The following is a 144,179-nucleotide window of genomic DNA, read 5'->3' as shown; positions in this document are numbered from 1 at the left end:
TGCACAAACTCTTATTTGATTTACCCAGAAGATTGGCCACTAACAATTACAAAAGCTTCACGCTGGCTTGTCATTTGGGTGTAAGGTACAGGAGTAGTCGAGGAGAATATACTACTTGCCACATGCCATGCTGTGTCCAGAGCCCATTCTAATAGCTTATGCATTACCACTGCATTCCCTTTGCATCACTCTGCTCATCATCTAAATTTAGTATATGAACCTTCTACTGAAAACCCGAGCAAATCCCCAATTTCGTAGCGCGCTACGGAATCACTTGAAGCATGTTGCGCTGCAAAACTGTTAAAGGAGGACTCATGCGCTGCAAAAACACCCTGTCCTTAAGCTAGGCTAAAAAATTTTGGCAACAGAATTTTCAGTGATAACACCTTGATTGATATTGGGGCTGTCATTAATGTGATGACTAAGGAGACTATGCTTAAACTGAATCTCCAAGGATCGTTAAGGAAGACCACACCAGTCTTACAGCTTGTAGAGGAATCCACAGTAGCTCCTAAGGAAGTTGTTGAGGATGTGATGGCTTCCATTGATTCCTAGGAATACACTGCTAACTTCTTAATTCTCCAACCTAAGTACAAATTCAATGGTTATCCTCTCATCCTTGGAAGGCCATGGCTAGCCACTACTGATGCTTACATAAGTTGTAGGGATGGGAATATGACCATCAAAAATGGGCATTTTTCCAAACAATTGTTCTTGTACCCTCCTAATCAACCATCTCTAGAGCATGAATTACCCTTATGGTTGGAAGAGGAGGAGGAAGATGAAGTATACCATGCCATATCTTACCCAATATGTACCCTAGATGCTACTATAGGAGGGGGGGAACCTGATGAAGACGACCTGATTGATCAGATCCTCCATAATCATCCCCCCAAAACCATGTCCCTTGATGAGTTAGTAAATAAATATGAAGATAAAATTTCGACAGATCTGTGCCTAGCTGAATCAAGTCCTACTCATGTAAAGATGATAGAATTTGGTCTAGTTAAAACATTGAAAATCAACCCCCCTCTCTCTGCACATCAGCAAAAGGAGTTATGTGACATGCTAAGAGAGCATCTGGATGCCTTTGCCTAGAGTTATATAGAAATGAAGGGATTTCACCCTTTAATGTGTACTCACCACATTTACATCAAGGAAGGCTGCAAGCCAGTACGCCAACCTCAGAGGAGAATGAACCCAACCCTCAAAAACATAGTTAAAGAAGAAATGAAAAAGTTTTTGGATGCATGGCTCATTTACCCCATCTCAGATAGTGAGTGGGTGTCTCCTCTAGTTCTTGTCCCATAGAAGAATTGAAAATTGAGGATCTATGTGGACTATGTTGTATCTCTGAGAAGATAATGGTCAACTATCATGCCAGGGCATCTAAGATATTTATTTTGGGGGGTTTTGTTTTAATTTTTGGAGGACCAATGTATGAAACATATTAAAAATAGTGATGACTAACCTTCTTGAATAATACTAATATTAAACAAAGGGCTGCTATTACAATCCACACAGTGATTTAGCTTATTTGGTGATGAGTAGAAACAGAAAGATAATATGACTATTACAATTTTCAAAAAGAAAATTAAATAACCATAAGTAAGAAAACCTTCAAACAATGTTCAAAAAGTTTGACAAAATATGCCTAAGATTACAAAGATACTGATGATTTTATGATTTAGAGGGAATTACTTAAACAAACAGTTTTTATAATTCATTCTCTTTAAAGATGATCACTTTAGAAAGCTTATAAGAGTGAATTGAAACTCAACTACCCCTATCTGGTTATATTTGTAAAACTTAAGAATATGAAGAAAACACATTGAATGAAAACTGGAAAACTTACAAGGAATACAAAACTGTATGAATCAAAAATTTAGAATCCTTTGCTTTGGTATTAATGATTCAGAATTTTTTTTGTACATTTAGTGCTTATAAATGTTTCTCCAAGGGTGCAACCCTTAATAACTCGTTAAAGAGAGTTGTTTATACAATCTTAGAGCTAAGAAAATATCTTAAACAGATTTACAAAAATAGATTAATACAAAATCAGGAATATAACCTGATAGTCGATCTGTCACTATTTTGGTGTTGAACTGTTGATGACTGTCCCTCGAAATGTTGAATGCTACTGATGAATGTCCCTGGAAATGCTGAATGATGCTGATGAATGTCCCTGGAAATGCTGAATGCTGCTTGATCCTCCCTTTAGTCAAGTAAATCAGTTAACTGTTCCCAGCGTTTCTTATCTGGGATAGATAACTTAGTCACCCTTCGATAAACTTCATCCATTTCTGTATATTTAGTAAAAGTGGGTTTCACTAAAAATATATGTCTGATTTCATTTAGGATGAAAAAGGTATCTCTAAGTGCATTTAGCACAACCCTTGGTGTTGCTGCACCTCTTATGTTTGAAATTGTAGCTGCATTGGTGCTGACCTCTGCAAGTTTTCAGACATAGTCTTCAATGGGCATTAATTTATCATTTATCACCAGCATAGAGGGCAAACCCTTGCTAGTCAAGGGTTCCAATCTATTAAAAGAACATTGAACTATGACATTAACACTGCTGCATTTCTCCTCCAACTGAAGAATGATATTTTTCTTTTTAATAATCTTCTTTACTTCTAGTATGGTTGTTGTCCTATCATTAATTCCTAATTCTTCAAGCTCATAACTATCTTTAGAATTTAGAAACTTGATTATTTCAGTGACAACTTCTGGCATGTCCTAAATTTCCTTGGAGATGGTTTCAATAGCTTCCTAAGCTTTCTCTAACAAGCCCTTTTGATCAAAGATTATCCTGATATAAGGCCAGATATCTTTGATTGATTTAGTGATCTCTTCCCATAACATTTCCTTTACCAAACCCAGTTTATTTCCAAGGTAAGATTCTTCGATTTCTTTCTGCAATACCTCAAATTGACTTTTTATCCTCTGCAACTCAACTACATGAGAACTGTCTGCAACTGCTTTCCAATGTTGTAGTGTCTTCAATTGATCCTGGAATTTCTTCATTTCCTCTGTCTGAATAGAAAACAATCACAACAAGAAAACAATCATGAAGCAAATGTGACAGGTGAGGTGTTACAAGATGCTTTGATTCTTTCTTTCGAAAATATTACTGATTCGTGGGTGGTAGATTCAGGGGCCTCATTCCATGCCACACCTGATAAGAAATACTTTCATGACTATGTTCAAGGAGATTTTGGACAAGTTCGTTTGGGTGATGATAAACCCTGTAAAATTGTTGGAATGGGTAAGGTTCTTGTAAAACAGCAGAATGGAAACCAATGGCTACTAAAGGTGGTAAGGCATGCTCCAGATCTAAAGAAAAATCTGATTTCAACAGGGCAGTTAGGCGGTGAAGGTTGTGTGACAACTTTCACAGATAAAGCTTGGAAGGTCACCAAAGGAGCCCTGGTAATAACAAAAGGCAAAAAGGTTGGTACATTGTATTTATGCAATGGTATTTCTAACTCTGTTAATGCTTTAGCTTCCAAAGGAGCAGATGCAGCATTATGGCATCATAGGCTCGGACACATGAGTGAAAAGGGGATAAAGATTCTTCACTCAAGGAATTTGTTGCCAGGTTTGAAGAATGTTGATTTGGACTTCTATGAGAATTGCATTTATGGAAAACAGAAGAGAGTCAGATTTCTTCGAGTTGGGAAAGAAAAGAAGAATGAAAAATTAGAGCTTGTGCATATAGATGTATGGGGACCTACTCAGGTATCATCTCTTGGTGGCTCTCATTATTATGTTACTTTTATTGATGATGCAACTAGAAAAACTTGGATTTATTGTATTAAGAATAAATCTGATGTATTTGATACTTTCAAGAAATGGAGAGCCTTGGTTGAGATTAAGACAGGAAAGAAATTGAAGTGTCTTAGATTAGACAATGGAGGTGAATATTGCAGCAAAGAGTTTAATAGGTACTGTTCAAAGCATGGAATTCGCAGACAGTTCCAAGAACACCACAAGAAAATGGTGTGTCAGAAAGGATGAACAGAACAATCATGGAGCGTGCAAGGTGCATGAGATTGCATGCAGGATTGCCTTTACAGTTTTGGGCAGATGCTGTAGATACTGTTGTTTATCTAATAAACAGAGGGCCTTCAAGTTCCTTGGATGGTGGTGTTCCAGAGGAAGCATGGACAGGTAAAAAGGTAAACTACTCTTTTTTAAAGCCTTTTGGTTGTGAGGCCTTTGTCCATATTGATAAAGAAAATAGAGCAAAGCTTGAGGCAAAGTCAAAGAAATGTACCTTTATTGGATATGGTGTTAATGATTTTGGTTATCGCTTATATGATTATGAAAATCACAAAACATTAGGAGCAGAGATGTAATATTCAATGAAAAGGTCTTGTATAAGAATCAGTTGTAGGAAAAGAAATAGGAAAAAGAAAACAAGGAATATGCAGTTCTTGATGAAATCACTGAAAAAGTAAAGGTGCCTGAAAATAATAATTATCAACAACCACAACAGTAGCAACCACCACAACAGAAATAGGCACCCCAAACACCCGAAAGTGGTGTTAAAAGTTCTACCAGGATAAGTAGACCCCCTGAACGATACTCTCCTTCATTATATTATTTATTGTTTACTGATTCCGGTGAACCAGAATGTTATGAAGAAGCAATGCAGGTTGAAAGCAGGAAGAAGTGGGAGGTAGCCATGGAAGAAGAGATGGACTCCTTAATGCATAACCAGACTTGGGACTTAGTCAGGTTGCCTGCAGGTAAAACTACATTGCAGAATAAATGGGTCTACAGGCTAAAGGAAGAAGATGGAGGAAAACAGAGGTACAAAGCTAGACTTGTGGTGAAGGGGTTTGCACAGAAGAAAGGTATTGATTTTGATGAAATATTTTCTCCTGTTGTTAAAATGACTTCAATCAGAACTATTTTAAGTCTAGTCGCAGTTGAAGATTTGCATCTTGAGTAGTTAGATGTAAAGACAACCTTTCTCCATGGGGATTTGGAGGAAGAGATATATATGCAGCAGCCACAAGGATAAGAAGTGAAAGGGAAGGAGAAACTAGTGTGCAGGTTGAAGAAGAGCTTGTATGGCTTAAAACAAGCTCCAAGGCAATGGTATCTAAAATTTGACAAGTTTATGTCTGAACAAGGTTATACTAGATGTCACTCTGATCATTGTGTTTATCTGAAAAAGCAAAATGATGGAAGCTATATTATATTGTTATTGTATGTAGATGACATGCTTGTTGTAGGATCTAACATGTAGGAAATAAATGTGCTCAAAAGAAAATTGGCAAATTCATTTGCAATGAAGGATTTGGGAACTGCAAAACAAATCCTTGGTATGAGAATAACTAGAGACAGGAAAAATCGCAAATTAACATTGTCTTAGAATGAGTACATACAAAAGGTGTTGAAAAGATTTAACATGCACAATGCAAAACCAATTAGTACACCTTTTGCTAGCCATTTCAAACTTAGTAAGGAAATGTGCCCAAAGACCCAAGAAGACATGGATTATATGTCTAAAGTTCCATATGCATCAGCAGTTGGAAGCTTAATGTATGCAATGGTCTGCACAAGGCCTGATATTGCACATGCAGTGGGAGTTGTAAGTAGGTACATGAACAATCCAGGAAAGGAACATTTGATGGCAGTGAAATGGATTCTCAGATATTTGAAAGGTACCACAAATCAAGCATTATGCTTTGGTGGTTCAAACATTTCCCTACAGGGATATGTTAATGCAGATATGGCAGGTGACAAAGATAACAGAAGGAGCACTACAGGATATGTATTTCTATTGGTGGAACAGCTGTCAGTTGGGTTTCAAAAATCCAAAGTGTTGTTGCACTTTCAACAACAGAAGTAGAGTATGTTGCTGCTACAAAGGCTAGTAAAGAAATGATTTGGTTACAAAGGTTTATGGGTGAATTGGGTAAGGAGCATGATAGGGGCACGTTATACAGTGATAGCCAAAGTGCCATTCATCTTGCAAAGAACTCAGCATTTCATTCCAGGACTAAACACATACAGCTCAAGTACCATTTCATACGATCAGTGTTGGAAGATGGAGAGTTGAAGCTAGAAAGGATACACACTAGAAAAAATCCTGCAGATATGCTAACAAAAGTTGTAACTAGGGAGAAACTGAGAACATGCTTAGTTTCAATTGGTCTTCAAGGATGACGATGAAGATGAGAAACAACCAGGTCCAAAGAGGAGTCATTATCCAGCAAGTGAAGCAGCGGTGGAGTTGCTACAATCATTCTCCAAGTGGGAGATTGTTGTGTGTGGAGCATGATTGTTCAGAGGTCTTTGTTTCAGCCGGGTGTATACCCCAGGAAGTTTGTACACCCCTCTATGCGGGGGGGGGGGTTGTGGGGGGGACTTGTCCCCCCCGCGGGGGTCTGGGGGGGCCGATCCCCCCCGGCTGGGGGGTCTGGGGGCCAGTGGTCCCCTGGCGGGGGCAACGCCCCCGAAGCTAAAAACAAATGTAAAATTGCCTTGTAAAAGTATAGTAATTTCTAGTCAATCTGGGCCATTCATTAGGCAGATGATCTGACAGTAGAACTTATGTTTAGTTTAGGGTTTTTTTCCCTAGAAGGCAACCCCTCTGTTTGTATGAGGGCATTGTATTTGAGGATGTGTAATAGATGTGTATTTCTGTGAGCGAGAAACAGAGAGGTGAGACTGTGAGAGAAAACAAAGGATATTACAGCGGATTTGCTGTAGGTTGTGTCTCTTCATTTTGCTGGATAATAGAAAGGAAGGACTGGCTGTTCGGGGTGGACGTAGCCCAAACTGGGTGAACCACGTATATCTGTGTCTCTCTTGCTTTATGCGTTTTCTGTGTTTATATTTCTGCAATATTTTATGAGTTCCATTGCTTCGTAATATATAATTTTCTAACAACTGGTATCAGAGACGAAGGTCTATTTGGCTGATAAACTCGCAGGAAAGAAGGGTTCCCCGTTCGAGTGGGAGCAATGGCGGAAGATGGTAAGTTCAGGGTCGAGAAATTTAACGGCCAAAACTTCTCACTGTGGAAGATGCAGATGGAAGATTATCTGTATCAGAAAGATCTATACCTACCATTGGGTAGAAAAGCAAAGATGCCGATGGGTATGAAAGATGTAGAATGGAACCTTCTCGATAGAAAGGCACTCGGAAAAATACGGTTGTGCCTTGCATTGTCGGTCACCTTCAACATTTCGAAGGAAACAACGACAGAGGGTTTGATTAAGGCGTTGGAGAAACTATATGAAAAATTCTCGGCCTCAAACAAGGTATTTCTTATGAAACTGTTATTTAATATGAAGATGTCGGAAGGTGGATCTGTTGCAGATCATTTAAATGATTTTAATACTGTTACAAGTCAGTTATGTTCTGTAGGGGTAAACTTTGATGATGAAGTTAGAGCTTTGTTATTCTTGTGCTCATTGCCAGAAAGTTGGAATGGTTTAGTAATGGCCATTAGTAACTCTGTGTCTGGATTTAGTACTTTAAAGTTTGATGATGTTGTCAGTGCTATCCTTAGCGAGGAAATGCGAAGGAAAAGCTCCGGTGAGACATCGGGAAATGATTTGAGTGCAGAGTCTAGGGGAAGAAAAATGGAAAGTGGAAAGAGCTCAGGATATCGCAGTAAATCAAGGAAAGGCAGATCCAATTCTAGATCGGGGATAGTGTGCTGGAAATGTGGAAAGAAAGGACACCTAAAGAAAGACTGTAGATCTCGGAAGGGACAAGAAGGAGATTCACAGAAAGAAAACAATCATGAAGCAAATGTGACAGGTGAGGTGTTACAAGATGCTTTGATTCTTTCTTTCAAAAATATTACTGATTCGTGGGTGGTAGATTCAGGGGCCTCATTCCATGCCACACCTGATAAGAAATACTTTCATGACTATGCTTAAGGAGATTTTGGACAAGTTTGTTTGGATGATGATAAAACCTGTAAAATTGTTGGAATGGGTAAGGTTCTTGTAAAACAATAGAATGGAAACCAATGGCTACTAAAGGAGGTAAGGCATGTTCCAGATCTAAAGAAAAATTTGATTTCAACAGGGCAGTTAGGCGGTGAAGGTTGTGTGACAACTTTCACAGATAAAGCTTGGAAGGTCACCAAAGGAGCCCTGGTAATAGCAAAAAGCAAAAAGGTTGGTACATTGTATTTATGCAATGATATTTCTAACTCTGTTAATGCTTTAACTTCCAAAGGAGTAGATGCAGCATTATGGCATTATAGGCTCGGACACATGAGTGAAAAGGGGATGAAGATTCTTCACTCAAGGAATTTGTTGCCGGGTTTGAAGAATGTTGATTTGGACTTCTATGAGAATTGCATTTATGGAAAACAGAAGAGAGTCAGATTTCTTAGAGTTGGGAAAGAAAAGAAGAATGAAAAATTAGGGCTTGTGCATACAGATGTATGGGGACCTGCTCAGGTATCATCTCTCGGTGGCTCTCGTTATTATGTTACTTTTATTGATGATGCAACTAGAAAAACTTGGATTTATTGTATTAAGAATAAATATGATGTATTTGATACTTTCAAGAAATGGAAAGCCTTGGTTGAGATTGAGACAGGAAAGAAATTGAAGTGTCTTAGATTAGACAATGGAGGTGAATATTGCAGCAAAGAGTTTGATAGGTACTGTTCAGAGCATGGAATTCGCAGAGAGAAGACAGTTCCAAGAACACCACAAGAAAATGGTGTGTCAGAAAGGATGAACAGAACAATCATGGAGCGTGCAAGGTGCATGAGATTGCATGCAAGATTGCCTTTACAGTTTTGGGCAGATGCTGTAGATACTGTTGTTTATCTAATAAACAGAGGGCCTTCAAGTTCCTTGGATGGTGGTGTTCCAGAGGAAGCATGGACAGGTAAAAAGGTAAACTACTCTTTTTTAAAGCCTTTTGGTTGTGAGGCCTTTGTCCATATTGATAAAGAAAATAGAACAAAGCTTGAGGCAAAGTCAAAGAAATGTAACTTTATTGGATATGGTGTTAATGATTTTGGTTATCGCTTATATGATTATGAAAATCACAAAATCATTAGGAGCAGAGATGTAATATTCAATGAAAAGGTCTTGTATAAGAATCAGTTGCAGGAAAAGAAACAGGAAAAAGAAAACAAGGAATACACAGTTCTTGATGAAATCACTGAAAAAGTAAATGTGCCTGAAAATAATAATTATCAACAACCACAATAGCAGCAACCACCACAACAGCAACAGGCACCCCAAACACCTGAAAGTGGTGTTAGAAGATCTACCAGGATAAGTAGACCCCGTGAACGATACTCTCCTTCATTATATTATTTATTGTTTACTGATTCCGGTGAACCAAAATGTTATGAAGAAGTAATGCAAGTTGAAAGCAGGAAGAAGTGGGAGGTAGCCATGGAAGAAGAGATGGACTCCTTAATGCATAACCAGACTTGGGACTTAGTCAGGTTGCCTGCAGGTAAAACTACATTGCAGAATAAATGGGTCTATAGGCTGAAGGAAGAAGATGGAGGAAAACAGAGGTACAAAGCTAGACTTGTGGTGAATGGGTTTGCACAGAAGAAAGGTATTGATTTTGATGAAATATTTTCTCCTGTTGTTAAAATGACTTCAATCATAACTATTTTAAGTCTAGTCGCAGTTGAAGATTTGCATCTTGAGCAGCGAGATGTAAAGACAACGTTTCTCCATGGGGATTTGGAGGAAGAGATATATATGTAACAACCACAAGGATATGAAGTGAAAGGGAAGGAGAAACTAGTGTGTAGGTTGAAGAAGAGCTTGTATGGCTTAAAATAGGCTCCAAGGCAGTGGTATCTAAAATTTGACAAGTTTATGTCTGAAAAAGGTTATACTAGATGTCACTCTGATCATTGTGTTTATCTGAAAAAGCAAAATGATGGAAGCTATATTATATTGTTATTGTATGTAGATGACATGCTTGTTGCAGGATCTAACATGCAGGAAATAAATGTGCTCAAAAGAAAATTGGCAAATTCATTTGCAATGAAGGATTTGGGAGCTGCAAAACAAATCCTTGGTATGAGAATAACTAGAGACAGGAAAAATCACAAATTAACATTGTCTTAGAATGAGTACATACAAAAGGTGTTGAAAAGATTTAACATGCACAATGCAAAACCAATTAGTACACCTTTTGCTAGCCATTTCAAACTTAGAAAGGAAATGTGCCCAAAGACCCAAGAAGACATGGATTATATGTCTAAAGTTCCATATGCATCAGCAGTTGGAAGCTTAATGTATGCAATGGTCTGCACAAGGCCTGATATTGCACATGCAGTGGGAGTTGTAAGTAGGTACATGAACAATCCAGGAAAGGAACATTGGATGGCAGTGAAATGGATTCTCAGATATTTGAAAGGTACCACAAATCAAGCATTATGCTTTGGTGGTTCAAACATTTCCCTACAGGGATATGTTGATGTAGATATGGCAGGTGACAGAGATAACAGAAGGAGCACTACAAGATATGTATTTACTATTGGTGGAACAACTGTCAGTTGGGTTTCAAAAATCCAAAGTGTTGTTGCACTTTCAACAACAGAAGCAGAGTATATTGCTGCTACAGAGGCTGGTAAAGAAATGATTTGGTTACAAAGGTTTATGGGTGAATTGGGTAAGGATCATGATATGGGCACGTTATATAGTGATAGCCAAAGTGCCATTCATCTTGCAAAGAACTCAGCATTTCATTCTAGGACTAAACACATACAACTCAAGTACCATTTCATACGATCAGTGTTGGAAGATGGAGAGTTGAAGCTGGAAAAGATACACACTAGCTAGAATCCTGCAGATATGCTAACAAAAGTTGTAACTAGGGAGAAACTGAGAACATGCTTAGTTTCAATTGGTATTCAAGGATGACGATGAAGATGAGAAACAACCAGGTCCAAAGAGGAGTCATTGTCCAGCAAAAGAAGCAGCGGTGGAGTTACTACAATCATTCTCCAAGTGGGAGATTGTTGTGTGTGGAGCATGATTGTTCAGAGGTCTTTGTTTCAGCTGGATGTATACCCCAGGAAGTTTATACACCCCTCCATGCGGGGGGGGGTGGGGGCTGATCCCCCCCAGTTGGGGGGTCCGGGGGCCAGTGGTCCCCCAGTAGGGGCTCGGGGGCAGCACCCCCGAAGCTAAAAACAAATGTAAAATTGCCTTGTAAAAGTATAGTAATTTCTACTCAATCTGGGCCGTTCATTAGGCAGATGATCTGACGATAGAACTTATGTTTAGTTTAGGGTTTTTTGCCCTAGAAGGCAACCCCTCTCTTTGTATGAGGGCATTGTATTTGAGGCTGTTTAATAGATGTGTATTTCTGTGAGCGAGAAACAGAGAGGTGAGACTGTGAGAGAAAACAGAGGATATTACAGCGGATTTGTTGTAGGTTGTGTCTCTTCATTTTGCTGGATAATAGAAAGGAAGGACTGGCTGTTCGGGGTGGACGTAGCCCAAACTGGGTGAACCACGTATATCTGTGTCTCTCTTGCTTTATGCGTTTTCTGTGTTTATATTTTTGCAATATTTTATGTGTTCCATTGCTCCGTAATATATAATTTTCTAACATCTCTTTCTTATTTCTAGGTAATGACAATGTTTTTATAGCAAAATCACGTTTAAGATCAATCACTACCCCTTCTTTTGAGATTATATGGCCTAGAAACTTTCCTTCTTTGATATAAAATAGATACTTTTTATGATTCAGGGAAATTCCGAATTTCCTACACCTGTCAAAAACCTTCATCAAGTGCTTTAGATGTTTCTAATCAGAATTAGAAAAACAGTTATGTCATCAAGATAAATGACTACAAATTTGTTTACCTGACCCACAAAAGCTATGTCCATAGCTCTCTGGAAAGTTTCTCCAGCATTGGACAAGCCAAAGAGCATTCTAGAATACATGAATGTACCCCAGGGTGTAGTAAAAGTTGTCTTCTCTTTGTCTGCTGGATCAACATTTATCTGATTGTAAGTAGAAAAACCATCAAGCATGGAAAGTCTTTGTGCTCTTGAAATCATCTGAAGTAACTGATCCATTTTGGGTAAAGGGTAGTTATCTTTTAATGATGCTTTATTCAAATTCCTAAAGTCCACACAAAGTCTGATTTCTCCATCCTTCTTTCTAACAGGAACTAAATTGGCAACCCAATTAGAGTATCTAAGAGGCACAATAATATGGGCATCTAGCATTTTCTTGATTTCCTTTTCTACAATTGGTAGAAGAACTGGATTAATCCTCCTAAATTTCTGTTGATAAGGCTTAGCTTATAGTTTTAAAGGAATATTATGCTGTATTAGTGATGTATCATAAGTTTTTAGATCAACATAGGTCCAAGCAAAAACATCCTTATATTTTTCAAGTAACTTAAGGTATTGAGTTTTGATTTGAGGATCTAAGGACGCACAGATTTTGATGTTCTTAACCTCATCATTTGTTCCAATATTTACTTCCTCTATGTCATCTTGTGGAGAAATTGATTGTGGGTTTCTAAGGACATCATTTTGATCAAATAATTTCTCTAAAGGAATGAGACCTTTGGGAATAAAATTGTTAGACAATTGTATGATGTCATGATTTCCAATTTTTGAATTGAAATTTGAACTATAAATTTCATTTGTGTTTTCATTTGTTTATGTTCTATCTTCATCAATTTGTAGAACTGAAAATTCATTTATAACCTATAGAAAAGATTTTCGCTATTGATCATCTTCAAATATCTGCCAGTATTTTAGATTGTCTGGGATGGATGGCCTGTATTTGACTTGTATTTGATAGAATACATCTGTTTGATTATGAATTTTAAATGAACTAGCAGAGATAGCTAGGGAATTTGCATGAATATTCTCATCTCTTGGGATATAAGTCAAATTAAAAGCATTAAAGAAATTTTCAACTGAGTCCCAAACCTCATTTCGATATGATCTAAGCCTAGGATGTTTTGTTTGGCAAAGATTCCTAATTTGTTTAACAATGAGCTCTGAGTTAGTGAAAACACTGAGATTTTGTACCTTTAAACTTTTGGCTAACTGCAGTCCTATAAGGAAAGCCTCATATTCTGCTACATTATTTGTAACTTCAAAATCAAGTTTACATGATTGTGTAATGTTTTCCTTTTCTGGTGAGATTAATACTACCCCAGCTCCTGCTCCATCTTTTGTACAAGAACCATCAAAGAATAACTTCCATACATCAGATTGTTTTGGTATAGGGTTTTCAATTATATCTTCAATTTTTACTTGAGAGTCATGTGTTTGGTTTGAAGAGAGTTGAAAACAACCAAAATCTTGATCAATTGCATAAATGGGATGGTTCTTTAGTTGATATGTTTTGCAGACAATGTGCACAAATCTTACCTCTCTATACAACCTAAGTTGTTCTCCCCCGTAGACTGGAATAGTGGCATAAGACATGTCCATTTGAAGAGTTCCCCCTAATTTGGCACAACAAGACCTTGAAAGGAGCATTCCAAATTTGGGAGGGATATCTGTGACAACTATATCTAACACTACACTTTTTACTGGGATTTGAGCAAGAGTGACTACTAAATCCTTAATCAGTCCTAGACAAGGCACCCTTTTTTAATCAAAGGTGTACAAATCATGATAGGATCTAGTTATGTCAAGATTTAAATGATCCATGATAGTTTTTGGCATGAGATTATGTGATGCTCCAGAATCAAGCATACAATTGTATAACATTGAATCATTTGTCTTTAGAGTCACATAGAAAGGGGGCACTATTTCATCTATCATATCTGAGCTAGGACCAAAAACCACTGCTGGTTTTTCATCTTGAAGACTAATAACATCACTTTCAGCATCAACCAAGGTGTTCTGTATCCATTTGGAGACTTGATTTTTGTATCCAGGGTTTTTAGACAGTTATGAAAGTGGTATAGGAATTTTAACTCTTTATAACTCCTTTTCAACACTAAATGCAATTACGATAGTTTTTTTCTATTGGAGCTGTATTAGTTGACTGATTTAATGGTTGAATAATAATTGTATGAGTTTCAATAGATTTGGTACGAGGTTCAATTATTGGAGTTTCCTTGGGAGGTCTTCCAGGGCCAGGTCTAGGTCTAAGATCATATCTTTTGTTCAGCTCTGAAATTAGGAATTCAGAGAAGGCATGGTATTTGGAAGCCTATGAGGAATCTTGTTCTTCTTGAACCTGCTTTTGTTGAGAGAGAGGAATAATAGCGATCTGACCAGAAGAGGTATCCATATTGTTAATGTATTCAATGATAGCCACATTATTTTCATCAGGCTATTGATCATCTATCAGTAAAGGAGTTGGAACCTGCTGATCATTACTAGGCCTTTGAAGAATTTGTAATGGTGGATTTCTTTTGTATTGACCTTGATTTTGATTTTGAGGTCGAGTGACTGTTTGTTGAACTATTCTAGGTTGAGTCTCAATATTGGAAATTACATTAGATAGATTTCTAAGAAGTGATGTTATCTCATCTAATTTAGAATATTTAGTTTTAGTCTTAGAGGAAGTTGAGGCTTCTTGATTAGATTTAAGTTTTCTTTGGGCCTTTTCCTCTTTAGCTTTTAAAGTGGCTAAGACTGCCCTATTTTCTTCCACCTATATAGCATTATTTTTCATGTCTTCAAGAGTTCTTAAAGTTCTTTCTCTTATCATTACAAAAAAATCATCTTCAAAGGCTTTTGAGAACCTAGATTTGGCTGCTGCTACAGGGGGTTTACAATCAAGGGGCATCTTATGATAAAGTTTGTTGAACCTTTTGATAAAATCAGAGACAGGTTCACCAAAGTTTCTTTTAAGTTCTTCAAACTCAGTCAAAAAGTAAAGAGCATATTTCTTCACTCCCCATTGATTTTTGAATATATTTGTTAACTCTTCCCAATTTCTAATGGAATTTGTAGGTAACTGCCTAAACCAAGTTCTCACATTTCCCTCAAGAGACTAAACAAACAACCTCATGTAAACATTTTCTTGTTCTATGTTCATGTTATCTGCAAAGTCTAGAAATGCTTGAAGATGGTCTTCAAGCTGAGGGACCAGTTTCTCCATTATACCTAGGAAGGTGCTTTAAATATCCAGGAGGGAAGGCATCAAGGTTTGGAGGTAAAACTAAAGCTGCATATATTTCCTGTACAATGGGTTGGAATGCCATAGTAGAAGGTGGTGTATGAGGTGTTTGTATAGAAGAAGAAGAAGAAGATGATGATGATGGTGATAGAGAGGGTGAATGACTATGTGGAGGTGAAGAAGGAGGGGATAAAGAAGGAGGAGATGTCCTGAAAGATCTTAAAGGAGTCTTAATAACTAACTTGTGGACCTGAGAATGAATATCCTCTTTTGTTTCAAAGAGTGGATTTGAATATATAGCAAAGGTCCCTTTAGGTTGTTTAGAAGGAGAAGATTCAGGGCGTTCAGAAGTGGAAGGGAATGAATAAGTAGTGGGGGATATGAAATCTATAGGTTTGTATTCAGGTAAATGAAAACCCAGGTTAGACTCAGATTTAGGTGATCCTGGTGGAAGTAAGGGTTTTGGATGAGATTCAAGTGAATGAATAAGGAAAGCTGATTTAAAATCAACTCCCCTATCTAAAATTTCAGCAACCCTAGGTGATAAATGAGTCCAATCTGGATTGGATGGAATGTTACTATAGGGATCAAATTGTAATATATCTTCAGACTGCAAGGCTGAAGTGGAAGAAGATGGTTGATCTCTCCTTATAGAACTGACCTTTCTCATAAGTCTTTCTGGATTTGACAGAGGACTAACTGTGTCAGATTCAGAATGGGATCTAGTGTGCTTAAAAGGTGCCAGTTTGATACAGTGGAGCCGCCAGGTGAAGGATTTTGACCTATCTAGACATTTAGTCACCTTAAAGGAATAGGATTTATGTCATTGACCCAGGAAAACCAATCAAATTTGAGTCCGTGACAACGACGCTAGATTGATGTTGTATCTTTGAGATGATAATGGTCAGCGATCATGCTATGGCATCTGAGATATTCTTTTTGGGGTGTTTTGTTTTAATTTTTGGAGGACCAATGTATGAAATAGATTAAAAACAGTGATGACTAACCTTCTTGAATAATACTAATATTAAACAAAGGGCTTCTATTACAATCCACACAGTGATTTAGCTTATTTGGTGATGAGTAGAAACAGAAAGATAATATGACTATTACAGTTTTCAAAAAGAAAATTAAATAACCATAAGTAAGAAAACCTTCAAACAATGTTCAGAAAGTTTGACAAAATATGCCTAAGATTACAAAGATATTGATTATTTTATGATTTAGAGGGAATTACTTAAACAAACAGTTTTTATAATTAATTCTATTTAAAGATGATCACTTCAGAAAGCTTATAAGAGTGAATTGAAACTCAACTACCCCTATCTGGTTATATTTGTAAAACTTAAGAATATGAAGAAAACATAGTGAATGAAAACTGGAAAACTTACAAGGAATACAAAACTATATGAATCAAAAATTCAGAATCCTTTGCTTTGGTATTAATGATTAGCAAAAGCTGAGTACATTTAGTGCTTACAAATGTTTCTCCAAGGGCGCAACCCCTAATAACTCGTTAAAGAGAGTTATTTATACAATCTTAGAGCTAAGAAAATATATTAAACAAATTTACCAAAATAGATTAATACAAAATCAGGGATATCAACTGATAGTCGATCTGTCACTATTTTGGTGTTGAACTGTTGATGGCTGTCCCTAGAAATGTTGAATGCTACTGATGGTTGTCCTTGGAAATGCTGAATGCTGCTGATGACTTTCCCTGGAAATGTTGAATGTTGCTTGATCCTCCCTTTAGTCAAGTAAATTAGTTAACTGTTCCCATCATTTCTTATCTGGGATAGATAACTTAGTCACCCTTCTATAAAATTCATCCATTTCTGGATATTTAGTAAAAGTGGGTTTCATTAAAAATATATGTTTGATTTCATTTAGGATGAAAAAGGTATCTCTAAGTGCATTTAGCACAACCCTTGGTGTTGTTGCACCTCTTATGTTTGAAACTGTCGTTGCATTGGTGCTGACCTCTGCAAGTTTTTGGACATAGTCTTCAATGGGAATTAATTTATCATTTATCACGAGCATAGAGGGAAAACCCTTGCTGGTCAAGGGTTCCAACCTGTTGAAAAAATGTTGAACTATGACATTAACACTGCTGCATTTCTCCTCCAGCTGAAGAATGAGATTTTTCCTTGTAATAATCTTCTTTAGTTCCAGTATGTTTGTTGTCCTATCATTAATTCCTAATTCTTCGAGCTCATAGTTGTCTTTAGAATTTAGAAACTTGATTATTTCAGTGGAAACTTCTAGAATGTCCTCAAGTTCCTTGGAGATGGTTTCAATAGCTTCCTGAGCTTTCTCCAACAAGTCCTTTTGATCAAAGATTATTCTGATATAAGGCCAAATATCTTTGATTGATTCAGTGATCTATTCTGATAACATTTCCTTTACCAAACCCAGTTTATTTCTAAGGTAAGATTCTTTGATTTCTTTCTACAATACCTCAATTTGAATTTTTATCCTCTGCAACTTAGCTACATGTGAGCTGTCTGCAACTTCTTTCCAGTGTTGTAGTGTCTTCAGTTGATCCTGCAATTTCTTCATTTCCTCTGTCTGAATAGACAGATTCTGAATAGCTTCAGCAAGCTGTTCAACTCCTACTGATGTTAGAGGAACTAGATCCATTGGAATATTGGCCCTTTTTATAGTTTCCTCTTTCTCTTTGACAAGTTTCTCCATTTTCTCCTCCATCTGTTTTATTTGCAGATTTTGTTCCATGATGAGCTTCATCATGTCAAATTTCTGAGTTTCAGTTTCTTCAATCTCTTTAGTCATTGGGTCCTCTGAAGTTGGCAATTTTAGCTGCTTCCTTAATGCTGAAATCTTAGTATTTTTTGTCTTGACAAGTTCTTCTGCAACCTTTATATCAGAGGGATCATATCCCATCTTCAGCACCAGATCTTCCAAAGCTTTGATCTTGGTGTCTTTGGCCAATGATGAAACTTTCTCAAGCTTAAGTTGTGACTATGTATTAGCCAAGGTAACCTGCATTTTGGACAGGCTCATGGCAGTGTTAGTTAAGGTAGAAGCAATCATTTGGCCAGTCTGTTTGTGCATCTCAATTTGGTCAATTGGATGTACATCTTTAACATCAAATTCAAAGGAGGTTTGCTTCTAGTAATGTGCAGTAGTCCTAAGTTGTATAATCTGAGCTTGTAAGAAAGCCATCTGCATTTTACCTTTCTCAGAGTCAAAGACTGAAAGAAGTATGGCTTGAGAACTAGAAGAATGTTTCTAGAACTGAGTATAAGTATTCAACTTTAACTCCTCATTTTTCTTCTTAATTTCACTGAAGACATGAAAAATGTCATCTTCTTTATCCTTCTGACTGCTTTCACTGGTCTGAATCACCTGCTGTTCATGAGATGTGGTGGAATGAGTAGGAGACTGAATAGTCTGTCCACCAGACTGTGTAAAAAGAGAGGTTTCTCCAAGTCCATCAAATGTTGTTTTCTGTAACTCAATAGTTGCACTAACCTTGGAAGAGAGCCTAGGTCTCTTCTTTCTATGTACAATTCTAAAACCTTGACTTGATGCTTCAGTTGTAGGGGATGATTATTCTTCCCTCCCTCGTTTAGCTATCTTTTCCTGTGCAATTGGAGTTTGTACATTGGAAGTAGAGACTGCCTGTTCTTCAGCTTCTTGAAGGGTGTTCTCCTTCCACTCTGATTGATTTTTGTACTGCTCTATTTCAGGCCTGGCAGTATGATGGTATGCAGTGAATTTGTTTTCAACTTTGAGCCTAGAAATCACTCCCATTGGGTCATAAGACCAAGTGAAGCTGAGGCCAAACTTCATTTGCTTCAATAACCTATCTGCTTCTTCTCCTGCTGCTCTCGTATTACAGATGAATGGACCAACCTGAGCCTTTAGCTTGAATTGTGATTTCTTCTTTGCAGCCACAAAATGTATTCCTTATGCATTTAACTTATGCCTAATATATTCTAATGCAAAAATTCTGATAGGGAGGTACTTAGGAAGCTTGTAGGGTGGAAGCTCACAACCATAAACTCTGATCTCCGTATAATTTTGGTAAAGATACCCATCTCCTGTTGTGGCTTGATCAACCAACTGCAACACTTTCACAATTTCATCACTTATTATTGGTACTGGGGTGTTGCTCATAAGATTAATTGCTGGATGAACAAACAATTCTATGAATTGTTTATATGTAAATTCTTCCTTCTCCTTCATTCCCATAGAAGTCCAAAATATCACTGATTGTTGGTTGCCTTCTTCATCTAGCTTCTGCAAGGTGAATGGAAACTTGTCTCCCTGAAAATATATAAAAAGATATACAAGTACTGAAGCATACTTGAATACCTCTTTAGTATTGAACTGGACAAATTGTTCATGAATGGCCTCAGCTAGAAATTGGCTAAAGTTATAATGAATAGTGGGTTTGGAACCAACAGAAAAGATAGATAAGAAACCAATGATGGCTTCATTTACATATTGATCAGAATTGTAACTAAGAAGATAAGAGAGAATAGTGGTAATTTTCTTGGTTCTATCTGGGAATATAAATGAATCATAGGTAGGGTTTCTTTTAGGCAGAGGGCTATCTACAGCTAGGAAAAGTTCTAGAGTTTGAGCTCTTTTAGTGAAATCTAGCTTTTGATAGGCCTCTATTAGGCTTTCATGAGAAAAAGGATGGGTTGGCGCAATAGTTGGGGCCTGCAACATCTGTTCAATGGACTGAGCATTGATGGAGCACATAATTTCTCCTGTAGGTGAGATGATAGCTCTTTGAATGGGGTCATAGGATTCATGGCATTTCCTGACAAATTCAGGTGCTCTGTGTATCTGAGGGAAGATGTAATGAGGAAGGTGGGAGTCCCAAAGTCCTATTTCATCTGTTTGATCAACTAATTGATCCTCCATCCAGCAGTAGATTTCAAACAAATCGAATTCAGACAAAGACTCATTGATTTTACAGTCTCTGTCGACCAGGGGAGTATGATGGAAGTCAATTTGTGGATGAATGAGACGATTTCTTCTTTTCCTTTAGGAGGCATTCTATTAATTGAATTCAAAGTTGAAAGTGACAGAAATTAGAAGAATTGGTCTGGAACATAGTGATGATAGAATAACAATGTAAGTGAAAATGGATTAGGTGGACCTGGATGTTGGCTTGGCACTGAACGGAATTGAAAATTTGTTGAATGATGAATTTGTCGTTTTGGATACAAAAAACAAGTATCCAGTGAATTATGGGAATGCATTGTGTAACAGTTTTTATGAAAATCAGGGCTTACAATGAATAAGATGGAGCAGGTCTGTCAATCAATGGTTAAATCCTCATTAATTCTCCAACGGAGATGATAAATGGTTTAGTGGAATATTAATCTGTGAGGGGTAATGAATAATGGATAACGGGCAAGAGACGACCGCTGATTGGACAAAGGAAGTGACATGGGAGCGAACGTGGACAACAACGTAGGAGCGGCGGTAAACGGCTGAATGAAAACCACATTCGGGAGTAAGTTGGAGTGGTAAGCTGTTTCGAGATTTAAAGTCCCGAATAACTAGGATGGGGGAAAAGAAGTTTCGGAGGGCGGTTTCCAAAACTACCGACTTCAGACCCCCCTGCCAATAACATTCGAATGACATGGGAGGGCCGAGGAGTGATGTAAGCCGTCGGATTGTAGGGAAATGTGCGGGATGAAGAAGAACATGAGTGAGGTTTAATATCGTGGAGGAAAGTGATGGTGGGTTCGAAAGTTATGATGGATGTAACATGTGTGGGGTATTGAATGAATGGATAACATGCAGATATTACACTATAAAATTGATTTTTTGTAAATAATGTTTAATTTAAGCCATTCATTATATGCACATGTATGCAATGTTCTGACTTTAGGATAAAAATCCTTTCATGCTCCAATGGTAATTCATTTGTCTACCTACCCTTATCTTTCCTAACATTTTTTCACAATCTTAGTCCCCTGAGTGCATTTAGACTAGCAACTTAACATTTTCCTTTTAATGATTAATCTACTTCTATCCCTTATTGCTTCCATTAGCTCAGATTAAACTTTTGAACCAATTTTATTTGCTACCTATTGACAAAAATTTAAATCAAATCCAATCATGATTAAAATATATAATTGGATTGTATGAACTAGTGTGCCATTTAAACAATCTGCACACAACTTTTTATTTGCAAAAATAAACTTGAATAAGAGTAGTGGCATTTGTATTTGCAAAAATTTCATAATTTACTATTTTTTCTATTATTTCTAATCTAATATTTTATTTTTGCCTTCCTTTTTTAGGGCATCTATTCTAACATTTTTATTTGATATGGACTTTTTCAATAAAATATGCCTAACATTTTTTGATTCAATATTATTTTTGTCCATATCCTAACTTAACATTTTTTGAAATATATTTTCATTTTTTGACTAATTGATGCTAACTTACCAAAACAAAAGAAATGCTACAACAGACTACAAAGAATTAAAAAAAGCCACTAAAAAAGACCATTTCCCTATACCTTTCATTGATCAAGTCTTGGATGGTGTTGCAGGAAAGAAGTTCTTCTCTTTCCTGTATGGATTCATTGGTTATAATCAGATCCAAATCAACCCAGAGGACCAAGATAAAACAACCTTCAATTGTCCTTGGGGAATCTTTGCTTATAGGGTCCTTCCTTTTGGATTGTGTAATGCCCCTGCAACTTTTCAGAGTGCAGTTTTGAGCATATTTGTAGAGTTAGTCCATGGCTCTGTATAAATCTATATGGATGATTTCACTCCCTATGGGTGTGATTTCCTAGAGGCTCTCTCTAACTTGGGGAAATTATTAAATAAGTGCATCGAAATGAACCTATCCCTTAGTCTCGGGAAGTGTGAGTTCTTGATGAATGCAGGGTCTGTTCTTGGTCACTCAATATGCCAGAAAGGACTACAAGTGGACCCAAATAAAATTTCTATCATCAAGAGGGTCCCTACTTCTCAGAAGCAAAGGGATGTCATAAGTTTATTGGGCTTAGATGGATACTATAGGAGATTCATAAAGGATTTCAGCAAATTAGCCTCACCATTGTTTGTACCACTGGCCAAGGACTCTGAATTTTGATGCTCAGAAAGTTGCCAAGAGGCCCTAGAAACCTTAAAGGACAAGTTTACTACTGCACCCATACTCTGAGGCCCAAATTGGGCTCTTAATTTCCACATCCATGCTGATGCCTTTGACAAAGCTATAGGAACATCTCTAGGCTAGACAGATGACAAGTTGCCTTATGCCATTTACTTCATTAGCAAAAAACTGTTCAAGGCTAAATTGAACTATAATGTGATTGAAAAAGATCTCCTCGCTGTTGTCCATTCCTTGAATAAATTTAGACACTACATCATTGGTTACTAGACCTTTGTACATACTGACCATGATACTATTAAATATTTAATTAACAAGCCCGATGTGAATGCCAGAATTATTATATTGTTTCATTTATTACAACAGTTTGATCTAACTATCATTGATAAGCCTGGTAGAGAAAATGTAGTTGCATATTTTTTGTCTAGACTTGCTTTTCTTGCAGGTGAGGAAGGAATGGTTGATGATCAAATACCATATGATAATTTATTTTCTATTTCAGTTCTCTCTCCATGGTTTTCTGACATAGCCAAATACTTAGTGGTTGCACAGTTCCCTCAAAATCTGTCCTCCAAGGAAAAAAACAGAATTATAAGAAAGAGCGCCCCATTCACTTGGATTGGGGGAAATCTCTTCAAGCTAGGCCTAGATAAAATTTTGAGGAGATGTGTCAGGGAGGAGGAAGTATTTGACATCCTTTTGGCCTGTCATGATGGGCCTTGTGGAGGTCACTTTGCAGCCAAGAGGACAACCTTCAAGGTACTGCAAGATGGCTACTACTGGCCCACTCTCTACTAAGATGAAAGAAGATAGACCAGTCGATGTGACTAGTGCCAAAGAATGGGGAAACCTACTCCCAGGGATGAAATTCCTTTGCAACCTCAAGTGACTCTTGAGCCATTTGACAAGTGGGGCATGCATTTAATTGGGCCCATTGATCCACCATCAGGGCAGAAAAAGTACATAATTGTATGCACTAATTATTTGACAAAGTGGGCTAAAACCAAGGCTATTAAGGTAGAAACATAAGAGAAAGTGGCTGAATTCTTAAGGGAGAATGTATTTTACAAGTTTGGGTACCCTAGAGAGCTAGTCACTGATTAGGGAGCTCAATTCACATCACACCTGATTGAGAATTTGTTGAGGCAACATAATATGAAACACATGAAGTCAACTTCTTACCATCCTTGGGCCAGTGGACAAGTAGAGGTTACCAATAGAGCATTGGAAATAATTCTCACCAAGGCTGTGAGCAACAACAGAAAAGATTAGGCTGACCTATTAGTGGAGGCCACTTGGGTCTGTAATTCAACCTGGAAGATGACCACTAACTTCACGCCTTATGACTTGGTATATGGGAAGAAGGCTCTTCTCTCCATTGAGTTTGAGTACAACACTTTGAGAATGGAAGAACAATTGGATTTGGATGTTACAAAGGCATAATAGGAGAGGCTACTCCAACTCAATGGTTTGGATGAATTTAGGATGCAAGACCTCCTACACGTTGAAGTTGTTCAAGTACAAAGAAAGGTTTGGAATGACAAAAACGTCAAAGAAAATGTTTTTCAAGAAGGAGATTGGGCTCTACTCTATGACTCCAGGTTCAAGGAATTCAAATGAAAATTGATGACCAGGTGGCTGGGTCCATATATAGAAAAGTGCCATGACAATGGGGCTGTGAAAATCAGGACCATTGATGAAGAAGGTATCCCCTTGCTTGTTAATGGATACAGATTGAAATCCTATAAAAGACCTCTGTCAAGGGAAGAGTTCATCAGTACCATCAGTAAGGAAGTGAATGTGCTTGGAGTTGTCTCGCCTCCATCTCACCAAATTCTTGAAGATTGTTTTTATTTTTGAAAAAAATGGAAAAAAGAGAAAAAAAGAAAAAAAATAAGGGACCTAGGAGAAAACCTCTATGAGGCACCTGAGGCCAAATTTTTGGTTAACCTCTATGAGGCACCCGAGGCCAAATTTTTGGTTGAAAACCTCCTTGAGGCAGCCCAAGAGTGAAAAAAGGAAAATAAAAAGATCCTTGGGTGAAAACCTCCCTTGAGGCGCCTAGGGCAGGCAAACAGACTGAAAACCTCCTTTGAGGCGACCCATGTGTCTTTCAAAAAAAAGAAGAAAAAGAGAAAAGAAAAAAACAAAATTCCATGGAAAGGATCTCAAACCTACCCACTAATAAAATTTTGTGATTTTTGCAGGTTTTTAAAGGCACCAAAGGACTCAGAGTTCAAGGGACAACAAGCCAGGAATCACACCCATTCTTCCTCCCTTAATTTCACATCTTCCATGACTACCATGTCCCCATCATCCATCCTCACTTCCAGGCATCCAAAACCAATTTTTATGTAATTTTCTAGCTTCTACAAGGTTTCCTGTAGTTACTATAGGAAGATCCTGTAATACTACAGGATGTCCTAAAACACTACAAGAATGAAGTCCTGATTTGAAAATGATGATGCAGGCCTGTTCTAGGTTGAAAAAGGGGACCATCCACCTCACCACTTCTCACCCAACACCAGCTCATGACCATACCCACCTCTGTGTCCATAAAAAACCACTCAGAAAAATTAAAAAAATTAAAAACGAAGAAGGAAAAGGGAGTCCAAGGGACATGCCATCATTGGCCTTACTCACCTTTCAATCCATCTACTTAATTGCCATCCTTCCACTCCTAGATCACCACCCATCCCTCCTCCAAGTGAAAAAAAAAATGATGAAAAAAAGGCAGCTACAAGATTTCCTGTAGTAACTACAGGAAACCTTGTAGTAGCATGTGTTATCACAACAACAGGTTCTCCATCTATTCTCATTCACCATTCATGTAAGTAAAGAGCTCCAACACTCTTGCAAATATTATGATTCCTATCCAAAGCTCAGCAACAACAGTGAAGACCAAGCACCTGCACACAATAACAAAGAAGACAACTACATCAGCTGGAAGAAATCAACAGAAAAGTGACCAAGGAAAAACACTTACCTGAACAAAAAGAAGCACAACAGAGTAACCCTCTAACACGCATCAACCAAGTGAAGGAAGGCACAGGTATGACACCTCATCCGTATTCTTCCCTAAGTACGATATGATATAAGTATAGGAATATGAAAAAGTTTGATTTTATAAGCTCGAGGTTGTCGGTTAACTTGGCCACCCTTATCTCAAAAACAAAAAGTGAAATCCCAATCAGCATGCCACGTTGCAATGTCACATCAAGGAGAATCGGTCGAAAATGTGGTCGAGTTAATTTGTGTGAGACTGGGTGATGATTACGAGGGAATTCTGCATGATAACCAATGGTGGGCCAATTGTCCCAAAGAGGAAATCTTGTACACTTCCAGCCAATGTAGCGCTCCAAGGAATCGACCATAAATATCAAGCATTCCAAACTCTCATGCACCATTTGTTCATTTCGAGATCAGAGAAGATCGGGACCACCTTGGAAAGCCATCAAGGAAGCAAACCTGTTTTAGCCACCCTACAGGAAACAAAACTACAGGAACAACTACATGAAACACATGGAGCCATAGGAAGCATTGGAAATTCACAAAGAACTTTGTAAGGGGGTGCCTAGGGCCAAACTATTCAGCAATTATGCTCATCCAAAGCATCACAATGAAAGGTAGGTGGCCCATACCTCCCTTGTTTTGAATTTATAGTTAGGAAAAAGGAAAAATTTGAGTTTTCTAAGTGATTATAGTGGGCCTGGGGTTTTAGACAGAATTGTGTGAAGTTAAAAATTGTGTGGAGATAGAAAGAAAATTGCAGCCATCCACCAATGTTCTAAACTCTCAGGCACCCTAGAAACACTAAGGCTAGCCTACCAACCTCCCTACAATTAGCTAACCATAAAAGAGACATGACAAGAGGATTTAACAGAAGCGAACCCACAGAGACATCCATGATACACCTCCATCCCCCCCGTGGTAGAAATATTTCGAAGGCATAATTGGTTGGGATTCTTTGAGTTGCTCGGAGGGTATGATGATGATGTAGCTCAAGAATTTGCCATGGAAAACAACCCTTAGGCTAGAACTAGTGCTACTACTGTGGTAAGAGGACTGTCAATTACAATTACTCCTGATGTAATTAGCATAATCACTACACTTCCTCAAGGGATGCAATGGAGAAAAGAGGATAAGGCTGCAAGCACTTTTGCTAAGAAAAACTTTTTCTTAGGGATGAAGAGGAAATTGAGGACAAAAATGGGATAAGAAGGGAAATCCTTCCCTATCCTTGGAATGTGGTGAGCTATCACAACCTCAATTTTATTTCTTGTGAATGGAGGTTCAATATTATCTATGGCTACCAATTTAGACTCCTCCATGAGTTGATATTTGGAGAGGAGATACCCATTGACAAAAGACTTAGTGTACCCTACTTCTTGTTGCAATCAATAATAGACATGATCCTAAAGGTCAAAGATGGAAAACAATAGAAATTGGCACACCATGGACTTATTAAGCTAATACTAGAGGATGCCTTGAGCCAGCTAAGAATCCCTATTCAATGGTCCACATTTAGAGACATGGACAGAGAGGTTGTGATTGAAATACACGCCCTTGAATATGATAGTGTCAGTGTTATGCTCTTGACCTGTGAGAAGATGCCAAGATACCAAATATGCGAAGAAATACAACCCAGAACACAGAACAAAATGAAAAATAACAACATGTATTTTATTATTCAGAGATGAAAGCAATGTTCACTTGCCTCTTTGAGGGGGCATCCTCCAATAGAGCACTGCTTGATTACAGAATAAGACACGACGTTCCTCAATGGGGAGTCTCTATCCTTTATATAGGATTCATACATGCAATAACATGGGTTAGTACCATGGTTCTATTAATACCATCTATCTAATACCATGGCCCATTTGCAACTAACTGTGGTCCCTTTCTTTAAATGTGGGTCAACCACTTACAATTATTCATATGGGATTTATTGACTCTTTAACTAACTATAACTATGACTCGACCCTATTACATAAATAAGGGGGTTAGGGTTGGACCCTAATAGTCAATACCTCTAGTGGTGAAGAGGAGGAAAAAGAAAATGAAGAAGAACCCGAAGAGGAAGAAGAAGAACCCAAGGAAGAAGAGGAGGAAGAAAAAAATAAAACAAAGGAAGAAGATACAAAAGAAGAATAAGGAGAAGAGAAAAGTGAGGAGGAAGAATATAAGGAAGAAGCAAGCCTTGAGGAAAATACCAAGGAAGGGGAGGAATCTCCAAGGTTGTTTCCTGAATCCATTGAGAAAGAGGCAACTGCTGCTTTGACTACCCTAAGCACACCTGTCAAGTCAAAAGGGAAAATATAGAGGCAGACTCCCCTCTATTTCAAAACAAGGAGGAGCACCAGGATCAAACAAGGGAAACCACAAACACCCACCAGGACTCTAATCATAATTGAGGAGTCACCAAAAGAGCAAGAAAAGCTAGTTTCCCTGGAAATAAAAGGTGAAGAGGGCACATCAAAACAAGCTTCCCCAAAGTCTCCTATCACCTATGTTAGGAAGCTTGTCACCAGGTCAACATCAACAAAGAAAGACAAGGCACCTTTGACCCCATTATAGAGAAGAAAATTCCTTCTACAGGATCCTCAGATAGTCCTACAGGAAACTATGTCAGTACTACAGGAAACACAGAAAAAGCTATAGGAAGGACAATAGGGATAGAGGGAAGGCAAGGAAGCAACAACACAAGTGCAAGAGGGGGCAGCTTCTCCAAAGACATCTGAGGGAGAGTTCCAAGAGCTACAGGAGCCTAGCCCACAACCCAATCTAAGCTCTTATTACAGATTCATTGAGGGAGGCAGAGTAATACCACAGAAATTTTCCATCCCTCTCTTCTTTGAGCTTAAGAAAGAGAGAGGAAGGACACATCGCTGGATGCAAATTTCCAAATCAAATAAAGTAGAGGATGTGGGCCATATGGAAGAGAAACTCCTAGAGATGGGCAGAGAGTTGAGTAAGATAAGATACATGGAACAAATTATGAGATTTCAACTAGAGGTAGAAAACACATGGCTAAGGAGGCAGTTACAGGAAAAAGAGAGCCAACTGGCCACCATGGAAAGCCTTTCCATGGACGCACTCTAGTGCAAGATGCGACCAAAATCATATGCCTTGTACCTCAAAGATCAATGACTGCAATTTTAGATCAAGACACTAGCATAACATGGGACTATGCCTTTCCAAGATGACAGGCATTTCATTGAACTATGTGAAAAGAGCACCATAGAGGATAAGGCCAATATATCTAAATTCTACATGCACAACTTGGCTTGAACAAACTTGAATGTGTGGGACCCCAATGCAAAGTTGGGGAACTTAAAAATAATGGCCCTTGCATCATGGGTGAGTCATGAGGAGGCCAGGGCTAAGGAGGTGAAGGTGGTGTTGGAAAGAGAAGAAAGGGAGCCCCTTTACATTAGAGAATAACATATAAATTCAATGGCTATCATTAACACCCACAACATCATCTCCAATGATGCCCAACTTGCACCAAAATAACTAGATACATAAGAACATGCCATAACCCACTTTGAAGACACCTTGAGGTTGTTGGAAAATGAAATCCAACAAGCATGCCAGAGGAGATGGAGCACCCTACCATACAACCTAAGGATCAGAGAGTATCATTCCCCTAAGAGGATGAGAGATGCACTAGAAAGGACCCCACTGTATAAGAATGAAATGAAGAGACTCAAAATCAATTGGATTGGTTTGAAACTTAGTCCACCCTTGCTGTTGGGTATACTAGAAGGTATAAAGGAGGAAGAGGAAAGAAAACAGTGGGAGGAAATAGAGAAACATGCAAGGTTTTATCCACAAGAGGAAACTCCATCAACAAAGGCTTGGGATGTCAGAGAGTCCACAAGAGCTATGAAAGATATGGACATAGACTGAGTTGCTCAGAGGATGAGCAACACTTTCAGTAGGGCTATGATGATGAGGCTCATCAATAGGTAACTTATATGGGCCTTAATGCCACTCTCCATCTTATTAAAATCAATGTTTCTCACATTTCTTTACATATTTTATTATGTTTTTCTTAGTGAGAAAGGTAGAGGTGAGATGTTATGTCATGTGACCTAATGTGCATTAATTGTAGGATTTGGAGCAGTTTTAGGCTAATTTAAGTGCAGAAACTTGAATTAGACAAGAAAGAGGGATTTTAGGAGATTTGGTCTCCCTCCTTAAATCCTCAATCACTCGAAGATTCCTCCACCATATCTCATCAGCTCAGAGTTACAAGAAGCCAAGCCAACTGAGTTCATTGGTAGCTAAGCCAGTGATAGTTGAAGACAAGTCAATCTCGAGTTTGGGAGCCAAGACTCTGTGATTTTTAGGAAGCTGTTGATAGCTTCAGTTGTATAAATAAGAAGGCCTAGGGCCTCATTAGGATTCAACTTTTTTTGTAGCCAAGAGGCAATTTCAAGCTAAGATATTGTGACTGTTATTATTATGTTATTTTTGACATCTTGATGATAATGAAAAGGTTTTCCTTGATTTAGCACTAAGTTAACTCATAGGGTTGAAGCTCTTGGGTTAGGGCCCAACCCTAGTAGCAGAGGTTCCTCTTTTTGTACATGTATTCTTAGATTAGAATCATAGTTAGTTGCTGAAGTTATTTTTGCTTTGTTAATTTACAAGTATTTGAATGATTGTTTAATTTTTCTTCGATTAATTGAAGAAGTAGATCAATGGTACAATAGTGAAAGAAAATACATCAGAAAAGATTGTGGCAGTGGCCTCTTCCTCATATCCCTCATGGGATCATGGCTTGAGGGCCCCACTCTCACAACCCCAAAAACAAATTTATCTTTTGCTCATTGCATATCTTAGGATTTCTTATTGAGTAGATCATTGTTTACGATTTCTTAGAAGCACCTACAATTGTCATTTTGGTTTCTTGAGTTTTCTGTAGATTAGAAGGCATTCCATTCCATAGATTTAATCCATTAGCCATCAATAAATCAGTTTCTCAAATTCAACTCATCTTTTCCAAATTTACATAAAGTTGTGCATGAAAGAAGAAAATAATATGTTGTTGCAGAATTTTTTGATATGCATGGAGGAACTCATTCCACCAGCCTCATCTAAGTCTTCTCTACCTCTCACCCAATCCTACCAACCACTAATTCATATTTCTATTTTGTAGCCACAGTGGACATCCACCTTGAACAAATCCAACCATCCTAAATAGTTAGACTGATCCTTGGGTAGTGTGCACCTACCCCATACCTTATTCTACCATCATACATCTTCCCAATACTTACTTTCAGCTTCCCTACCTTCCTACAACCTTCAGCTAAGTTTCCTTTAGTAAACCAAGACATCTTGTAGTAACTACAGGAAACCCTGTAGTAGCCTGTTTTAGATTGTTTTGGGTAGAAATGATGATCAAATCCTAGGGTAGGCCTTCAACTTGACTTCCATACCCCTCAATGCCATTTTGGACCAGCTTTTCCATACCTTCCTCCCCTACAAAAGATCAGATTATTAGCTTAGCATTTACATTTCTAAATTGAAAACCAAAAGACTCTTTTCTGCAATATTTAGCTAGTGCATGCATACATCAGTCATAGCAGTGTTAGGATAATTTCCATGCCTACTTAGTCCAGATAGTTAGATGATAGAATGCAAGGTTAAATTAGGTCTCTTCTGCAAGTAATGTGTGTTAATTATTAGCTACGTAATTTCATGTAATTTCATAAAACTTTCTATTTCATTTCCTTAAATTAGAAAAGAATTTAATTTCTGCATTAAAGATAGCTTTACATTCACTGTCAGTAGTCAGCCTCCTTCTAGTCAATAGAAGACTGGTTTGAAAAACCCTAGTGGTCTATCGCCCCAGTTGAGAAGTGACAAGAGTAGACTGTTGCATCTGTTGTGCATATAGCATTGTCACCTCCAAGTTTGTATGAACCCCAGGTTGATAAAGTAAAGTTGGTCACCCTAGGAGTTGTAACATCCTTGCTGCAATACTGGGGCTCATCAACAAGATGAGTCCATGTTAACATCAAAGTATTTACAACCAACTACAATATGATCATTGCATCTAGTCCCTTATGATTACCTTCCAGTAAGTATAGTTTTGACTCAATTTCAATATACTTTCTTTCTTTTACAAATATTTGCTACAAATCTCACTTGAAATTTCAATATGTTTTCCCTTTCTCAAAAAAATAAAATCTTCCTCCTCCACAACTTGATAGATCCTTGTAGTACCTTTTACATTTCATAAATATTTTACACTTTTCTTTACTTATACTAGGAAAATTATGATTTCTAGTTATGGCATTGTTATAAAACTAGCTCACAAAAAGATAGTAAAGATAGATCAACGCCTTATAATTCAGCCTCTTTGAGGGGGAAACCTCCTTTACATTACACAAATGAACAATTCTTGGATGATTCAAATGACAAAACCTCCTTTCTATATATAGGAGTCTAAGGGGTCACAATATAACCAAGCCGACCTAACAATAATAATATAAAGGCTCAAAAATAACAATAGAGGGATTCTATGGGGCACAATAATAACAATATGGGGACAATAAGGGCACAACAATATTAATAAGGGATACAATGACAATAGTAATGGGGGAATCACTAGTATTATAGGGACCTAACATGCCCCTCTCCTTCAAAAAAGTGTTGTCCTCAATGCTTGAGTTGTTCTGGATGCTTATGTATAAAATTCTCATCCTCCCATGTGGAATCTCCACTTGATGAGATACTCTGAAATTGATCGATTTCGTAGCTGTCGAGTTCTTGTTTCTTTGACTGCTTCCGGTTCCAATATAATTTTTCCTTCCTCATCAAGTTGTGGCAATATTGTTTGAACTAGGAGCTTGTCACCTATAACCTTCTTTAAACATGAAACATGGAAAACTGGGTGCACTCGAGAAGCTGTAGGAAGATCCAATTTGTATGCCATAGTACCAATCTTTTGCAACACCTTGTATGGACCATAATACTTTGGTGATAATTTATTACCCTTCTTAGCTTGCTTGAGGGACATTTGTTTATATGGTTGTAACCGTAGGAATACCTAGTCACCTACATCGAAACTTCTTTCGCTGCGATGTTGATCTGCCTGTTGTTTCATTCTATTCTACGCCTACGTGAGGTTATCCTTTAAGAGTTGGAGAACTTGTTGTTGATGCTCGATGTGATGTTCCACTGCTTGAACCTTAGAATTTTCTCTTAAATATGATGTGATGGATGGTGGCAGATATCCATAAAGTGCCATAAATGGGGTCATTTTTGCTACAATATGGAAGGAAGTGTTATACCACCTTTCAGCCAAAGGCAACCATTTGAACCATTGTGTTTGTTTATCAGATACAAAGTAACGAAGACATCCTTCCAAACATTTGTTTACTATCTCAGTTTGCCCATCATATTGAGGATGATAAGATGAGCTATGAGCTAATTGAGTACCAAGACAAGAAAATAATTCTGTCCAAAAATTTCCAGTGAAAATGGGATCTCTGCCACTTACAATAATCTTTGGGTTTCCATGTAGCTTTTAAATTGTTTCCATAAATGCAGTAGAAACTGTACTGGCTTTAAATGGATGTGATAATGCACAAAAGTGTGCATACTTGGTAAGTCTGTCAACTACCACCATGATGACACTCTTTCCTTCAGACTTGGGTAAATCTGTGATAAAATCCATTGAAACCTCCTCCCAACGTTGGCTTGGAATGGATAAAGGTTGTAATAGACCGGGGTCTTAATTGTTTCAACTTTATTTTGTTGGCAAACCAAACATTCTGCCACAAACTTTTGAATATCTGATTTAAGGACATCCCAAAAAAATTCCTTCTTAACCCTGTGGTAAGTTTTTAAAAATCATGAGTGCCCTCCTAGGGGAGAAGTGTGCAATTCCATAAGAATATTTTGTTTGAGTTGGGAATTCTTACAGAGGTATAAGCGATCTTTGTACCATAACGAATAATTTTTCCAGCTAAATGTATCAGATGTACTGGAATATTGTTGTAACTTTAGAATAAGTGCCCACACTTCTTTGTCATTCTTCCATTCCTCCCTTGCTTCGTTTATCCAATCTAGTTGGATAATAGAAATGGCGCACAATAATGTTTCCACATCCTCATCCTTTCTTGAGAGTGCATCTGCCATAACATTTTGCTTCCCTTTTTCGTAGATGATTTCAAAGTCATAACCCAACATCTTTGTGACCCATTTTAGTTGCTCTTCAGAGGATAATATTTGTTCTAAAAAGTCCGTTTTTACCTTGAAGTGTCTTCCCATTAGGTAGGGTCGCCATTTCTTAAGTGCATGTAGTATTGCCAACATTTCCTTCTCATAAATAGCTTTGTGTAAATACTTTCCCTTGATTCGACGACTTTCGAAAGCAATGGGTCTTTCATCTTGCATTAAAACAACACCAATTCCATTTCCTGAAGCATCACATTCCACAATAAAGGTTTTTGTGAAGTCTGGTGTAGCTAAGACCGGTGCTTGGCACATTGCCTCTTTAAGATGTTTGAAGGCCTTTGTTGCTTCTAGAGTCTATGAAAGTGCATATTTCTTCAATAATATTGTTAGAGGTGCTGCTATTCTCCCATAATTCTTAACAAACTTGCGATAATACCTGTCAACCTGAGAAATCCTCGCAGATGCTTTATGGATGTGGGGATTTTCCATTCCTTAATGGCTTTAATTTTGCTAGGGTCTACCTTAACACTTTCATGAGATATAATATGACCCAAATATTCCACCTCTTGTACTCCAAAGAAACATTTGGAGCTTTTTGCATATAATTGTTTCTCCTTCAATAGTTTGAGCACCCTGTCAACATGTTCAACATGATCCTTCCAAGACTTGCTGTAGATTAGTATATCATCAAAAAATACCAACACAAATTTTCTAAGGAAGGGTTTGAAAATGGAATTCATCAAACCTTGAAATGTAGAAGGTGCATTAGTAAGGCCAGAAGGCATGACCAAAAATTCATAATGACCCTTACGAGTTCTAAATGTTGTTTTCAGAATGTCTTCAGTCTTCATTCTGATTTTTCTATCATCAACATTTCCTACCCAATCTACATTTGTATATGCATGAAGAGTAATATCTGCATCTCTAGGATACCATAGTCTAAAGTCCTGAGTTCGTTGAAGATATTTGAAAATTATTTTGACTGCCTGAAGGTGTAATTCCTTTGGATTTGCTTGGAATATTCCAACTATTCCTACTGCATGCATGATGTCAGGTCGGGTATCTATTAGATAAAGCAGACTGCCAATCATGGATCTATAATTTGGTTGATGTACTGTTGCTGATTCATCATTTGAGTTGAGACTGCATCCTCTTACCATTGCAGTACATACATGTTTAGAATCTTCCATTCCATACTTTTTCAAGATCTGCTTGAGATATTTGGTTTGTGAAAGAAAGATACCATCTTTAGTTTGCTGAACTTGTAAACCAAGAAAATAGGTAAGTTCACCAAGCAAGGACATTTCAAATTCTTGCTGCATTACTGAAGAAAAATTCTGACTCATGGATTCTTCATTGCTACCAAAAATGATATCATCAACATAAACAATAATAATTAGCAATTTATCATTTTCAATCTTTGTATATAAATTGCTATTTGCAGAACTTTTTGTAAAACCTTTTTGGTGTAGATATTTGTCAAGGCGGTAATACTAAGCCCTTGGAGCCTATTTCAGACCATAAAGAGCCTTTTTGAGTCTGCATACAAGTTTTGCATCATTTCCAATAATGAATCCTTCTAGCTATTCAACATAAACTTCTTCTTCTAAATCTCCATTAAGGAAGGTTGATTTTACATCCATTTGGTATACTTTGAATTTCTGAAAACTGGAAAGAGCAAGAAACATTCTTATGGCTTCAAGTCTGGAAACAGGTGCAAAATTTTCTTCAAAATCTATACCTTCTTGTTGAGCATACCCTTTACAAACAAGTCTGGCCTTGTTTCTAATGACTTCTCCATTTTCATTCAGCTTGTTCTTGAATATCCATTTAGTTCCTATAATATTTTTATCATGAGGTTTAGGAACTAATTCCCAACTTTCATTATTTTCAATTTGCTCAAGTTCTTCTTCCATGGCCTTGACCCAACATTCATCTTTGCATGCTTCATATACATTTTGAGGTTCGATGGAGGATAGTAATGCTAGATAACTTGAGGTCTCTATAATAGTTCTTCTTGTCTGTACACCAGCCTCCCTTTCTCCTAAAATTTGAGTTTTTGGATGATTTTTCTGAACATACCTGGACGAAGTCTTTTCTTCTACCATTATACCTTCTTCTAGTGCTTCATTGATATCTTCTTCAATATAATTTTGATTTGATGTGGGAAAGTAATCCCCATCTTCCTCATTGTCATAATCTTCTGTTGATTTTATCTGTTTTGGATTTCTACATGCTTCATCAACTACAACATCAATGCTTTCAAAAATTTTCCCAAGTATTTTATTATAACAATTATATCCTTTACTTTTGGAAGAATAACCAAGAAGAATCCCTTCATCTGCTTTGGGTTCAAACTTACCAAGTCTTTCATCAGTATTTTTGATAAAACATTTGCTTCCAAAAACTTTAAAGTATTTTACAGTAGGAGTCTTACCATACCAAAGTTCATGTGGATTTTGAGTGCTATTTACCCGAACATTTTCTTTGTTGAGAATAGTCACATCAGCGAATGCAACTTCACCCCAGAAGGTTGCAGGAGTTCCAGATTCATCTAGCATGGCTCGAGCCATTTGTTGAACTATTATGTTCATCATTTTTACTACATCATTTTTCCGAGGTGTTCTTACAGTGGAGAATTCCCTTTTTATTCCATGTTGTTCACAAAAGTCAAAGAATTCATCCGATATAAATTCCCCTCCTCGATCAGATCTGAGGCATTTGATTTTTCGATCTGATTCATTTTCAACCAAAGCTTTAAAGGCTTGGAACTTCTCAAATGCTTCATCTTTATGCTTTATAAGACCTATCCAATACATTCTGGAAAAATCATCAATGAACAAAATAAAGTATTCTTCTCCATGAGGTGACTTTTTCCTTGTTGGTCCACATAAATCAATATGGATAAGTTCAAGAGGCTTACTAGCTGACCCTTCTTTTTCTATGTAGTGAACTCTGGTTTGCTTACCGATTTACATGGTTTGCATATTGCATTTTCTGGGATGCTGATATCTGGAAGATCATGAACAACCTTGAGTCTGCATGCTTTTCTTATTTGAGAAAAGCTTAGATGTCCCAATCTTCTATGCCACAACCAGCTTCATCATTTTTGCTTAGATAGCACTGTTTTTGTCCTCTGTTGAGTATGTATAAGTTGTTTGGAGTTCTTGTACCTTTGATCACTGTCTCTCATGTATCAAGCTCATGAACAACACATCCATTTGATCGAAACATCATTTCATTTCCTTGATCACACATTTGACTCACACTCAATAGGTTATGATTTAAACCATCTACGTACATAACATTTCCATCTTTAACCTTTTCTTTCAAGAAAACAGAACCTTTACCTTTTATGACAGCTGGAGTGTCATTTCCAAATGAGACATTCTTTTCCTTTTCTAAGGCATTATACGAGTGAAATTTCTCTTTGTCACCTGTCATATGTTTGGAGCATCCACTATCGATGTACCACTGATTTTCTTGTCCTTCTGCATACAAGGCTATATCACATCTTTCTGTTTGAGATTATTTCTTTCTCCATATCTTGGGATTTAATGGTGTTTTCTCCTTTGAGGTGTTTGCCGAAATTTGCTCTACATTCAAATTCTTCATGACCAAAGTTGTTACAAATTGAGCATTCTATCTCATTTTCAAGAGGAGAAAAGTTATTGTAAGAACTTGTCTTGATCCCTGTTACATTCCTTTGATTTATTGCTTCTCTAGTCATGATGGTTTTGTCAGCAACGCATTGAGCAGCTTTGTGCCCAAAATTATGACATAAAAAACATTTCCCATTAAAGAAGTTTTTGCGACTATCAAATCTATTTACTTGTTGATTGTAGTTTCTATTGATATTCATATTTGGAGCAAATTGAGTATGATTTACCTGAGGTTGGTTGTGGCTTCTATTGATATTCATCCTTGGAGAAAATTAAGTATGATTTACCTAGTGATCAGCTTTATGCCTTTGCTGACAATTCTCATATTGTCCACTAGTCTTTGCTACATCAAGATAGCTTTTGGTGGAGGTTGACGACTTCCGTGATTGAGATGCTTCTTCAGTATATCCAAAACCTGTCTTTATCAGAGGATAATGTTGAACTTTGATAATTTCATTTAAAGTTTTTGATCCTTTAGTAAATCTAAGATTGAGAGATTTTGTTTTCTCATGATCTTTTCTTAGATCCACAATTTCATATTCTAGTTTTTCATTGTGTTTTTATTTTTTAGCAAGTTAGTATGTCAAGGTATCTATGATCATATTCTTTTCTTCTAAACAGATTTTGAGTTTAGATATTTCTTCATGAAAGTTTTCCTCTTCTAAAGCATCCCAAAAATCATCATTGTCATAAGCCATGAGAATTCTATAATCATCACTATTAGATAAACCATCACTATCCTCTTCTGGACTATCCCAAAAATCATCACTATCATAAGCCATGAGAAGTTTGTAATCTTGACCAGTTTCATCTTCATCACTATTAGATAAACCATCGTTATCTTCATGAGTATAGTAACTCGTTCTATTCACAACTTGTTTCCTATTCCCTTTTGCATATTCCTTTCCTTTTTCATATTTATCTTTATGAGTACATCTGGCAACATAATGGCCGACTCTACCACAATCAAAGCATTTGAAAGGTAGCTTACCTTTAAACCTTCCAGAACCCCGTTAAAGCTTCTTGACAAAATTTACCTCATCTTCTTCTTCTGAAATATGTCCTGATTGATTGTGTTCTTCCTTTTCTTTTCCTTTTGCTGAAGCTTTAAATGCGGCTTCTCTCATATCTGATGGACCTCCTTTTCTCATCTCAAAAGCACTTAGGATTCCGTGAAGCTGTGTCATAGTGATATTCTGTAGATCCTGCTTTTCTTCTATGGCAGACACTTTTGATTCAAATTTAGCAGACAAGGATCTCATTTTTTTCTCAGCTAAGGTAACTTCCTTTATTTATTCACCCATATTCTTCATACAATTAATAACATCATCTATACGTAAGAATTAACTAGCTATATTCTCATCACTATGCATCTTAAGAGTTTCATACTGAATTCTAAGAGTTTGAAGCTTAGCATGTTTTACCTGAGAGTCTCCTTCGTAGCTCTGAACAATTTTATCCCATATCTCTTTGGCTGATTTGATTTGCATGACTTTGACAAACTCCGATTGTGACAAACTTCCTAATAAAGTATTGATAGCTTTGGCATTGGTTTCGTATTGCTTTTTACTTGCCGTGTCTGTAGGAATTTTTGTTGGAAATTTATATCCTCCTTCCACAATTTCCAAGACGTCTGTTCCAAGAGATTGTAGATAGGCTGTGGTTCTTATTTTCCAATAAACAAAGTTTCTCCCATCGAAGATTGGCGGTTTGACGGATCCCATGCTTTCGTGATTATTCATCTTGATGGATCTTCCTTCAAGCGATCAAGCTTCTTCTGAAGAACTTAGCTCTGATACCAGTTGTTGGAAATAATACTGAGAGGGGGGTGAATCAGTATTATTAGATCAAGAATTTTTCTTTTTCATAATCATATTTATATACGCTACTTCAGAGAGGGGAACTAGCGTGTACATGCAACTGTATTTAAGGCAACCAATGTTTAGGCAGTAAACTTATGATTCAGTTAATTCATCATATGTTGATCTTTAATCAGTGCATTAGTACTTCATCAATCATTAAATAGTAACCATGTGTAGTATAAACATAATATTCCATTACACATAAACAACACACATGAACACCAAGATTTAAGGTGGAAACCCAATGTGGGTGAAAACCACTTGCTGTTGTTGTCTCTGTCTTCTTTTAATAATAAGAAAATCTGTTTACAATCTTGTACTGATGTAGACTCATACCAGTACGCAGGCTTCTACCTGTAGAAGGTTACAACCTTCTCTCGTTCTCCAGCTTCTACTAGAAGGGAGCTACAACCCCCTAGCTCTTGTACTAGCCAATATGTTTACTAGTACGCAGGTGCTAGCCTACAAAAAACTCCACTCTTCCACCAAGGACCATGTTTCATGAATTTTCAGACTGGATGCTCTTGGCACATATCAAGAGATATGAAGACCTTGACTCATCAATAACCCATCAGAAATTTAGAAGCTCAAACTTCATCAACCAACATGCAGTTAATCTGAAACAATTAGATCACTGTCATCAGAGCACTGTGTTGAACCCAGAAACCTGTATCAACATTCAGAACCAATTGAAACCTCAAAAATCCATGTGTCAGACTTTATACGCTACTTTAATGAAGAAAACCTGCATCTATACGCTACTTCTTTGAGCCCAACCTGCGTATACCTCTAAATATTCTGAATCATAAAACATTTGAATCACAAACTGTACCAACCAGTAGTGTATTGAAAATCTACTGTCAACTTACAGAACTTTACACAGGCAGGCAATAGAAAAAAAATTCTTCTCACTTATACAACTAATCAAATATCAACCTCCTTATGCATTCAGATTTACATTCAGATCTAAGGAAACTTCATTGACAGACAACAATAAAATAGCAGTAGCAATAAATCAGCAATATTGATCTGATAGATCAGTCATCTCTGAACATCAAGCCTTTATTTTGTATACGCTACTTGAAAGAACAAAACCTGCGTGTATACGCTCTTTTGCCGAGACAAGCCTGCGTACAGATCTGCAAATATTGACTCAGAACTTTGCTGCAATTCCATACTTCAAACAAACCCAGATCATGATAGATAATGAATAAAATAGACACAAAACATCAAATCTAGCCTCAACCAATAATACCATTCAAGAATAAGTCATTTTAGGTCTCATGATCATGATCCAATATTGAACTCAAGGTGCACATAAATATTTCAGATCTAGTACCAAACATAACCCTGCAACATAAAATATACTTCAGATAGAAGTATTCCTGAGAATCTTATTCACTTGCACACCTAGCCTTATGATCCTCTCTTCTTTATATAGTTTTTGGCCTTTCTCAATACCATGGACCGAATCCACTGAGGACCAATACCTTGGATCAAATACCACGGACCGAATACCTCAGACTAAATACCTAGGGTCAATATCATGGTCCAAAGATACCTTGGACCAAAACCATGGTTTTCAACATGTACGCGCTTTGCCTTCTATGGGAGTGTGTGTGTACATTATACGCTATTTTTGTTTGAGTACCTGCGTGTATACACTGCTTGGACTAAGTGAACCTGCGTATATCTCTTAAACTACTCTTACATCATCTTATTCCTTCAACTTCTTTATTCTGATCAATAGACCTTAGTTCCATCCCCCTGATCCTATGTACCACTGCCCTATTGCCTTTGAATATTCCTGTTAGCCTCTTATCAAAACTCAGTTGACTTGTAGATTTGCTATTAAGAACAATACTTGTATCATAATTCCAACAAGAGGTGGAGAGAGAGGGGGGCAAAGGTGTGGGAGAAGAATGAAGAGATAGACAGGGGTGGGGGGGAAGGAGAGAGGGAGGGAGAGAGAGAGATATTTTGGGGCGGGGGGGGGGACAGAGGGAGGGAAGAAGAAATACATAGAGAGATAGAGGTACAGAGAGAGGGAGTGACAAGGGAGAGATGGAGAGAGAGAGAGGGAGGGGGAGAGAGAGAGAGAGAGGGAAAAGATAAAGGGAGGTGGGAGAGAAATGGGGAGAGAGAGAGAAGGAGAGAGGGATGGAGAGAAATATGGAGTTGGAGGGGGAGAGACAGAGAAGGAAGAACAAATACATAAAGAGATAGAGGTGGAAAGAGATATGCAGTGACAAGGGAAAGATTGAGAGAGAGAGTGAGAGAGAGGAGGGGAGGGAAGAGAGAGAGAAGGAGAGGAGAGAGAGAGGGAGACACAAAGATGGAGGGGGATATAAGAGGAGGGAGAGAAGGATATAGGGAGGTAGATAGTGACATAATTGGAGAGAGAAAGAGAGAGTGATGGGGAGGAGAGATAGAGGGAGGTGGGATAGAATGGGAGAGAGAGGACTTAAGAGAGAAAAGGAGAGAGGGAGGGAAATAGATATGGAGTTGGAGGAGGAGAGAGGGAGGGAAGAAGAAATACATAAAGAGAGAAAGGTGGAGAGAGAGGGTACAAGGGAGAGATAGAGAGAGAATGAGGGAGAGAGCAGAGCGAGAAGGAAGAGAAAGAGACATAGAAGGAGAGAGAGAGGGAGATATGGATCTAGCCTAGATATGATATTTTTGTATATAAAATCTAGCCTATATCCATCTTAATCCTAGATATATGAAGCACTAAGATGGATCAAAACTCTTAGGTGAAATCCTATTTTTGAGTGAAAAACTTGAGGAAAGGTTTGTAGCTTGAAAGAATCAATCCCTCTTGGTGCTTGATAAATCTAGGTTTAAGATGGACCTAGGCTAGTTTTCATATACAAACATACCATATCTAGGTTGGATCCATCTCTTCGTCTCTCTCTCTCTACTGCGACTCTACTCTCCCTCACTCTTTCTTCGTCTCTCCCTTATTACCTTCTCTCTCCACCTTTCTCTCTTTATGTATTTCTTCTTCCCTACCTCTCTCCCTCACTCCAACTCCCTCTCTCCTTCCCTCCCTCCCTCCTTTTCTCTCTCAAGTCCTCTCCCGTTTCCTTCATCTCTCTCCCTTTCTCTCCCACCTCCCTTTGTCTCACCCCTCATCACTCTCTCTCTCTCTCTCTCTTTGCCCTCCAACTATATCAATATCACCCTCCCTATCTCCTTCTATTTCTCCCTTTCTCTCCCCCCTCCATCTCCGTGTCTTTCTCTATCTTCTCTCCTTCTCTCTCTCTTTTCTCCTCTCCTCTCTCACTCACTCTCTCTCCATTTCTCTCTTGCCACTCCCTTTCTCTCTCCACCTCTATCTCTCTATGTCTTTGTTCTTTCCTCTCTTTATTTCCCCCCCTATAACTCCATCTCTCTCACCCTTCCTCTTCCTCTCTCTCCCTTTCTCTCCCACCTACGTTTGTCTCTCCCTCCATTTCTCTCTTACTCTCTCTACCCTCCAACTTTGTCCCTTTGTCCCTCCCTCTCTGCTACTCTCTCTCTCTATCACTTCCCCCTCCATCTCTATGTCTCCCTATCTCTCTTCCCTTTCTCTTCCTCTATCTCTCCTCTCCCTTTCTTTGTCTTCCCTCTTTTCATCTCTCCCTCACTCTCTCTTCCCTTTCTCTTCCTCTCTCTCTCCTCTCCCTTTCTTTGTCTTCCCTCTTTTCATCTCTCCCTCACTCTCTCTCCATCTCTGTTAGGTCCCTATAATACTAGTGTATTCCTTTATTATTATTTTCATTGTAGCCCCTTATTGTTATTTTTGTGCGCATGTTTCACCCATACTATTATTATTGTGCCCCATAGAAGCCCACTATTGTTTTTGTTGTGCCCTTAAATTATTATTGTTACCTCGGCTCTGATTATATTGTGACCACTTAGATTCCTATATATAGAAAGGAGGTCTCGTCATTTGTATCATTCAAGAATTTTTCATTTGTGTAATGTAAAGGAAGTTGCCCCCTCGAAGAGGCTATGTTTTAAGTCATTGATCTATCTCTTTCTTCTATTTTGTGAGCTGGTTGCATAACAATTGGTATCAGAGATTTGGATTTTAGGGTTTCGCTGCTTCAAACAAGTCATCGTGGAATTTTCGCTATAACATTTTTTATATGATGTTTCAGAATATAAAATTAAAACACATTTGCGTCGAAATCCTGATGAACTACGTGACCGAATTTCAGAGCTTCTCTCACTATATTTTCTGATTTATGAACTCAGGAAGTTAGGGTTTTGCAGACTCCCAAATTCGATCTCAAACAAGTCACCTTGGGAAAATCGTCATAGATTTCTCTCTGAGCATCGGATTCAAATTTAGTAAAAAGTGACAAAAATTGGACGGACTATAGTTTGTTGAGTAGCATTTTCAAAGTCGAAGGTCGAAACAGTGACATGTGGCATGTCGTACAAGTTTGCTCTACTGAACTAGTTTATAATTAGGTCATCGTGGAAGATTGGACATAACTCTTTCTTGGAGACTCCAATCATGATCAAACTTGTGGGGTTCAAAAGAGGACTCAAAGGGCTATTATAGGCCAAAATTTCAGAACTTAAAGATCTGAAATTACAGAGTAACAGGTGTTTCAAGATTAAGCTCATACAAAGCAGGAAAAAAAAGTGTGTAGTTTTTTTCTTTTTTAATTTGTGTAAGTTTTGTTTGAGAAAGTAGTTTGAAGTGATTCAAAGGGAATTTTGAAGTATAACTATCATTCATGGATGTCCTGAAGAAAGAAAATGGAAACACTTAGTAAGAAACCTTAAATCTCTACTATGACACATGAAGAATAGGAAGAAGTGCACCATGATATATCATAATTACGAGACCAAGTACAACAAATTTCACTCTCACAAAAAGTAATTGAATCCAAGATGGATGGTTTAAAGAATGGCATGGAAGCTAAGATGGATGGTATAGAAGCAAAACATAAAGGCAACATGGAAGATTTGAAGATAGATTTTACAAAGTTGCTACAAGAAATGCTTACTAATGGCGAAAGGGTAGTAAAGGAAACTCATGATGAGAACAAAATAAATGTTAGTCATGATTTCATGGACTCTAATGTTGGATTAAAGACCCGCCATGTTCCAAAGATCAATATGAGTAATTTTTATGGCAAAGATCCCATAACATGGAAACTACAGATGGAGCAATATTTCGATCTCCATAATGTGAAAAACACACAAAAGGTACGCATTGCAAACAAATAGTCACTTGGGAAATTTTTATGGAAGAAATGATAGCACATTATGAGGATACAAAAAATAAGACCTTTTTTAGCCAATTGATAAATCTCAAACAAAAGGAATCAATGGTGGAGCACATTGAGGACTTCAAAAAATTAAATATAAGGGTAAAAGATATTTTAGAGGAGCATAGGATTGATGTGTTCATAGGGAATTTAAAGGATAACATCCAACATGAGGTTTGCTTTGGGAACCCGATTCATTAGAGAAGGCATTCAGGTTGGTAAGAAAAATTGAAAGCAAAATTATGGCAATAAGGAAGCTTGCCACTCACAAATATAAAGATGGAAGTGTCGTTGCCCCTAACCTTCCACAACCTACAAGGTTGACACCACAAAAATTGGAAGAAAAAAGAGCAAAAGGATTTTGTTACAGTTGTGATAGAAAATACACTAAAGGTCATAAGTGTGCTGAGAATAAATTATTTTAAATAGATTGTGAAGAGGAGGAAGAAAAGGAACAAGAAACATCAAAAGAAGAGGATACACAATAAGAACAAACCCTAGAGAAAGAAGAAATGAACCCAACCATATCTTGTAATGCATTGGCCAGAATTACCACTCCTCAAATTATCAGTATAGAAGGACACATCAAGAAAAAAAAGGTAATAGTGTTGATTGATTCGGGTAGTGCCCATAATTTTATTCATTTTAAGATAGCCAAGGAATTGAATTGCTTCCTATATCCAGCACCAGAGTATCAAGTGATGGTTGCAAATGGAGGAACCACAAATTTCTTTGGAAAGTGCCATAATATCAAGTTATCCATGGGAGAATATGTGTTGGATAGTCTAATGCTTTCCATTTCAATGGGTGGTGTTGATGTTGTACTAGGAGTCCAATGGCTACAATCTTTGGGTACGATAACTTTCAATTTTCAAGAATTTCCTTGAAATTTTTTTCGGAAGGAAAGGAAGTTGAATTAAGGGGTATCACAGGAAAACCGGGAAAGATAATCAACTCTAACAGCATGACAAAAATTTTAAAGAAAGAACAATGAGGCGTAATTACACAATTATGTTCGCTAAAGGTTCCCACATCGAAATAATCTATTTCTCCAGATCTCCAAAAAGTCTTAGACGAACATTCCAAGGTATTTGAGACTCCCAAAGGCCTCCCACCTATTTTTGATCATGATCATGCTATTCATTTGATTCCAGGAAGTGTTCCTCCAAACATCATGCCTTACATATATCCTTATGCCCAAAAGAGTGAACTTGAACATATGGTGGCAAAAATGCTAGAGGGTGGTATAATTCAACCTAGTCAAAGTTCTTTCTCTGCTCTAGTAGTATTGGTGCACAGGAAGGATGGATCATGGTGCATGTGTCCGGATTATAAGGAGATCAACAAGCTCACTATTAAATATAAATTTCCCATTCCTGTCATTGATGAATTATTGGATGGATTGCATGGAGAAATTTACTTCACCAAGCTGGACCTTTGTTCATGATATCATCAAATCTGAATGAAGACTGAAGACATTCCGAAAATAGCATTTAGAACTCATGAGGTTCATTATGAATTTATGGTCATGCCTTTTGGCCTTACCAATGCACCTTCTACATTTCAAGGTTTGATGAATTCCATTTTCAAACCCTTCCTTAGAAAATTTGTGTTAGTATTTTTTGATGATATACTAATCTACAACAAGTCTTGGAAGGATCATGTTCAACATGTTGACAGAGTGCTAAAACTATTGGAGTAGAAACAATTATATGCAAAAACCTCCAAATGTTTCTTTGGAGTACAAGAGGTGGAATATTTGGGTCATATTGTATCTCATGAAGGTGTTAAGGTAGATCCTAGAAAAATTAAAGCCATTAAAGAATGGAAAATCCCCACATCCATAAAGCATTTGCGAGGATTTCTCGGGTTGACATGGTATTATTGCAAGTTTGTTAAGAATTATGGGAGAATAACAACACCTCTAATAACATTACTGAAGAAAGATGCATTTTCTTGGACTCCAGAAGCAACGAAGGCCTTTGAACATCTTAAAGAGGCAATGTGTCAAGCATCAGTCTTAGCTACACCAAACTTCACAAAAACCTTTATTGTGGAATGTGATGCCTCAAGAAATGGAATTGGTGTTGTTTTAATGCAAGAAGAAAAACCCATTGCTTTTGAAAGTTGTCCAATCAAAGGAAAGTATTTACACAAAGCTATTTATGAGAAGGAAATGTTGGCAATACTACATGCACTTAATAAATGGCGACCTTACCTAATGGGAAGACACTTCAAGGTAAAAACAGATCATGATAGTCTTAAATACATTTTAGAACAAATATTATCTTCAGAAGAGCAGCGAAAATGGGTCACAAAGATGTTGGGTTATGACTTTGAAATCATCTACAAAAACGAGAATCAAAATGTTGTTGCAGATGCACTCTTAAGAAAAGATGAGGATGTGGAAGCATTGATTTGTGTCATTTCTATTATCCAACCAGATTGGATAAATGAAGCAATGGATGAATGGAAGAATGACGAAGAAGTGTGGGAACTCATTCAAAAGTTGCAGCAAGATCCTAGTACATATGATACATTTAGCTGGAAAAATGATTTGTTATGGTACAAATATTACTTATACCTATGTAATAATTCCCAACTCAAACAAAAGATTCTTCTAGAATTGCACACCTCTCCCTTATAAGGGCATTCAGGATTTTTAAAAACTTACCACAGGGTTAAGAAGGATTTTTTTTGGGATGGCCTTAAATCTGATATTCAAAAGTTTGTGGCGGAATGTTTGGTTTGAAAACAAAATAATGTTGAGACAATTAAGACCCCAAGTCTATTACAACCTTTAACCATTCCAAGTCAATGTTGGGAGGAGGTTTCAATGGATTTTATCACATGTTTACCCAAGTTCGAAAGAAAGAGTGTCATCATGGTGGTAGTTGATAGACTTACCAAGTGTGCACACTTTTGTGCATTATCTCATCCATTTAAATCCAGTACAATTGCTACTGCATTTATGGAAACAATTCAAAAGCTACATGGAAACCCAAAAATTATTATAAGCTAAGGAGATCCTATTTTCACTAGAAATTTTTGGATAGAATTATTTTCTTGTCTGGGTATTTAGTTAGCTCATAGCTCATCTTATCATCCTCAATCTGATGGGCAAACTGAGATATTGAACAAATGTTTGGAAGAATATATTTGTTTCTTTGTATCTGATAAACAAACACAATGGGTCAAATGGTTACCTCTGGCTGGATGGTGGTATAACACTTCATTCCATACTGCAGCAAAAATGACCCCATTTATGGCACTTTATGGATATCATCCACCGTCCATCACATCATATTTAAGAGAAAATTCTAAGGTTCAAGCAGTGGAAAATCACATCGATCATCAACAAAATGTTCTCCAAATCTTAAAGGATAACTTCACTTTGGCGCAGAATAGAATGAAACAACAAGTAGATCAACATCGTAGTGAAAGAAATTTTGATGTAGGTGACTAGGTATTTCTATGACTATAACCATACAAACAAATGTCCCTTAAGCAAGCTAAGAAGGATAATAAATTATCACCAAAGTATTATGGTTCGTACAAGGTGTTGCAAAATATTAGTACTATGGCATACAAATTGGAACTTCCTGCATCTTCTCGAGTGCACCTAGTTTTCCATGTTTCATGCTTAAAGAAGGTTATAGGTGAGAAGCTCCCATTTCAAACAATATTGCCAGAACTTGACGAGGAAGGAAAAATAATATTAGAACCTGAAGCAGTCACGGAAACAAGAACTCAACAACTAAGAAATCGATTAATTTCAGAGTATCTTATCAAGTGGAAGAATTTACCCACTGAAGATTCCACATGGGAGGATGAGAATTTTATACAGAAGCATCCAGAACTACTCAAGCGTTGAGGACAACACTTTTTTGAAGGAGAGGGGCATGTTAGGTCCCTATACTAGTGTATTCCCTTATTATTATTGTCATTGTAGCCCCTTATAGTTATTGTTGTATCCATGCTGTACCCATATTGTTATTATTGTGCCCCATAGAAGCTCACTATTGTTATTGTTGTGCCCTTACATTATTATTGTTATGTCGGCTCTGATTATATTGTGACCCCTTAGACTCCTATATATATAAAGGAGGCATTTTCATTTGTATCATTCAAGAATTGTTCATTTGTGTAATGTAAAGGAGGTTTCCCCCTCAAAGAGGCTACATTTTAAGTCGTTGATCTATCTCTTTCTTCTATTTTTTGAGTTGGTTGCATAACAATCTCTCCCTTGTCACTCCCTCTCTCTCTACCTTTATCTCTCTATGTATTTGTTCTTACCTCCCTCTTTCTCCTCCTCCAACTCCATCTCTCTCTCGCTGCCCCTCCACCCCCCCAACCCCCCTGTCCCCCCGCCCCCTTTTCTCTCTCTCCCCTCCAAATATGTCACTATCTCCCTCTCTATCTCTCTCATTTCCGCTCTCTCCCCCCTCCATCCATATGATCGAGAATTGTCACTTTATGTCATCAATAATATATATAATGTCTAATATATTTTACATTTTAATTTTTTTATTGTGAAGTGAGTTATGGTTTTTGGGAATATGGTATTGATAATCCATGGTATTGGCCCATAGTATTGTAGCAAAACCTATTTACAAGTTAACAATATCCATGATAAAGTGGGGGTGGATATCCATGGTTAAGAAACTTGTTATATTGTACTTTTATTGTAAGTATTATGTTTTTATGTGCTTATTGATTGAATTTAAATATGGTTATGGAATCATTATTAGTCCTTCACAAGGTAGACTCTAACAATCGATTTGTGGTCACTATTAGCTTAGCATTGACCAATGTAAATTATATTGTTTAACTTTGAAAAATAAATATTTATTTTTCAATATTATTAAAAAAATAAGTTCAAACATTTAATTGGACCATAAATATTTCAATGTCAAGTATGTATATACTATTTAAAACAAAGGATATATATATGTTTTATTTCATTAATAGGTTCTTTAGGGAGATTTATAATTCATTCATTTTTTAACATTGCAAATATTAATAAAAAGATATATATATATATATATAGAGAGAATGAATAGGTTCTTTAGAATAATTCATTCATTAACATTGCAAATATAATAAAAAGATATATATATATATATATATAGAGAGAGAGAGAGAGAGAGAGAGAGAGAGAGAGAGAGAGAGTCTTATGGACATATATTTTCTACTTCCAAATATGATTGGGACATGTATTAATATTTTAATGTGTAGAATATGGCTTGTAAATAAACTAGTACGACTACATTAAAAATATTAATATGGTTGATATAGTTGAAGGCTTTATTTATATCTACCATTGATAAATATATAATAACAATAAATTATTACAACAAAAATATTATTATTAACTTTGATTATACTTAACCTATAATAATATAATGTTGAAGAGTTTCTATGCTTTACAGCTAAGATATAAGACAATGTTTCTAAAATTAGGTATGATTTTAAAATCCCTAGGAAATTGGTGGGCATTAGGACATCAAATTTTTTAAATTTATTGAAAGTCAATGCAGCTTAACAAACTCTCTATAAGGCATTTTTTATAAAATTAGGTATGCTTTGAAAATCCCTAGGAAATTGGTGGACGTTGAGACATCAAATTTTTAAAAAATTTTAAAATCAATGTAACTTAACAAACTCTCTAACAGAATACTATATATATAACAAAAATATTTTTATATATAGAGAGAAGGCCCTAATATAAACATGTAACATTTTAAAATTATTGAGCCAAGAGGCTCATTCTCCAGCTCGGTATGATGTGTAATGTTGTATGTCCATCATCAAAGTTGAAATTGGATCCCTCTTGGCTCCTCTTAGATCTGTATTTAAGATGGACCTTTATTAATATAGTTTATAACAAAATTAATTTTATATATAGAGAGAGAGTCTTATAGATATATGTTTTTTCATTCCAAATATGATTGGGACATGTGTTAATATTTTAATGTATAAAATATGAATCATAAATAAAATATTTTAATGTCAACTATGAATATGCTATATAAAATGAAGAAATATATATATAGAAGTCCCAAACGTTAGCTCAAATGTAACTTAACAAACTCTCTAACAAAATACTATATATATAACAAAAATATTTTTATATAGAGAGAGAAGGCCCTAATATAAACATGTAACATTTTAAAATTATTGAGCCAAGAGGCTCATTCTCCAGCTCGGTATGATGTGTAATGTTGTATGTCCATCATCAAAGTTGAAATTGGATCCCTCTTGGCTCCTCTTATATTTAAGATGGACCTTTGTTAATATAGTTTATAACAAAATTAATTTTATATATAGAGAGAGTCTTATAGATATATGTTTTTTCATTCCAAATATGATTGGGACATGTGTTAATATTTTAATGTATAAAATATGAATCATAACTAAAATATTTTAATGTCAACTATGAATATGCTATATAAAATGAAAAATATATATATATATATATATAGAAGTCCCAAACGTTAGCTCAACTGGTCAAATAAGTGCCTTGCCATTCGGGAGGTCACAGGGTCAATTCTTCCCGAAGTCCTTGGGGTTAGGCCTAGCTATTAGTTGCGGGGCTTGATACCCTTGATCAAGCTCAGATATTTCCATGGACGTAGCCGCCACTCAGTGACCAGGTGTCCATGAACCACACCAAATATATATATATATATATATATATATATATATATATATATAGTTGGTGAAAATAAACGTAGATCCATATTAACTTTGAATCTACACGCCAAGAGAAATCAAATATTTTGATGTGCAAACATTTTCTTAAGCTTGGTATTCAAAAAATATTTGCATCTTGAGAGATTTGATACCTCCCTCTCAGAACTTGATAGGTCCAAAATTAGATGGATCTATATTAGTTATATTATAATTATTTTGATATATTTAATAAGTTTAATAATTAAGAATATATGTTTCCTCTTAAAATGTTATAAATTTAAATCTAAAGAAAATAAAATATATATAATTCCATAAATTTTAGTAATAAATCTAAAAATTGATAAAAATTATTTTTGAAATTTGAAAATAAAATAATTTTACAAATTTAATAATTTAAATATTCTTTTAACCTTTACCTTTTTTTTTTTTTTTTTCTTTGCTAAGACTAACCTACGCACCCACGAGGATTTGAACCATTGACCTATCGCAAGGAGTGCCTTAACAGCTCACCCATTCACCGTCAATCCAAAGCCCCGTGGGCAACCTTTACCCTTTTTAATTAAATTTAACAGTTTTGATATTTTTTAAACCTTTATATTTTCATGATTTAACCTTTACCCTTTTTAATCAAATTTAACAATTTTGATAAATTTTTAAACCTTTATATTTTCATAATTTAAACAAAAAACCATAAATTATCGTAACATTTTTAAATTATATTTAATAAAGAAATTAAATTTTAATAAATAATTTACAAAATATATATTTTCCATGGCATTTTAAGAATTGTCATTATAATTTACTATAATTTACTATTCACTCAAAGTATTATATATGTTGTATCAATATTTCTTCATTTTCTTCAAACATATCATCTTTAGTTTCTCATAAATAGGATATCTCACACATTAGTTCCTATTTGTTATATCGTGCATGTGTCTATAACCCATCTGGCTACTTATTAATCACCTATTATGCCGCTATATGGCTATGATCATTGCCTAATGACGTGATTTTATTTTTTATGAGTATTTTATAACCTATAACACGTAGTTGGGTGATCATACAAGGTGGCTTTTTTGAACAAATTTATGTGGTTGTTAGTGTTATGTGATACTATTGGTAATAATATCATCCATCCATTTAGAACCTCCAAGCTTAGTGTTGGGGTGTTATTTAGTGTCAACTCGATTTCCAAGGTTTTATTATAGAAATGGGGTTATAAATTTTGTTAGTTTTTAATTTATTTTTTTTAAATTTAGAATAAATACTATTATCTCATTTAATTTGTTATGGTGATATAAATTTTACTTCAATCTAACTTTTAGATCAAAGTTATGATTGTTTAAAGATTCAACCAATAATTCTTTACCATGTCAATAGATGTTGCTACATGGCAGACCTCCACCACAACTTGGGTGGTCCATGTCATCAAACATATGCCACACGTGACTCATTATGTCCATGTGGTGCTTGCCACATCATCACTTTGTGGCCCCACTGGTCCCACCCCGTTAGCCTTGTATAACGTTTGTTTCCCATTATAATGAAAACTCAACCTCGACCACCACTTTCATCAACACAATGCTCAATTACAAAGCATTAAACTCTAGGGCAAGATGGTTATATTCACATCAACTGCTAAGTGAGGATTTCTCATCTCTCATCCCTCACTCCCTTGCCCTCCACTCACATTATGTCATTCTACTATGTGGTTACCTTAAGGTCCAAGACCTTGAGGTCTCGAACAACACAAATCTTCACCACATGCGAGACAGATATTCTGTTTCTCGGCCCCGTCGGTATTAGCCCTTCCCGAGCTATGCACATTACAAACTCCTTCGAGGTCTCAAGATGATGTCATATTATCATCATCTTCAACCATGTGGCCCTTTCCGAGGTTTCCAAATGTCATTCATTTTGGTCCACTTAGCCTTCCAATAAGGCCTTTTTTCCTCTCCTCGTGGCATGCCCTCTATGCACCACATCACCATGGTTTCATGTCATCATGCCACCATGGCCCCAACTTAGGCCCCACCAAGGTTTCGATGCTATTGCAATGCGATGACTCCATGTTATATCGTCTCAGCCCCTTTTCCTCTGAACTGCAAGGTCGTGGCACTTTCTAATATATATTATGGAGCTCAATGTTGGCTAGTTGAATTGTTTATTGATTAACAATCAAGTACCACATTAAATTGTCAACCTGGGAAAGTCTTTTATTTCAAAGGCTACCGCGTATTGTATGTACTTAACTCTAAAAGCATTAACAAGCTGTAGTATACATAATTCTCACGTTATGTTATGACAGTGTACTGTAAAGATAAAATGAAAGCAATTAATTTAGGATTACAAATCTGAAAAGAAAAGTGATGGATGCTCTGTTAACAGAGGATCAAGACCCTATCCTCCAGGTAAGGACGTTCAGCACCTGCCCCTGTAACCAGATTGCTAATACACACTGCAATTCTAATTCACCGGTGAAATATTCTCTTACAGCCTCAAGCAATTATCAAAACAGAGTACTAGCAAAAAAGGAAATCATCAGAGGTAATGCTACAAAATCCAAAACAGAGTACCAGCAAAAAGAGATTATCAAACACACTTACACACTTGACAGAAAAGTAAATGGGTGAATCTTGTGAGGAAGGTGGGCCCGGTCCCTCTCACAAGATTCCCCAGAACACAAATGCTAGATTAGATGCTCAGAACAATCTTCTATTCATCTGCCAAAAGATCCAGTTACAATGAAAGTTCAGACTTTGCTATGGTCTTCAAAATTTCCCTTACAAAACTATTTTTCTCCCCCTTCTCTGATGTAGATGTCTCCTTTTTATAGAGGAGACATCTATTACAATAGACTATCACAGTTCATTCAGTTAAACCTTTATGTCAAAAATAAGAGTTACAGGATGCTGTTACAACAGTGTGACAGTGTATTCTTTCTTGGGTTCTTACTATTACACAGCTGGTAACCGAACTTCGACCGTCTTCTTGGGATCCTCGCACTGTCCTTTGCCGTTTCCCCATGGTTGCTGATTTAGTAAACCCGTGTTGTTCCTGATATTTTAGCAACTGTAACTGTGTTTTACCCTTTTTGGACAGTTGCTGATCATGCTGCGTCAGCGTGGAATTCTGGCGATCTTCAGATAGTTGCCATTTGTTATTCCCAGTTGTTGAAAAATAGCATTCCCTTGCTTTAGATAGTTGCCGTTGTTGGCTGTAGCAACTGCGTAGTTGCTGCTTCTGGTGTTGCAGCAACTGCGTAGTTGCTGTTTCTGGTGTTACAGCAACTATGAATTATAATTCCTGCAGACTTTAGACAGTTCAACGGTTACTTGGCAACTTAGTTAGCTTTTCCAAAGATAAATATAAAGATAATCATGAATATGTAATGAACAATTAAACATATAGATATGCGGAGAGTTACTTCATATCTTGGGGTGATTATGTCATTATGTAATCAAAGCTTTCAACTATTGAACTGAAAAAAGGATAATATTATGGTGGTCAAAAATGATGTCAGTTCTGATAATATTATGGTCAAAATATAAGGTCTCAATTCTGAGTCCTAACATCCCCCCCAACTGAAGAGATTGCATGTCCTCATGCAATGCTTACTCTGAGTCTGAGTCGGAGTACTGGGATGAACAGTGTAGATTACTGAGACAATAGTTATAGGAAGTGGCATCAAACTTATCTCTGAACCCACAGACAGTCTATATTTGCCTCCATGCTGTTGCTTCTTCCTTTTTGGATAATACAAACTGGCCCTTGTATTGTTCACCAGATAACCATAGAAGTGGAAATTTAAATCTGTAGCCAATCCAATTTTCAGCACAATGTTGCATGCATCTAACATAGTAAGGTACCCTTGAGAGTGCTGCCTGTAAATTAGGTGGATTATAAGGGTGATATTCATGCCTCTCCTTGGGGCAGTTTTCCCAGAACAAGTTATTTGCCTTGACAGCCAAGGGTGCCTTGGTTCTCACATAGTGTTGACAGTCTCTCAGGACCACTGCTTGTAGTTGCCTGACGTGGTCCTTCATTTCAGGATCAATTATCATTCTTTGATGATGTGCAATGAAGGTGGCTGCGTTCTGAGGTTCAGCCCTAATCCACAGAAGGCAATTATGTTCATTATGTTGAGCTGAGGTAAAAGCGTTCTGCCATGTAAGTTGGTTGGCTAAAAAGGAGATGAAAGCTCTCAGCTGTATGTCGCCAACAACAGGTAGCATATTCATGTTTCTTTCTTCGGACATGGCTTCATTATGGAGATAAAGCTCGCATAACAAATTTTGATCATTTTTAGGTGCCTCTGCAAAGGTTTGCATAAATTGCTCTGATGTAACCACCTGATGAGGTCTACCTTCTCTGACTGCCTTTATCTGTAAGAATGTCAGTCTTTCCCTCAAAAATGTTGCGTAATTGAAAGAGGGTTTCCTTGTGGCAAGTGTTCTTTGGAATAACTCAAACATCTGGGACAATCTGGCTTTTAGTTCCTTAATTTCCTTGTACTGAGCTCTACACTGCTCAAGTGCTTCCCAGTTTTTATATGCATAGTTGAACCAAGTCCCTTTTTGCTGTTGGAATGCTTTGCCTTGTGATAGCTCATATTCTCTCCACCATTTTCCTTTTAATTCTTGAAAACTATCTGTTTCTGTGCATGCATTACTAACAGAGGGAAGTTCTGTTTGTGTAAAGGCATCAACAAGGATAATCTGCTCTGTGATGATTGGAGTAGGCCGGGATGATCCAATGTCTTCCTTTTCATTTCCAGCTACTGTTTCTTCTTCATGTTCTATATTCTGTACTGATTCCTGTGTATCTGCTTCCTTTTCTTGTTCCATGGCAATTTGGGTAGGCCGGGGTGAGTCTATGCCTTTTTCCTCATTTCCTCCTGTTTCCTGTGTAACTGCTTCCTCTTCTCGTTCCATGGCAATTTGAGTAGGCCTGGGTGAGTTTATGTTTTCTTCATTTCCTTCTGTAACTATTTCTTCCTCTCGTTCCATGGCAATTTGAGTAGGCCGGGGTGAGTCTATGTTTTCTTCTTCATTTCCTGATTCTTGTGTAACTGCTTCCTCCTCTTGCTCCATAGTAATTTGGGTAGGCCGGGGTGACTTTATATCTTCCTCTTTTTTATTCATTGTTACTTCTTGTGTAGTTTTTGGAGAACTTGCTGGTTCTTGTGTTTCAACAAGTTCTTCTATTTGCTCCCGTGCAGTTTCTGGAGAACTTATTGGTTCTTGTGTGTCAACAAGTTCTTCTGTTTGCTCTTGTGCAGTTTCTGGAGAACTTACTGGTTCTTGTGTGTCAGCAAGTTCTTCTGTTTGGTCTTGTACAGTTTCTGGAGAACTTACTGGTTCTTGTGTGACAACAGGTTCTTTTGTTTGCTCCTGCATCTTTTCTGGAGAGCCTGTTGGTTCTTGTGTGACAACAGGTTCTTCTGTTTGCTCCTGCACCTTTTCTAGAGAGCCTGTTGGTTCTTGTGTGACAACAGGTTCTTCTGTTTGCTCCTGCATATTTTCTGGAGAGCCTGTTGGTTCTTGTGTGACAACAAGTTCTTCTGTCTGCTCCTGCACCTTTTCTGGAGAGCTTGCTGGTTCTTGTGTGACAGCAGGTTCTTCTGACTCAGCAGAGGGTTGTGGTGTTTCCGTCTGTGTAACAACAGGTTCTTTTGTTTCAACCACAACAACAGGGACTTCAGACATTGGTTCTGCCACTACTTTGTATCCTGCTTGAGTATATATCTCGCCACAATTGGCGCACATATATTCATTCTCCTTACTCTTTTCTGCCGCAGATGCTACTCGTGCTAAAATGTGCAGGCTAAATTCATTTTGGTAGGCTTCCTTGATCCTTATTATTTCCTCCTGGTAATCCTGGATTTGGGACTTCAGAAATTCAATTTCTTCCTGCAGAGCAGATATGGTAGGTTGAGCTTGTGGAGCAGCAGGTTCCAGTGGGGGCAGAGGTTGTGCTTCAACGTTGATTTGATCCCTTATACCCTCGACAGGTGGTTCTTGTGTGTCACCTGGGGTAGTGGCTGTTTCTTGTGTTGCAGCTTCTTGGCCAATATTACCTTGGGTGTCGGCAGCTGGTTCTTGTGTGTCAGCTGACTTAAAATATGATGTCACGAAACTGTGAACACTCTGCATCTCAGCCTCGGAGGGTGAGGGAAAGGAGTTTCCAGGGCTGGTGGGGTTACGGGTTTTTAACGTGATGGGTGGTGAGGTGGAAGGGGTGTGGCTAGGAGATTCAGCTATTGCAGACGACCGAGTCCTTTGCTTGGGTAGAGAAGCAGGGAATTCAGACATTTTTCTTTTCAGGCTGGCTTTCTTTAAGATAGGGACAGTGGCAGAAATAGCAGCTGCTTTAGCCGAAGCCCTAGTTCTTCTTCTTTTTGGTGGGGTTTCAATTTTCCTCTGCATTTTTCGTTTGAGCAGGGTAATAGGGATGTTATCATCAGAGTCATCGGTAGAAATACCAAGTATGGGAATGGATGGATTGGTTCTATTGGGGGATGGAGTTGTTTCCGTGGGTATTTCTACTGCTGATTGCTCATTTTCAGCAACTTGTGGGGGTGTTTGCTGGAGGACTTCTTTGGGCATTTGTTCTGGAATGTCGTCTGCTTGCTGAGGATTTCTTCGAGTATTTGTTCAGGAACGTCCTCTGTTTGCTGAGGGATATCTTCATCTGGCTGAGGTATGTCTTCCGCTTGGTGAAGAATTTCCTCTTCCTGATGAGGAATTTCCTGTTCCGGCTGTGGAATTTTTGCCTCCTCATGGGGATTAATGGGGGGTGGAGGGTTATTTAAGGCGAGGCCTCTATTTATCAGCAATTGAGCTAAACGGTGGTGTTTCAAGGAAAGAAGCGGACGCTTTGCGTTGACAGTGTAACGTGACATATTTTTAAGACATCCCAATAAATAATATGGCATATTTATCAACTGACCATTCCTCAAATGATTCAACAAGACGAAATCGTTCTGGTAAATTACCTGGTACCGGCCTTCGCATGTCAGGTATTGCTTCACAAATTCAGCAACTTTCGGCCACGGTTGAGGCAATGACTGAAGTGCTACACCTCTGCCCTTGGGTTCTACCTGCTCGCCTGGTTGAAGAAAATCCTGCTGCGCATTAAGGATCAAGTGCTTCCTACTGAACCACCGTATGCCATTAGCTGGTAGCCCGGTAACTTGGGCTATGACTTCCTCTGTGACTGGGATTTGGACTCCTTGAACGACAGAAAATCCTTTTGTTAAATTGCATGCAAACTCGAGGACTTGCTGCGCGTCGAAGTCTGGAAGTCTCCTGAAATAATCTAGCCATCCTGCTTGCAGAAAGATTTGATAAACCTCGGGATAGAGCTCAAGAAGTGTTGTTGTGCCAGGTTCATATGTGATGAGATTTCCTCCCATAGTTGTTGTTTCAGTGAAATTCTCAGTTCAGAGCCGAGCTTCCGAGTTCAGTTCAGAGTAAACCATTGCAAATGGTAACATGCCGTGATAAGGTGACTTTTACATATTACCGGGAGAGTTAAGGGCGGCGGCAGTTGGCATAGTATGCAATTATGAGAGCGCTTTGGTAATCCCCCCCTATGCGTAAGTGATATGATTGGAAGTATAATTATTTAGTAGTCCTATCAGCTTCTCCGCATTAACTATTTTTTAATGTCCATACATAATCATGTGTACCTTTATGTTTTACCTTTTTGGTTGCTGCGTCGAAAAGTCTTGTCTTATCTTTTGCTGGATTATAATGATTACAGCGGGTCTAAGAGCATGAGAATACCGACGATTTTTAATAATAATGACGGGAAGTGATAGTGGAGTATTGTAATCATCACAAGAAGTGGTGTATTTTATAAAAATTCATTTCTTGGGGGCTGAAGTGGAGACACTGGTGTTTTTATAAATGAGAGAATTGCTAAAAAGGTATTACGAGATCGGGAAGTGCTGTTGCAGCAACGGGATTGGTGTTGCAGCCACTGCAAGTGATGTTACATCATCGGGAAAAGATGTTGTGTAACGTGAAAAGGTGTTGCAGCAACGAGATTGGTGTTGCAGCAACATGAATTGGTGTTGCAGCAATGGGAATTGGTGTTGCAGCAACAAGGCTTCCAAGTCCGCAAAGTGATTCCTTTAAAGCTTTCGTTCTCAGCTATCTTCCACGACTCAAATCTGCAAAATACTGAAATATAATATGGTAACCCTTGGCAGGGATTATTAGTAGTTAAAAAAAAAGAATATCTAATCTAAAAAAATGCATAAATAAATAGAAATTTAAGTGCCTTGAGGGATAGCAAGTTCCCCTGGAAAAGAATACTGTTTAATTGCCATGCAAGTGGCTTTAAAATCTTCTTTAGAAATAGGCCTCTGATATAAACAGAGTCGATAGCCATTCACTAGTAGTGGTGTTCTGCTTCCATCAATTGTTAAAAGTCTAACTGTCCCATTTGGAAAAACAACATCCACTTCATAAGGTCCTAACCACCTTGTTCTTAACTTACCTTGGAAATTCTCGAAATGGGAATCATAAAGTAGAGCCCAGTTACCTTTCTGGAACTGCTTCTGCTTGATGGTTCTGTCATGCCACCTGCTTCTTTGTTGCTGTATCATGGTTGTTTGATGGATGGCATCCAGTCTTTTCTCATCCAATTCTTGAAGTTGTTGCAACCTGGCTGTCTGGGGATTGAGTGGCATTTCATCCCTGTGATTAGGCTGGCCCATTCTTTGACAGCTATCACAGGACTTGACATATTTTCTGACATCTTTGAAGAGTGATGGCCAATAATAACCCATTCTGAGTACCCTGTGTGTTGTTCTCTTATCTGCAAAATGCCCTCCACAAGGGCCATCATGACAAGCTTTTAGTACATCATAAATTTCATCTTCACCAATGCACTTTCGGATTTCCTAATCGATTCCTGTATGGAAAAGACACCCGCTTATCCAGCTGTACCTAGCACTTTGCTGAATGATCTTTCTTCTTTCCCTGTGTGATAGGTGTGATGATAATTTTCCTGCAACTAGATAATTGGCAATGTCTGCATACCAAGGTGAGTGAGCAGATACTGCAAATAAATATTCATCAGGAAAAGAATCATCTACTGGAGCATTTTCATCAGTTTTTAATCGAGAAAGGAAATCAGCAACTACATTTTCTTTTCCTGGCCTATCTACAATTGTGATGTCAAATTCTTGTAATAATAACAACCATCTGGTGACTCGGGCATTTGTAACTGATTTATTCATCAAGTATTTAATGGCCGAGTGATCAGTATGCACAAAAGTAGTGTAGCCAGTAATATAATGTCGAAATTTATTGATAGCATAAATAATTGCTAGGAATTCCTTCTCAGTGACTGTATAATTCAATTTAGCTGGTGTCATATTCTTACTGATAAAATAAATGGCATAGGGAAGACTATTTTCTTCCTGACCCAAGACAGCTCCAATTGCAGTGTCTGAGGCATCAGAGGATATATGAAAGGGTAGTGCCCAATCAGGTCCTCTCAAAATGGGAGCTGCAGACAACTGATGTTTGAGTTCATTAAATGCTTTTTCACAATCATCAGTCCACTTAAATTCAACATTCTTTGTTAATAACACAAATAGAGGAGAAGCTATTTTGGAAAAATTCTTAATAAAACTTCTATAGTATCCAGCATGTCCTAAAAAGCTTCTTACATCAGTTTGTGTTTTGGGGATAGGGAGAGTCTGAATTACCTGTATTTTAGCTGGATCGACTTGAATTCCTAGGAATGAGATGAAGTGACCCAATACAATACCTTGATTCATCATCATATGACATTTTTTAGTACTTAAGGCCAGGTGTGCTTCTATACATCGCTTAAGTACTTTTTCAAGATTCTGCAGTGCATCCTCAAAAGTCACTCCGTAAGGAGTAAAGTCATCCATAAATATTTCTAATGAATCATTTAGCATATCAGAAAAAATCCCTATCACTGCTCTTTGAAATGTTGTTGGAGCATTACATAGCCCAAATGGAAGTACCCTGTAAGCAAAGGTCCCCCATGGGCTAGTAAACGTGGTCTTGTCATGGTCTTGGGGTGCAATCTTAATCTGATTGTATCCGCTAAATCCATCCAAAAATGAAAAGAATTTCTTACCTGCCAAATTATCCAATACCTGATCAATGAATGGTAAAGGGAAATGGTCTTTCTGGGTGGCTTTATTCAGTGCTCTGTAATCCACACATACTCTCCATTTGCCATTTTTCTTGGGTACAATTACAAGTGGGGAAACCCACTCACTATCAGATATAGGATATATAAATCCTGCATTCAAGAGTTTTTGAAGTTCCTCCTTCACAATTTCCCTTAGGTTGGGATTCATTCGCCGCTGGGGTTGACAGACTGGCCGGGATCCCTCTTTAATATAAATACGGTGAGTGCATAGCTCAGGGGAGATCCCTTTCATATCTGTATAGTCCCATGCGAATGCTTCTTTATTTTCCTGGAGTAACTTTATTAACTGCTGTTTTTCATTATCAGTTAAGTTAGGATTTATATTTAATGTTTTGCCAGGCTCAATTTCTATTGTTGTACTTTTGGAGGGGCTGCCTACTGTTGTCTGAAATAAACTTTTATCTTTCAGGTTCTACTGAGATTCAGATTCTAAGATTGCAGTGAAGTGATTATACATTTCTGGGCTGACCGAAGAAGGTTCAGAAATGAAGCTGCTGATTAATTCATCTTCGATAGAGTCTTTGAAAGTTAAGGCTTGTCCGATAGTCAATATAGGTTGGGTTTCTTCATCCTCATAATCTACCCATACAGAATTGTCATTATTAATCATGGGTGTAGCATGAGGATAGAGGGTAAGCTGTTTGGTCTCCTGCCCATTAGAGATGGTCATTGATCCTGATCTACAGCTGATGAAAGCATCTGCTGTAGCCAGCCAAGGTCTTCCAAGAATCAGCGGATGACCCCCCAACTTTGTTTTAGTTTGTAACACCACAAAGTCAGCTGGGTAATTCCAGGATTCTACAGAAATTATTAAATCTTCAATGACCCCTTCCGGTTTAATTGTAGAGCGATCAACCAATTCTAGGATGGTTGGAGTTTCCCTAATAAAGTTTTTTAATTGAAGCAATTGTGTTGTTTCAAGTGTCATAATATTTATTGCAGCACCTAAATCTACTAGAACTTTAGAGACAAAAGTTTTTCCAACCTGGACTGTTACTGTAGGGTGACCAGGGTCACCATATTTCACAGAATGATCTTTTTCTGTCATTAAAGTAGTCAGTTCTCCCATCACATGAACTGTGAGGGGGTCCTTAGCTTTTCTTCCAGGTTTTTTTATGCAAATATCTCTAACAGTCCTAGCATAAATGGGAACATCTCTTAATGCTTGCAATAATGGGATTTTAACATATAAATTTTGTAGCTCGCCTAAAAGGTTAAAAGCAGGTTGCTCAAGTGTTTTAGTGAGAGCTAGTCGTTCAGGAAATGGTGGATTTGTTGTTTGATCATTGTTGTTAGATGTTGCTTCCACTGTTTCAGCATTTTTGTTAGCTGATTTTTCTTTTGTCACTTCCTCTTTATCAGAGTCAGTAATGTCATCAATGATTGGTTCAACAATTCTTCCTGAGCGAAGGTGGATATTGTTACATTGCATGGGGGAGACAGACTGATTTTGAATATCAATTGCTTGCAAGGCTTTATTATTATTTGGGTTGGGATTGGGTTGCACGGGCAGCTGCGGTCTAATTGCCTGGTTATTTGGAGGAGTATTGGATGGTAAGGAAAGAGACTGTTGATGTTGAGGAAATGGCATCTGTTGGGCTGCCTAGCCTGAGTTCCATTGATTAAAATACGGTTGCTGGGGAGCCCAAGGATTCCATATGGTAGGATCAGGAAAAGGAAGATTTGGTTGCTGCATAGGTGGAAAATTCATTGTGTTAAAGGGTGGGTACTACATTTGGTTCATGGGTGGGTAATTTGTTTGAAAAGGAGAGTGATTATTCCAACAACTAAATGTTGTGTTAGAATTCATACCTTGTCTTTGTGGCCATTGCCTCCTCTGTGTCATCAGGTACACTGCTTCAGCTTCTTCTTCAGTTGTCTGCAATGCTGCTTTAATTCCAGGCAGAGAGGGGCATTGCTGGGTCTCATGGTCCTTTTCGCAGATTGTGCAGATTGGTACCTTATCTAATGGGCATTCCCTGAGTGGGTGTTTTTCTCTGCATTTGGAACAAAAAATAGCTAGGGCAGCTTCTGCTTCTGCCTGTTTCTTCTTTACCTGCGGAGCATCAATTTGTGAAGCAAAAGAGCTTAACATTTCAGTTTTAAATTCTTCTAATAAATTACCTATTTCAGCCCTTGTTGCTCCTCCACTTGCTCACTTCTGAACTCTTGAATATACATTGTCCCTGCTTTTTGATCTGCTTACTGCTCCTCTTGAACATCTCATGCAGAGGTTAACAATTTCATCAAATGGCTCTTTAGAAATGTCTCCTTTTCCTAACATATTCAACATGTCCAAGCAGTCATCTCGTACCCCTTTCAGCAATATTGTTTTCAGAATATCCTTACTCATGTTAGGGTGGTCAGACCATTATAGATTATACTGCAGTCTTTCCACAAAGTCTTCCAGATTCTCGTCCTCCTTCTGAACCATTTTAAACAATTCTTCTTTCCTTTCTCTTGTCCGGCAGTAATCCTGATATTTGGCCAGAAAGCTTTCTTTCATCTGATCCCAAGTAGTGATTGCCTGAGCTCCTAAGCTCATAAACCACCTTAACGCATTCCCTTTCAGTGTTGCTGGGAACAGTTTTAGTTTCTGATTAGGGCTCACATAATCATAACTTCTACATAGTATATCGAATTCAAAGAGGAATTCATCCGGGTCTTCAGAGGATAACCCATGAAAGTTGGGTAATGCTGAGAGTGGAATGTTCTTCATGGGGGTTGCTCCTCTTGGGAGCTCCCCAATAGGGAACTCCAGGGTAGAGAGTGAATTTTCCCCTCTTCCTTTTGTTCTGTTATCCTCCATTGGTCTTTTTCCTGAATCACTTGCTTTATCTTCTGTATCTTCTGTTTCTTCAGGTTCTTCTACCGGTTCCTCAGTATATTCTGGTACTTCCAACTTTCTTTCAGGTCCTAGTACTTCCTTTGTCTGTCGATCTGTTTGTGAGGAATGCTGGATCTGAGGCCTTCGGGAACTCGTCCTCTGTGATGTCTCAGCTTTGGAGATAATTTCGTCAATAAAGGTTTTTCTTCCTCCTCCGCCCTTGCCGCCTGTGAAATTAGGTTTCCTGCGTCCTCTCATGCACCTGTTATTCTTAAAAAGAAATCATCAATGCTTTTAGAAATCTTTAGTCGCCTTCCCCGGCAACGGCGCCAAAATGTTGGCTAGTTGAATTGTTTATTGATTAACAATCAAGTACCACATTAAATTGTCAACCTAGGAAAGTCTTTTATTTCAAAGGCTACCGCGTACTGTATGTACTTAACTCTAAAAGCATTAACAAGTTGTAGTATACATAATTCTCACGTTATGTTATGACAGTGTACTGTAAAGATAAAATGAAAGCAGTTAATTTAGGATTACAAATCTGAAAATAAAAGTGATGGATGCTCTGTTAACAGAGGATCAGGACCCTATCCTCCAGGTAAGGACGTTCAGCACATGCCCCTGTAACCAGATTGCTAATACACACTGCAATTCTAATTCACTGGTAAAATATTCTCTTACAACCTCAAGCAATTATCAAAACAGAGTACTAGCAAAAAGGAAATCATCAGAGGTAATGCTACAGAATCCAAAACAGAGTACCAGCAAAAAGATATTATCAAACACACTTACACACTTGACAGAAAAGTAAATGGGTGAATCTTGTGAGGAAGGTGGGCCCGGTCCCTCTCACAAGATTCCCCAGAACACAAATGCTAGATTAGATGCTCAGAACAATCTTCTATTCATCTGCCAAAAGATCCAGTTACAATGAAAGTTCAGACTTTGCTTTGGTCTTCAAAATTTCCCTTACAAAACTATTTTTCTCCCCCTTCTCTGATGTAGATGTCTCCTCTTTATAGAGGAGACATCTATTACAATAGACTATCACAGTTCATTTAGTTAAACCTTTATGTCAAAAATAAGAGTTACAGGATGCTGTTACAACAGTGTGACAATGTATTCTTTCTTGGGTTTCTTACTGTTACACAGTTGGTAACCAAACTTCGACCGTCTTCTTGGGATCCTCGCATTGTCCTTTTCCGTTTCCCCATGGTTGCTGATTTAGTAAACTCGCGCTGTTCCTGATATTTTAGCAACTGTAACTGTGTTTTACCCTTTTTGGACAGTTGTTGATCATGCTGCGTCAGCGTGGAATTCTGGCGATCTTCAGATAGTTGCCATTTGTTATTCCCAGTTGTTGCAAAATAGCATTCCCCTGCTTTAGATAGTTGCCGTTGTTGGCTGTAGCAACTGCGTAGTTGTTGCTTCTGGTGTTGCAGCAACTGCATAGTTGCTGCTTCTGGTGTTATAGCAACTATGAATTATAATTCCTGCAGACTTTAGACAGTTCAACGGTTACTTGGCAACTTAGTTAGCTTTTCCAAAGATAAATATAAAGATAATCATGAATATGTAATGAACAATTAAAAATATAGATATGCGGAGAGTTACTTCATACCTTGGGGTGATTAAGTCATTATGTAATCAAAGCTTTCAACTATTGAATTGAAAAAGGATAATATTATGGTCAAAATATAAGGTCAAAAATGGTCAATTCTGAGTCCTAACACTCAAGTCTGAGCCTCCACATCATCTTGCCCCAATCTCCCCCAATACCCAACATTACCAAACAAGGAACAACACTTTGCTGAAGCTCGAGATCAAGACGACAATATTTATGCCTCGTCTCACCCCTCTCACAACTGTGCACACCACAAACCATACCGAGGTTCGAGGGCTTGAGGCCCTGAGATGACATCAAGTTGACGTTTGTTGCCTTGACCTACTCCCTTTCATCAGCCTCATTACTAGTGTCCACACCGTGCGAGACAGGAATTCCACTTGTCACATAACAGAAACGACCCCTTTGTCATACCTTTGGCACTTAGCATATTATAGGGCGACCAATATATATATATATATATATATATATATATATATATATATATATATATATATATATATATATATATATATATATATATATATATATAGGGTGATATATATATATATATATATATATATGGGAATCTCGGGAGAGATAGGCCACATTGGCTGTGTTGAGAGAGGTATATATATATATATATGCCTATCTCGCCTATATATATATATATATATATATATATATATATATATATATATAATTCGTGGCTCTCTTGACACAACCATTGTGGCCTATCTCTCCTAAGCTAAAACATGTGTGTGTGTGGGGGGTACTCTTGGAACTTAGATAGAGTCGAGTCTACCCCTCCTGAGCTTATCACATAAATACATATATTTCATCTATACATAGATGCCCTAGACACTTAAATATGGGTTATCCTTCCTAAGCTTATGCGCACACACATATATAATTTAGTTATATGGGAATGCCCACAACCATTATTACAAAGCATAAAACTACTTAGGAAGCCATAATTGATCTTCATAAGCATGATAGAGTTATAGGGAGCATCAAGCCTCCCACCCATGCATATTTATCATTCAAGAAATCACATGAATTTCATAATGAATTAGCAACACATGCCATATAACAACAATATAAACATCACAATGAAAATGTCATTCACATTAGCCTAAGAAAACACTTATTTTGTATTATAAATGAGAGTGACAACTAAGATAGAGACTCTAACTCTCCTCCCAACCTTAGACTGATTGCATTATAGCCTTTCTTGCAACCAATCAACCTCGAGTGAAGCTCAAAACAAGAGGATGAGTGCTCAAGAGAAAATAAACCAAACAACTAGCTATTACAGGGGATCTAGGGACCACAATGCCTCCATCCTAAACCAGGAATCCAGAGAAAACTGAATAATATCTTCCATGCTCATTGTGTGCACCCACAACCTAATCCCAACCTATGGAGTCTTCTCTTGTTCCCACGCTGCACCAAGGTGTTGTAACTTTCCATTGTGCTATCCCATTGCACTACGGTCTACAAGTCCTTGCCACCCCCTTTTTTCTAGTGTTGCCTCTCTCTTTGTTCTACACAATGCTCGTCCACCATTACCACATGTGTTGTATCATTTGAATGACCCTCAAATTTCTTTTCCAACATTTCCTTTCTAAACTTAAGAAATGTCTGTGCATCCTCCTTTGAGCACATCCTTGATTGCTTTCCTTCCAAAGATGCCTACACAATTTTTCTCTTTCCTCTTTATTCTCTTCCTTCGATTGTTGTTCCTCTTTGTTGTTTTTCTTACTCAAGAATAACCTCCCATGTCAGCATTGTCTCCTTTTTTAATGATCAAGTCTTTTTGCTTGTAGCATTGTCTCCTTTTTTAATGATCAAGTCTTTTTGCTTGTAGACTTGCCCAAGAAGAATATGGGCTCGTCTTTTCTGATTTTAGGGAAGTCCACACACTTCCTCTCCTTTTATAAATATGTAGTCAGCTCATTAAAAGCACACCACTTAGCCTATAACTCGTATTAAATAACCAATTTCTTCCAATTTTCTTTTAAACATTTTAATCCCTAAAAATAATATTTTTTAAAAGAAAATTAAATTTCAATATGTGGGCTTTTATATATATATATATATTTATATTTTATATTTTTTATTTGTGTCTAGACTCAGGTCAGGTTAGTTTTTATATTGAATTTAGGTTGGACTATTTTTTATATTGGATAAAAAAATATTAATTATTTATAATAAAATGTTTATTATTAAAATTGGGATTTTTTTTCCTCAAACTAGTTTTTATCTTTTTTTATGAGTTAAATATTTAAATATTCTTTACCTAACATTATAAAAATATTTATTTATATAGAAAAAAAAGAAAAAAATTATTTTAATGTCTATAAATTTAAAAATAATTGATGATAGTTTCTATTGGCTTTATAAATTAAATATTTAAATATTCTCTACACAATATTATAAAAATACTAACATTTACGGGGCTAAAACTAACCTATAAACAAATTGCTTCTTCATCTAATTAATATATAAAATACTTCACATTTTAAAAACAAAAATAAAAATTGTGAATATAGCTTTTACCGAAAATATTAAATCAAATAATTGAATAAAATAAATGCGAATATTATCTTTTATTATTCTTAATTAAAATTCATGAATTGGATGCCATTGAAAGGCATCGCATGCGCATGAAATAATAATCATCCATGTCATGTCCATGTGAAGATGAAGGTCATGGAGCATTGAATTTGTCTCGACAGCTCCGCTTCCTTCAATGGTAAGGAAGTGACGGGCAGCATCGCCAGCAGTTTCGAACCTTTGACCTCTGACCGAATATTGTGAACCTAAGCTCCATTCTCATTCTCATAGCGGTCTGGTTCGTACAGGCTCAAATCATTCTCAGACGTTATTGAAGCGCCACGTACCGGGATATCGGCCCCATTCCAGCCTTCAAAAGATAACGTGGAGTCTCCGTTAAGTGTATAAAAGCGCATTTCACAGATACTTTACCTGCCAGCCTGATTCTCTGCGGCGATTGCCAGATCAGTGCAAGCGCAGCTCAAAGGGAAACCATGGAGGACGCCAGGGGGTTTCGGCTTTTCGGTCAGCAATTCAGCGCTCTGATGAAGAAGAATTTTCTTCTGTCATGGCGGAACAAGCCCTCCATGTTCCTGCAACTCACAGCATCTTTATTTTTCGTCTTCTTAGTATTCTGCACTGAGAAGGCGATTGTCTCTGACTACAAGTTTATTACGTGGTTTGACAATATTTATGATCCCGAGTATAAGCTAGTGGGTGGAATTCCTCCATGCGAGGACGGATTTTACATTATTTCTCCTTGTTACGATTTTCTATGGAGCGGGAACTCCTCCTCTGTGATCACTCCCATAGTGCAAAATATTATGAAAAACAATCCCGGAAGAGTCATTCCTGCCTCCAAGGTATACGAATCATTTAAGAGATTCATCTTCTTAGAATTCAAGAAGTTCTGTTTTTTTCTTTTCTGGTCTGTGTGTATTCGCAGGTCAATTGATCTTTTTCCTTTTCAAGAAATTGATCTTATTACAGATTGCAGTTAATTTATTTTTTTCAAGAAATTGATCTTATTACAGATTGCAGTTAATTTTTTTTTTTGAGATTAATGTATGTGACAGTCAATTGATTTTTTTCTTTTTGAAGAAATTGATCTTCTTACAGATTATTTTTTCTTGAGATTAATGTATGTGTATCTGTTTTTGCAGGTGAAGGGATTTTCAACTTCAGCCGAGGTGGACAGTTGGCTTGAGGCAAATCCACTGCAATGCACTGGAGCTCTTCATTTCATTTTAGGGAATTCAAGTTCTATGTTGGGGTATGGGATCCAAACTAATTCTACTACTCTGCTGTGGCGGGGGCGTTACCAGGATCCCACTTTGAAGTTCCAGATTCCCCTTCAAGTCGCTGCAGAACGAGAGATTGCTCGATATTTATTGGGAGGTTAGTCTTCAATTTCTCATCTAGTTCAATTGGTTTGTTAAAACTTTGAGTTGTGTCAGTTATCATGCAAAAAGTTAATGTGTGAATATTGTTAAAGTTGTTTAATCTTTTGCAACTTTATTCCTGATTTTATGCAAAGTAAATGTGTCAAATTCAGTCAATTTAATCATAAAACACAGATAATAGATAAATAAACAAATATGTAATATTTGAAAAAAAACTAATAATATATTTTATCTATTTTATATATATATATATTTATGATTCTAATTTTGACCATATAAAATATATACCTTTAAGTTAGAAACTAAGTATTTTGATATCTAATATTATGGTGTATTATTTATTTATAAATATTAATTAATTTATTTTTACAATTTAATATTAAATCACAAATTATACTTAATTATATAATTTAGAGATATAACCAATGTAGTTGTGAAATAAATTGTTTATCAAAGTGCTCCAACTAAGATTCTTTAAAAATATTTATAAAAAAACTAATAATATATTTATTTATTTTTAAATTTTGACAAAAAGAGAGGTATGAAAGGCCCATGAGCACGTCGGCAATGTATAAATAAATAAATAAATGTTTAAATTATCGGCATGAACGCTCATTATCACGTCGGATTTTAATATAAATAAATAATAAGTTTTATTGGTCATGAGCGAAAACGTTGACATATATATATTTATATTTAAGTTTAGTCAATGAAATATATAACTAATCTAAATTTATCTGCAGGTTGGAGTTATCATTTATATGCGTATTACATTTTAACGAAAATTCATTTTTCCCAATTTTTAATATTTGTTAAAGATTTATATTATCATGTAATATTAGGTTAATAAAAATGCTAGAACATTTATATTATCCTATAATAAATATAATAATAAGTTAAATTTATTTTTATTTTTTACAAGAGAATAAAGCACATATAATTAATATAGAGATAGATTAAGATATGTTTAATGGAGATATATTTAGATATGATTAATGGATAAAGAAAGATAGATAATGTAAAAATTATTCACATTCCCTAAAAAATGAGAGAATGTATATGGAGTAGGAAAATAAAGCAAGAAAATTAACTAAAGACATACTATAATGAAGGGGAGTGACGTGACTTCATTCATGGATACATTATTCCAACTATTTAGATCTTCTAAATTAAGATTTTCTTTTGGTAACCAAGGGTCATTAATGCATTGTGGAAGTAAAATAAGTGAGAAATAAAAATAAGGATGATAAAACTAGACCTTAGTGTTCATCCAAGACATAAAACACACTGTGGAAAATATGCTCAAGTTTGCACAAGAGATGTGGAGAGGTCATGAGGTTTGAATAGTAGTATCAAGAGGCTTATTCGAGATGTGGTGTTTTTGTAGACCCACAGAAAGTCTCTCTAGAAAATCAACTTGCAACTCAATGCTGGATAGCTAGGGATTTCCAAACCATTGGCACAAGAGAGACAAGCTAGCTAAAAATTGTGTATGCACCAACCCTCATTGAAAAATGGTCTTATTAGATAGTTTGAGTTAGATTAGAGATACTTCTAATTAAGGCCACATGATCTTGGGGTGTGATCCTAACATAGTCAAATCTAGTAGAGTTTAGGCTTCTGTGATCCATATCAAGTTTACAAAGGATTTTTCGGCGAAGATCACATGAGACATCATTTGTCGACGCGTTTCGAACCAACCAGTGTGGTTCATCGTCAAGACAAGTTGAAGAAACAGATCCAGCTTAGCAGGTTAAATAGACAGAGCAAAGCCTCCAACGGCTAAAAAGACAATAGCTACTTTTGACTAGGTCCAGGGATCAAAAACCCTATTATTAACCTGAGGGGCTAGTCCATTAAATAAAATAATAATATGATAAAAAATATTAATAAATAATAAAAATAATTAAACAGTTATGTACGATTAGTACCTAAAAATAATTCCTAATAATAGTTAGTTAAAGATAAATAACAAAAATTATATCTAGGAAAATAAAAAATAAAAATAAAAAATAAAAAAAATCAAAAATCAAAATAAAATAAAATAAAATAATAAATAAATAAATAATAAATTAATTAATAAATAAATAATAAATTAATCTAGAGAGGGACCACTCCCTTAAAAATAATATTATGATAATAGTTAAATACCAATATTAATAAATAATTAAAATTATTAATAAAAAATTAATTTTTTTTATCAAAGCAATTAGGTCCCATCAGTAACTAAAAATAATTCAGAATTAAAATTCTATTCAATTATTAAATATAATTAAAATTATATAAAGTTATATTAAAATTAAAATATAATTAAAATTATATTTAAAATAATATTTATATTAAAATTATATTTTAGAATTAAAGTTATATTATCCTAGGGGACCAACCCCTTAAAAAAAAAAAAAAAATAATAATAATAATAATAATAATAATAATAATAATAAAAATTATAAGTTAAATTTAAAAAAAAATAAAATAATAATAATAATAAAATTTATAAGTTAAATGAAAATAAAAATAAAATAATATTAATAATAATAATAATAAAATAATTCAGAATAATAATAGATAATAAATACGTAAGTTAAAAAAAAAGGACTAGGACGAGAGTGTTGGGACCCAACACCGACTGATTTTCCAGCCATCATCTCTATTGAGATTACTCGGCCTCTTTTCAATCTCAAGCGCCTCCCTAAATTTTTGATGATGGAAGTGCGAAACCTTCGCAATAACACTAGCTTCCTCAATACAAACATGATGATTGGTTTTCTCGGCGTGCTCAGCTAAAGCGGAAGACTTAGTACACCTATGCTTGAGATCTGCTACATGCTCACTAATCCGCTGATTAATGTAGCAACCAGTTTCCCCAATGTAGGGGGTCCCACAGGAATAGGGGATCAAGTACACACCTTTCATATCTTTAGGGTCGATAGGATCCTTCGCTGATCTGAGGGACATGCGAATGGTGTTCAGGGGCCTAAAGGTCACAGGGACATCATGTGACCTGAGAATCCTACCAATCTTATCAGTAGTCCCCTGAACATACGGAAGAAGGACGCCAGGAACTCGCTCCTTAGGTTCACGATGAGACAGTGAATTCTTCGAAGCTTTAAGGAAAGCCCTCTGACCCAGGAATCTACTATAACCATTCTCAACAAAGACATCAAGGAGATGGGATTTCTCCTTCTCAAAACTCTCCTTATCCGAGATCCTTAGGGCCCGCGTAGCCAGGGTATTGAGAACACCCATCTTTTGAGCCGGGAAATGATGGGAACTGGCATGAAGATACTGCTCAGTATGCGTTTTCTTTCGAAAAACTTGGTGGCCGAGGGAACCATCACTATTCTTAGAAATAAGAATATCGAGGAACGAAAGGCAACCATCGACCTCCTGCTCCATGGTGAACTTAATGGCCGAGGATTGATTATTGAGATGATTGAAGAAGAGATCTAATTCCTCTTGGCCGTGAGGCCAGATAACATTGGTGTCATCCACATATATTCTCCAAAGCTTTGGCAGGAGCCTGGAAGAGTTTAGAGCCTTGGACTCAAAATCTTCCATGAAAAGATTAGCAACAACAGGGGAAAGGGGTGAGCCCATGGCAACCCCGCAGGTTTGCTCAAAGAACTCTCCCTCAAAACAGAAAAATGTAGAAGTGAGACAGATCTCCACTAACTTAGCAGTGTCAGGATCTGTTAGGCGGTTGATCACCTCCATGGCCTCACCAATAGGGATGCAAGTGAAGAGGGAAACAACATCAAAACTAACAAGAATGTCCCCAGGGTCGAGCTTAATGTCCTTGAGCTCCTTAATGTAGGAAGCAGAGTCCTTTATGAAGGACTCAATACGACCAACCAAGGGCTTAAGCTTTAACACAAGGAACTTAGCAAGGAGGTAGGTAGGGCCACCAATGGTGTTGACAATGGGCCTCAGGGGAGCCCCCTCCTTATGAATCTTGGGGAGACCATAGATTCTAGGCGTGATTGGGTTGCTTTCAATGAGTTTATGGTGTAGGGAACTCAATGAGTTAATGGATTTAATGGCAAGCGCCACCTTCCTAGCAACCTTCTTTAACAGATTCTTAGGAAGCTTTCTGTAGCTACCACTATTATTTTTAGGTACTAATCGTGCATAACTGTTTAATTATTTTTATTATTTATTAATATTTTTTATCATATTATTATTTTATTTAATGGACTAGCCCCCCCAGGTTAATAATAGGGTTTTTGATCCCTGGACCTAGTCAAAAGTAGCTATTGTCTTTTTAGCCGTTGGAGGCTTTGCTCTGTCTATTTAGCCTGCTAAGCTGGATCTGTTTCTTCAACTTGTCCTAACGATGAACCACACTGGTTGGTTCGAAACGCGTCGACAAATGATGTCTCATGTGATCTTCGCCGAAAAATCCTTTGTAAATAGTCAAATCTCTTTTTAAAAATAAAGGAGTGAAGTGATTGGAGAAAGCCAATGCCTTCAAAACCAAGTAGCATCATCAACTAGTATAATCTTTAAGAATGATGATATTTTCATGTCGAATAAACATGGTGGAGGGAAAATCAAGTAGAAGAGAGTCGTGAGTACTTCCTGGTCTCAAAATATATGTTTACAAACTCCTTCAAAACAAACTCATTCATTGTTGATGGAGTTGGGTTGGATCATTACCTTCTCACCGTCCACTACTATCTCCAGCACATACAAAAAACACCTCTCCTTATTTTGAAAAAAAAATGGCTTTCTTATTTGGAATTTAAAGGCAATTTAAAGGACTAGTAGGAAGATATAGGAAGCCTCAGATGCTCCAAAATGTTTTTGTTGTAGAAAAAAATAGGTTTATAAAAAACAAAATGAAGGAATGGGACAAGACCTCTGAAAACATTTCTACCTAAAGAGAGAAGACTATAAGCCAAAATCATCTAAATGCAAGAGGAAATCATGGAAAAGGGCATGGATAAGGTGTTTTATGATCAATAAAGGCAACCCTCAAGTAATTTGTATTTATGACAAAGAAGAGAACAAAAAATTTAAAATCATATATCAAGGGTCCAATCACAAATATATAGTCATAAAAACATAGTTTTTCCATCGATCCACCTAAGAAATTGAAATCCTTATAGAATCCTTCTTCTTTCTTCCTCCCAATATATCGTTTTCGAGAGGCACCAAGACACTCTGAATGAACTATCAATTTTTTTCAAGGCTATATGATAGAGATAGAAGTGAATAGGCAGGACACCATGAACTCAATAACCAATAATATTCCTAGTTTAATATTAGTTGATATGAGTGATACCCTATTAAGGTAGTTTCGAAAGAGGAAGTTAGGCATGTGATCATGGAAATGGAAATTGGTTAATGTTGAAGGCTTAATGGATTCATAGCAAAGTCCAATCACAAACTTTGGGACTTTGTTGGTGAGGATAGGTGGGAAGTAGTGGATGAGCTCTTGAGGTCTAACTTGGTTTTCATGTTGTAATGTCACTTTCCTCACCCTCATCCTAAAATAATAGAATGTAAGGGATATTAATAAATTTAGGCATATAGCCCTTTATAATTATTCTTACAAGATTATTTTAAGGAAAATAAAAATTATTTAATCCCCATCATGAATATGAAGATTAATTCAAAGGAACAACGAGATTTCCTTGAAGGAAGCTAGATCTTGAATGGAATTCTAGTTGCTCAATAGGATATCCACTCAATGTAAATCAACAAGAGGCCAAGGATTGTGATAAAACTTGTTTTTGCAAAAGCTTATGATAGGATGAACTAAGAGTTTATCAATATGATGCTATCAACTTTTGACTCATCCTAGTTAATTGGTTCCATAACTTGATAAAGTTAGCTTTCTTCCTGATATGGTGAATGGTAACTCTTCATAGTCTTTTGTTTCAAGTAAGGGTATTAGGCAAGACAACCCTCTCCCTTTTCTTATTCATTTTAAAGTTTGAATGCCACAACATGTCCCTTGCAAAAGCTAAAATCCTTATCTTTGTTAATGGGATTCATAAATCTTCTAAGATAGACCCCCTTTCACATCTCTAATTTTTTAATAACACTATGCTCATTAGAGAAGCTTTACGGCACAAAGTGAAATATTTTATAGATGGGTTTGACATTTTTTAGCCTTATTAGGTTATTGAATCAATGAGGGTAAATCCAAGATCTTTTTTTCCATTATCAAGATATAATTCAAAGGATTATCTATAGAGTTCTTGGCTTTCTTAGTGGGTCCCTTCTAGCTATCTACACAAGAGTTCATGTGACTTAAATATTTGTAAGAAATCTTTCGAGGCTCTCCTTAGTAAGATAAGGAAAACCTAAATAGTTGGACTTTCAAGTAGTTATCACTAGCTAGTCAATACAATTAGTCAAATTGGTTGTAAAAGTTATTGTCTTTACCATTTGTCAACTTCAGTTGTGCCTTTGAAGGTCCTTAAAGTAATATAACAACACCAAAGAGACGCCAAGTCGTGGGAGGGGGTGCACTCATTTGGAGATAAATGATTGTTGTTTGTTTTGAAAGAAATATATTATTTGATATGAGCAAAGATGCAAAGAATCAAAACACTAGAACAAAGAAGCCAAAAATGGCCAAATAAGTACATATTCATTTTGTTCTCTTTGAGTGTGTATTTATAGGTAGAACAACACAAAGAGAAGAGCTTTGCTCTTAGTAAAATTTCACTGGATTAAATGCTAACTAGCATAACATTATGTTCATAAGATACTAACAAACTACAAGTCAACTAGCCATTAGCAATGAATAATTCACTATAAAATACCATACTTCTCTTACTTTCCCAAGAGGTTTTATGGGGTGTATTAGTTGTTTTGTATTTAATGAGAATGTGTCCCCACATTCCTCCCTCGTTAAGAAATGATATTACATGTGTTTAATGTTAACTTTGGGTTTGCAAATGAATAAAAGAGAACATGTCTACAATAACCCATTGATAGACAAAAAAGCATGATAGAAATGAGAGAGAATATATAATGAACTTGAGAATTTAGTGATTGAAGTTATTAGAACATTTTTTTATACTTAAAGACCTATTTGGTAGACTTTCATTCTATTGCAATAAACAAATAAAGAGTCACCATGCTATACCTTTCTATGCCAAGTATGAGAATACCTGTGTAGGTTCATGAACATTCATAATCCATGAGAAAATGTGTGATAACATAGACAATGTTGTTTGTAGCTTTAATGGAAAGTGATTGGAATGTAATTACTAATTCCCACATATGATCCCCTATAGTTAAAAATAGGGTTTCTGTAATTACTAGCATGTATGGTAGTAGGAATCTGCAATCCTAGAAGCTTTGTGGCTCCATGTGCATTTGAAAGTACTTTAGGGTGTGATACAACTCTCCTAGGCATGAAGAGGGTGTCATTTCCCATTGTATATATCACAACAATGACAAGATCTTACTAGGTGGGTAGAACCCAAAATAATACTGGAGAGATGCCCTCTCGAAGCTCATTAGCATTCATAGTCAACATGGCACGTAGTGACACATCTTTAGATGATGAATGGAGATACTATGAGTGCTAATGAATACCTTTTGACAAGTGGAAAATAATGTATATTATGGGTATTGTGGTGTTTAAAGGAAATGCATATTGCATTGCCAAAAATACTAGAATAACTATGAAATAGCTAACTCTTATCTATATCCAAAAACTGTTAGGATTGCACATATGGGTGAAAAATAGGGGTGCATTTGATTACAATTAATGAGATCATCCCTTTAGTGAACTTGTTGTATGCCCAATATTTTTAATACAATTAATTAAACATGTGTGTCCACTATAGAGAAGTCACTCATTTTTGTGGGACCATGCATCATTTTCCAAAGCTCAATTAGATCAAATGTTTCATCAAGATATCATAAGTGGATATTGTGGAAAGGCTCTCACAACTTTACATAATCATTAGGTTTAGCATTGATGGAAATTGGTTGCATTATAGAGTTGGTTAATGCTCTTGAAATGGTTGTTAAAATAAAATCCACTTATGTTGCATCACTAAATCTAGATAAAGCGGTTGAGGATATATCAAAATTATTTCCCCCATCTACACCGTGATGTTCAACTTTAAGTAGGACTATAGAAAAAATTTGCCTTCATGTTTCAATGTACAAGAAGGTATAATGCATAAGTGGGTACAATAACATTTATCCCAGATAAGGAGTAAAATAAAAGTTAGGAACCTCAACTGTCAACAATATGGTGGATCCATATTCATTGGAAGTCACTACAATGCACAATATTATGCACTTTCGCACTAATAGTAGAAACAATGTCAATTACAGGAGACCAAGATTGCAAGCAAACTAAATAATCACTTGCATCATCTAGGTTCAAATGAATAACTTCTAGGGTGAGGTTCCCCTTGGTTGTTAATTCATGAGATAACGGAGTAGCATTACCAACTATATAAGGAAAAACCACTACATCTTGGCATGTAACATCACTTGGCACGAATGATAAAACTGGATTTGCAAATAAGTCATCATCAAAAGTAAGAACCATTTGGCAAGTCTCCTTCCCATGACATCTCTCATTAGGACTAGTCTATGATCCTAAATAAAAAATGTGTCCATATAAGAGGGTGTTTACAATGGAGTGGAAGTTCTTTGTACTAATGGAAGAGAGAGAAAGTGTACAATATAAGCTAGAATGGGTGTAATGGGAGGTGAAAATGGTGCAAACTAGGTTCATGATCTAGAAAACCTTTCCACAAACATTAGGAATGATTGTTATCTTTCTTCAAGAGAATGGAATTGCTAATTTAAAGGCTAAAGTTATGTAATTGGGATGGTATGGATTAATATTTTAAAACTCAGACTCAGACTCATAATTGGCTGAGGGTCAACTCAAACTCAGAATTGACTCGGACGAGTTGATTCCAATGAATCGGTCTTTCTAAAAAAGTACATTAAATATTTAATTTTAACAAAAAAAACATATTTTTAAGATTTTCATTTATGTTTCCAAACTCGAAGCAATAGATTAATAGAAAGAAGACAACATATGATCAAAGTATGCTCATGAATATGTCTCTTATATCAAAATGGCACTCATTGCACTTTCCAATACATGTAATATATGGAAATCAGAATAAAAACATATAACCAAAGAGGCTCTAAATGGCCTTTACAACAAAAAAATATGACTACATGACTACAAGTCACTAATACATAATATTGTCTCATCAATCAACTTGATCAATCATCAATAATCAATTATCACTACTCCTAGACATGGTAACATCATCTAGATTAGACTCTGAATTGGAGTCAGACATGGAAGAAGTGTCTGTAGTTGGAGGCCTTGGGGATGGTACTAGTGGGCCTACATCTAAATGATTAGTCCCTAACGCATCCAAGTCCATATCAACATAAAGATCAATATCCTTGCCAGGGTCAAACTCTGTTGGTTGAATCTCCACTACCCAATTTGAGGTCTGGTTCAAGTCAGATTCAGTCGTTTGGACTAGTCTAGTACCAAATCGACCAAGTTGGGGGCCAAATTGGCTGATTTGGTACTGGACCGGTCCCTGATTCGAGTTAAGTGCCTAGTCGAACTGGAAGGGGGTTTCGATTGGTTGAACCAACCAAGTCTGAGTTGAACCGACCTAGTTTAAAAACAAAGGTTTGGATAGCTATCTTAGGGGACTATGATGTTAGATTTGGATGCTTCCACCAATTGAGTGATGATGATAATTTTTTTGGGATATTGATCTTGTGGTTGATTCATTTGGTGGAGGGGAAATGGAGAGATGGGAGGAAGAGGGATAAATCACAAAAAAAATGAGGTATATGGATGCAAATCATGTTGGTTGTGGAACATAAAGGAGGGTTGTATAACAAGAAAGTGTGAGGTATGAAGGGTGGTGATGGGGAATAATGACGTAGCATCAATTCTAATTCCCAATATATTGTGCATCCCATTGAATATTTATTCCCAAAGTAAAAAATAAATTACAAGATTGAAAGAAAAATAACCATAACTATGAAGTCAAAATTTCGAAATACCTATGGAGCCAAAAATAACCATTATTAATCTTATAAATTATATGCCTCTGCTAATTACCCTTATGGTCCTCACACTAATAGAACCTATGGTCCAAGGAGCGACATGTGTGGATATCATATATGCTCCTAATCGCAAACATAAACTAGATTTTGAATAGGGACTTGTAATCACAACTTTATAAGAAACAATTCGATAATCCTATTGGTTCTTATAAAGTTTATTTTGGTTGTACATTTTTCTTAGGAGGCCCATTTTAGACCTCAAAATTCCCCTAATGAGCAATTTGTAATGTACTTAGCCAACAAACATTTTAGAGCATGAACTATAATATTTAGAGAAAATATAAATGCAAAAGAAGCAAACACGAGAGATAATGAGAATACATTTATAGAATGAAACCCTTGTATTGAAACTTCAGAAAGCGATCAAGGTTCATAGGCCTATTAAAGGGGGAACCTCTTATGAGTAGAGCTCCAATACAATAACAATACTTATTAAAACATTACACCTCCTTTTAGCTCTATAAATAGTTTCTCATTAGAAAACTATAACTACTTTTCGTCCCACCATTAATGTGTATCGAACACCTAGTAGGCCTTGTTTACTAGAGACAATATTTTTACATTGAGTAAATACACACTACTACCTAATAACCCTTATTTAAAGAAGATGGCCTTTTACATTAAGTGACTAAATCTAGACTAGGTGGGTTATGGTGGGGTACCAAATAATTTGGGAAGGCTAACCAAATTCCACTAAACAAACACAATGGAAGACATTGTAGCAACCTTTGAGCAATTGGAAATCTACATAGAGAGCATGATCGAATCCTTTTCCAAATAAAGTTTAATTATTGATATGTAAGAGGAGATTAGAGGATAGGCCTTGATGGCTCTACTAGCTACTTAGTTTTGGGATTCTGAATGAGTTCACAAAGGATAGGTGTTGATTAATGCATAGACCAAAATATCCCCTTTTATACCCTTCTCATGCGCCTTATGTACACCATCCCCCTCCCCACTCAACCCTTGTATATCTACAAGGTGACTCAGTAAGGAACAATTAAATGTTAATGCCTTAATATTTTTTATATCTGTGATGAGATTTATTTCAAAAAGAATAAATTTAATGAACTAAAACTATTTTAGATTTGTGTCCCAACTAGACCACCATAAGAGAATTTATGAGGACACTACCCCAAAACTAGAATTAGTGGATCATACAACTCATGCTTAGGAAGAACCCACTCGAAAACCATCTTAGGAAGAACCCCAAATTTTCCTCCATGCTTTAATAATAATTTATACTCCCTAGGCCTTGAACTTGATTGACTACATAGTGAAAAAACCCCACAATTTTATTCATCATTGAGGGAAGAACAAATTCATTTTTATATACATGCAGTACTCAATTTTTATTTTGTTATAGCCAATGGTAATATGATGAATGTGGAGGCAAGTGTAAGAATGTGAAACTTCAAATGGGGGACTATTAGATCAAATCCCATATCTTTTCTATTGAAATGGGTAGTTATGTTGTGGTGATAGGAGAATAATTGTTATATAAATTGAATGTGGTTACCATGGATTTGAAGGCATTATATGTGATCTTCTCCAGGGAGAACCATAGGCATATGCAAAAGAGACTCAGGTCTGGATCCTCTTAAATTACTGCTGCTTTCTAGATGGAAAAGCTATTGAAGAAAAGCCACAATTGCATCATTTCCTACTTCAAAGTTATCCAAGTATTGGGTAGTCCAGTAGGAGATTCACCCTAATTTATAGTTGATATTCAATAAGCATCAACATGCATTTGTAATATCATATGGCTTACCCACCTCACAGTGTGAACATGATCATGGTATTCCATTTATTCTAGGTATTTAACCATTCAATGTGCTTCTTTAAAAGCACATTTTTGCACAAAAGAATGAAGTTGAGAACATTATCCAGGAATTATTAGAGGTTGATGTGATTTGTCCTAGTACTATCCCTTACTCATCCCCAGTGATTATGATATTTGAGAAAGAAGGAAAATTGGAACATGTGTCCTCACTTCCATGTTCATAATAAGTCAATCATCAAAGATAATTTTCCATCTTAGCTATTTATGATTTGTTCTATGAGCTTCATGGTGCCAATACTTTCACTAAACTAGACTTTTGATCAAGATACCACTAGATTAGGATGAAGGAGGTGGAGATTCCTAAGATGGAATTCTACATAAGTGAGGGACATTATGATTTTTTAATGATTCCTTTTAGTCTTTGTAATGCCTCATTTACCTTTCAAATCCTCATGAACAAACTCTTCAAGCCCTTCATGCACAACTTTGTATTGGTATTCTTTGATGATATATAGAAAAACATGGGAAGCATATGTGCAACATGTTGATAAAGAACTCCAACTACTACAAGATAACCATTTGTTTCTAAAACATTCCAATTGTACTTTTGGCACTTTTGAAGTGGAATACTTAGGCCACAAATTCAATCAAGATGCAATGTGAGTCCTAAGAAAATTGAAGCTTTGCAAGATTGGTGATGCCCTAAGGCATTGAGAAACTTACATGGCTTCTCAAGGTTCATGGGATACTAGGAAGTTTGAGAAGAATTATGGGTGAATCATAGCTCCCTTCACCCTTCTCGTAAAAAGGAAACACTTTTTATGGAAATATGACATAGAGAAGGCATTTTTAGCATTCAAGGAACCAATATGTGTACTATGCTCATTTTATCAATGTTTGATTTCACTAAGATTTTGTCTTGGAGTTTGATGCCTCAGAGATAGGTCTTCTAATAATGTTGATGCAAGAAGGACATCCATTGGCATTCAACAATAAATAATTATGTGGCATAAAATTGGGAAAACAACCTATGAGAAAGGCATGATGGGCATCCTCCATTCCATCAACATTTAGTGTCCATATCCCATTTGGAAATATTTCCAAATCAAGATGGACTATCATAGATTGAAGTATTTTTTGGAATAGTGGTTGCCATCCCTAGAGTAGCACAAGTGATCACTAAGATTCTTAGTTATGGTTTTGAAATCATATCCAAGAAGGGAAAAGAGAATGTGACGGTTGAAACTTCGTCTTACAAAATACAAAGAGGGAATATATATCTTTTTGTTATCCTTACTAACAACAACGTGGCTTGTCAATGCCCAGATTGAATGGTTTAATAATAGCATAATGGTTCAACTCTTTGAGAGACTTCAAAAAGACCCAAATCCCTAAGGACTATACTTTGCAATAAGATACAATGAGATGTAAAGGACATTTTAATGGTGTCAGATTCTGCTTTAAACTAAATTATGGATCCACAAGGGTTATGTGGGAGAGGGGGATATTGTAGGTGATAAAGGGTGGAATGGGTAAGGTATAAAAGGAAACCTTTTGGTTTATGAATTAGGCACAACCTATACTTTGTGAACCCATATAGAAGCCCCAAACTAAGTAGTTAGAAGATCCATTAAGAACTATCCTCTAATCTCCTCTTTCAGATCAATAGTTAAACTTTATTTGAAAAATTAGTCAATTGTTTTCTTTATACAGATTGCTAATTTCTCAAAGGTTGTTACAAAATCTTCCATTGCGTTTTTTTTTGTGTTATTTGGTCAACCTTCTCAAATAATGAGTATTCATTACAAAACGGGCATATATGCTTTTACCAAACTAGGTCCAAACAATGTAAACATAGTTACTATTTGACAAGAACCCTAAGAGATCTTGTTGTTTTAGAGGTCACATTTACTTGTTACTTTTACCTTCATTTCAAAAAGTGAAGCTATCAATAACACCCTTCTTTTTTTTAGGGTTGAAATTATCGTCTTTTGCAACCATAGCCTTAACAACTTTGTAAATTTGTAGACAAAAACCTTAAATCCAACCCTCAAATCAAAAAGTGGTGGTAATATGAACATCATTTTTTATTTTTGAAGTTAAAGCTACAACTTCTTTGAGTTCTCTAGACTTGAAAACTAGTACCATTGTAATCAAAATTTTAAAGTAAACCTAGAATTGAAAAATGGTGTTCTTAGTAGACCTCATTTTTGTAAGTAGGATAAGATTGCAACATTTTTGAAACCACAACTTTAACAATTAGCATTGTTACAACCGAAATATTAAAACCAATGCCTAAATTAAAAAAAGTCACTACTAATAAAATCCTATTATTTTTTTAAACTTAAAATTACAACATTTTAGAAATTATCGTTTGAAAACCCAATATTGTTACAAACAAAAATACAAATAAATAAATAAATATATATATATATATTATAATTTTATTTTATATTAAAAATTTAAATTAAAAATACAATATAAACAACCTAACTATCCAAAAAATCAATTTATTTAAAGAGGAAAAATATAATAATACTTATAAATAATATATATGAAAACAATTAAAATTTAAAATTATATATATTGATTCCCAAAAATACTTTTAGGAAGAAAAAAATTAAAAATTAAACGATTGTTGTAAAGGTGGAGTTGGAATGTGGCAATCCTTCTCACCATTCCCATAAACAAATTTTTATTTATTTATTTTTTATTTTTATTTATTAAAGTATCACAGTTTCCCTTAAAAAAAAAATAAAAAATTGAACTACTTTAAAAGTGGAGTTGGGGTGGGCCAATCGTTCCCACCATCCCCAAAATAAAATAAAATTAAATTGAGGTATCACACTTTCTCAAAATTATTTTTTTAAATATTTATTTATTTAATATATAATTATTAATTTTTTAGGTTTATAAGAATATCTTATATGTTTTTAAAAAATCTGTTTAACATATATATTTTCCAAATTTTTGTTTAACATGTATTTTTCAAATTAAATTTCATTATTGCTGATGTTTGTTTTTAATTGGGTAGATTATTTTTTTTGTCTTGTTATTTTTTATTTTCTCATCTTTAAAGGAGGGTTTTCTTGATCTTTTTGTTTTTTAATAAAAGTAAAAACAGTTTGTGCATTTGTTTGTTTTAAACATATATATATTATGTTTTTTTATTGTGTATTTTTAAATGTTGTTTTTTTAATAATAAGTAAATTTTATATTAAATTTGTGTTTGGTCGTAACAAAATACTTTAGACGTTTTATATTGTAATTTAAGAAGTAAGTTTTTCAGGGAAAGACAAAAGAGAAGCAGGTTTTTTAAGGAAAGGCAAAAGAGAAAACCTAAATTTTCAACAAGCATACTATCATTGTCATACATTTTTCTAATTAGACAACAAGATAAACACAAAAAAATTGACCAAATAAAAACACAAATTTGTAGAATGATGTCATGAGCTAGGGGGGCTCTATCAACATTTAATCAAAATAACCGACAAGGGAACTACTCGTGATGCGATAATTATCATCTGCATTCCTCTTGAATTGTAGGTCGACTAATTTTTTGTGGAGGGCATCAATATTGTCTCCCTGGTGGTTCACTTGAGTTTGAAGTCGTTGCATTTGCTCAATTAGGAGCATAATCGAATTGGATTGTTGGGGAATCTGCCTTTGGAGGTCACTAATTTCAACATGGAAATTTACAAGGGGATTCGAGTGAGGTTGCAAGTATTGTTACAATTTGATTTCGTTGGATTGAACCCGTTGCTCTCCATAATAACTAGAGGATGGGGGCCAGTTTCTAAACAACAATTGGGACAAAAACTAGAATCTAAGGGTCCAAAAGAAGGGACTCCTAGAGATAAGAGAATACCAAACTTGATGAAATGCATGAGACTCCTTATATAGGGAGAGGAACATTCCCAAAAGAGAGACAAAAGCGAGACAAGGCAAATATAAATATGATAGTGAGCTTGAAAACTAATAATTGGGTACCTATGTAACCTCAGCAAGCCAAAATTGGCATGTAGCTTTGCACACGGCAGCTTCCTTCTGACCTCATTGCCATTATCCAAAGAAAGGGTGTTTGGGAGTGCACAAAGAGGCAGATGGTCTTCAATTGCAACAAAGAAGATGGTAGTGCAGATGGTAAGGAGAGTATAATTGACTGCAAAAACCGCCAACCCCCATCAAGCCTATGGAAATAAATACCCAAATCCACACTAGAAAGTAAAAACAAATAATAATAGAATTGTGTATGAGAGGCATCAGAATGATGAACCTAAGAATGTTGTGCTGGGCACCAAATGTGATACAATGTAAGAATCTCGCTTTACTATTGAATTTCACTAGACCTTTGGAGAGAAAAGAGACATGAAGGAGACCCCGACATCCACAAAGACAAACGAAGTACCAAAAGTTGGTTTCCTATGTGTTCACCTTATTAACACCCTCCATGAATATAATATTTGAACCAAATAACTCCCATGCCACAAAAATCTTATAAACCTTGAATTTCAATAGCGTTTGTTCCCTTGCAGACTTGAATGAGCCAAGTACGAGGGAAGAGGTATAAATGGAAAATTCTCCTGCAACAGGTTTCACTATATTGAAGGAATGAGGAGGCGCATGGCATGCATGCCTGCAACCTGCCACCTCACCTATGAAAATTGAATCATACCACATATCAATAAATTTGTCATTTTGATTGTCGAAGGGGTATTGGTCTTATATGAGTGAACCTTAAGGATCCCCACAAAACATGTTTCTATGCTCCCAATCGCATGAAATACAAGGATGAAACAATGAATAGGGACCTACATGATGTTCATCATAGGATAGTTTTCCATCCAATCTTGTCATTGACGACATTATGCCCTACTTCCAATTTACAAGCATGATTAGCTTGGTCATTAGCTTCTTTGTATTGATTTCACAAGATATGGAACAAGGCCTTGCTATGGAAGGAATCCAATATGCTAAGTATTTTTTGGAGAAGAAGACTTAAATGGCTATTCTTAGGACTTGAATGGTGATAAGAGAGTCTCCCAAATAACAATCTTGGGGAATTCCCTATCATTAGCCAGCTAAAGACCAAACAAGAGCTCATACATTTCAACCAAATTATTCATCCTCTTGTCGAGACTCTAGGAAGACCAAACAAGAGTTCGTACATTTCAACTAGATTATTCATCCTCTTGTCGAGACTCTAGGAGTATTTTACAACTTGGTTTTATTTGTAATTCAAGAGAATCCATCCCCGTCCTACCACCCCATTCAATTTTTATTTTTTTCGTAGTGGTATTGATGTTTGAACTATTGTTTTTAAAATGATTGATTTTTTTACTTCAAATAAAATGATGTTATTGATGACACTTCTTTTTTATTTAAGAGTTAGATTTAAGATTTTTGTACCAAGCATACTAGTTGTCAATGCCATGGTTTCAACAAAAATGCAATTTTATTTTCTAAAAAAATGGGGTGGTACTAGGAACATCACTTTTTTATTTGGGGGTCGATTTTAATAATTTGGGTGCTTTTCAAGTTTGGAGGTTTCAAATAAGTTGTAGTTTTAACCTAAAAAATGATGCTACTATTAGTGTCACTTTTCAATTTAGAGGTTAATCTTAAGGTTTTTGTCAAAAACATTATGAATTTATTAAAACCATATTTGTGAAAGGTGGTAGCTTTAATCTTGAAAAAATGTGTTCCCCAGATCAAGTGGCCATGAGCACAATTATACAAGGTGCAGTGAATGGTGATGGCATCTAGTAAAATGAGGCTAAATGTCACACATTGCTGAGCCTATTAAATGAAATCATCAGTTCTGTTAATGATGGAAGTAACATTGCATGCACCAGTTCCTCCATTGTGATGGTACCCTGATCAATTAGTGATTAACATAGTACCTTTGATAATAATTTAGAGACATGAGTAGAGCAAGAAATCAGTTCAACCATCTTGGTTGTGAGGAACAAATATGGTTATATATTTGAACCTTTTCTTTTTTCGACATATAATTCCCTCGTCTTCTATTTTGACATCCTTTCCTTATTTCATGTTTTGTTTCACAACGTTAGGTCCCTATACTACTAGTGTAACCCCTTATTGTTATTAGTGCAACCCCCTTATTATATTGTTGTGCCCATGTAGTACCCATATTGTTATTATTGTGCCCCATAGAAGCCCACTATTGTTATTGTTGTGCCCTTACATTATTATTGTTATGTCGGCTTTGATTATATTATGACCCCTTAGACTCCTATATATAGAAAGGAGCTCTTGTCATTTGTATCATCCAAGAATTGTTCATTTGTGTAATGTAAAGGAGGTTGCCCCCTCGAAGAGGCTGAATTCTAAGGTGTTGATCTTTCTTTTCTATCTTTTGTGAGTTGGTTTCATAACATTTGGTATCAGAGCTTTGGATTCTAGGGTTTCGCTGCTCCAAACAAGTCATCGAGGAATTTTCGTTATAACTTTTTTCACTACAAAGTTTCAGAAGATGAAAAAAAACCCATTTGAAATGAAATCATTATGAACCTCTGGTCCTAATTTCAGATTTTGTCTCGCTACATTTACAGAGATATGATATGAGGAAGTTTGGGTTTTTGCAAGCTCCAAAATTCCATCTCAAACAGGTCATCGTGGAATTTTTGCTATAACATTTTCTCTACGAAGTTTCATAAGCTAAAACAAAAAACCATTTGAGAATAAATCGTTCTAGACCTCGGGTCTGAATTTCATATCTTATCTCACTATATTTTCGTAGATATGGTGCTAGGAAATTAGGGTTTTTGTAGATTCCTGAATTACATTCCAAACAGGTGACCTTGGGAAAATCGTAATAACTTTCTCTACGAGCATCCAATTGAACTTTCGTAAGAAGTTGCAGAAATAGGACGGACTATAGTTTTCTGTATATTGGTTTTAGCTCCTAAGGTTGAAACAGTGACACGTGGCACTTCGTACAAGTTCGCTCTGCTAAACTAGTCTATAATCAGGTCATCGTGGGAGATTTGACATAACTCTTCCTTGCAGAATCCAATATTGATCAGAACTGTGGGGTTAGAAAGAGAAAGCATAGGGCTAATGCAGGACGCAATTTCAAAACTTGGAGATCTAAAAGGACAGAGTTATAGTCGTTGCAAGATCGAGCTCCTAAAATTAAGAAAAGGCGATATGAGGAATTTTGATGGCAAGGATCCATTAAATTGGATACTACAGATGGAGCAATACTTTGATCTACATGAGGTGCAACTGTTAAAAAAGGTACATTTTGCATCTTCATATTTAGAACCGGATCAATTTTTGTGGTATAAAGGGCTTTGTTCTCGTAAACCACTTGTTACGTGGTCAATTTTCACGAAGGAAATGATAGCACATTATGAGGATACAAAGAGAAACACCTTCTTTAGCCAATTGATAAATCTCAAACAAAAGTGTTCAACGACAGAGCACATTGAGGACTTTCAAAAATTGAATATAAGGGAAAATGATATTCAAGAGAAGCAGAGGATTGATGTCTCCATAGGGACTTTAAAGGATAACATTCAACATGAGGTTCGTCTTTGGGAACCTGATTCATTGGAGAGGGCATTCCATTCAGGTTGGCAATAAAAGTGGAAAGCAAAATTATGGAAACAAGGAAGTCTACCCCTCACAACTATAAATATGGAAGTGTTGTTTCTCCTAGCCTTCCACAACCTACAAGGTTGACGCCACAACAATTGGAAGAAAAAAGAGTAAAAGGGCTTTGTTACAATTGTGATAACAAATACATTAAAGGTCATAAGTGTGCTGAGAAGAACTTGTTTTACATTGATTGTGAAGAGGAGGAAGAAAAGGATCAAGAAACATCAAAAGAATAGGATATACACAAGGAACCAACCCTAGAGAAAGAAGAAATGAATCCAACCATATCTTGTAAAGCATTGGCAAGAATTACCACTCCTCGAACTCTCGAGATAGAAGGACATATCAATAAGAAAAAGGTTCAAGAAGTGAAAGATCACATCGAGAAAGAAGAAATGAATCCAACCATATCTTGTAATGCATTGGTCGGAATTACCACTCCTCAAACTATCAAGATAGAAGGACATATCAAGAAGAACAATGTTCAAGAAGTGAAAGATCACATCAAGCATCAAGAAATGAATCTGACCATATCTTGTAATGCATTGGAAGAAATTACCACTCCACAGACTCTCAAGATAGAAGGACATATTAAGAAGAAAAAGATTCAAGCAGTGAAAGATCACATCGAGCATCAACAACAAGTTCTCAAACTTTTAAAGGATAACGCCACTTTGGTGCATAATCAAATGAAACAACAAGCAGATCAACATCACAGTGAAAGAAGTTTTGATGTGGGTGATTGGGTATTTTTACGGCTACATCTCAAGTAAGCTATTTATGAGAAGGAAATGTTGGAAATACTACATGCACTTAAGAAATGACAACCTTGCCTAATGGGAAGACACTTTAAGGTAAAAGTGGATCATGATAGTCTTAAATACTTTTTAGAACAAAGATTATCTTTAGAAGAATAGAAACAATGGGTCACAAATATGTTGGGTTATGATTTTGAAATCATCTACAGAAAAGGGAAGAAAAATGTTGTTGTAGATGCACTCGCAAGAAAGGATGAGGATGTGGAAGCATTGTTTTGTGCTATTTCTATTATCCAAGAAGATTGGATAAACGAAGCAAGAGATGAATGGAAGAAGGGCGAAGAAGTGTGTCCACTCATTCAAAATTTGTTAAAGATCCTAGTTCAAAATAATATTTCTAGAACTTGACGAGGAAGGAAAAATCATACTGGAACCTGAAGCAGTCACAGAAACAAGAAATTGACAGCTACGAAAACGATCAATTTCAGAGCATCTCATCAAGTGGAAGAACTTACCCGCTGAAGATTCCACATGGAAGGATGATAATTTTATACATAAGCATCCAGAACTACTCAAGCATTGAGGACAACACTTTTTGAAGGAGAGGGGCATGTTAGGTCCCTATAGTACTAGTGTAACCCCTTATTGTTATTAGTGCAGCCCCCTTATTATATTGTTGTGCCCATGTAGTACCCATATTGTTATTATTGTGCCCCATAGAAGGCCACTATTGTTATTGTTATGCCCTTAAATTATTATTGCTATGTCGGCTCTGATTATATTATGACCCCTTAGACTCATATATATAGAAAGGAGGTCTTGTCATTTGTATCATCCTAGAATTTTTCATTTATGTAATGTAAAGGAGATCACCCCCTCGAAGAGGCTGAATTCTAAGGTGTTGATCTTTCTTTTCTATCTTTTTGTGAGCTGGTTTCATAACACACAACTATTGTGTTTTGCTAGTCCTCATGTTTTCCCATCCTACTCATAGGGGGAATTTACTACTAGTGGAGAATATGCATAGGCCTTTCATTGTCTGAATTCTCCTATTGTGTGTTAATTTTTGTGAATTTTAGAAGAAAATGTTAAGTTTGAATGCCATCTAGTTGATAATGAGGAGCTTTTGGTTGAAGTGACAAATTTTATTCTTAACATAGCCACAAACTGCACCCATGACATGAAGTATTTTTGCACTCTAAAATTGTATTGGCACACCAAAATCTTGGTGGAACATGGCTTCATAGGTCAATAATTTCAACATTAAAAAATGAAGGCTCACCTAGATTGAGTGGAGAAATAAGGTTGCGTTCTCCTAACACTCTGTAAGTGGTTGGTGAAGAAGCAAGGTGGGGTCATGGACTCAGATGCTGGTGCGGGCTCCAGGGACAACCCCATAGACATTTTAGTGGATGCATGTGCAAACTCAACTCCTCCCTAGGTTTAATGCTTCAATGTTAGTTTGTACTAGTTTCCTTTTCCTATCATAGTTCATCTAGGATATATAGAAATTAGGGGGTCTTGGTTTCCAATTATGGCAAGAACAATTTAGTAGTAACATTTTTAGATTTTGGATTGCCTAGTTTCTCATATGGTAGGATTTTAGGTCTTTAATTACTTTATCCAGTCTCACTCTATCCAAAGAACCCATACTCTCTTGAATCATCAATGTTGTTTATTGAAAAAAGGGCCTAAAGGTTTGTCAATGTCTTTTACTTGTCAATATTTCTACTAATAGAATTTCTTTCTTATTGGAAAAAGAAAAAAATGAACATATGTGTTAATGGTCCCACCAATTTTTGAAATGGATGGTGATTTAGCACTTTTGACCCAAAAATATGGATTTTTAGGGCTAAAGATCTTGATTTGAGGTTCCATTCCTTGAGGAGTTAGTAACTATATTTGTAAAATCCATAGAGTTTTTATGCCATTGGCACCTTTGCTAGTGTTATATATCCAAGTATAACACACCCACTTAGACTTTTATCAAGTCATCAACAGTGCCTTAGAGGGAAATGTAGTGTTCCATATAAGTAACCCTACCTATGGTATTGAAACCATCAAACTTGTTTAGATCTACTTTGGGATATGTATTCCACATATGGTTATCATAAAATAAAGGTCTCTTTCTATGGTTATTCTAAAGTGGTGGTTTGCTATAATGTTCTCCATCCTCAAGATTTTCCTCACGTAGGGGATTCATGTGCTACTACCACCCACAATTCTAATTGGTTATGAAGCGCTTGACCAACATATTGCATGTTTTCTATTAGGTAGCCACACTTTCTAGTGATTTAATCTTATGAACTTGTGTTTGAAAAAAAAAATGAGATCAAAAAATGAGAGCTCAAACTCCTTGAACTAATTGTCCAATTACATGACATTTTTTCTAATGGTCAAGCTTCGAGTGGCTGTCATGTTTCCATGGATCCACGAAAAGGGTTACTAGTAAGTTATACCAATATGATCAACTTCATGTAAGGATGCTTTGGGATAGGTCACCTATAATAGTATGATTTGGTCCTTAAAAGAATTTCTACTTGAAATTTATATTGATGGGATCATCACTCTACAATGGATCTTTTGGGATAGGTCATCCAAAATGGTATGGATTGGTCATATGTGTGTGTGTGTGTGAGTATTATTTTTGGTTGTGCATGAACATGTTTACATATTCTTAACATTATAGAAAAATTGGATTTTTAGTGGCCCATTGTGTAGAGGCTAGGGTTTGCAAGGTACCTTAGGAAAAGGAGTGACAGGTTCTATAACTCACCTATATACCAAAAAGATTCCAACAACAATACTTGGCCAAATAACTCAAGGTGTTGATTATGATTCCAATGGAAAGCTTGTCACAATAGATTCATGAAAGAAATATATAATATAAAGGTTTAGTTCCATTTAGATTACATATTTGTTATTATTGTTTTTTGTTTTTTATGCATGAAATATATATATGCCAAAAATATAAAATAGGTAAATACAATCACTTGCAAACCCAATTGAACATAAATATATGCTCTAGGAAACCCTTTCAAGACAAAACCAGTTGGAAGGTGAGGCTACTCTACTCTCTTTTCTTTGGAATGGAAATCATTCAAGTGCAAAGGAGAAGGCACTCTCTATGGTGTTTCCTAAGACTCATGGCTTGTGGGCTGCCATAAAACAAAAACTCTCTTTATTGTACTCTTTCTCTATCCATACTTAACTACTCTACTCTAATATGAAACAAAATGTAAGCAAATAGAATGAAATCCATTTTCCTTCTAGTGGTCCAACTATCACAAAGCTTGATAGCCAAATAGGGGTTAGATTTGACCCATTCTACCCTCAACATGAGTTCCAAATCAACCCTTCTAGAGTCTTCTTCATAGTCCCCATGTGGCTAACCCTTTTCCATGAGTTACGAGGGCTAACGTGGCATCCTCTTGCATTATGGTGGTCAATTACAATAGGAAAATTCCAAGAGGCATAACTTTTACATCTAAACTCAAATTGATGTGATTATTACATTTTATAAAGGTATTCAAATGTATAAAAAAATAATGATGTCCAATGCTTGAGTGGGAAAGTTTTACAATAAAAAACATTTGTTAAGGCCTCAAATGATCCGTAGAAGGTTTCAGACCTTAATTCCCCATACTAGTTCCCACCAATAAAACTACTCTTGTAAGGTGATTCCTTAAAATTTCCACTCTAAAAGCATTGATATGGATGAAAAATTATATAGTGATCTGGATTTTTTCCTCTACCTTCTCCTTGGAGTACCATTTAGACTTTCCTGGAAATTACACTTTTAACCAAATTTGCCAAAGGTCATGTTTCCCTTGTCTTATAATTATAGACCTCTTCTGCAAAATTGTATCCTTTTTCAACTATGCTTGAGCATTTGGTGCTAAGTCCTCTATGAAAGGTAGGACTTTGTCCACTTCTTAGTCTAACAAGGAAGGTTCATATAGTTTTATATTTTCCATATTCATCACTAAGTAAATTGGCATGTATAAGGATATAATGAGTTTGTATGCATTATATCCCATCTTTTCCAGTATCTCGATAGGACCATATCACAGAGCCTTGATTTTCTTACCAAGCCCCAGTAGCCTCTCCTTGTTTAAATGTAACCCTACTTTGTCTCCCACTCGAAATGAATTCTCTATAATATGTTGATCATCCCTCGCCTTGTATTTTTCTTGTAACTTCTTCAATACCTCTTTCACATATAAATGGACATGCATGATCTTATCAACATTTTTTTCTACTCTTAAAGCATCCCCTGTGATATCCTCCTTCACTCCTCCTTGCTACCCATATAAAAAATCTAATGGTGAAGGTGGAAAACATCCAAAACAAGTCACAGATTATGACTAACCAATTGAAGTGTGGAGTGCTTTGTTGTAGAAGTGTTGTATGTAGACCAAATTTTCATCCCAACAATTTGAATGATTTTGATTGTCCTATTGGATACTTCTATTTTCCCATATGTCCATGGATGGAATGTTGTAGACCTTTTTAATTTTGTGTTTGTCTTCTCCCACAATGTATTCCAAAATGTACTAAGAAATATGGTATCCCTATATGAAATGATGTTCCTTGGTATCCAAACAAATACAGCTAGACTTGTTCAAAGAACAAGTTTGTTGCAACTTTCCCCACGATGGTATTTTTATAGGTAATGAGAAAGCACATCTTGTTGAAACTGTCAACTACCATGAACAAGTAGTCATTTTCTTTCTTGATTTTTTGTAAACCTCCCATGATGTCCACGGAAATGATTTTCCAAGGACGAGTGGGTACAAGTAAGGGGTGGTATAGACCCTATTTCATGTTACTAGGCTTGTTAGTACAACAAATTATACATCCTCTAATGAATCTAACTCCATCTTCTCTTATCTTGGGCTAGTTCATATACTTCTGCAAATTAGCAATTGTCTTCCCAACAACAAAATGCCCTGCAACCTTCAAGGTGTAAGCATCTCTAATCAACTGCAGTCACTCACATTTAAGAACATATAGCTTATCCAACCTATAGAGTAACTCATTCTAGAGATGATAGTCAACTATGTTATCACCATTGTCCATGTATGGCCCTATAGTTGTTGATACACTTCCCTAAATTCCTCATCCTCTATATATGAGTCTTTGTATGCAACATGGGTGAAAGGATCATATCAAAGCTTTGATTTTTGGTTTGTGTTTCCCTTCTTATACTTGATTAGAACCCCATCCACTTGTAATGTTTGTTATGTTGTAACTTATGTTGGGCTTGTAGGTATTGTAGTGGTTGGTGATCTCTATGGGTGATTGTCTCTTTCCCATCAAGTAGTGTTTCCACTCTTTGATAGCTTATACTAGGGCATAGAGTTCATTGTCATATGTAGGGTAGTTGAGAATCACCCCATGAATCACTTTGTAATGTTAGCATATATGCCTTTCTCCCTACATCAAGGTTGTTCCCATAGCATAGCCACTTGTATTTGTCTCAACTTCAAAGGGCTACTGCAAGTTTGGTAATGAAAGAATCGATGCTTGAATAATTTTCTTATTCAACCCTTCAAGGGACTTCTGTTGACCCTTCCCCCACTAAAAACTTTTTTCACTCATTGTTATGGCATGGAGTGGTGTGACTACCTCTAAAAATGAAGTTATGAATTTTCCTAGTTACTGTGTTGTCCTAACCTCTAAAACATTTATAGGCATTGATCACATGATGATGGGATCCATATTTACAAGATCTATCTTAGGCTCCCCTCCACCTATCACATAGCCTAAATACACCAAAGACTATTATACAAATTGTACTTCTTGATATTTTCCATCAGTTATTGCTTCTTCAATGTCTTTGGTTCCTACATTAAATATGAGATGTGCTCCTCCTAGGTAGCATTGTATACCAATATATCATTCATATAAACAATAACAAATGAATCTAGATATGGGAATAATATATCATTTATTAATCTCATGAACTTAGTTAGTGCATTGCATAGATCAAATGGCATGACTAACCACTCATACAAACCTTGTCTAGTTTTGAAGGTGATCTTCTAGGTATCTTCTTCTTTGATTCAAACTTAGTGATACATCAATTTTAAATCTATCTTGGTGAAGTATTTTTCTTTTTGCAACTAATCTTAAACTACCCAGAGTTCAAACCTTAAACTAGAGAAGGGACACCATGTATCCACTTTGACGTTGAGTTCTCTAATTAAACCAAAGAGCAGAGGAATTGCTACTTGGAGCTTTAAATCGAGCCATTAATCTAATGCACTTTCATAGCTATAACCCATTAACAAGGAAACACTAACTAAAGTGCCAACATAAGTGGAGGGGATAAACACTCAGAAGAAAACAAAGATTAATAAAGCTCTTGAATGACTCATTATGCCATGGTTTTCAGTTGGAAAGAGACCAATTTTAACATTCATCCTGTTAGTGTCAGTCTTTCCAGCCTTCCTTCAGTGATCAAATATGCTCTTACAAAGTGATTTTGAAGTGTCAAGGTCAAATTTTGTCATTTCAGTGAGTCTTCAAGCAAAATTTGGTCACTAGGCATTAGGCCCAAATGTCAGTCTATGTCATCATTCAGCTGAGCCTATCATCATTCAGAGGGTTTTCATTATCATGTCAGTGTCGAATGAGTCATTTCACACCTTGTTCATGCTTCAGTTGTGCCTTGGCAAGGTCATTTCCCTCTCCTAGGGTTTTGAAAGCCAATTTCTCTTGGATGGTCAAATAACCGGCAAAACTTGTTTCCTGATGTTCATACACCTTCCCCTATCCTTAAAGTACCTTACCAAACACTTCCCATCCCTTAGATCCGCCAAATTCCTCATTTTTGCACAAACCCTAGTTTCTAGCTACAACCTGGCAATTTTCTAGGTTGGGCCTGTGTTTTGCCCTTTTGGACCCCTTCCCCTCACTCAATCTTTGATATTCCACTTTCCCCTGCTTCCTAACATCCCTCCTCACTCCCAAAAATTTCCCCAAGAATTTAGAAGCCCTCTATCCCCTTCATTTCGCTTCATTTCGACAGAATTCCTTGTTTCACACATCGGGACAAGTTTCACTAAAATGATGGTTCTGAGCAATCAAAGATGAATTTTGCAAAACTGAGAGAGGTTTTTGTCCAAAACATGCCAAGGAAGAAAAAACTCCTTCACTTTTTACACAGGTGTCATGGTTTGAGAGAAATGTCAAGAATTCCGTTGCCTCAGGAGAATCAAAGACACCTCTGAAGTGACCTTGGGAAAATCAAGTTTTCTCCTAGCTGGGTTGGCCAAATGATTTTTGTGATGGGTAAAATGATAACTAGACACAAATAGCTTTCCAATGAGCTATCATGAGCTGAATTTGGGGTTGAGGAAGGCATTCAAAAGTTGACTGCAACAACACTCTTCTTTCAGGCAGCCTCATTTGGCACTTTTTGACCAGTCTTGGGAGATTTGATTTTTAACAGGTCAAATCAACTCCAAATTGAAAAATTCCACTTGGGTTGGAAATTAGACTCAAAGACCTTTCCAACGAGCTATCCTGCGCCCAATTCCGACACCGGGAAGGCCCTCAAACAAGGCTGTGAATGTGCGCTACCCGTTGAGAGGTGCGCTACCCGTTGAGAGGCTGCCCGCAGTGTTAATTTTGAACTGGCGCTACCCGTTGAGAGGTGCGCTACCCGTTGAGCTGTAAAAGCCAGAATCACCTCAAACTCACTTAAATCTTCTTCAAATTTGCAAATTGGGTTGAGGTAGGCTCTATACATGTTGTTTGATGGGTTGATGATGGTTATGGGTCTACATGCTTGCGATTATGCCTCCAAGAATACAAGGAAAAAAGGATATTTGTAACTGTTTGTCAATGTGGGCAGAATGTTAGGGTTTTATGTTTGTTTCAAGGTTTTTTGGTCCCATTTGATTCCCTCCCTTGTTCCCCCTTTTCTTCACAAAGTCATGCTTATGTCTCTGCCCTTATTATTTGCAAAGAAATGTAAATTTCCCCCCATGGCTTAATATGTAAACCCTATCCCTCCCCCAAGTCCAAAGAAGGTTGTCCGAGGCCCTCAAGAGGAAGAAGAAGGCCAACCCACTCCGTATCTTGGCCGAGGCTTCTCTCACTCACCATGATACTCATTAGCCTCTTCCTAGCAGCTAGCACAAGAAATTTTGAAAGTTTTGAGGCATTTTTGGCATTTTTGGGAAATTGACAGGTTTTGGCCTTTTAACGCGTAGCGCCCCGTGCGCTACCCTACATGGGGGCAACTCAGAACGGGAAAAACTCAGCATTTTTGGAATTTTCATGCAAAGTTACACCTACCTATGAATGGACTTCAGTTTTTATGGAGATTTGGGCCTCCAAAAGGTCAAAACACATGCAAATTTTGACTTTCTGCCCCTATTTTGAGTTGCAGAAAGCTGCCTTGGGCGAATTGAGTTTTGAAGGATCAAATGAACTCCAAATTCAAAAATTCCGGTGGGGTTGGAAAGAAGACTGGTAGGCCTTTCCAATGAGCTATCTTGCACCTGATTTGGACACCAGGAAGGCCCTAAAACAGGCCTCTCAATGTGCGCTACCCGTCAGGCACATGTGCGCTGCATGTCAGGGAATTTTGCCTATTTTGACCAGTTCGGCCAGAAAAACACTGTTTTCACTTGGTTTAATGTTTTGGGCATGTAAATCATGGATTTTTATGTAACTTTCATGGCTCTAAGATACTTTTACTCTCCTTGATCACTTCTAGAAGTTTCTTGAATGTAAATGGTAAATATTTAATGCATGGATAGGTTTCCTAAGTTTTAGAGGCAAGTTGTTTTGACTGCCTATTATCTAGTGCTTAGTTTGGAATTAGTTGAAACAGCTCCTAGGAAGCTGAGCTCGACCCCTAGAGGTGGGGAAAGGAGTTAGATCATCTATATTATGCCTTCTCTTGCTCATTTTCATGGTTGGACTCTTGAGGGAGAAGCTCCTATTGTATATTTTACTTGTATCTCTGCAATTTGAGGAAAAGGAAGACCAGGGTTTTGCAGACATCATTGGGATTCTTGTGGACTCTTGTGTTGATGGTGTGTTCTCTTATTGTAATTGTAAGTGTGTTTATGTGTTCCATCTCTTTCTTTACTGCATCTTATTAAACAAATGAAGTGATAAAGTTTGAATTCATGCTTGCCATGCTCAGCTTTCAAATTTGTTTAATGTTTATGTTTTCCACTGTCTAGAGAGGATTCAAAGTCATTGTTTGCCCTCTTTAGCTTCTCTTTTTTCTTCCTTGATCATCCATCTCAGCTAAAGGCATCAGCACAAACTCCTACCTTGCCCCAAAGACCCACCTGCAAAACCTGAGCTCAATCCCTGCACCCTGAATTGCACTCCCTCCAATCGCCACCAAAAAACCCCAAAAACTTTAAATCAACCCTCCTTATCAGTTTACTAGCCTAATATCAGTGTTCCTAATTGGGTCAGCTCATCCTATTGAAAGATCTACCGAGTTTGACCGGAGAGAGCCTTCTCATACCCCGTAGGGATAGCTACGAGGTGAAATGGTTTGATGTTGCCTTGAAGGTTTACCTTCCTCAGCCTAGGGTGAAATCTCAAGCGCTAACACATCCTATAACCTTTCCTTCCCTTGCCACCCTAGTTCATTATTTCCTATACTTCTCATAAATTTCACCTCAATCATGATTGAAATAGGCTCGAAGGCGGATTAAAAGTCTGGGTGTACTTCCAAGGCCCCCCACCCATTAACTGGCATGATGTATCATACCTCCCATGAGTGCATGTCATATGTAGTCATTCTAACCAACTCTTCTAAACATGTTGACTCCCATTTGGAGGGTGTGCCACACCCCCCTTTTAATTCGTTCGTTGGCAGTTCAATGTTATGGCATAGATGCCACACTTGGGTGCCCTCCAAGTGGGATAACTGATCTTATTTTATTTTTTTTACTAGTATTTTATTATTTCCCTTAAGACGCCCATTTTAGACCTCAAAATTCCCCTAATGTAAATCTTTGTGAATTCTAGAAGTATAGGTTAAGTTTGAATTACATTTGGTTGATGATGAGGAGCTTTTGGTTGAAGTGGCAAAATTTCTTCTAGACATTGACAACATCCACACCCACAACACGAAGTATTTTTACACTCTGGAATTTTATTGACACATCAAACTGTTGGTGGCGCATGCCTTCATAATTTAGGACTTTAAGCATTTAGAAATAAAGGATTGTGTTATGAAACTAGCTCACAAAAGGATAGAAAAGATAGATCAACGCCTTAGAATTCAGCCTCTTTGAGGGGGCAACCTCCTTTACATTACACATATGAATGATTCTTTGATGATTCAAATGACAAAACCTCCTTTCTATATATAGGAGTCTAAGGAGTCACAATATAACCCAGCCGACCTAACAATAATAATATAAAGGCACAAAAATAACAATAGAGGGATTCTATGGGGCACAATAATAACAATATGGGGACAATAGGGGCACAACAATATTAATAAGGGATACAACTACAATAGTAATGGGGTAATCACTAGTATTATAGTGACCTAACATGCCCCTCTCCTTTAAAAAAGTGTTGTCCTCAACATTTGAGTAGTTCTCGATGCTTCTGTATAAAATTCTCATCCTCCCATGTGGAATCTTTAGTGGATAAGTTCTTCCACTTAATGAGATACTCCGAAATTGATCGATTTCATAGCTATCGAGTTCTTATTTCCGTGACTACTTCCGGTTCCAAATTAATTTTTCCTTCCTTGTCAATTTCTGGCAATATTGTTTGAACTAGGAGCTTGTCGCCTATAACCTTCTTTAAACATGAAACATGTAAAACTGGGTGCACTTGAGAAACTGCAGGAAGCTCCAATTTGTATGCCATAGTACCAATCTTTTGCAACACCTTGTAGGGACCATAATACTTTGGTGATAACTTATTATCCTTTTTAGCTTGCTTGAGGGACATTTGTTTATATGGTTGTAGCCGAAGGAATACCCAATCACCTACATCAAAACTTCTTTCGTTGCGATGTTGATCTGCCTATTGTTTCATTCTATTCTGCGCCAACATGAGGTTATCCTTTAAGAGTTGGAGGACTTGCTGTTGATGCTCAATGTGATGTTCCACTACTTGAACCTTAGGATTTTCTCTTAAATATGATGTGATGGATGGTGGCTGATATCCATAAAGTGCCATAAATGGGGTCATTTTTGTTGTTGTATGGAAGGAAGTGTTATACCACCATTCAACTAGAGGCAACCATTTGACCCATTGTGTCTGTTTATTAGAGACAAAGAAACGAAGATATCCTTCCAAACATTTGTTTACTATCTCAGTTTTTCCATCAGATTGAGGATGATAAGATGAGCTATGAGCTAACTAAGTACTGAGACAAGAAAATAATTTTCTCCAAAAATTTCCAGTGAAAATGGGATCTCTGTCACTTACAATAATCTTTGGGTTTCCATGTAGCTTTTGAACTGTTTCCATAAATGCAGTAGAAACTGTACTGGCTTTATATGGATGTGATAATGCACAAAAGTGTGCATACTTGGTAAGTCTATCAACTACCACCATGATGACACTCTTTCCCTCATACTTGGGTAAACCTGTGATAAAATCCATTGAAACCTCCTCCCAACGTTGGCTTGGAATGGATAAAGGTTGTAATAGACCTGGGGTCTTAATTGTTTCAACTTTATTTTTTTGGCAAACCAAACATTCCACCACAAAAATTTGAATAGTCGATTTAAGGCCATCCCAAAAAAATTCCTTCTTAATCCTGTGGTAAATTTTTAAAAATCCTGAGTACCCTCCTAAGAGAGAAGTGTGCAATTCCATAAGAATCTTTTGTTTGAGTTGGGAATTCTTACAGAGGTATAAGCGATCTTTGTACCATAATGAATCATTTTGCCAGCTAAATGTATCAGATGTACTAGAATCTTGTTGTAACTTTCGAATAAGTGCCCACACTTCTCCATCATTCTTCCATTCCTCCCTTGCTTCGTTTATCCAATCTGGTTGGATAATAGAAATGGCGCACAACAATGCTTCCACATCCTCATCCTTTCTTGAGAGTGCATCTGCCACCACATTTTGCTTCCCTTTTTTGTAGATGATTTCAAAGTCGTAACCCAACATCTTTGTGACCCACTTTTGTTGCTCTTCAGAGGATAATCTTTGTTCTAAAAAGTATTTAAGGCTATCATGATCCGTTTTTACCTTGAAGTGTCTTCCCATTAGGTAGGGTCACCATTTCTTAAGTGCATGTAGTATTGCCAACATTTCCTTATCATAAATAGCTTTGTGTAAAAACTTTCCCTTGATTGGAAGACTTTCAAAAGCAATGGGTCTTTCATCTTCCATTAAAACAACACCAATTCCATTTCCTGAAGCATCACATTCCACAATAAAGGTTTTTGTGAAGTCCAGTGTAGCTAAGACCGGTGCTTGGCACATTGCCTCTTTAAGATGTTCGAAGGCCTTTGTTGTTTCTAGAGTCCATGAAAATGCATCTTTCTTCAATAATGTTGTTAGAGGTGCTACTATTCTCCCATAATTCTTAACAAACTTGCGATAATGCCCTGTCAACCCGAGAAATCCTCACAGATGCTTTATGGATGTGGGGATTTTCCATTCCTTAATGGCTTTAATTTTTCTAGGGTCTACCTTAACTCCTTCATGAGATACAATATGACCCAGATATTACACCTCTTGTACTCCAAAGAAACATTTGGATCTTTCTGCATATAATTGTTTCTCCTCCAATAGTTGTAGCATCCTGTCAACATGTTCAACATGATCCTTCCAAGACTTACTGTAGATTAGTATATCATCAAAAAATACTAACACAAATTTTCTAAGGAAGGGTTTGAAAATGGAATTCATCAAACCTTGAAATGTAGAAGGTGAGTAAGGCCAAAAGGCATGACCAAAAATTCATAATGACCCTCATGAGTTCTAAATGTTGTTTTCGGAATGTCTTCAGTATTCATTCTGATTTGATGATATCCTGAACGAAGATCCAACTTGGTGAAGTAAATGGATCCATGCAATTCATCTAGTAATTCATCAATGACAGGAATGGGAAACTTATCTTTAATAGTGAGCTTGTTGAGCTCCCTATAATCCAGACACATGCGCCATGATCCATCCTTCTTGTGCACCAATACTACTGGAGCAGAGAAAAAACTTTGGCTAGGTTGAATTATACTAGCCTCTAGCATTTTTGCAACCATACGTTCAATTTTACTCTTTTGGGCATAGGGATATCTGTACGGCCTGATGTTTGGAGGAACACTTCCTGGAATCAGATGAATAGCATGATCATGATCACGAATATGTGGGAGACCTTTGGGAGTCTCAAATACCTTGGAATGATTGTCCAAGGCTTTTTAGAGATCTGGAGAAATAGATGATTTCGATGTGGAAACCTCTAGCGAACATAATTGTGCAATTACACCTCTTTGTTCCTTTTTTAGAAGCTTTTTCATACCGTTAGAGCTGATTATCTTTCTTGGTTTCCCTGCAATACCCCTTAATTCAACTTCCTTTCCTTCCGCAGAAAATTTCATGAAAATTTCTTGAAAATTAAAAGATATTGTACCCAAGGATTGTAGCCATTGGACTCCTAGTACAACATCAGCACCTCCCATTGGAATGGAAAGCATTGGGCTAGTCAATACATATTCTCCCATGGATAGCTTGATATTATGGCACTTTCCAGAGAAATTTATTGCTCCTCCATTTGCAACCATCACTTGACACTCTGGTACTGGATATAGGAAGCAATTCAATTCTTTTTCTACCTTACAATGAATAAAATTGTGGGTACTTCCTGAATCAATCAACACTATTACCTTTTTCTTCTTGATTTGTCCTTCTATCTTGATGGTTTGAGGAGTGGTAATTCCAGCCAATGCATTACAAGATATGGTTGAATTCATTTCTTCTTTATCTAGGTTTTGTTCCTGGAGTATATCCTCTTCTTTTGACCTTTCTTTCTCCTTTTCTTCTTCCTCTTCACAATCCATGTAGAATAATTTCTTCTCAGCACACTTATGACCTTTAGTGTATTTTCTATCACAACTGTAACAAAGCCCTTTTGCTCTTCTTTCTTCCAATTGTTGTGGTGTCAACCTTATAGGTTGTGGAATACTAGGGGCAATAACACTTCCATTTTTATAGTTGTGAGTGGTATGCTTCTTGGATGCCATAATTTTGCTTTCCATTTTTCTTGCTAACCTGAATGCCTTCTCTAATGAATCAGGTTTCCAAAGGCGAACATCATGTTGGATATTATCCTTTAAAGTCCCTATGAACGCATCAATCTTATGCTCCTCTGGAATATTTTTACCCTTATGTTGAATTTTTGGAACTCTTCAATGTGCTCCATTATTGAACCCTTTTGTTTGAGACTTATCAATTGGCTAAAAAAAGTGTTGCTTTTTGTATCCTCATAATGTGCTATCAATTATTCCGTAAAAATTTCCCAAGTTATAATTTGTTTATGAGAGCAAATCCATTGATACCATACAAACTGATTTGGCTCCAAATATAAAGTTGCAATACGTACCTTTTGTGTGTTTTGCACATTATTGAGATCGAAAAATTGCTCCATCTGTAATATCCATGTTGTGGGATCCTTGCCGTCAATCTTCCTCATATCGATTTTTGGAATATGGTGGGTCTTCAATCCAACATTAGAGTCTATGGAATCATGATTAATGTTATCACAAAATCACTACTGAGGGCTGCAACCAAGCAAGATTTCATGTAACTGTTTCAGACCAGACTTTAGATTAGGAATTAGCCTTCCTAATCAGAGAGGGCTCTCTCACAGGCTTTTTGATAGAGAATTAATCACAACAACAGAGGGCTAACTCTTCACACACTTATGAAAATATAGCTGGTTGGACACACATCAAATTGGTCTTCATTGGGCTATGGAGTCTCTCACATTTAATAAACAAAATCACAGTCATCTCATGGAAGTCAAGGCTCTTTGCATCAGATGTTCAAACATGCTTCACCAACACCACAGCTTGCCAAACACACAGGAAGTCAGAGCATATAATATGAATTCTGAGTGATTGTGTTATAACAAAGCTGTAAAAGAACATTAAGAGAATACACCAACATCACATTTGAACAAAATGATCCATTGAGAATCTTGAGAAGAAACAACCACTGTTTACTATTGCTGTAACAAGTCTTACATTGGCTCCAATAAAACTCTCTTTTTTGTATATAATATCCAACAACTTCTACATTCTAATCTGATCCCTTTATAGGCAAACAAACTTCTCCACCTCGAGCTTCCTCCTCCAGCATGAGGGGAGCCTCGAAGGTGGCTATTCACTATCCCTATCTAGTGCCTAACTAATTTATTAATTACAACATGTCTAAACTGAAATCACAAATGGTTTTCATTTAATCAAAATCCTAAATCTTTGCTCCTTGTCGCATGATGCTTTTCTGGCTCTTGACACATGTCCTTTAGCTGTTTAGGTTGAAGTATCTTTGAAGGAGAGTACATAGAACGAACTAGCTTTGGATTCTAGTTACGTGTATGCTTATTAATTGATCAAGAAGAATGCTCTGTTTTCACGGTCTTTGTTTCCCACATTCTCCCAAAGTATAGCAGCCTGTTCCCAAATCTTTTAATAACCCCAGACATGGAATGCTGCCATGTTTCAGATGTGCTGTAAGTGATATTAATAGACAGGTGCTTCTCTTCCTCAGCTCCCGCTCACAATATCACACTAGCTGCTCTGCACTTTAAAATCATCACCTACAGCAGTTTCGTAGCGCGCTACGAAACTGCTGTGTGATTTAAATAAACCACAGTGTTCCTTTAAACTTCTCACAAAATTGAATAGCTGATGTTGCCAATCTTCAGTTTCACCTTTGCTATGGTGAGATTCAGAATCACATTCCCTATAACATGAACCTCCAATAGATGAACCAACTGTAATTGATGAGACCACCATGATTTTACCATCCCACTGACTCAACACAGCGTCATATAAGCCAAAACAGAGCAAGTTTGCTAGAGATATGCTATCTGCATAAGTGTGATGGGGAGGTATCTGAAACCCATCAAGCAGAGGATGTAATCCATTGTTTTCAGCCCGGGCTATTTGGATGGGTACAAGACAAATAAGTTGACAGATCCAGTTTCCAGAAACATCAATGTTAAACAGATGGTACAAACCATGGTTGCCATGACGAGCAATGGCATTATCTTTCCCAAATTTCATGGTATCAAAATGTGGTTTATATATATTTGCATCATTGAATCGAACCTGAATGGCTGCATTGGTTAATGATGCAATTGCTAATCGAAGCTTATAAAGACTGTTTTGTTCCACACCTCTTAGCTGGAATTTTATTTGCCATGTTGCGGGACGAAAGCTTCCATCATTTTCAATCCTGCATGTGTGTGCAAAGCACCAATCCCTTCTCCAGTCACTAGTCCCAACTGTATATATCAAATCGTTGTCTTTGAAGATTTCAGAATATCTTTCCCAAAGGCCATATTGCCGGAACCTTTCAGGATGATTGAGAAATAGTTTGTTGATGTGGCAAGGCTTGGGATCTGGAATGAAAAATTCTGCAGCAGTGCGATCTGGTAAACATATCTCCCATATAGTAGGGCCATCTCTTGGGGGCTCATAGATCAAAATCCCAACATCTATCCTACAACCTGAATATATGTTAATCAAGCCTTCTTTCATATAGTCACCAAGAACACCCGGCACCCAACCATAGAGATTGTAGGTACCAGGGCAAACATTTTCTATAGAGAAAAGCCCATTCTCATCAGCTTGACTCCAAAATTGGTAGCTCTTACTCTCTTTTTGCCAAGAGCCCTTTTCCCCAGGTGTGGACAATCCCAGAAAAGCAAAACGAGCAGGGTGAACATCCTCAACAGCATATTTATCATGTACTAACAGTTGTCCAGTAATATATCCTCGTTCTGGTCTCTTTCTAAATAATGGAGATTCAGGCCACCCATAAGGCCAACTTTGTACCTCCTTTATCATCTGTAACTTTGCATCTTGCCACAAGGAGAATGGGTGAGCCTCTCTTGATGAAGAATTAAGATAAATGAAGACTGGGCCAAAAACCTTTTGCCACGCTTCTCCAGAACGAAACTTAGGACATAGCTCTTCACCCGCATAATGAGCACTATGAAACATTGCAAGCGATGTTGGCCCAACATGGGATGTCAAGTTTTGTTTTATTGGACCTCCATTACGAAATTCATCGCTAGGAGTGATGACCCAGAACCCAACCATGGGATCAAAGCTGATCCATCCATGGACTCTGTTCTCCCTATTGTCACATGAGTACTGGTACTTATCATTATCCTTGTTAGCCTCGACCACTTTAAAAAATATCGCACTTGGCACATCAAACGTATCCTTCCCTCCTGGCTCGTTCCAATTGAGATCCTAGTATCCTCTGTTCGTTTCTTTGTTGAGAATTTCGAGCAAATTGTCAAGCCCTCCATAACCTATGCCTGTAATTATCCCCGCTGGTTTTGATATGGTGACATCGCACAATTCCATTATCTAATGCAATGTGAGCATCCTGATCCACAAAATACACATCGCCCCCCTAACACTTCCGCTACAGAGTGCAGAACTAATAGCATACTTATCAAAAGTGTGATAAATGTAATCTAATGTAGCGCAAGTCTTCTGAGAGCCATGGTTCTTGGAATATTTACAATCTCCCTCTGAATTTAACTTGTGCTTTGGTAATTCTTTAAACTCCAAAACTTCTGTGGCTGGAAATCACCAACATCTTCAGCGATATTATCCAAGGAAATGTTCTTCAAAAAGGACATGGCATCACCTAGCATGTAAACTTTGAGCTCAAATTCTGATGAAGCCTTGCTTACAGCTTGAGAAGTTTCTTGGTCGCCAGCTGGAGCATGTAACCGGCACGTTACCACGTTTGTAGAAGACAATATCTAAATAATACCATCCACCTTGACAAAGGAAATTCATCTATTTCGAACTCTGCCATTTGCGCCATCCTTCTTTTATTTCTATTTAATGCGCACTCACCCTTTTAACGACACCAGTTAACCTAAAACCAGCTCTTGTGCCACTAATAATGGCGGCCTTGTAGCATATAAAACTACTCGACACTTGGCATTAATCACCGCATTTGAAAAGAGCACTTTCATGTCTTCAATATATGCATTAATAATGAACCAACGTGCTCGATAATACTCAAGACATTTTCATTTATATCAGTCATTTTAAAAACCCCTGTATTTCTTAGATCCATCCATGGTGCCATCATGTTCTCCAGAAAGCAAGGCGGAATTAATAACTCCATTGGTACTAGCCAATATCAAAGGCTTCTTTCTTCCATCCATTGTCAATGCCTCAGCCAGATTTAGGCTTGATATGCTCATTTCTTAATAAACCACCCCAAATTATACTAAGCAACAACATAGCAACTATCTGCTTTTAGAGCTTCAGAGTATTTCTGAATTCCTTCATGGACAATTTCTACAAGTTTGAAACTGGTCCCAAGGTCTGTCAAAACAATTACTAAGTACTCCGCAGCATGAACAAGGTGTGAACATGAACTTTATCATAAATATTTTTCAAATCTTTCAATCCATTGTGGCGCCCTGCTTTGTGAAAGAAGTTACAGATTGTGAAAAGACAATCCCAAATGTCAAACACTCTATGACTTATAAAATTTAATAGATTCTTTGTCTAGAGGATTCAACACAAAATCTCCTGCAAGTCTCCCACATTAGTATGTACATCTTTCACAATCACCCATGAGCCAGAATTCAGAGATAACTCCCTTAATGTATTTGATGGCAATCCTACAATAGCTGCATCATCATAAGGTGTCTCCTTGAACATACTGCCACTGCTCTCATCAACATTCCTGGAGGGAAGTAGAACTCTGTACAATAAGCATGCTAGGATTTGGACCTTCACTGAAAACTCAAACAAATCCCCAGTTTCGTAGCACGCTACGAAACCACTCAAACAGGTAGCGCTGCGAAACTGCTAAAAAGAATTCTGGCGCTGCGAAAATACCCTGACTTTAAGCTAGACTAAAAAATTTTGACAACAGCATTTTCAGTGATAACAGTGGCTCCACTTGGGATAGTGTGCCCTTGTGGTGCGCTAAGAACATGCAGCTCCAGTGCCTCGTCCATTTGTGACAGACAGAAATTTGCTTGACCAGCATGACTGTAGGAGAAAGAAAGCTACATCCACTGAAAAATAAATGCTCAGTCAATCTTGAGCTTATTTGCAATTTACCTACCTACCTACCCTAACCATTTCAACTTCTTCAGCTCAATCAATATGAAACTTCCAATGCAGCCAATCATTAGCCTCATCTGATATTTGATTTCTTTGACTGTCCTGGAGTTCGGGGTCAATGTGATAGTGTGATGACCGCTGCCACTGAAATCTTATCTGACTGTATCGGATTTCAGATCCAATGTGATAGTGTAAAGACCATTGCCACTGAAATAGTCTCTGATCTTCATATGAAAACTGAAACACTGGAGAGTAAAACTCTTCCATGTAATCAGATATAGGGTCCCAAAACACATGATCAGCTTGTCCTTCCTTGAAACTTTCCAGCTGTGCAAACTGATCTTCAACCACAGTATTCAGTTCCTCAATCGTAAAAGAGAGAGGAACCAGCATAGTCTCCATGCGTTCAGCCATAAAAAATTTATGAGAATAATAATCATGATCAGGAAAACTGTATGCCTGAATTTTTCCTTCTAAACCTTCAATTTCTTTCTCAATATCTTTGGCAATTTCATCAAAAAATTTCATCTTATCCTCTGACTTGCAGTCAAAGGATTTCAGATATGAAGATAAGGACAAAGAAAAAGATTCATTTGTTTCTTCTGTACTATGATCACTATTCCATTGTTTAAAACCTTCAACTGAGGGAGATTCTGTCACCACCTCTGTCCTATCTGTCCATTCCTCCAAAAACATGAGCCAAAGGTCTTGAAATGACTTAATGGATTCCGCAGGCAAGCATTCAACCCACTGTTTGCATTTCCCTTGAAGTGAATCATAGAATAACATAATGCAAACATCCTCATGTTTAACTCTAAGAAGCTGTGTAAATTCACAAAAATCTGATATATGATTCAAGGTTAAACTTAAATCTTCACCGTTGAATTTTGGACCATTCCTTAGAAAGTATGCATCCTTGGGAAAATGATTTGGGAAACCATGAATTCCTGAGAAATCAATGCATGCATACCTTGAACAAAGATGAGCAGCTTCTGGGTCTTTCATAACTCCAGTGGAATCACCATGAATATATAACTTTGAATTCTTCAACAATGGAGTCGCCAAGGTAGTTTTGCAGCCTTGAAAATCATTTGAACTCCTGCTACCTTCAGAAATTCAATCTTAAGCTCCCGGCAGACGCACCAAAATGTTATCACAAAATCACTACTGAGGGCTGCAACCAAGCAAGATTTCATGTAACTGTTTCAGACCAGACTTTAGATTAGGAATTAGCCTTCCTAATCAGAGAGGGCTCTCTCACAGGCTTTTTGATAGAGAATTAATCACAACAACAGAGGGCTAACTCTTCACACACTTATGAAAATATAGCTGGTTGGACACACATCAAATTGGTCTTCATTGGGCTATGGAGTCTCTCACATTTAATAAACAAAATCACAGTCATCTCATGGAAGTCAAGGCTCTTTGCATCAGATGTTCAAACATGCTTCACCAACACCACAGCTTGCCAAACACACAGGAAATCAGAGCATATAATATGAATTCTGAGTGATTGTGTTATAACAAAGCTGTAAAAGAACATTAAGAGAATACACCAACATCACATTTGAACAAAATGATCCATTGAGAATCTTGAGAAGAAACAACCACTGTTTACTATTGCTGTAACAAGTCTTACATTGGCTCCAATAAAACTCTCTTTTTTGTATATAATATCCAACAACTTCTACATTCTAATCTGATCCCTTTATAGGCAAACAAACTTCTCCACCTCGAGCTTCCTCCTCCAGCATGAGGGGAGCCTCGAAGGTGGCTATTCACTATCCCTATCTAGTGCCTAACTAATTTATTAATTACAACATGTCTAAACTGAAATCACAAATGGTTTTCATTTAATCAAAATCCTAAATCTTTGCTCCTTGTCGCATGATGCTTTTCTGGCTCTTGACACATGTCCTTTAGCTGTTTAGGTTGAAGTATCTTTGAAGGAGAGTACATAGAACGAACTAGCTTTGGATTCTAGTTACGTGTATGCTTATTAATTGATTAAGAAGAATGCTCTGTTTTCACGGTCTTTGTTTCCCACATTCTCCCAAAGTATAGCAGCCTGTTCCCAAATCTTTTAATAACCCCAGACATGGAATGCTGCCATGTTTCAGATGTGCTGTAAGTGATATTAATAGACAGGTGCTTCTCTTCCTCAGCTCCCGCTCATAGTATCACACTAGCTGCTCTGCACTTTAAAATCATCACCTACAGCAGTTTCGTAGCGCGCTACGAAACTGCTGTGTGATTTAAATAAACCACAGTGTTCCTTTAAACTTCTCACAAAATTGAATAGCTGATGTTGCCAATCTTCAGTTTCACCTTTGCTATGGTGAGATTCAGAATCACATTCCCTATAACATGAACCTCCAATAGATGAACCAACTGTAATTGATGAGACCACCATGATTTTACCATCCCACTGACTCAACACAGCGTCATATAAGCCAAAACAGAGCAAGTTTGCTAGAGATATGCTATCTGCATAAGTGTGATGGGGAGGTATCTGAAACCCATCAAGCAGAGGATGTAATCCATTGTTTTCAGCCCGGGCTATTTGGATGGGTACAAGACAAATAAGTTGACAGATCCAGTTTCCAGAAACATCAATGTTAAACAGATGGTACAAACCATGGTTTCCATGACAAGCAATGGCATTATCTTTCCCAAATTGCATGGTATCAAAATGTGGTTTATATATATTTGCATCATTGAATCGAACCTGAATGGCTGCATTGGTTAATGATGCAATTGCTAATCGAAGCTTATAAAGACTGTTTTGTTCCACACCTCTTAGCTGGAATTTTATTTGCCATGTTGCGGGACGAAAGCTTCCATCATTTTCAATCCTGCATGTGTGTGCAAAGCACCAATCCCTTCTCCAGTCACTAGTCCCAACTGTATATATCAAATCGTTGTCTTTGAAGATTTCAGAATATCTTTCCCAAAGGCCATATTGCCGGAACCTTTCAGGATGATTGAGAAATAGTTTGTTGATGTGGCAAGGCTTGGGATCTGGAATGAAAAATTCTGCAGCAGTGCGATCTGGTAAACCTATCTCCCATATAGTAGGGCCATCTCTTGGGGGCTCATAGATCAAAATCCCAACATCTATCCTACAACCTGAATATATGTTAATCAAGCCTTCTTTCATATAGTCACCAAGAACACCCGGCACCCAACCATAGAGATTGTAGGTACCAGGGCAAACATTTTCTATAGAGAAAAGCCCATTCTCATCAGCTTGACTCCAAAATTGGTAGCTCTTACTCTCTTTTTGCCAAGAGCCCTTTTCCCCAGGTGTGGACAATCCCAGAAAAGCAAAACGAGCAGGGTGAACATCCTCAACAACATATTTATCATGTACTAACAGTTGTCCAGTAATATATCCTCGTTCTGGTCTCTTTCTAAATAATGGAGATTCAGGCCACCCATAAGGCCAACTTTGTACCTCCTTTATCATCTGTAACTTTGCATCTTGCCACAAGGAGAATGGGTGAGCCTCTCTTGATGAAGAATTAAGATAAATGAAGACTGGGCCAAAAACCTTTTGCCACGCTTCTCCAGAACGAAACTTAGGACATAGCTCTTCACCCGCATAATGAGCACTATGAAACATTGCAAGCGATGTTGGCCCAACATGGGATGTCAAGTTTTGTTTTATTGGACCTCCATTACGAAATTCATCGCTAGGAGTGATGACCCAGAACCCAACCATGGGATCAAAGCTGATCCATCCATGGACTCTGTTCTCCCTATTGTCACATGAGTACTGGTACTTATCATTATCCTTGTTAGCCTCGACCACTTTAAAAAATATCGCACTTGGCACATCAAACGTATCCTTCCCTCCTGGCTCGTTCCAATTGAGATCCTAGTATCCTCTGTTCGTTTCTTTGTTGAGAATTTCGAGCAAATTGTCAAGCCCTCCATAACCTATGCCTGTAATTATCCCCGCTGGTTTTGATATGGTGACATCGCACAATTCCATTATCTAATGCAATGTGAGCATCCTGATCCACAAAATACACATCGCCCCCCTAACACTTCCGCTACAGAGTGCAGAACTAATAACATACTTATCAAAAGTGTGATAAATGTAATCTAATGTAGCGCAAGTCTTCTGAGAGCCATGGTTCTTGGAATATTTACAATCTCCCTCTGAATTTAACTTGTGCTTTGGTAATTCTTTAAACTCCAAAACTTCTGTGGCTGGAAATCACCAACATCTTCAGCGATATTATCCAAGGAAATGTTCTTCAAAAAGGACATGGCATCACCTAGCATGTAAACTTTGAGCTCAAATTCTGATGAAGCCTTGCTTACAGCTTGAGAAGTTTCTTGGTCGCCAGCTGGAGCATGTAACCGGCACGTTACCACGTTTGTAGAAGACAATATCTAAATAATACCATCCACCTTGACAAAGGAAATTCATCTATTTCGAACTCTGCCATTTGCGCCATCCTTCTTTTATTTCTATTTAATGCGCACTCACCCTTTTAACGACACCAGTTAACCTAAAACCAGCTCTTGTGCCACTAATAATGGCGGCCTTGTAGCATATAAAACTACTCGACACTTGGCATTAATCACCGCATTTGAAAAGAGCACTTTCATGTCTTCAATATATGCATTAATAATGAACCAACGTGCTCGATAATACTCAAGACATTTTCATTTATATCAGTCATTTTAAAAACCCCTGTATTTCTTAGATCCATCCATGGTGCCATCATGTTCTCCAGAAAGCAAGGCGGAATTAATAACTCCATTGGTACTAGCCAATATCAAAGGCTTCTTTCTTCCATCCATTGTCAATGCCTCAGCCAGATTTAGGCTCGATATGCTCATTTCTTAATAAACCACCCCAAATTATACTAAGCAACAACATAGCAACTATCTGCTTTTAGAGCTTCAGAGTATTTCTGAATTCCTTCATGGACAATTTCTACAAGTTTGAAACTGGTCCCAAGGTCTGTCAAAACAATTACTAAGTACTCCGCAGCATGAACAAGGTGTGAACATGAACTTTATCATAAATATTTTTCAAATCTTTCAATCCATTGTGGCGCCCTGCTTTGTGAAAGAAGTTACAGATTGTGAAAAGACAATCCCAAATGTCAAACACTCTATGACTTATAAAATTTAATAGATTCTTTGTCTAGAGGATTCAACACAAAATCTCCTGCAAGTCTCCCACATTAGTATGTACATCTTTCACAATCACCCATGAGCCAGAATTCAGAGATAACTCCCTTAATGTATTTGATGGCAATCCTACAATAGCTGCATCATCATAAGGTGTCTCCTTGAACATACTGCCACTGCTCTCATCAACATTCCTGGAGGGAAGTAGAACTCTGTACAATAAGCATGCTAGGATTTGGACCTTCACTGAAAACTCAAACAAATCCCCAGTTTCGTAGCACGCTACGAAACCACTCAAACAGGTAGCGCTGCGAAACTGCTAAAAAGAATTCTGGCGCTGCGAAAATACCCTGACTTTAAGCTAGACTAAAAAATTTTGACAACAGCATTTTCAGTGATAACAGTGGCTCCACTTGGGATAGTGTGCCCTTGTGGTGCGCTAAGAACATGCAGCTCCAGTGCCTCGTCCATTTGTGACAGACAGAAATTTGCTTGACCAGCATGACTGTAGGAGAAAGAAAGCTACATCCACTGAAAAATAAATGCTCAGTCAACCTTGAGCTTATTTGCAATTTACCTACCTACCTACCCTAACCATTTCAACTTCTTCAGCTCAATCAATATGAAACTTCCAATGCAGCCAATCATTAGCCTCATCTGATATTTGATTTCTTTGACTGTCCTGGAGTTCAGGGTCAATGTGATAGTGTGATGACCGCTGCCACTGAAATCTTATCTGACTGTATCGGATTTCAGATCCAATGTGATAGTGTAAAGACCATTGCCACTGAAATAGTCTCTGATCTTCATATGAAAACTGAAACACTGGAGAGTAAAACTCTTCCATGTAATCAGCTATAGGGTCCCAAAACACATGATCAGCTTGTCCTTCCTTGAAACTTTCCAGCTGTGCAAACTGATCTTCAACCACAGTATTCAGTTCCTCAATCGTGAAAGAGAGAGGAACCAGCATAGTCTCCATGCGTTCAGCCATAAAAAATTTATGAGAATAATAATCATGATCAGGAAAACTGTATGCCTGAATTTTTCCTTCTAAACCTTCAATTTCTTTCTCAATATCTTTGGCAATTTCATCAAAAAATTTCATCTTATCCTCTGACTTGCAGTCAAAGGATTTCAGATATGAAGATAAGGACAAAGAAAAAGATTCATTTGTTTCTTCTGTACTATGATCACTATTCCATTGTTTAAAACCTTCAACTGAGGGAGATTCTGTCACCACCTCTGTCCTATCTGTCCATTCCTCCAAAAACATGAGCCAAAGGTCTTGAAATGACTTAATGGATTCCGCAGGCAAGCATTCAACCCACTGTTTGCATTTCCCTTGAAGTGAATCATAGAATAACATAATGCAAACATCCTCATGTTTAACTCTAAGAAGCTGTGTAAATTCACAAAAATCTGATATATGATTCAAGGTTAAACTTAAATCTTCAATGAATAACTTAAAATCAACCCACCCTTGAATCAAAGAGTGGTGTTCTTTGTTTTCAAAATCCCTTTTTTAACTTTTTAAGTTTTTAAGAGTCGAAAAAAGTCTGAAATTTAGTTTAAAAAATATAATTAATAGGAAAAAAATTAAAAACATAAATATTTAAAAATAAATTAAAAAATAATTGCACAAAATAAACTAAAATTGAATTAAAAAAAAAAAACAAAAAAAACAAAAAAATTGAAACATGACCAACGAAAAAAAAAACAATAGGTGGTGCAAGGGGAAAGCAATAGGAGGTATGCATGGTGATCGTTACAATAGATTGTGTAGAGGAAGAGGGATGGCTCTTAATGTCACCCCTAGCCACCCACTCCTTTGATCCCACCTTCCCACTCATGGCTTAATACCCCTCCCTCCTCCCTACCTTTCACTTAAATGTGGTAATTTTAACTCTCTAAAATATGGTGTTGTTGATAACACCACTTTTTTAAATGGGGGTAAAAACAATAACTAAATGCAAGATTTAGAAAAATTACAACTTTGTATGGTTCTCATCAAGTTGGTAATTATATTGCTTTTGATATACATGATGATACATATAAGATTGAATTGAAGTAAAATTTTGTATGATGCATTATTACTCGAAGGAGTAGCAACAAAGGTTATGAGGGTGTCCAACCAAGTGACACCAATTGTAGATTGTGTGCGTATTCTTCCCTAACTATAGGTTTTCCTAGTGAATGATATATCTTCATGTAATATAAAGATGTTGGAACATGTCTCTAATCTAAAAAGAAAAAAATATCTAACATTTAAGCACATCCTAGTTAAGGAAAGAGATCTAATACCACTTATAATGTGTTTTATCAACATAAATAGTAGAGCATGAACAATATTCAAATAAATATAAATGCAAAAGAACCAAATACAAGAAATAATGAAATTAATCTTCCAAAATAAATCCATTATTTTAATAATTCCATCTAAGTGTAATGTCATAGGCTTTTTCAAAGGGTAAACCTACTTTATGCACAACTTCAATATAATAACAATCCTTAACAACACAGAGCTCAATAATCACTAGTACATCCTAACTACTTCTAGTCCCATGATTAATGAGTAACAACCATTTATTTGATGTTATTTAATAAAGAAGACAATTCACATTGAGTGACTATCCACCACTACCTGGTGGGCCTTATTCAAAGAAGATGGCCTTGTATATTAAGTGACTAGCCTCAAAATAAGGAGGTTAGACTAGGGCCCTAACACCATTGCAATCTTTTAAGGCCTAATTATGCTTAAGGATATCAAGATTAGAAAAATAATCATGGTTGGTGGTTCATTGATCATCATTGAGTCCTTATCCCAACATTCTAAGGGTTAAGCATTATGCTGACGTTGGAGCACCTTGAGAGAGGGGTCAATCATGATTTTTTTTTTTTTCCTTTCAGGGTGGTGTGGGGGGGGAGGGGGGTCACAATTGAATCCAATCAAATGATATCATTGCACGTTAAATTAATGAGGCCACTCGTCAACAAGTGTATAGCCATGAAAGTGAGAATGGATAGGGACTTATGGCTCCCACAACAATCAATTCATTTTATCATCCTTTGCTATTGTATTCACAACTATGAGCATTATGATAGGGAATTGTCTCTTGCATGTAGGTTTATTGCTATTGTTTTAATCACTAGTTTTGATGTCATTTTATACATTTCATCTCTTAGACTCTACGATGTTGATGAAGTGAGCTAGTGGGATTTGAAATCAGGATGAATAGGTTAGGGTTTTGTTCAATATAGGATTTAATGGTATCCTAGTTGATGTAGTTTCAGCCTAGAAATCACACTAATTATACATAATTATACATATTTATCTTCAATTCTTCCATCTTATCATGATGGAAGAATTAAAGATAAATATGTATAAATATGTATAAGATGGATTGTTTAAAGAAAGGAATAGAAGCTAAGATGGATGGCATGGAAGCTAATATGAATGGCATGGAAACTAAAATGGATGGCATGGATGATAAGATGGAAGAATTGAAGATTCAATGGTATCCTAGTTGATGTAGTTTCAGCCTAGAAAGCACACTGATTATACAAACACAAACAGACACACACACACACATGTACATGTTGTATGGTTTAGGACACCCTCGACTCCCTACCATGAAACCTATCCCTCCTGAGCTTATTAAGGCCTCAAACCAACCAAGAGGATTCAATGGGTGTGCATGAAAGCACACTAATTAAACCAAGAGGCACCCTACAACTTAGTATGAGAGAGATGTTGTCATGTATTGTTATATTTAAAATTAATAATATAAATAATTTTTTAGCAAATTAAGAAATAGTAATAATAAAAAAATCAATGTCATCAATAAATAAAATACTTCCATATCTACCTTAATTTTTACATTAAAATTATTATATAGAAAATAAAGTAATTGAAAATAAAATAAAATAAAAATCTTTAATTTACTTTTAAGTATTATGTTATAGTATGTAATGCCTTCACTATTTAAAATGGAGTTGAAAGATAGCTTGTATGTGTAATTCATTATATATATATAGTATTTCAATGTCCATATTAAACAAATGTTGTAAGGCAACTTAGTCCTTGTCACTCAAGTTAGAGCCTATAGTCTAGGAAAAACTGCATAAACAATTATAATATACAGTGGTCCATGCTAAATTAATAGTGGTCAATAGGCAAATCGAATCCTATAGTCTTGCTTTAACAAGAAGGAATAAATTGAGATGTGAAATGGATAAATTAATTGTTTGATCGACACAAAGACTTGCATAATTTTTGGTGGATAGTAACCACTTCTAAGGTTATACATTTATAGTTCTATTCCTACATAAGTGCTAAGGAAGACATAAATGATGGTCTTATTCCTATCCATTTTTTATGCAAAGCCCTGTTCAAATTATAATGGAAGTAATTAATGGTAAATATGTTATTTACCACAGTATGAGCTATTTTCAAGGATTTTATTTTTCGATAGCTTTCTTGCAAAGCTTAAGAATAAAAACATGTTATATAAATATGTAAAAATCATGCATGAATATTGCAACAATATCCATAAATTATGGTATAAAACATGTGAGGTAATTATCCACACGACATTACATTGTGCAAAGGTTGCAATAAAACCTTCAAGTTATGGTCCAATATTAACATTTTTATGTGTAGAAGATGAATAATAAATAAATTATTTCAATGTTAAGTATGCATATATTATATAAAACAAGTGAAAAAAATAGTTGAAACATTTTAATAATATGTTACGCATAGATCTATTTTAACTCCAGAAACGAACCAAATCTTTCTAAGTGCAAACATTTCATTAAGTTTGGGACTACCAAAAAAAGTGTGCATATTTAGAGATTTGATTTCTCTTCACTCTTGAGAGATCTAGAGTGAAGATGGATCTATACATTTATTTCAATACTTAATATATGTGTGTGTGTGTTAATCACAATAAAGATTTCAATGTACAAAGGAAAGAAGTAATTGAAAGCAAAAAAAAATGAAGTATTTCCTAATAAAACTAATAAGAGTGAGATGTGTAATTCATTTAATTCTTAACATAAAATTAATATGTAACATTTAAAAATATAACTAATGATTCAAAAAAAAAAATCAACGCAAATCATAAATAAAATATTTCAAAAACAAAAACAATGTTTATATATATATAAAGCAATTGAAAAACTCACTATTCTACATTTTGGTCCCTTTTTAGTGAATTTTGAATGAAATATAACAATGAAATCTTAAGTTAGGTAGCCTACACAATCCTAGTGGCAAAGAGATTTTCAAACCATTTATACATTCAAAAGTGTAATTGAAACAATTATATATATATATATATATATATATATATATATATATATATATATATATATATATATATATATATATATATATATATATATATATATATAACCACATATCTATTAGGGGACAAGGGGACCAAATCTCTCTAGTTGCAAATCTTTTTTATTGCACCTCACAAGATTTGATCCTTCCCCCTTGCTACATCCTTGATTAAGATGGATCTATAGTGGTAATTATTAGAGAGATAGTACAATTTTAAATTTTGTGAAATATTATAGAATATTTTTAATAATAGTCAGGATAAAAATCTAATTATGCTGATAGGCTCATTAGGTTGATAAGTGCTCTCAAGCCTAGTGAGGAAGAAATGTTGTAATGTTTAACAATTCGACTTGGTAAAAAAAAAATAAAAAATAAAAATTCTCTACCAACTAGTATGGTAAAGATGTTGTAGTGTCCTCTTTAACATTTCACTCCAACCAATGGTTTTTCCTATGGTATTCTTACCCTGGCCTAAATCCATCTTAACTTTCAATCTACCAAGCCACAAATGGACCAATCTCTTTTCACTTTAAAAGAGGTTTACACCTATTTGATCCCTCTAGCAACTTGGTATATCAAGAGTTAAGATACATCTAGACTAATTAAATACAGTAGCAAAATTGATAACGAATGAAATTTAATTGTTAATTGTAATTTCAAATATCTTGAGAGATGTTTTAATTTGTTTATCACAAAATTTTGTTAAAATGTGCAATACCTCTAGTTAATCTTTTTTTTAGAGGAAAAAAACAAACTAAGCTTTATTAATGGAGTAAAAAGTTCAGTTTACATTGGCCTGCATATTCCATAAATGTGTTCAGCATAGAGAGAAGAAACATCAATAGTCCAAAAATATTCCAAAAAGAGAGAAAAGTGCCATATGCAATAGAGACATATATCTATCATGGACAGTAGTCTACAAAATATAACTGAGAAACATAGTAATGTCCATAATCAAAACTAGACAACATAAACAAAAGTTATCAAAAGGAGAAAGTGTGCACCCGTTATGGGAGTGTTATATGACCATTTTCCAAAACATTCCCCTGAGAGAGTTTAGTGTAAAATATGTATCCATCTATGTCCCTTAGGCCCAATTTTGATAATGAGTCAGTAACCATATTGAATTCACAGAAGACGTGTTGTTTATGGAAATCCTGGAACATATGTATGAGAGAGAGGGTGTGTTACTTCTAGTTTTGAAGCAGGGGTGGATCAAAGTGTGATGTGCCAGAAATTCCCTCAATAATGGTTGTAGAATCACCTTATATTTGGATATGGTGTACCTATTTGCGAATAGTGAACTAGAGAAAACCTCATAAGGCCACCAATTCAACCTTAATGTTGATACTTAGGCCACCATACCAATGCAACCTATAAGCCAAGTCTTTGTCCATGAGAAGAACCACACAGAATCCACATTTGTGTTCTTGTGTCGTGCCATCAAAAAATTTAGCAGGCCATATAATTGGAGGGAAAATGTGTTGAGTTGTTAAATCTTTGGATTTGGTAGGATGTAGTTTCATGTGCTTAAGCCATCCCAGAATTTTTGCAATGGTATAGAAAACATTATGTAACTTACCCCTGAAGATGACATGATTTCGAGTTTTCCATATTCTCCAGAGGAAAAATGGTGGAACGAATACCTGTAAACTGCCACACTCTACACCCCACTTAAGGCAAAGTTCAATAGAAGTAAAGTGAGTAACAACAATACCAAGAGAGGAGAAGTTGTAGGACCAAACCTTCATGGAAAAAGTGCAAGTAAAGAACAAATGTTGAACATATTCCTGATCATAACCACATAGTGGACATATACCCGGACTTAGGAAACCTCTCTTGCACAAGTTGTCCCAGGTGCGGATCTTATTCTTCCAGTTCAGCCAGACAAAACATATAATTTTGAGGAGGATCTTCAGTCTCCATATAGCAAGAAACCAGTTTGTTGTCGGAGTTCCCAACGTCTATTGTAAGATGTAATGATATTTATCAACCACTACCACGGAGCCCTTATGGATAATGCCACACTAGGTGATTTTGTCACCGGACAGATTCCTACATAAACATGCATCTCTGAGAACTTGAATGTAGAGGTTCCATTCAATAGCCATATGACCCTGCAGACCAACCTGTGATGCCTCCATCCAAATTGGCATACAATGTTCCCAGCCTCTGATTACTTGGTATAAATAGAAAATACCCATGCGTTGAAGTATGTTGATGGTGTCCATTGATAGGACATTTATTGCACTAACTTCAGCAATCCTATCCTAACCGATTAACATTAAGTTTCCCATGTTGAATGTCCATTTCACCCTCTGGAAGAACCAGGACTTGATCTTCTGAAAGTTAGACCAGATGTAAGATCCATGTTTGATACCAATCTCTTGCATCACAAACTAGTAAGTAATGTGTTGTTTCCTGAGGTATTTAGCAGCGATGATTTGTCCCCAAACACCCCCACCAAAAAGTGCATGCCATAAAGACTTCAAAAGTAATGAAACTCCAAAAACCTGAGAATCCAAAATCCCCCATCCATCAACAGATTTTAGCCTAGAAATGGACTCCCAGGCTACCAGATGAAATTTATGTGTAGATCACATGCCCGACCATAAGAAACAAGCGAGGCGAGATAGAATCAGGTTACAGATGTGAGTTAGGAGGGAAAATAAATGTGACCAATATGTCGCCATATGTTGCAGAACTGATTGTATCAAAGTGAAATGGCCACCAAGAGAGAGACATTGATATGACAAGCTTTTTAGTTTCTTGTCAAATTTCGAAAGGAGCCAAGCCCAATCATCAAATTTGTAGCAAGACAGATTAATTCTAAAGCCCGGGTAGGTAAAAACTTCTTGTAAAGGGGTCATATTCAAGCCAAATTGGTCTGTAATGTATGTGATGTTGGAGTCATTACCACAAGAAAAGTATAGGCAGGATTTGGGACCATTTATAAATAGGTCGGAAGCAGCCCCCATCCTTTGGAAAATGTGAAGTAGAGTCTCCCATTGCTCCCTCTTGATAACACCAAATGATAAAATATCATCCACGAAGAATAGGTGTGTAATTCTTACCTGTGGAGCCATCCGTAGACCCTGAAATTTGTCCAAACTTCATGCAACATTGATCTTTCTGCTAAAATCATCCATGACCAATAAAAAGAGTAAGGGGGATAATGAACACCCCTGTCACAGTCCTCTGTGAGCTCCAAAAAAATTTGTGGGGTAACCATTAATCAGGATGGCAAGCCAAATATTGGTCACACATGATCCACTCGACATTTCCATATTCCAAACCAACCTTAATGAGTATGAGTCAGAGCAGTCTCTAGTCTACACAATCATATGTCCTCTGCAAATAAATTTTCATGATTCTTGATATGAATAGAGTGAACACATTCATGTGCGATGGCGAAGACAACATGTATGTATATACATGTAAGAAATCCAAATTGTTAATTTGAGATGTGGACCAAAAGAACTCCTTTAAACCGCTCAATGATGACCTTGGAGATGAGGTTGTACACAATATTACACAAAGAAATAGGATTGAATTCCGAAAATGAAACAAGTGCAGAAACCTTGAGGATCAAGGCAATGAAAGTAGCCTTGATGGAGCCAGAGATGCTCTTCCTGATCCGTGATTAATCAACCATATCCTGGAGAGTCCCTCCCATCAAATCAAAAAAGTGTAGGAACAGTTCAACAGTCCATCCATCGGGACCAGGGCATTTGTCCTTGGCAAAAGATCTAATTACTGAGTGAATTTCCTCCAACGAAATAGGGCGATTTAGTTTTTCATTCACTTCCTGATCGAAAATCATAGGGTACTGCTCCACAGCCCACAGAAGATCTTCCATATTCACATCATCCCTCTCCTTAAAGAGTGCCCCAAAAAAATTTCAACTTCCCTTCGAATATCTGCATCTGAGTATTTGAGGGATCCATTTGTGCCCCTGATATTCCATATAGAGTTAGAGTTCCTCCTTTGATTTGAAAATCTTTGAAAAAATTTAGTGTTCTAATCACCCGCCTGTATCCATGTGGCCCGACTCTTTAGCCGCTAGGTGTCTTCCTGAAATTTCATGATTTGTTTCCACCTCTGTTCCATAGCTTTGATGGAGTCAAGTTCCATCTAAGAGTGCTGACCCTCCATGAGACAAGCACTAAAGGCTTGAATCTCCTTTTCCAATGTTCTCAATTCAGCATAAACATGGGCTTTCTTCATTCGTTCCCAAGTCCTAACACATCTCTTAAGGGAAGCCAAACAGGGAGTGATATAGTCCATGGCGGCCTGTTCGGGAAAACGTGGAACACCATTCCACACCTCTTTAACCAATACGTTGAACTCCTCATCCTCAAGCCACATATGATTTAACTTGAAAGGAATGCCCTTCTAAACCCATTCCATCCTCCACTGAAGCAGAATGTGACATTGATCAGAAATGAACAATTTCACCACCATTCATCGCATATTACACAGGATTTCCAGAAGGCTCTGGTGTACTAGGATGCGATCCACTCTCTTGTTGATATAGTCCTCCCTGATTCTACCTTGTTCCAAGTGGGCTAGAAGGGAGAAGGGCATACATCAACCAAATGGTTGTCCTCAAAAAGTCTAGCCAACTATTCCGAAAAGCAGTCCCTTGGACTCGTGAATCCCCAACATTGATCTCTAGACAACGTCAAGTTGAAATCCCCTGCAATGATCAGCGAGGGGATGTTAAGAATGTTTGTGTTCCTAACCCGATCCCAAAAAGAGTGTTTGTCGACAAAAGGAGCATAAATTTTCCATATGTGAAGCTTCTCGTGAGATCCCCTGAGACATCTAGAGAGAAAAATGTCAGCAAAGAATATGCAGGCCTTGAAATGTTCCTAGGAAGGATCCCATAAAGAAACTAGACCACTAGATAAACCACATGATTCAACGATCACCATATACCAGTGTAGACAAATTAGATGGAAGTACGCCCAAGATCTGGCTGAATCGACCATGGTTTCTTGGATGAGAACAACAAAAGGTCGGAAGGAAAAGAGGAGGTGGCGTAACGACAACCTTTTAGCGACATCCCCCAAGCTGCGAAAATTGAGCGAGAGGATGGTCATGATAGACCAGTAACAGGGGGCATACGATCTCTAAGGGCCCCATAACAAGATGAATCAAGAATCAGAATATCACGTAGATCCCCAAAATCCAAAATTATTTGCAAACCTTGAGATTTCTCACGAGAATGTTGGCCACCCTTGCCGACCTTATGTCAGGTGGAGATATTCTTAGCAGAGGAAGGGTTGATGATAGGGGAAGAGGCACCGCCAATTCCTTTGTGGATGGTAAGAGCGGAGAGATCCATGGCTGAGTTAAGAAGGAGAAATTCTAGATCATTGTCCACAGAATTGCGGGGAGAGGGGGGAGAAATCGGAACAAGGGGGGAGGAAGAGCCATCATGCGGGAGGGAAGAAGTTGAAGGCCCTGAATCAGTGGGACAGGACGAAGGTACAGGCATAGCGGTACAAGGTAGACCAGGCATATCCATGTTATCACCCGAAGGAGGAGGCAAAGGCAGGTCATGGGGCGGGTGAGTCATGTTGATGGAGAGATCCCGGAGAGTCGTAATAGGAAGGCAAGGATGGGGTTCAAGATCGATATCAACATCACGAGAGGAGCGAGGAGATTGAGAGGGAACAGATAAATAATTATGTACACAATGAGATGGACCATCTAAAATATTGAAAGTACCTAGATTTGAAGCCGACCTTGGCATTGAAGCACCGCAGTCTTGTTTTTCGTTGTGCCAGTCCCGCCGAGAAGAACCAACAATAAGTTGGCGTCGCGGACATCAATCAAGGAGGGAGACCAGTATGGTGGCACAACAAACATCTAAGCAAGATGTCCCAATAGTCAATACGTTGAACGATGTGTAGGGGACCCCATTCTAGAATAATGTCTTCCAGCAAGCCACCTACATAATCCACCTCGAGGAGGATCCAAGCCATCCTCTTATTGCGAGCCCCCAACACCTTAGGATCCATATAAACAAACTTACCCACTGAATTGTCAATCTCCTCCAAAGCTTTCTTGGTCCAAAATTTCAGTGGCAGGCCAGGAAGTTTAACCCAGGTGTATATGTTAAGAGGAGTGTTGGTGAGTGGGCTGAAGCCCACATACCATTTGCAGAGTTGTAGAAAACTTCAGTCACACACCCATGGAGTCTTTAAAAGTTTTTGGGCATCTGCCTGATGTAGGAAATGGAAGTTGTACCATTAATTCATTAAACGACTAAATTTCGAGGTATAAACCAATAATGGTTTGATCTAGTGGATCAAAATAATGCTCAAAATTGAAAGTGTGCGATAGAGATCGAAACCTATATGACTGGATAGATCTCGACGATTTGAATCCAACGCAACTCATTTCACTCAAATGCAACATCGGATGCTCCTAGAAACACGTTATGATCAAATTGTCAAACAAGTAAAGTTTTGGCAAATGGACATGTAATTGGGTATTTTTGGGCTAGTGGCACGCTGCCACATGGCCTCATCTGATTGGTCAAAAAGTTAAAAAAATGGGTTTGCAACATTTCTCCAATTTTTCTCTAAGGTTGAATTTTTAAACATTTTTAATTATGACTGGTTTTTTTTGTGGCCAATGGTGGAAGGCCACGTGGGCCAACCAGAGGTGGACACATGACCTCCAAGTAGCACATTAAAAAAAAATTGGAGGCCAAAGAGCACCCCCTGGGTTCAAAACCAAGACCACGTACCAAGCAACCAAGGCCTACACCACCACGCTAACATGCTTCTTATTTAAACAACGTTCAAAGTTTATATATAATGTTTGGTATATGTGCTTATGGGGGAGGGGTCGAGCTAAGCCCTAGCCCCTAGCCACCCCTGCACCATAGGACCAAAGGCAAGGGGCCAAGAGCTAGGCCTTAGCTTGGCCCACGGCCAACCCTCATGGCCTTTGCTCAGTCGTATGACCAAACAATGTAACACAGAGTGCAAAAAGAGTCAGGGGCTAGCCCCAAGCCCTACGGGGCCTCATGTGACCAATAACGTAAGTGGAAGAGGGGCCAGCCCACGGTCACCTACGCTGCATGGAACTAAGGGCGCGTGCCGGAGATGGAGCCAGACAAAGCCCAGAATCTTCGACCTCCTATGCAGTCGCATGACGCCACGTGACTAGGAATTTCGGGACTAGGGGCTCAATGACGCCCTTAACAGTCCTACAAATTCTCCCGTTGAGAGGGAATTGTGCTAGGTTGAATGAGTCAGTTCTGCATTTGGGTCACTCAAGCTAGGGTGAGGTCGAATTTGAGGATGGTTGGCAACAGAATTTGGGAAAATAAAAAAACAAAGATAACGTTCTCATTTTTTGCCAAATGAGGCACAAAAAGAACCAAAATAGGGTTTTTGACAGTGTTGGATCCATTGGAGACATCAATTCTGCTATTTGAGCAGTGTAAAGCATGTAAACACACTTTTGTGCATTTTTAATAAAAGAGGCCCTACATTGGAAGCTGGACCAGGAGATGTAGCCCAAGAGAGGGGTGAACTCCTTTATCATGCTTGTGTTATTTGTTTCAAATATGCTAGTTTTGTCTCTGTTTCACTATAAAATTTGGTTAAAATTTACTTGTTTATGTGTTTAGTAAGTTGATCCTCTACCTAAAACACATATAAATTTCACTTGCAAATTGTTAAAAAATCTTCAATTTTACACATTCAAATCATGGTTTCCACTAAGCCAAAACCCATCCCTCCATATCCAGATTCTGAGAGCTAGTGAAATACCATTGACCCACTAACGTCCTATTTTGGAGGCTTTGAACTCGGTCCCAAAGGACATCATGTACGAAACTGAGCATTTTGGGTTCAGCGACGCTTCGAACATTTTTATGCCTCCTCCTTTGACGCATCCATCTATTACCGAAGCCCCCATCTTGTGACAACACATCATTTGCATGCACATGTAAAGATCGCAGGGGTGCATGGGTAGGCTCGACATCAACCACACGTGAACCGTCCAACTCAGATCTCAGATGGCCAGTGTTGCGAGCCCATGACCGCACCATCTCCAACGTGGCTCGTAGAAAGGTCTCTTGAGAAGAAATGTCAGCATCCAATGATGCCAAGTAATCTTCCATCCACCCCTGGAGCGTTTCAAACCAAAATGTGTCGCCACGTCAAAACCAACCCCACCTATAACAATCTGGGGAAGAGCAAAAGATTGCCTCCAACGTTGTGTACCACAAAGGCCCAGAATAGAAAAAATCTAAAACTGCAGATGCTGAGGAAAGAATATTACCATCCCCGTACGAGGGAAGAAACACCCAAGGATGTTAGAGGGAGTGCGTACACATAACAAGGAAACGAGAGAATAAAACATCCGTGGCGAGTGGATGCCAAGTCACAATGCATATTCAAAGGGGAAAGGATTAAATGTAGGGAGGCAAAAAAGGAAAGATAAGCCGCCAGAATAGGTAATGGGAGCCCACACAAATTCCAAGACCACCGATCTGCGCCAGACACAGATCACAAAGAATGTCAACCACCCACAACTATCCTCCTTGCCATTTGCCTGCTTGTGCTTCCTCTTGTTGTAGTAATAATAGTTGAAGTTGAAGGAATAAGCGTTGTACCATTCTGCTCATTTCTACTTCATTGGGTGTAGACTCTAAAGGGCATATGTCACTGGATCTAAATCTTCTTCTATTGCTTGTGACATCATGTGGCTCAATCCAGTTGTTATATAGGAGTCTAAGGAGTCACCATGTAATCTAGCCGACCTAACAATAATAATATAAAGCCACAAAAATAACAATAGAGGGATTCTATGGGGCACAGAAATAACAATATGGGGGTAATAGGGGCACAACAATATAAATAAGGGGTATAACTACAATAGTAATGGGGTAATCACTAGTATTATAGGGACCCAACATGCCCCTCTCCTTCAAAAAAGTGTTGTCCTCAACGCTTGAGTAGTTCTGGATACTTCTGCATAAAATTCTCATCCTCCCATGTGGAATCTTCAGCGGATAAGTTCTTCCACTTGATAAGATACTCTGAAATTGATCGATTTCGTAGCTGTCGAGTTCTTGTTTCTGTGACTGCTTCTGGTTCCAATATAATTTTTCCTTCCTCATCAAGTTCTGGCAATATTGTTTGAATTGGGAGCTTGTCACCTATAACCTTCTTTAAACATGAAACATGGAAAACTGGGTGCAATCGAGAAGCTGCAGGAAGCTCCAATTTGTATGCCATAGTACCAATCTTTTGCAACACCTTGTACGGACCATAATACTTTGGTGATAATTTATTATCCTTCTTAGCTTGCTTTAGGGACATTTGCTTATATGGTTGTAGCCGTAGGAATACCCAATCACCTACATCAAAACTTCTTTCACTGCGATGTTGATCTGCCTGTTGTTTCATTCTATTTTGTGCCAACACGAGGTTATCCTTTAAGAGTTGGAGGACTTGTTGTTGATGTTCGATGTGATGTTCCACTGCCTGAACCTTAGAATTTTCTCTTAAATATGATGTGATGGATGGTGGTTGATACCCATAAAGTGCCATAAATGGGGTCATTTTTGTTGTTGTATGGAAGGAAGTGTTATACCACCATTCAGCCAGAGGCAACCATTTGACCCATTGTGTCTGTTTATCAGATACAAAGCAACGAAGATATCCTTCCAAACATTTGTTTACTATCTCAGTTTGCCCATCAGATTGAGGATGATAAGATGAGCTATGAGCTAACTGAGTACCAAGACAAGAAAATAATTCTGTCCAAAAATTTCCAGTGAAAATGGGATCTCTGTCACTTACAATAATCTTTGGGTTTCCATGTAGCTTTTGAACTGTTTCCATAAATGCAGTAGAAACTGTACTGGCTTTAAATGGATGTGATAATGCACAAAAGTGTGCATACTTGGTAAGTCTGTCAACTACCACCATGATGACACTCTTTCCCTCAGACTTGGGTAAACCTGTGATAAAATCCATTGAAACCTCCTCCCAACGTTGGCTTGGAATGGATAAAGGTTGTAATAGACCCGGTGTCTTAATTGTTTCAACTTTATTTTGCTGGCAAACCAAACATTCTGCCACAAACTTTTGAATATCTGATTTAAGGCCATCCCAAAAAAATTCCTTCTTAACCCTGTGGTAAGTTTTTAAAAATCCTGAGTGCCCTCCTAAGGGAGAAGTGTGCAATTCCATAAGAATCTTTTGTTTTAGCTGGGAATTCTTACAGAGGTATAAGCGATCTTTGTACCATAACGAATCATTTTTCCAGCTAAATGTATCAGAAGTACTGGAATCTTGTTGTAGCTTTCGAATAAGTGCCCACACTTCTTCGTCATTCTTCCATTCCTCCCTTGCTTCGTTTATCCAATCTGGTTGGATAATAGAAATGGCACACAACAATGCTTCCACATCCTCATCCTTTCTTGAGAGTGCATCTGCCACCACATTTTGCTTCCCTTTTTTGTAGATGATTTCAAAGTCATAACCCAACATCTTTGTGACCCACTTTTGTTGCTCTTCAGAGGATAATCTTTGTTCTAAAAAGTATTTAAGGCTATCATGATCCGTTTTTACCTTGAAGTGTCTTCCCATTAGGTAGGGTCGCCATTTCTTAAGTGCATGGAGTATTGCCAACATTTCCTTCTCATAAATAGCTTTGCTTAAAAACTTTCCCTTGATTGGACGACTTTCAAAAGCAATGGGTCTTTCATCTTGCATTAGAACAGCACCAATTCCATTTCCTGAAGCATCACATTCCACAATAAAGGTTTTTGTGAAGTCCGGTGTAGCTAAGACCGGTGCTTGGCACATTGCCTCTTTAAGATGTTCAAAGGCCTTTGTTGCTTCCGGAGTCCATGAAAATGAATCTTTCTTCAATAATGTTGTTAGAGGTGCTGCTATTCTCCCATAATTCTTAACAAACTTGCGATAATACCCTGTCAACCCAAGAAATCCTCGCAGATGCTTTATGGATGTGGGGATTTTCCATTCCTTAATGGCTTTAATTTTGCTAGGGTCTACCTTAACTCCTTCATGAGATACAATATGACCCAAATATTCCACCTCCTGGACTCCAAAGAAACATTTGGATCTTTTTGCATATAATTGTTTCTCCTCCAATAGTTGTAGCACCCTGTCAACATGTTCAACATGATCCTTCCAAGACTTGCTGTAGATTAGTATATCATCAAAAAATACTAACACAAATTTTCTAAGGAATGGTTTGAAAATTGAATTCATCAAACCTTGAAATGTTGAAGGTGCATTGGTAAGGCCAAAAGGCATGACCAAAAATTCATAATGACCCTCATGAGTTCTAAATGCCGTTTTTGGAATGTCTTCAATCTTCATTCTGATTTGATGATATCCCGAACGAAGATCCAACTTGGTGAAGTAAATTGATCCATGCAATTCATCCAGTAATTCATCAATAACAGGAATGGGGAACTTATCTTTAATAGTGAGCTTGTTGAGCTCCCTATAATCTGGACACATGCGCCATGATCCATCCTTCTTGTGCACCAATACTACTGGAGCTGAGAAAGAACTTTGACTCGGTTGAATTATACCAGCCTCTAGCATTTCTGCAACCATACGTTCAATTTCACTTTTTTGGACATAGGGATATCTGTACGGCCTGATGTTTGGAGGAACACTTCCTGGAATCAGATGAATAGCATGATCATGATCACGCATAGGTGGGAGACCTTTGGGAGTCTCAAATACCTTGGAATGATTGTCCAAGACTTTTTGGAGATCTGGAGAAATAGATGATTCCAATGTGGAAACATCTAGCGAACATAATTGTGCAATTACACCTCTTTGCTCCTTTTTTAGAAGCTTTGTCATACCATTAGAGCTGATTATCTTTCCTGGTTTCCCTGCAATACCCCTTAATTCAACTTCCTTTCCTTCCGAAGAAAATTTGATGAAAAGTTCTTGAAAATTAAAAGCTATTGTACCCAAGGATTGTAGCCATTGGACTCCTAGTACAACATCAGCACCTCCCATTGGAATGGAAAGCATTGGGCTAGTCAATACATATTCTCCCATGGATAGCTTGATATTATGGCACTTTCCAGAGCAATTTATTGTTCCTCCATTTGCAATCATCACTTGACACTCTGGTGCTGGATATAGGAAGCAATTCAATTCTTTTGCTACCCTACAATGAATAAAATTGTGGGTGCTTCCTGAATCAATCAACACTATTACCTTTTTTTCTTGATTTGTCCTTCTATCTTGATGGTTTGAGGAGTGGTAATTCCCGCCAATGCATTACAAGATATGGTCGGATTTATTTGTTCTTCATCTAGGCTTTGTTCCTGGAATATATCCTCTTCTTTTGACCTTTCTTGCTCCTTTTCTTCTTCCTCTTCACAATCTATGTAGAATAATTTCTTCTCAGCACACTTATGACCTTTTGTGTATTTGCTATCACAATTGTAACAAAGCCCTTTTGCTCTTTTTTCTTCCAATTGTTGTGGTGTCAACCTTGTAGGTTGTGGAAGACTATGGGCAACAACACTTCCTCTTTATAGTTGTGAACGGTATGCTTCCTAGTTGCCATAATTTTGCTTTCCATTTTTCTTGCTAACCTGAATGCCTTCTCTAATGAATCAGGTTCCCAAAGGCGCACATCATGTTGGATATTATCCTTTAAAGACCCTATGAACACATCAATCCTATGCTCCTCTGGAATATCTTTTACCCTTATGTTCAATTTTTGGAACTCCTCAATGTGCTCCATTATTGAACCCTTTTGTTTGAGACTTATCAATTGGCTAAAAAAAGTGTTGCTTTTTGTATCCTCATAATGTGCTATCAATTCTTCCGTAAAAATTGCCCAAGTGATAAATTGTTTACGAGAACAAAGCCATTGATACCATACAAACTGATTTGGTTCCAAATATAAAGTTGCCGTACGTACCTTTTGTGGGTTTTGCACATTATTGAGATCGAAGAATTGCTCCATCTGTAATATCCATGTGGCTGGATCCTTGCCATCAAACTTCCTCATATCGATTTTTGGAACATGGTGAGTCTTCGATCCAACATTAGAGTCTATGGAATCATGATTAACATTTCTTTTGTTCTCATCATGAGTTTCCTTTACTACCTTTTCACCATTAGTGACCCTTTCTTGTAGCAACTTCTTCAATTCATCCATCTTATCATCCATGCCATCAATTTTAGCGTCCATGCCATCCATCTTAGCTTCCATCTTAGCTTCCATGCCATCCATCTTAGCTTCCATGCCCTTTATCTTAGATTCCACGCCATTTACCTTAGATTCCACGCCATTTATCTTAGATTCCACGCCACTTATCTTAGCTTCTGTTAGCTTTTGTGAGCGTGACATTTGTTGCACTTGTTCTTGTAATTTTGATATATCATGTAGCATTTCTTCCTCTTCTTCATGAGTCATGCTAGAGCTTTCAGGTTCCTTACTAGGTGTTTGCATTTTCTTTCCTCGGGGCATCAGTTACCGATAATAATGCTTTACTATGCCCTTTGAATTCCGTTAAACCAAGCTTACACAAAAATTAAAAAAAAAAACTACACACCTTTTTTCACTTTATAGAAGCCTGATATTGAATCTGATGTATCTCTGTAATTTCGGATCATCCAGTTCTGAAATTGCTATCTGTAGTAGCCTTCTGCGTCCTCTTTCCAATGCCACAAGTCTGAGCCAAATTGGATTCTCCAAGGAAGAGTTATGTGAAATCTCCCACAATGACTTGCTTTTAGACTAGTTCAGTAGAGCGAACTTGTACGACGTTCCACGAGTCACTGTTTCAACCTTTGAATCTGAAACTCACCCACAAGAAACTACAGTCTGTCCTCTTTCTGTACCTTTTTACGAAATTTCAATCTGATCCTCAGAGAGAGAGTTATGACGATTTTCCCCAGGTCACCTGTTTTGAATGTAATTCAGGAGTCTGCAAAAAGGCCAACTTCCTCAGATCATATCTCCGAAAATATCGTGCTAAACGCTCTGAAATTCGGACCCAAAGTTCAGAGCCAATTCTTCTCAAATGGGTTTTTTTTGCGACTTCTGAAACGTTACAGAAAAAAAGTTATAGCGAAAATGCCACGATGACTTATTTGGAGCAGCGAAACCCTAGAATCCAAAGCTCTGATACCAAATGTTATGAAACCAGCTCACAAAAAGATAGAAAGAGAGATCCACGACTTAGAATTCAGCCTCTTCGAGGGGGCAACCTCCTTTACATTACATAAATGAACAATTCTTGGATGATACAAATGACAAAACCTCCTTTCTATATATAGGAGTCTAAGGAGTCACCATGTAATCCAGCCGACCTAACAATAATAATATAAAGCCACAAAAATAACAATAGAGGGATTCTATGGGGCACAGAAATAACAATATGGGGGTAATAGGGGCACAACAATATAAATAAGGGGTATAACTACAATAGTAATGGGGTAATCACTAGTATTATAGGGACCCAACAGGGGAAGCCCAAGTGCAAGTGAGTTTAGAAACTTGTGCAACATCCATACAAATCTATGGGAAACTCTTGGTCTTTCATGTGACTTAAAATTAATTAATTTAGCTAATATGCAATCCAGCTATGTTTTCAACACAATTTAATTCAGAATATTTTTAATATTTGATGGATATGAGTGAAATCAAAGAATTGATCTCAATTTTTTATTTTTTTTATGGATATGAATGAAATCAAAAAATTGATCTCCTTTTTTTTTCTTTTCTTTTTATGGATATAAGTGAAATCAAATAATTAATCTAGTTTTTTTTTAATTAAAAAAAAAAACTAACATACTTTTATTTATAGATAAAAGCAGTTACAAAGGTTTGCTTTTCTATCTCATCTTCATACAACTTTATGTCTCATCTTCATAAAACTTTGTTCCCCATTTTGTAATTTCCATCAAAATGATGACTTACATAGTTTTTATATTTAAATTTTCACCTATCTAGTCAAAAAATACTAACTATCTAATGCAGTTTGTCTCCATGTACATTCATTATTTTCTGCTCCTTTCTATTCAAAAAGTTTTCTTCAAAAACTACCTCACCGTTGAAAACTAACTAACATAGGTCTGTAGCATCAATCTATGACAATCTATAAGATATTTATTTTCCTCTAACTTTACAAGGTTTCTTTGATCTAGCTATCCATTATATTTCCAAAATATTTTATAATTTGTAATCAAATTTTAAAGTCTATAATAAAATTAAAGATAATTATACTAAATGATTTCACTATCTATTATATTCCCAAAATATTTTAAAATCGACAATCCAATTATAAAATCTACATTAAAAATAAAAACAAAAATAATCATGCTAATAGACTTTCTTATCCTTCCATTTTCTAAATATTTTAAAATTAAATTAACCATGCTAAAATAAGAAAGGAAAAAATATATAATAAGTTCATTTTCAAAAATCTGTATAAAAAATTAAGCACGCTGATTGAAATACAGGTACAACTCCTTTTAGCGCACTAAAAAGATGCACAACCTGAGCAACGAGTATGATATCTTAAGGCCAGCAATCACATATTTTCATTACAATTAAAGTGTTCAAGATTGTTAATTCAAGTGATGTTGGAGTTCCTGCAAGTGATGTTCAGGCATGCAAATAGCCAAGTTGCGTAAGTGCAAACATGGAAGTAAGCTACGAAGGATAACATAGCGTTTGAAATATGAATCTTTGGGATGGTGACGTATGAAATCAGTAAACAAAAGGCTGACAATCAAGTGCGCCTTATTTCTTCTAATAACACACATTCTAACGAGAACAAAACTGCCATGCAATTGAGGTTATTATCAAAAAGGGTTTCAATTTCATCTCAAAATAAACTCTTCATGAGTAACTCAAGCAGAGATCATGCCACTTATACTGTAGACCAGTTCAATAATGTGAATTCATTGATTTTATTGAGAGCCCACTCAAAGAGGGGTTTGTAGTAGATAGCTCGATGGTCATGTGTCATCTGATTTGGAAAGGTTTTATTTTTTATTTAATGAGTTAAACATGGTTAGTCTTACAATGGGTTGGTCAAAATCTATGCCCCTAGAGGCTGTGTAGCAGTGGTCAACTGTCACCCCTTCTATTATACTGACAAGCTGGTTGAGTTTGCTCTTGTATTCCCTGGCCGAAAGTGCATATTATACATCAATTTTGTTATCGGATGCAGATTCCAACTTTAGCTGGACTGTAGGACTGAAGGAATTTGCACATCCAGCCATTGCAATTTTCTCTATTGTTGGACGAGCCGGGCCTACATTTTTTCTTGCCGCTGCAATGTTCGGGTTTGTCATTCAACTGGGTTCTATAGTTGCCGAAAAGGAGCTTAAACTTCGTCAGGTAGCCATGTCAATGATTGCCTTTTTTGGTTCTCTATTGAAAATTTCAAATGCGTCTAGAACACATTTCAAAAAGATTTCTCACTCTTGATTTAGCATTTGAATTTATGCTGAAAATGTTTTTTAGTTTGAATCATGATTCTATTTAACAATTTTGTCAGTTAGTATATGGATTGCTTTTTTTTTAAATCTAGAATAATCGGTGAGAATTATCATGAACAGACACTAGTATATCCATTATTATCTAACTGTCTTTTGGGATCCGCCAGGCAATGTCTATTATGGGACTTTATAATTCAGCCTACTGGTTGACTTGGCTGACTTGGGAAGGCATCCTCACATTTGTATCTGCGATTCTCATGGTCCTTTTTGGAATGATGTTCCAGTTCGACTTTTTCCTCAAGAACAGTTTCTCAATTTTGTTCCTTTTGTTCTTTCTCTTTCAGTTGAACATGGTGAGGACATGAACATCCATCCCAGTTATTTTCGAACCTGTAGAGTAAAGACTTTGATTTTCTTTAAAAAAAACAGAACAATTTCAGATGCACATCGAGGCCATCAACATTTCAATCACAATTCATGAGTGCACATGATGACAAAATATTCATATATTTGAGGCACACTCTGTATGTATATGGTTCGTCTTGACATTTATATTGAATGACGACATGTTAATACATTACCGTTGAAATAATGAAGTAAAAATTTATTCCAAAATACAGATCTCACATTGCAGAGATGAAATGACTTTAAACTCAGGGAAAAGAAGAGGAATATACATTGAGACTGAATTCTTTTGGATTGCAATATTTAGGCATCAATAGCAGATACTCACTTCACAAGATCATGCAACAGGTTGGATTTGCCTTCTTGTTGTCTGCCTTTACAAGCAAATCTTCATCTGCCACCACTCTCGGATTCTTCGTCTACATAATTGGGTTCATAACACAGGTTTGTTTTTAGCTGTAGTAGTGTTTGCTTTATGTTCATGTTTCAATCCTTTGTAAAATCTCCATAAAACTATCATTTTGCACAACTCCTAAAAGCAGAGTCCATATGATCCAAAACACTAATAGAAGTATCCTCTTTTTTGTGCAGCTTGTTACAACATTTGGGTTTCCATATTCAAATACATATTCCAAGAGCTACCGTACCATCTGGTCCTTTTTCCCTCCAAATCTTTTTGCTCAAGGCCTAAAATTGCTGGGAGATGCCACGGCTACAGGTCAAGATGAAGGAATCAGCTGGTCTAGTAGATCAAAATGTCCTTCGGCAGACTCTGGCTGCGTTATTCAAATGGTTGGTTCACGTAATATTTTTATTTAAGGAAATATTCATAGTTACTCATATAGAATGTATAATTGTAAAATATTTACCTAAATTTCTAAAAATCTTATATCATAAATATTTTTTTTACAATGATCATAAAAGATTTGCCCATCTACGAATATTAACCCTTTTCCCTTATATGAATTGTACATTTGCGTATTTCCAAGGGCCCGCTTCACATTTAGCTAATTTGCATAGACTTGCTTCATATTTAGTAGTTATGAGTCCTATGATAGGAAACTAGATAGCTTGGGGACTGGACTAAAGGTTGCAGTCCCTCCTGTTTTACTTTGGAGCCATTTTACCTAAAGAAACCTAATATTTTCCTTATTATAGAGCAGAGGATGTCAACTAGATTCTGCATTGGAATAGAACTAGAACTTGCCATTCATCACTGTCTCGTTGCCTCCCCACTGATGCATAATGCTAAATATTCTAGTAGTTTATGAGCTCTATGGTAGTAAACTGAGTGGCTTGGTGAATGGGTTAAAAGTTGTGGTCCGTCCTGTTTTACTTCTTTTAATGACATGACACGAGAGATGCACCATGTTTCCAGGATGATATTTTCAAATGGCTCACTGCAACATTCTTTCTGTGGTTCATTCTCGCCATCTACTTTGACAATGCACTCCCAGATGTGAATGGTGTTAAAAAGTCCTGGTTTTACTTTTTGAAGATATCATATTGGACTGGAAAAGCCAGCGATCGAGAAGAAGGTAATCAGGAAATTTAATTAATTTGCTCATCGTTGTTCTCTTTTCACTGATGTGATTGTAGTTTCTGAAAAAAAGAACACCCATCAATGTGCTTCACTAAAAAGATTTGATTTCTGCAGGCGGTGGTTGTTGTAGCTGTACAGGATCTGTTCCACCGTTACCTGAAAGTAGTCCCGATGATGAAGATGTTGCCGCAGAGGAATCATTAGTCAGACAGCAAATAACTGAGGATACGAGGAGTCCAAATGTGGCTGTCCAAGTTCGTGGCCTCAACAAGACATTCCCTGGTATAAGAAATATGGTTGGTTGCTGCAAATGCAGAAAAACGGCTCCTCATCATGCTGTAAAGGTATATTAACACATAAGAATGGCATTGGATATCTTATGATTCATTCTCAACTTTCTTACATGAAAGAGCAGAATACAACTGAAGTTTGATGTAAAAATACTTATGCTCATTCTGATTAGATTTATTTTTTCTTCCTTTCGATTTATAACCAAATTTTAGGGCTTGTGGATAAACATTGAGAAAGATAAGCTATTTTGTCTCCTTGGACCCAATGGAGCTGGGAAAACAACTACAATCAACTGCCTTACTGGAAATACACCAGTAACAGCCGGTGACGGTAATTTTCTATAACCAGATGCTTTTCCCTGAGCTTTACTTTTCAATATATCGTCCTGGATTACAAAACAAATGCCGGTGAGGGTAATTTTCTATAAACAGATGCTTTTCCCTGAGCTTTACTTTTCAATATATCGTCCTGGATTACAAAACAAATTTGATTGAATGTAGCTTGTGAAGATATGGCAAGGATCACAAGTTATCATTAGAATGGTCTGCTATCTTGCTTTGAGAATGCTTAATAACTTCTTGATGCATAATGACTCTTCTATTTCTTATATAACAGTAAAAGTATTGAACATTGGATTCAATATCGGGTCTGAAAGTTTAATATCATATTCCCCCATTCTTGCTTTTGCGTTTTACTTAATGGAGTGAATGGGTTAAACAGTCATCTGAGTCTTGTTTTGTATTCGTAAATCAATCACAGCACTGATCTATGGGCAGTCTATTAAAAGCACAAGTGGAATGTCAAACATTCGAAGTATAATGGGAGTATGTCCTCAGGTACAATCCTGTCTTACCAACATTCAAATAATTGGGATGCAGTTATGCTTGAATATCTTGTGTATTTTGTATAGATCTTCATCTATTTGTGCATTGTCACTACAATATGAAGTATTCTAATTTTCATTTAGTCTGCAGTTTGATATTCTGTGGAATGCTCTATCAGCTCGAGAACACTTATATCTGTTTGCTAGCATCAAAGGCATACCAAGATCTGCCATTAAATCTGTATGTTCTTATTGGCTTTGGTTTTCTCAGAAATTGTAGTTTTCCATTTCTTATTATTGCAATTGATTGCTTGTGACTGTCTTCAAGACTGATTTTTTTGACAAAACCGCCATTCACATGATGAACGAAGTTTGGTTATTATCTTGCAGGATGCAGAAAACTTGTTATCACAAGTAAAACTATCAGAATCAGCTCATATTCGGGCTGGCAGCTACAGTGGAGGAATGAAGCGCCGCCTTAGTGTGGCAATAGCCCTCATAGGAGATCCTAAACTGGTTTTCTTGGATGAACCTGTATTTTCAATCGTTCCACCCTGTTTATGCTTTCTTCTTAGACTTCTCCTTTTTGCAGATCCAGGAAATTAGCAATTTCTTTCGTCTGTTGTAAATTAGCAATCTTCTTAGATACCAGTTTCCTCTTGTACATTTAGATGCCTATCCTTTTGTTCTGATTGATTGATATATATCTCTACAGACTACTGGCATGGACCCTGTTACACGAAGATATGTATGGGACATCATTGAGCATGCGAAGAAGGATCGGGCCATTGTCTTGACAACTCATTCAATGGAAGAAGCTGATATACTGAGTGACAGAATAGCCATCATGGCCCGAGGGAAGCTACGATGCATTGGCACTTCAGTTCGGTTGAAATCCCGGTTTGGAACTGGGTTTGTTGTAAATGTAACCGTGCAAAAAGAATCAAGAAGAGATAGTTTATTGCAAAATGCAAGCGATTCCTTGCAAAGAGAAGACAGTAGACACCAGAGTGACCCAGTGAAACATTTCTTTAGAGAGGTAAATACAAACATTCTGTAATCTGCTCCTCCCTGAAACAATGGTTAACAAAACTTCTATTTCTAATCCAATAAATATTTGGTCAATGTTACTTGGCAGCGTCTGAATGTAGAACCAAAGGAAGAGAACAAAGCCTACATAACGTTTATCATTCCTCGTGAAAAAGAGGAACAGTTGACGGTATACACTTCTACTGTTCCTTTTCCCTCTACTCTTTCCGGTTCAAGCTACTTTTGTTTAGTCAAAGCATAGGCTGAATTCCACAAACATTCAATTCCAGACCATGAAAATTTTTGAATAACTATCGCAATCTTCTTTTAATGCAAATGATGAAAGAGTCTAGTAGGTGTTTTGAAATTGACAAGAGACCAAGAAGTGTGCCTTCTATTTCAGGATTTCTTTGCAGAACTGCAAGATAGAGAAGAAGAGCTAGGGATTACAGACATTCAACTGAGTCTTGCGACTTTGGAGGAGGTTTTTTTAAACATTGCAAGGCAAGCAGAAGTCGAGACTGCAGCTGCTGATGGAAGCTTTACTACACTGAACTTACGTTCTGGAACTTCAATTCAGGTCTGTCATTCTTTTCAGGTGTGTTTTATTTTTAATTGTGAGTAAAGAAGGCAAATCGTCATGAAAGTGTCCATCACTCTGTGACAATGCAGACATATAGTGGCTCAACCATACAAGGTAATAACAAAGATAAATGACAAAATGTAAGAGTAACAGCAAAAGCCCTAGGCTGTAGACATGGATAATCATGAAAGGACATCCAGAGGCAACAAGGCTGAAAATCTGAGACACAAGAAACCTATTTTACAATGCAGCTGACTGCTGAGGTAGGTCACCAAGAGCATAATAAACCCCATGAAAAAACACAACCGAGTGCTATGGAAGGTCACATAGAAGAGGAAACCGAGAAAGAATTATGATACTGAAGCTCTCCTTCCCTCATTCTCATTGTTTGATAGATGAGACTGAAGCTCTCTTTCATGGTTGCTTAGTCATGGTGTAAAAGATCTTTCTCTGTTCTTTTTGGTTCAATATTCTCTAGACTATCGGGACAATGTAATCAAATTCATAATGATCCACTATTAAGTAGAATAAATAGTCTTGTTAGATCAATTATCCTAATTTATGCTCTGAAACCTGGCAGCACTTTCAGTCACTGAGTGGGGAGCAGTACTATTGTATCAACCCTCAATGATAAGAGCGTCTGGAAGTTTTGGGCCCTGTTGTGCATTAGCCTTAAAAATAAATTTTATATGATTTATCTTACTTAGAGCCTGGTTGTGCATTAGCCTTAAAAAGTGATTTTATATGATTTATCTTACTTGGTTACTTGTTTATGTCAGGTTCCCACTGGGGCAAGGTTTGCACTGATTCCTGGAACAGAATCAGAAGAAAATCCCGGAGGATTGATGGTGGAAGTACATTGGGACCAAGATGACACCGGAGCCCTTTGTATTTCTGGCCACTCTAATGAAATACCAGTGCCACCACATCTTGTGAATACAGAACGCGTGACATCATTTAGCGGAAACCGATCAAGCAGGTCCTTCACAAGAACAACTTCCAGCCACGTTGCACCTATGGGATTATTTATTGAAGAAGATAGGATTTCAGCCTCGAATAGGTAACTTCCTGATTTGTTTTGGATCACTGAAAATGTATATAAAATAGGCACTATGGTAATATATATATTAGAGAATCCATTATATGAATATCGAAGTGGGATTGTGTGTATACCTCTGCAATTGCAGCATCATCTCTGTCTTTGAAGCTTTCAATGGATTCTCCAATCATGAGCACGTCCATTACTTTAGTTGCATTACCAGAGATTTTTTGTCATGTCTGTGGATAGAACTCATGAGTTTAGAAAGTCATTCTGAAACTGTTCTCATACGTGCAACAGTGAAGTGAGGGGCAGTTGTGTCTGAGGCTAAGTTAGATATCATAGTAATCTCTATGATTCCGAACATCAATATAACTTTCGTTTTCAATGGCAGGTTGACATAAGCACTTCTTCATCAAAGCTGGAGGTGTCTGAGAATCAGTGTGGTGATGAATTTTATGAGGTTGATATCCTATTAACATGATTTTCGCTTGAAGAAAGAAATGTACTTCTTAAACAATTATGGAAAACGGTTAACTACATTGTTCAATTTGTTTGAAGTAATTTTTATTAAAGAAAAACAAAGTCCAAAATATGATTAAGCAATAAAGCTCGATTCCATATAAATAGGTTTTGGATCATAGGCTTGGGCACATTCATTCGTACTTGTATATATAAGTTTATGATTTTATTTGACCTTGTTATCCATAAAATTTATTTAGTGTTAGTTTGATTTTGATTAAAATGGTTATTTATTATTTTAAATAATAATTTATTTAAATATTTTAGTTTTATTAATTTTTATTTGTGTTAGAGATTATAATTTTAGTTTTAATTTATAGTTTTCAAATTCATTTAATTTTATTAGGTATTAAAGTTTCTGAAATTGTTATAATAAATATTATGGCACTATCTTGTTATAGGGGTAGATGTGTAAGTGTAAATGTTTGTAAAATTTAATATTTAATATAAACATTGTCAACACAGGTAAAAAATAATAAAAGGTTAAACGTAATATAGAGCTTAGTGTGGGGGAGATGTTGTAATGTTTTTAAATGAGTGTAAACATTTAAATCTTGGCCCAATTAATAATAAAATGTTAAAAATAATAAAATTTAGTTTGTTATATTGCATAAATAATTGCAAGTTACATTGATCAATGCTAAATTAATAAGCTAATAAACAAATCATCCTATAGTCTTTGCTTTAGCAGGAACTAATAAATTGTGATATGAAGTGGATAAGTAAATCGATTGCTCAAGGAGAAAAACTTGCATAAATTTTGGTGGGTAGTAACCACTAGTAAGTCTACACACTTACAATTTTACTCCTACGTAAGTAATTGATGGTAAATATTAAATTGTGATGTGAAGTGGATAAGTAAATTGATTGCTCAAGGAGAAGAACTTACATAAATTTTGGTGGGTAGTAACCACTAGTAAGTCTACACACTAACAATTTTACTCCTACATAAGTAATTATGGTGAGTAGTAATTGATGGTATATATGTTATTTATTTGAGTATAACTTATTTTCAAGTATTTTACTTTTTGATAGTTTTCCTGCAAAAGAATAAAAAATCATTACACAAACATCTAAAAATTATTGCAATCATACCCATAAATTATGACATAGAATATGTAAGGATGGACATGGCATGATATTATGCAAAGGTTGCAATAAGACCTTCAAGTTATCATCCAATTAAATGTTTGAAAAATAAATATTTAATTTTCAAAGTTAAACATTATTATTTGCATTTTACAAAGCTAAACTAATAGTGATCAATAGACAAATCTATTATTAGAGTCCTTCCTTGGCCAGGAGTAATAATGATTTCATAACCATATTTAAATTCAATTAATAAGCACATAAAAACTTAATACTTACAATAAAACCAGCCTAGATCCATCTTTACCTTAGATGTATAAGTGCAAAGAGGGACTAAATCTCTTGGGTGCAATCCAAGTGCAAAGAGGGATTAAATCTCTTGGGTTCAATCCACTTTTTTGACTGCAAACTTGAGGAAAGGTTTCCATGTCAAAACGACTTGATTCATCTCAACGCTTGATAGATCTGGGGTTAAGATGGATCTAGGTTGGTTTTTATATACATGCATACCATATCTAGGTTGGAACCATCTCTTCCTCTTTGTCTCATCTCTCTCTCTTCACTCATGCTCTACTATCTCCCTCACTCTATCTCCATCTCTCCCTTGTCATCCACTCTATCTCTTCACCTTTCTCTTATTATGTATTTATTCTTCCCTGCCCCTCCAACTCCATCTCTCCCTCCCTCCCTCTCTCATTCTCTCCTCTCTATTTTCCTTCCTTTCTCCCCCTTTCTCTCCCACCTCCCTCTATTTCTTCCCCTGTCACTCTATCTCTCA

The 144,179-nt window shown here is 36.8% G+C and overlaps 3 protein-coding genes and 1 pseudogene across 3 annotated transcripts; 1 reads left to right on the top strand and 3 right to left on the bottom strand.

The window, feature by feature from the left end:
• The window catches only part of LOC149182190 (peptidyl-prolyl cis-trans isomerase CYP40 pseudogene), a 1,677-nt pseudogene extending 1,513 nt beyond the window's left edge, over positions 1-164 (bottom strand).
• Positions 165-68,306: 68,142 nt separating this feature from the next.
• Positions 68,307-142,432, top strand: LOC149182187 (ABC transporter A family member 2-like). Its single transcript, XM_089416794.1, has 17 exons — positions 68,307-68,956; positions 69,257-69,491; positions 135,807-135,976; positions 136,245-136,430; positions 136,831-136,926; positions 137,074-137,274; positions 137,861-138,020; positions 138,140-138,369; positions 138,529-138,646; positions 139,076-139,152; positions 139,291-139,380; positions 139,530-139,673; positions 139,855-140,178; positions 140,278-140,358; positions 140,572-140,748; positions 141,531-141,811; positions 142,185-142,432. Exons 1-17 carry the CDS (start codon positions 68,588-68,590, stop codon positions 142,192-142,194), a joined length of 2,949 nt encoding a protein of 982 aa, XP_089272920.1. The 5' UTR covers positions 68,307-68,587; the 3' UTR covers positions 142,195-142,432.
• Positions 105,342-107,120, bottom strand: LOC149182189 (putative rhamnogalacturonate lyase B). Its single transcript, XM_089417976.1, has 2 exons — positions 105,625-107,120; positions 105,342-105,440 (listed from the first exon to the last, which is right to left on the bottom strand). The coding sequence occupies exons 1-2, from the start codon at positions 107,056-107,058 to the stop codon at positions 105,342-105,344; spliced, it is 1,533 nt and encodes a 510-aa protein (XP_089274102.1). The 5' UTR covers positions 107,059-107,120.
• LOC149182188 (putative rhamnogalacturonate lyase B) lies at positions 111,076-112,854 on the bottom strand. The gene is made up of 2 exons (XM_089417975.1): positions 111,359-112,854; positions 111,076-111,174 (listed from the first exon to the last, which is right to left on the bottom strand). The coding sequence occupies exons 1-2, from the start codon at positions 112,790-112,792 to the stop codon at positions 111,076-111,078; spliced, it is 1,533 nt and encodes a 510-aa protein (XP_089274101.1). The 5' UTR covers positions 112,793-112,854.
• Positions 142,433-144,179: the final 1,747 nt, after the last annotated feature.

Source organism: Pinus tabuliformis, chromosome 3_2, assembly GCF_031772625.1.
Source record: "Pinus tabuliformis cultivar Carrire ecotype Pingquan chromosome 3_2, CPIR1, whole genome shotgun sequence".
Lineage (NCBI taxonomy): Eukaryota > Viridiplantae > Streptophyta > Pinopsida > Pinales > Pinaceae > Pinus > Pinus tabuliformis.
Note: the sequence above shows the minus strand (reverse complement) of the source record. Positions and strands in the feature narration are given on the sequence as shown.

Coding starts and splice junctions, on each gene's coding strand:
- LOC149182189 (XM_089417976.1), bottom strand. CDS start 107,058: ATGGTTGGGTTCTGGGTCATCACTCCTAGCGATGAATTTCGTAATGGA. Junction 105,441..105,624: donor AACATCAGCTATTCAATTTT/GTGAGAAGTTTA, acceptor GAAACATGGCAG/CATTCCATGTCTGGGGTTAT.
- LOC149182187 (XM_089416794.1), top strand. CDS start 68,588: ATGGAGGACGCCAGGGGGTTTCGGCTTTTCGGTCAGCAATTCAGCGCT. Junction 136,431..136,830: donor TTCTCTTTCAGTTGAACATG/GTGAGGACATGA, acceptor ATCATGCAACAG/GTTGGATTTGCCTTCTTGTT. Junction 137,275..137,860: donor CTGGCTGCGTTATTCAAATG/GTTGGTTCACGT, acceptor CCATGTTTCCAG/GATGATATTTTCAAATGGCT.
- LOC149182188 (XM_089417975.1), bottom strand. CDS start 112,792: ATGGTTGGGTTCTGGGTCATCACTCCTAGCGATGAATTTCGTAATGGA. Junction 111,175..111,358: donor AACATCAGCTATTCAATTTT/GTGAGAAGTTTA, acceptor GAAACATGGCAG/CATTCCATGTCTGGGGTTAT.